General features: G+C 60.7%; 9 protein-coding genes, 1 long non-coding RNA gene and 1 pseudogene across 26 annotated transcripts; 5 read left to right on the top strand and 6 right to left on the bottom strand.

Annotated features, from left to right (window-relative positions):
* Positions 1 to 243: 243 nt before the first annotated feature.
* UBE2J2 (ubiquitin conjugating enzyme E2 J2) lies at positions 244 to 15,057 on the bottom strand. The gene is made up of 7 exons (XM_045803392.2): positions 14,873 to 15,057; positions 10,271 to 10,401; positions 7,273 to 7,313; positions 2,179 to 2,281; positions 1,961 to 2,099; positions 1,475 to 1,555; positions 244 to 897 (listed from the first exon to the last, which is right to left on the bottom strand). Exons 2-7 carry the CDS (start codon positions 10,399 to 10,401, stop codon positions 613 to 615), a joined length of 780 nt encoding a protein of 259 aa, XP_045659348.1. The 5' UTR covers positions 14,873 to 15,057; the 3' UTR covers positions 244 to 612.
* SCNN1D (sodium channel epithelial 1 subunit delta) lies at positions 14,471 to 25,766 on the top strand. The gene is made up of 13 exons (XM_087858727.1): positions 14,471 to 15,619; positions 21,646 to 22,016; positions 22,554 to 22,761; positions 22,871 to 23,061; positions 23,466 to 23,554; positions 23,630 to 23,793; positions 23,884 to 23,982; positions 24,375 to 24,492; positions 24,618 to 24,696; positions 24,782 to 24,839; positions 25,012 to 25,076; positions 25,184 to 25,259; positions 25,369 to 25,766. Exons 1-13 carry the CDS (start codon positions 14,471 to 14,473, stop codon positions 25,669 to 25,671), a joined length of 2,970 nt encoding a protein of 989 aa, XP_087714853.1. The 3' UTR covers positions 25,672 to 25,766.
* Positions 25,767 to 26,703: 937 nt separating this feature from the next.
* On the bottom strand, positions 26,704 to 42,455 carry ACAP3 (ArfGAP with coiled-coil, ankyrin repeat and PH domains 3). Of its 2 annotated transcripts, XM_045803394.2 has the most exons (23): positions 41,795 to 42,455; positions 38,127 to 38,184; positions 37,310 to 37,429; positions 37,059 to 37,112; positions 35,809 to 35,867; positions 34,585 to 34,768; positions 34,078 to 34,122; positions 33,846 to 33,941; positions 33,678 to 33,752; positions 32,407 to 32,519; positions 32,268 to 32,319; positions 31,924 to 32,024; positions 31,737 to 31,848; positions 31,257 to 31,465; positions 31,109 to 31,178; positions 30,873 to 30,967; positions 30,590 to 30,792; positions 30,287 to 30,394; positions 29,087 to 29,185; positions 28,763 to 28,986; positions 28,495 to 28,604; positions 28,279 to 28,389; positions 26,704 to 28,190 (listed from the first exon to the last, which is right to left on the bottom strand). In XM_045803394.2, exons 1-23 carry the CDS (start codon positions 41,839 to 41,841, stop codon positions 28,043 to 28,045), a joined length of 2,493 nt encoding a protein of 830 aa, XP_045659350.2. In that variant the 5' UTR covers positions 41,842 to 42,455; the 3' UTR covers positions 26,704 to 28,042. The 2 variants fall into 2 exon arrangements, with proteins under 2 accessions (XP_045659350.2, XP_087714865.1); XM_087858739.1 differs by lacking the exon at positions 37,310 to 37,429.
* A 166-nt stretch (positions 42,456 to 42,621) lies between these two features.
* On the top strand, positions 42,622 to 45,838 carry PUSL1 (pseudouridine synthase like 1). Of its 5 annotated transcripts, none has more exons than XM_045803400.2 (9): positions 42,622 to 42,816; positions 43,021 to 43,084; positions 43,221 to 43,408; positions 43,564 to 43,713; positions 43,801 to 43,971; positions 44,767 to 44,818; positions 44,902 to 45,064; positions 45,196 to 45,300; positions 45,540 to 45,678. In XM_045803400.2, exons 1-8 carry the CDS (start codon positions 42,746 to 42,748, stop codon positions 45,297 to 45,299), a joined length of 963 nt encoding a protein of 320 aa, XP_045659356.1. In that variant the 5' UTR covers positions 42,622 to 42,745; the 3' UTR covers position 45,300; positions 45,540 to 45,678. The 5 variants fall into 5 exon arrangements, with proteins under 5 accessions (XP_045659356.1, XP_045659355.1, XP_087714736.1 ...); XM_045803399.2 differs by having other exon boundaries at positions 45,193 to 45,300; XM_087858610.1 differs by lacking the exon at positions 45,196 to 45,300 and having other exon boundaries at positions 45,540 to 45,838.
* INTS11 (integrator complex subunit 11) lies at positions 45,749 to 57,483 on the bottom strand. 2 transcript variants are annotated; one of them, XM_045803398.2, is made up of 17 exons: positions 57,316 to 57,483; positions 55,082 to 55,179; positions 54,519 to 54,592; positions 53,034 to 53,262; positions 50,106 to 50,204; positions 49,989 to 50,023; positions 49,597 to 49,735; positions 49,002 to 49,066; positions 48,211 to 48,400; positions 47,784 to 47,867; positions 47,265 to 47,354; positions 47,001 to 47,163; positions 46,768 to 46,875; positions 46,622 to 46,683; positions 46,409 to 46,524; positions 46,204 to 46,333; positions 45,749 to 46,091 (listed from the first exon to the last, which is right to left on the bottom strand). In XM_045803398.2, exons 1-17 carry the CDS (start codon positions 57,341 to 57,343, stop codon positions 46,026 to 46,028), a joined length of 1,776 nt encoding a protein of 591 aa, XP_045659354.1. In that variant the 5' UTR covers positions 57,344 to 57,483; the 3' UTR covers positions 45,749 to 46,025. The 2 variants fall into 2 exon arrangements, with proteins under 2 accessions (XP_045659354.1, XP_045659353.1); XM_045803397.2 differs by having other exon boundaries at positions 46,409 to 46,551; positions 57,316 to 57,482.
* On the top strand, positions 51,816 to 52,291 carry LOC123796066 (small ribosomal subunit protein uS12 pseudogene; annotated as a pseudogene).
* Positions 57,484 to 57,603: 120 nt separating the features above from the next.
* CPTP (ceramide-1-phosphate transfer protein) lies at positions 57,604 to 61,457 on the top strand. Of its 2 annotated transcripts, none has more exons than XM_045803402.2 (3): positions 57,604 to 57,670; positions 59,492 to 59,625; positions 59,853 to 61,457. In XM_045803402.2, the coding sequence occupies exons 2-3, from the start codon at positions 59,504 to 59,506 to the stop codon at positions 60,373 to 60,375; spliced, it is 645 nt and encodes a 214-aa protein (XP_045659358.1). In that variant the 5' UTR covers positions 57,604 to 57,670; positions 59,492 to 59,503; the 3' UTR covers positions 60,376 to 61,457. The 2 variants fall into 2 exon arrangements, with proteins under 2 accessions (XP_045659358.1, XP_045659357.1); XM_045803401.2 differs by having other exon boundaries at positions 57,616 to 57,689.
* A 1,255-nt stretch (positions 61,458 to 62,712) lies between these two features.
* Positions 62,713 to 67,158, top strand: TAS1R3 (taste 1 receptor member 3). The gene is made up of 6 exons (XM_045803411.2): positions 62,713 to 63,346; positions 63,460 to 63,760; positions 63,850 to 64,632; positions 64,741 to 64,944; positions 65,104 to 65,224; positions 65,316 to 67,158. The coding sequence occupies exons 1-6, from the start codon at positions 63,162 to 63,164 to the stop codon at positions 66,272 to 66,274; spliced, it is 2,553 nt and encodes an 850-aa protein (XP_045659367.2). The 5' UTR covers positions 62,713 to 63,161; the 3' UTR covers positions 66,275 to 67,158.
* On the bottom strand, positions 67,152 to 79,524 carry DVL1 (dishevelled segment polarity protein 1). 9 transcript variants are annotated; one of them, XM_045803408.2, is made up of 17 exons: positions 79,000 to 79,523; positions 74,234 to 74,303; positions 73,981 to 74,102; positions 73,632 to 73,735; positions 73,253 to 73,391; positions 71,977 to 72,070; positions 71,827 to 71,896; positions 71,599 to 71,738; positions 71,439 to 71,515; positions 71,297 to 71,364; positions 71,003 to 71,242; positions 70,205 to 70,336; positions 69,964 to 70,131; positions 69,680 to 69,886; positions 69,358 to 69,468; positions 68,986 to 69,025; positions 68,330 to 68,467 (listed from the first exon to the last, which is right to left on the bottom strand). In XM_045803408.2, the coding sequence occupies exons 1-16, from the start codon at positions 79,167 to 79,169 to the stop codon at positions 69,015 to 69,017; spliced, it is 1,923 nt and encodes a 640-aa protein (XP_045659364.1). In that variant the 5' UTR covers positions 79,170 to 79,523; the 3' UTR covers positions 68,330 to 68,467; positions 68,986 to 69,014. The 9 variants fall into 9 exon arrangements, with proteins under 9 accessions (XP_045659359.1, XP_045659360.1, XP_045659361.1 ...); XM_045803409.2 differs by lacking the exon at positions 69,358 to 69,468 and having other exon boundaries at positions 79,000 to 79,522; XM_045803403.2 differs by lacking the exons at positions 68,986 to 69,025; positions 69,358 to 69,468 and having other exon boundaries at positions 67,152 to 68,467; positions 79,000 to 79,520.
* A 2,680-nt stretch (positions 79,525 to 82,204) lies between these two features.
* Positions 82,205 to 86,793, bottom strand: MXRA8 (matrix remodeling associated 8). The gene is made up of 10 exons (XM_045803412.2): positions 86,656 to 86,793; positions 85,263 to 85,286; positions 84,841 to 85,146; positions 84,646 to 84,747; positions 84,090 to 84,560; positions 83,770 to 83,928; positions 83,552 to 83,591; positions 83,391 to 83,467; positions 83,199 to 83,279; positions 82,205 to 83,035 (listed from the first exon to the last, which is right to left on the bottom strand). Exons 1-10 carry the CDS (start codon positions 86,702 to 86,704, stop codon positions 83,010 to 83,012), a joined length of 1,335 nt encoding a protein of 444 aa, XP_045659368.2. The 5' UTR covers positions 86,705 to 86,793; the 3' UTR covers positions 82,205 to 83,009.
* Positions 86,794 to 90,708: 3,915 nt separating this feature from the next.
* LOC148107253 (uncharacterized) lies at positions 90,709 to 99,679 on the bottom strand. 2 transcript variants are annotated; one of them, XR_015722747.1, is made up of 3 exons: positions 96,746 to 99,679; positions 94,996 to 95,113; positions 90,709 to 92,546 (listed from the first exon to the last, which is right to left on the bottom strand). It is a non-coding gene; the product is annotated as an uncharacterized LOC148107253 (long non-coding RNA). The 2 variants fall into 2 exon arrangements; XR_015722748.1 differs by lacking the exon at positions 96,746 to 99,679 and having other exon boundaries at positions 94,996 to 95,957.
* Positions 99,680 to 101,483: the final 1,804 nt, after the last annotated feature.

Genomic DNA, 101,483 nt, shown 5'->3' with positions numbered 1-101,483 from the left:
AGCAAGCGGATGCTGAATTTCAACTTCAGCAAAACAAAGAGCCCACTTTCCTAGGGGGACAGCTTCCTTCCAGGTGAACACAAGCACATTTCAAATGCTGGGGCCAAACCCCACGTCTCCTGGACCCCATCTGTGGCCGTCCTTGGCCAGGCCCCCTGCCCCTGCCAGCCGGGCGCAGCTGTGGGAACTTCTCCCACCTGGTGAGCCAGGGAGGGCTCCACTGGACCAAGAACGCACGCAAAGTATTTGATAATCGAGTTTTGTATTTTTAAGTGACCAAATCTAATAAAATGAAAAACAGGTTTACTAAAACAGGTCCAAAAGACGATACAGGAGATAAGCTATAAAACCAAAGCGTGAGGCCCCTCCTCGACACCCAAGCTCCATGGTCCCCAACCGACCCCAGCGCGAGGACGGGGAGCTGAGAACCTTGCATCGCCTCTAAATCCAAGTGACACACTTTGGTTTCTGTTTTCCTTTTCAAGGTTTTTAAAAAGCTAACCCGGAGTCAGGCAGGTGCACCCTGCGCTCGGCAGCACGTCCAGCCAGCCCACAGCAAGCTCGGGCCGTGTCCCTCGTTTGTGACCACTTCTGCCGGCCGTGGCATGTGGCTCACTCCTGCGCTATGCTTCTCAGCACGTACTTGACCGTGTAGGCAAAAGCCGCAAACCCAACTATAACAAACAAGTTCGCCAGGGCGCCGCCCAGGAGTCCGTGGTGCCGGTTGGCCTGCTGGAGCCCCGCGAGGTGCGGCCCAGCCCCTGGCGCGTGCCCATTGAGGAGCTGAAGCCCATTCTGACCATGGTGTGTTTCCCCATCTGGAACCACATCTGGTAAGGGGAGAGCCTGGGGTCGGCTACTGAGTTCGTCTTGGGCTTTCTGCTTTTGTTTAATTTCCTAAGATAAAAACAAAAAGAAACAAGGGTTGGTCTAAACAATTGAGATCCTTCAGGACTAGGGAGGGTTCTAAGACCCACCATGAAGACCTGTGGGGCCAGCAGTCGCCAGCCGCACGTATTCAATCCTGATACCCACCCTCGGAGCTGGGGGCTGTGGCTAACCCTGTTTTACAGATGGGGGGGGAGGCACTTGTCAAAACCACCCAGCCTGCACCCCTCAGGGCCTAGACCGAGCAGGTCCAAGCAATACAGATTCACCACGGCCTCGACCTTAGTGCAGCTCACCCTGCCCCTCCTGGCCAACGGCCCTCCCTGCAGCTCAGCAGCCCACCTGAGGAGCTCCATGCCCTGTCATCCAGTTCCCGTTCCCTGGCCTCCCCAGCTCCAACCACACCGCCCAAGCCCCCTGGTCCCTAGGCACCTTCAGGAGAAGGTGTGTGCGGACGGGGACCCTCCGTGCTGCGCACCTGCGGCACAGGGACCACGGCAGCACCGTCTTCTCTTTCAAAGAATCAAATCTGAAAGTGCTCCTGACAAGGGGGGAGCAAAACTGACCGCCAGCCTCTGTCCCTTACCTCCACAACTTCAGGGAATAATTCACAGAAGACTTTGTCTTTCAAATTAAATGCTAAACTTTGTGCAGCCAGTTGTCTTTTCTAGGAAGAAAGAGAAGGGAAATATCAGCCCGATTAATTTCAATTCGTTCAAATTCTAAAGACTATTTTATCCTCAAAGGCTGTTGTCTTCATGTTATTAAAGCACTCTGTGACCTCACTCTTCACAACAAGGCTTATTTAACTTTCCATTATCAATAACATTAAACTTGATTCCTACTTAAACAACAGAAAAATATAACCAGTTAACAAGAACTAGGCACCCTGCTACCCGTGGAGGGGCTGTGGTGCTGCCCACCCCACCCAAGACCTCTAGGGAGCTTGGCCTGTTCTTCCCGCTGCTGAGGAGAACAAGGAACCCCACAACAGGGAGTCTCCACATGGTGCCTGGGGAGCAAGGACATGAGTGGGAGCCCCCAACACGCGACCATGCTCTCCACCCCTTACCGTGAAGTCCGACGTCTCTATGCTGCCCAGGGTGGGGCCCTTCTCCACCATGAAGCTAAGGAGCCCCGTCAGGATGGTGGAGACGGACCAGGCCGGGTTCCACGTGTCTGGGTGGAAATCCGTGATGGAAAGACACAGCCTGCAAAACAGGGACCCGCTCAACAGAGCTCACCCCAATCCTGACCACACTCAACACTTGAGAAGCAGAAATGCCTTACCTTGTATTGCACTTAAATCTTCCATTGGGTGTTATCATATAAATACTAGGAGGTTTAAAAGGAAATTCTCTGGGAAAAACTAGTTTTCCATGATAATAGCCACCTATATCAAAACAGAGAAAGAGCCTGGTCACGGTCCACGATGCAACTCCTGCTGGGGTCGCATCCAGCCCCATTCCAGCCCTCAGGCTGGCGTCACAACCTTTGGCTTCCCACCCCATCCCACCCCACCAACTCCCCGTCATCTCTCTGCACACCAGCTGACCACACCTGGAACACAAAGGTCTTGCTGGAGGTCTCACGGGGGGGGGGGGGGGGCTCATGACCAAAAATTAGGAGCAGCCCTTGTCCCACATGACCACCACACAACCCTGCTCAGTCTTCCTGTGCCCCCTCTCTCACTCAGAGCAGAGCATCGGAAGAGAAGCTGCACTGGGCTCCTCGACGGCCCCCTCCTGCCCTCCTCCCCAGCATGCCAGCTGAGGTCACCCTTACTCAGATCCCCTCCCTCCCGCACTACTCATTTCTCCTTCCCCACCAAACTACACGCAGCAGCAGCAAAACTGCCATCATTTCTTCCACCGTAAAAACACACACAAAAGCTCTGGCTGCCACCCCCCTCCAACTCCTGCCAGTCGCTCGCTCTCTTTTCTCTAAAACCCCCCGAGAGCTACGTCTAAGTCCACCCTGACGAGGCTCCTGCCCCCACCATGGTCCCCCAAACCTGACATCGAGGTCACCAGACCTCCCCTCACACCTCACCACCACGCCTGACCCTGCGTTCTAGAGCCCACCCTGGCCTGGCTCCCCATTCCCACCCCACCTCCGAAGCACTGGCCACTGGCTCCTCCGGTGGTCTCCCTGATCACTCACGCTTCTGGGGTCTCACAGTCTCATGCGACGTGAGGGTATGATAATTCCTCTCCAACCAGCACCTCCACCTGGGCCTCTGGGCCTCCACCCCGGACTCCAGACCACGGACTGACCATCTAGGCAACACTGCCCAGATGGGTCCAAGAGAGAATTGCAGCTATCTCCCCCAAACAGCAGCTCCATCCTCTTAGCCATTCAGACTAAAATCTGGGAGGCCCCATTGCCACCCCCACCCCGTCCCCGCCGCCATTTCACGCCTATTCCATCAACAAATCCTGTTGGTCACACCTTCAAACTGACCCAGACCAACACTCTAGGTGACATGGTTAGCCCAGCATCAGGCCTAGTCTCATGGCCTTCACCCCTGCCTGCTCAGCTCCCAGTCCCACTGGCCCATGCCTACCTGAGGCCTCACACCCTCGTCTCAGGGCCTCACCTGGGAGCCTTTGGGAAATGCAGAGCCTTGAGCACACCACAGGCAGGAGGAGTGGAACGTGCAGGGACAGGATATCTGGTGATGTCTGTGTGCGTGCACATGAATGCTGGCACAGTGCGGCTTCACGAGCTGCCCTGACTTCCACCTGGGCTCCCTGCTGTCCCCGGCACCCTGGGTGTGGTCCCACCTGGAGGACTGGGGTACACTAGTCCCAAAGAGCCACACATCTCTCTGTGCTCCAATGCCACTGTTGAGTAGTGCCTCCCCACTACCTCATTTGGGCTCCCCACCAGAGCCCTGGCCACCTCACGTGAGTGCTGTCTTCTACTCCAAGCTCTGCCAGTGGTGGAGGGATGACATGGGCAAGTGCCCCTCGTAAGGCCAACCCAAGAGGCAGCCAAGTCCACCAGTGAGAAACTAACACTACAGATGACACGCAGAGCACACTCACTCAAAATCACTACGGAAAACCAAAGTGGAAAACAGGCAAGTGATACAAACAGGGGTTCTTCCTAAGAGGACACAGGAAGAGCCAATGCACGTCTGACACGGTTTGGCTCAGGGCTACACAGGAAATGGCTGCCCTGTGTAGCTTAGCGGAGGAGAGTGGGAAGACAGACACTGCCTCGCGGCAGGAGTATACACCGGCCAGGAACACGGAATTCTCAATACCCACGCTGACCCGGCAGCTATACGTCCTGTGATCTACTGGAGAAATGCTAGGTGAAAACCTTCTGCCAAGGGAAAGGCTCCGTGCAGGACCCAGGCCCAGGGAGCAAACTGGAGAAGCAAACGCAAGTTTCAAGACACACAGCAGGCAGCGCATGCGGAACCAGGGACGCTGCAATTCTCCCCGTCTCGGCGTGCACCTTACGGTGCAGACGATGAACTCTGGGAGGATCTGTACTGGAGGGGGGCCCAGGAGGGCTCATTCTGAGAGGTGAAGAGGCACAGCAGGGGACATGGGAGGACAGAGCTTCACCCAGAGGTCAAGCCCACAGGGAGTGTTAGGGAAGCAGTGCCAGGCCAGCAGCTCCCACACCCTTCATTCCAAGTGTCCACAGGGGACAGAGTGAGGAGCACAGCCTTGGCCAAGCCCTGTGGACAGAAACTACAGAGAGCACTGTGGCCCTGGAAGGAGGCCAGGGAGCGCGTGCAGCACGATGCCACACTTCAACGCTGCCCTTCCTCCACTGGACTGCTTTTACGACTAAGTGGGGAAAAAAGAAAAAAAACTCCACTGGCCAGCTGTGCCGGACCGTTCCTGGGTTCTCTACGCTGTTCGGCTGACCCGCATTTCTGCACTCCCCCCACAGCCCGCTCACTGAAGCCACCCAAGTCTTAAAATCAAGCAGACTGACTCCTCCCACTTTATTCTTGTTTTAGCTACTCTTGATCCTCGGCCCTTCCATGTATATTTTAGAATAAAAACCTCAGAATAAATTTGTGTATGCCTACAACAGATTTTTATTACGACTACAGGGCTGCGTAAAATCTACGATCAATTCTGGAAGAATCTTAAGCCACGTGTGCACTAGCAGGAGGCCACTTCTGAACTGTCAGGGCTGCCGCGCCAGGAGCAGCAGAGCCGTGGAGCCCAGAGGCCAGCCAGCGCCGAGCCAAGCAAACATGGACAGGGAGAAGAGCCATGAGAGACTGAGAAGGAAGGGTCAGGACATCCAGAAGTCAGAGGAGGAGCAAGTGAGGAGGAAGCCAGAGTCAACACCACCAAAAGTTCACGGAACCCCAGACACTGAGGCCTGAGATCTGTCCCTTGGAGACCGGCAATTCAGAGGTGTCCCTTATCGACCCAGATGAAAGCGGTCAGCGAAGGAAGGGCTGCAGGCTGCAGAGTGTAGCCCTGAGCTGAGGAGGGCATGGGCAGCAGGGGAGGGGATGGGAGTAGGTGCTGAGGTGGGCAGTGAAGGGAGAGGAGGCAGAGGAGGGGAAGGAGGAGGAAGAAAGAACGGGGAGGAAGAGCAGTAGGAAAAGCTGTCTCTGAAGGGAATCTTGCTGGCAGCCTGAGAGTCAAAACCAGCAGGTAATACACAGGGGAGTACCAGACACAAGGAAGCATTCCTGACAGGGCTGGGTCCGGAAAGAGGGTGCCTCTTTCTGCAGAGTCAGGACACCCCATGCTAGGCAAGGCCTGGGGGTATGGGGGTGTCCTGCAGTCCCAGCCTGCATGCTTTCACTCGGGGCCTGCCTTCTCCTTTCCCCACTGCCTCCACCCCTGTCCAGGCTCATTTCCAGCAGGAACAGGCCTAGATACAAAATTAATAAATGTTCACTATTTAATCAGAAAATACTAAAACTACAGGGGCGCCTGGGTGGCACAGCGGTTGAGCGTCTGCCTTCGGCTCAGGGAGTGATCCCGGCGTTCTGGGATCGAGCCCCACATCAGGCTCCTCCCCTATGAGCCTGCTTCTTCCTCTCCCACTCCCCCTGCTGTGTTCCCTCTCTCGCTGGCTGTCTCTTATCTCTGTCGAATAAATAAATAAAATCTTCAAAAAAAAAAAAAAAAAAAGAAAATACTAAAACTACAAAAAAATATGGGGGGATGGGTTAGCCCGGTGATGGGTACTAAGGAGGGCACGTACTGCATGGAGCACTGGGTGTTATAAGCAAACAATGAATCCTGGAACACTACATCAAAAACTAATGATGTACCGTATGGTGACTAACATTAAAAAAAAAAAAAAACTACAAAAAACCCCCCTTAAAAACCAGGCACAATGCCCCTTGTGAGAGAGAGAACACGCTCAGTCCTTGTGTGTTAGAAACACGTATTTAACAAGCCTTCTAACGTGATCTGTCCAGACAGCTCTGAAGCCCGTCTTTTGCTGCATTTCTAGGAAACCCACTGCAAGCCCATCAAGCCCCCACACCGCTGTTGGGCATTCAAGCAGTTCCCACCCGCCCTACAGAGAGCTTCTGCACCTGTCTCCCTAGGACACATCTTCCCATAACAGGGACTCCTGCATCAAAGGAGAGTCCTCATAAGGCGAGTGACATATGCCGAACATTCTCCTCCAGCAGCCAGACTCTTTTCTAGTGAAATCTTACACAAAAGTCCCATGTGCAGGTATACGTCACATGAAGTGAGGCCCCAGTGGCTAAAGAGTGGCAGGTACTGCCCACCTGGCCACATCTCTGCCCTGGGCTTGCCCTGCCATGGCTCATCTCTCACCCCCCCCCCAAACCCTGAAGCTGATGCCAGGCTCCCGCGGCCCCCGCGACGCACCAAATAATCCCAGGTCTACTTCGTAAATGACACCAGAGGACCCTGGTGGCATCACCGGATCAGCCTCCGCAGCAGTTAGGAGAACAGAGATGCCCAGCTGACCCAGAGCGGATCCTCCCTAAACCTCAGTGCCCCATCCACAAAGGGGCCCATCCCTTAGCTCAGAGGGCTCAGCAGAGGGAGTGCTCCATAAATACACCTTTCCTTCCTCCAACAATATCCATGCTGGTCTGAACAAACCCCAGGAGAAACTGGCCACACTGTCCTGCTCACCAGGTCTGTCTTCCGGCTCTGATCCCACTGGTATCAGAGGCTGGCTAAACCCTGCTACTTACAGATAGACCCCAAAGACTGAACACAACGGCAAAACCAAACACTTCTCGGACCTGGAGAAACACTGGGATGGACTCCAAGGAAGTCCGATCTCACTAACGCACATCCAAAATAGGGCGTGATTCACAAATGTAAAGTGTTTGACAGGTGAGGTCTATTCAGAAGGTAAAGCGGCCTCTTGTTCCTCTCACTCAGATCAAAGACTTACCTTCATAAGGGGTCATCTCTGGGCCTCGGACCACATAGTGCCTGAGGGAGAGAAGAAAATCAGCTGGCTCTGGGGATGGCAAATTCTCCAAATTCGGAGTCACTCCGAGGCTGGGGTTTGTAGGGTCCAGCCAAAACTAGATACTCACGAATATTCAATAGGTGAACTTGTGCTGTAGAGGGTTTAGTCACTTTGTAACAGAATCTTACAAACTGAATCTTGTGAGTTTTCCACTACGTATTTTTGTGTTCACAATATGCAAGAAAGGAATCCTCTCTAACCATTGTAGCCAAATGACAAAGTTTTCAATGTTCATTTCACACACATTCTTGAGGTGTACTTGGAAACTTGCATTTTTCAGTGTCAGTGTGCCCAAATATTATGAAGCAGACCAGACAGGGAACAGCTGGTGACATGAGGTGGCTCTGTGTCCCCCAGTGTTGGATGTTCTGGGAGAAGGAGACACGACCTCAGAGCAGCTGTCCTGCAGCAAGAGGAACAGGGCAAGCCCAGGTTGTACCCACAGGCCTCGGACCACAGGCAGCAGCACCCACAGACTCCACTCTCCCACACAAACAAAAAGCTTCAGCTGTACGTCCAGAGGTGTTTGGACTTAAGGATTTTCACACAAAACAGAAAAGCACAAAGGAGAAAGTAGAACCAACCAGAATTCAAGACCAGACACGACTATTAACCCCTCACAACCCTCCCTTCCCACAAACACCATCTTCACGCTGTGGACCACGTGACATCCGCTATCTGCTATCTGGTATGTTTTACTCCAAAAACGCTGTCATCCTATGTTGGCAGACCAGGAACAACCCTCAGAGCTAAGCACGTGACACACCCAGGAACACGGCCTTAATTTGTCACTGCTCCCAATTCCGGTGCCCAATGTGAGAACACTGGGTAGGGGTGGTGAGCGAGTGCGGAGAACCCAGCAGCCTGAGCGGCAGAGCAAGGGACGGGCACCACAGCACTCAGAGGACACCCACAGCCAAGCAGGAGCGCTCATCCAGCAGGCCTGACACGGCCGTCCTCAGCCAGCTCCAGGAACTGGGTTCCAGAGTGGGGAGAGGGTCTCACCACCCCAACCACGTTATTCATGCTCAAAATACGATTCATGCCGAGAGAAAGCCTGCCTTCCAGCTGGGCGTCTGGAGCACTGGGGGTGCCAGGCAGAGGTGCTCACGCGACCTGCTCCCGCTGCAAATCCCGCGCCCTGGGTCTCTAACAGGCTTCCCTGCTGGACAGGGCCTCACACGTGTCGTCACAGCAAGTCCTGTGACAGCCCAAAGGGATGGGAAGCTTGTGCCTGGTCTCCTAGGGACTCTGCCTCCAGTGCCTTCTCTGTTTGCTGATTTTGCTCTTTTTTCTCTGTAATAAACGTTAGCGGCAGATCCTCCTCATGAATGACTGAACCTGGGGACCTGAACTCACAGGCAGAGAGAGGCTCCCCACACAAAGAGGACACCCCTGCAACTGCCATGGAACCTGTCCCTCCATCTGCCAATTCTGTGGGCGGCCACACTTGGTTTTTGTTGCCTGGGGGCAAGGAGAGCTCTGCTGTAACCCTGAAGCCTCACTCACACGAGGCCCACCTCACCCTCAGAACCCTTCCCTCACCGATCAGAGCAGGCCCTTCTCTCTAAGCTGAGGAAGGTGGATCCAGAACCCTTGAACACCTGCCCAATCAGAAAAGTATTTCTTGGGGCGCCTGGGGGGCACAGCGGTGAAGCGTCTGCCTTCAGCTCAGGGCGTGATCCTGGCGTTATGGGATCGAGCCCCACGTCAGGCTCCTCTGCTATGAGCCTGCTTCTTCCTCTCCCACTCCCCCTGCTTGTGTTCCCTCTCTCGCTGGCTGTCCCTATCTGTGTTAAATAAATAAATAAAATCTTTAAAAAAAAAAAAAAAAGTATTTTTTAACTCAGTTGAATCCGTTTTCTCCGGATTTAAAAACTTAAAAAACACTTTTTTTTTAAGTAGGCTTCACACCCAGCATCGAGCCCAACGTGGAGCTTGAACTCTCGACCCTGAGATCCAGACCTGAGCTAAGATTAAGAGTCAGACACTTAACTGACTGAGCAATCCAGGTGTCCCCTGGAAAACATTTTTTAAGATCAAAACACAAAATACCTTTCAAACGGGGGTGTCTGGGTGGCTCAGTCAGTTGACCATGTGACTCTTGGTTTCAGCTCAGGTCATGATCTCGGGGTTGTGCGATCCAGTGCCGCCACTGGGCTCCACGCTCACCGCAGAGTCTGTCTGAGATTCTTCCCTCTCCCTCTCTCCCCCCTTGTGCATGCACGCTCTCTCTCAAACAAACAAATAAATAAAATCTTCTAAAAGAGAAATACCTTCCGAACAGAAAACGCTTACTATCGGAGCCCTATGCGTTACTTGCCACAAAATCAGCCATGAAGCTGGTAAGGGCAGCATCTCTGTAAAAGCATGTAGCCTTCGAAGGCCATGCTTGAACACGGCCAGAGAGTCACTACGAAACAAGCGTCCATGAGGTACAGAGCCTCTCCTCAGCCCAAGGGCTTCCCAGGCCAGTGCCAGCTGCTTACGTATCAGACCCCCGACCCTTTGTCGCAAACTCTCCAAGGCAGGACAAGCTACTTCACAGGACCAAGAAGCAAAGAGCAGAGAAGGAGAGTCTAGAAGTGCAGCTTCTCCACCAACAACTGTGAGACCTACACACCCCCCAGCCTCCCCTATGCATCCCACAAACCCAGCACCACCCCAAAGGTGCTCTACAGCACTCTTTTTCTCCAGCCTCAACATGCAGGGGTTAAGGAAGACCCCATCACGGCCCCGGCTGCCACTCATTAAGAAGACAACCAGGGCACATGTGTAGGCCTCCGTCTACTTACATCTAAAAAGGTGTAGACGCACCCTTCCCAATGCCACGATGGGAGCACAAGGCCACCCAGCCAAGCCAGCAGAGAACCCGGGGGATGGTCAGTGTGAGGTGAACGGCCATGCAGAGCCTTACCATTCAAGAATATTGGAAGGGAGGGGCTCAGCACAGATGTAAGGCACCGGGTCCTTCTTGATTCGAAGATAGTCCTGCTTCAGCCGCTGGGTTGCTGTTGTCGGAGCTCTTTTACTGCTGTTGCTGCTCATCTGTGCGGAACAAACACTTCTGCTGACAAAGGGGGAGAGGCACGCCACTGCCTTCCTCACCCAGACGCTTCCGCAGGCCCGTACCTCGCTTCCGGCTCCGCAGCGGAGCCCGCCATCGTGCAGTTAAGCCCAGCCCCCCGGAACCCAGGCCTGTGGGCTGTCCTGACTTGCCCACCCACTCAGACACCTGCAGGACTTGCAGATTCTCCTTTTCCGCCTGCCCTGCCACAACCTTCATTTATGTAATATCAGATGCAAAGATTAAGGAAAAAAACCCAAAGCCTCACTCCTGTCCTCAAAGAACCTAAATGGGAAGAAAAACATATAATTTAAAGGGTCCTAAGTAGAGGTGTGCTGAAGCCAGCCTGGACCAGCGCTCCTGAGCGACTAAGCATCTCTCTCCAACTCTGCTAATGAAATGTTTATACCATGGAAATCAGGATGCACCCCAAACCAGCCCCCACCAAAAGCCTGTTGTTAAACATTCTCCAACACATCTGTCACTGGTCAAGAGTGGGTGGAACAAGGGAGCAGAGAAAGGGCCTCTCTCTGCGACTGCAGAGACGGGGACCCTTGAAAGTCTGACACGCGTGCTGGGAAGAGGGAAAAGGGGTGCCCTCCAGACAGAAGGAGCTACAGGGACATGGGCAGCATCAGGGGTCCAGGGAAGAGTACTGGGCCACTGTGTAAGGAGCCACAGCACAGTAAATGGAGACTGACAAGGCTGGCCAGGGAGGCAAGGCCAGGAGGCCAAGCAGCACAGCAGAAAGGTTTTAGGTCCAAGCCTTAAGGGAGATCAGATTTTCTGTTAGAAAGATCACTTGGACATGGGCGGCCTGGGTGGCTCAGTCGGTTAACCTTCTGTCTTCGGTTCAGGTCATGATCCCAGGGTCCTGGAATCGAGTCCCACATCGGGCTCCCTACTCAGCGGGGAGTCAGCTTCTCCCTCCCTCTCTGCAGCCCCCCACCACCGCTTGTGTGTGTAGGCACTCTCTTCTCAAATAAATAAATAACATCTTAGAGAAAGAAAAGAAAAGAAAAAGAAAGAGAAAGAAAGAAGGAAAGATCACTTGAACAGTTCAGCAAAGGTCGAATGGGACAGATGAAATGGCATGGGAGGGACAGGACAGCACTGAAGGCTAAGGACCAGGAGCGAGGTCACAGCCATCATTCAAGAGAAGAAACATGGCCTGGCTTAGGGGGCCCTGGGACACTTCAGCTACGCTCGGAGGCAGAGGGGAGGGATGGTGAGAGAAGACACAGAGCTCCCCACCCTCACAGACATCAGAACAGCTCCAACTCGAACTGCTATATACACTGAAGTTTCCCATAAGACGGCAAGGCAAAAAAGTTCTGCTGCTAAAAATACAATGTGAAAGCTGCGGGTGTAAAATTCGATAGAGACGGAGGACACATAGGGGTACGCAGAAATGGAAATGAGAAAGGGGCTTCCAGGCGACAGCGGTGGCAAATTGGAGCCACCCCTGCCCTGCTCTCCTCCGTGCCACTATCGCCGCCACTCAGCGAGCTCAGCCCCTCCTGCCACAGCACTGGAATCAGTGGCCAGGATCACCGCCCTGACCTCTGGCCTGTATGAACCTGAAGTCACTCCCCCCCCTCCCCCCCCCGCCACGGCACCTGCCCCTCCTCATCTTCAGCTCAGGGCCTCTGTGTGCTCATTTCCCTAGCGACAGCTCCATCGGGTCCGAGGTCTGCGGACTCCTGCCCCTCTGCAGGTTGAATTCCCCTCAGACCACTAAACCCCTAGACGACAGCCAGGGCTCAGCGTGCTCACTCTACACCCCAAGGCCTGCAGAGCCGTCCTCCGCACACCACTGCCCACCGCACTTCTCTGGGGCCCCTAAACTTCAAGGTCTCTGTTCCCCTCCTCCTCCCATCCCCACTCCACTCACCCTAATACAGGGTCTCACTACTGTTCCCATTAACCACCACAACAGCCTCCAAACCGGCCTCCCAGCTTCTGGTCTCACCCCGTTTCAGTCCACCCTGGACACTTAAGTCAGATTAACTTTCTCCACCCACAGTTCTGATCACAGTGTTTCAAGATTCCCCCCAGAGCCAAGCAAATAAACTTGAACACCCCCCCCCTGCCTGCCAAGCCCTTGATAAAGAAGCCCCAGCTAGCCCTCCTAGTTTCCCACTCCCAAATCCCCTCCAGGACCTAACCAGATGGCTGTTTCTCAGCCTGGTCTCTACTGGCAGAAAACTCACCTAGGCCCTTCCCGGCCTAGCTCAAAACCAATACCCGAAAAAGCCTCCCTGATTTCCCTAGTCAAATGCCTCCGCCAGCCTCCCTTCGACCCAGCTCCAAACCACGCAGGTGCGCCTGCCAGGCCCCAGCAGTGATGCTGGTGAACCCACAGCAGGAGAAGGCTACAGAACAGCCTGGGAAGGGATGCTTTCGCGCACAGCACTGCCCTCAAGCTCCTGGCCTAGCCAAGTGGACCAGGTGGCTCACCTGGGATCAACACCTAGTAACAAACAGCAACAACCCAAAGGCAGAACCATCACACTGGACTTGTTCGGTTTCTTTTAAATGTTCACATAAAGTTAGCACTCTGCCATATATAAAACAATCCACTGGATAATTCAAATACCACTGTGTTTGCACTTAATTATGTGGCCAGGCTGGATGCTTAATGAAGGTTAATGGACAGCCACACAAAATAAATGGATCCTGCCTGATCAGTCACAAACGTCTCTCTCATTCTTGCTCCCAAAGGCATAATCTTTAAAGCCACATTTATGACTCAACTACGCAGTTCATGAAAAGGAAGGGCTCCCAACTGACCCCTCCAGTGCCAATCAGTGCTCTCATGGCCCCTCTAGTCTACAGCACCTATACACTATAAAGCATGTCTCAAGTTCCCTGCAAATTCCACAGACGGGGCACATAAAAGTGCATTATGCTGAAAAAAACAGTGTGCAGACATTTTAAAAAAATGACATGAATAAAAATTATTACATACAGAAGCTGAAGGAAAGCAGCCTGAACCAGTATCACGGGCATAAGTCCCTTCAGCCTCATATGGACACAGCTTGCCACCTGCCCAGCATCCACTCCCCCGTTCTTTTTTCCTTTTTTTTTTTTTTTTTTAAGATCTTATTTATTTATTTGACAGAGAGACAGCCAGCGAGAGAGGGAACACAAGCAGGGGGAGTGGGAGAGGAAGAAGCAGGCTCGCAGCGGGGGAGCCTGATGTGGGGCTCGATCCCGGGACTCTGGGATCACGCCCTGAGCCGAAGGAAGACGCTTAACGACGGAGCCACCCAGGTGCCCCTTCCCGTTCTTTTTTTCTCCCACATCTCTTCCACTCACTGTAAGCATAACTCAGGTGATAGTGTGGCAAGAGACCTTGGCCTGACTGACCCGCTGGGCACGTGACACACCCAAGCCCCAGACTTTCACGGAAGTTTCTCCTTTCTCCACCAGGATTGCTTCACAGGCTGGAGAGAAGCCCAGGGCTGATGGAGGCAGCCCCGTTACCACTCATTCACCTGCCTGGGCTGGGAGCTACCCCAGAGGTCAACCCTTCAAAACATTACAGATGAAGAACTGAAAGTTCTAGGCACCCAGATCCAACCATGCCTGATCGACAGACACAGCCAGTTACAATTGCACCTCTTTCTACCAAAGCTAGATTACACCAAGTTTCCCTCACCTGGAACGGACAGAGCACCCACCCTCCCACTGCTGGGGTGTGATCCTATGCACTTACTAGCGCTACTCCCACTAGGCTGCGGCCTTACCTCTCTTCAGCTGTTCCATGCCTGGGCCCGGAAAGAGGTCGGGAACTGGATTTGAATTAAACACAGACGAGCTAGGTAGGATCGACTGAAAAAGGGGCTAGAAGTCTACATCTGGCTAGACGCTGAGAGGCTGCAGGTAACTGGCAGACGTGCAAAGTGGGCAGGCACACATGAGGAACTGGCCCGGGGCCCAAGTGGAGCCACCCCACTGCGGCTTCCCACTCTTACCGCCTGAATTTTCTCTCGGTTATTACCTCAACAGGCATAACCCCAAGCGCACTCATTCCTGCTGGGATGCATGAACAGCTTGGGGTACTGTCTAGGGGTGAAGCGGCGGCAGGCTCAATGGCAGCCACCCCCAACGCCGAATCCCGGAGACATTTACAAACCAAGATCTATGCCGCTAGTCCTGGAGGTGCCCTTAAGCGCGCCACTAACAGGAGGCCTTTCCGCAGGAGCCCCAGCCGCGGGGCCAACCAAACCCCCAAGCTGGCCGGAGGAGCACCCCGGCCCGGAGCCCCGGGCGCCAGGCCGTAACCGACCTCAGGTTCCGCGCACGGAAGCTCCAGGTCGGGGTCCCTCGAGCGGCGGATCGGGCGGGGACAAGCCTTGCGACGGCCCCGTGCCCTCCGCGCGGGCCGGCTCCGGAGGGGCGGACGCGCGGCCAAAGCCCCGGCTCAAGCCCGCGCCGCGCTCTCACCTCTCCCCGTCGCCGCGTGTGGGCCGCCGCCGCGCTCAGGCTCGCCGTGGTCGAGGCCGGAGCAGGGAAGGAAGAGCGTGGCCCGCGCCGGACAGCCTCACCGCGCCGGGACCGAGGCCACCGAACCGCCGCAGCGCCGCGCCGCCTCAGCTTGCAAGATGGCCGTTCGCGGGGCGGGGGAGGCTCATCCCAGCTTCCGATTCCGGTGCGCCGCGCTCTGGGGCGGCCGCTCTAGCCGGCCGGGCGGACGTCGCCTGCGTCTCGCTGCCACCTCCCGCCCCTCACGGCCGGGAGCGTCCGCGCGTGCGCACTGAGGGGCAGCTCCGTGGGGCGGGGCCCAAGGGCGGACGGTCGGCGCGTGCGCACTGGCGGGCAGCTCCGCAGGGGGTGCGGGGCGGGGTTGGACCCCTGGTCTCGCAGGAGATCTGGTCTGGCGGCCAGGGCACAGCGAAGCGTCCTTCCGCCCTAACGCTCTCCGGCTGGCGCCGCCAGGGGTTGTCAGCAGCCGCACGGATCCCGGACCCCCTCACCCTCCACAGTTTCTCCCTCCGCAAGAACCCCGGCCGACGGGGTCGGTCTGAGAGCGGGGCGCGCCATTCTGGGGAAGACAGACAAGCCCAGGCAAAGGGTGACCCCCGAGGTGCCGGCGTGAACTCCGCTTGGAGTTCACTGGGACCCCGACTCTCCCACGGGCTACCTTCCAAAGGATGGGGCCAATCCGGCCTAGGGGGCCAGTCCTTGGGCCAGGTAACAGGAGAGCGCCCAAGGCACTAGGGACCCCGGCCCCATCAGTGACTGAACCCGCTCGGGCCCCTGAGGGTCACGTCCCGATTGGCCTTGTCTGGCCACCAGTGAGGCTCGGGGATGGGGAGCCCTGCCAGAACCTGTGCCAGGTGGGGTCTGCCGTGGGCAAGCCTGTCCAGCCCCTGCCCATGGGGAGAGCCAGCCTCATAAAAATAGTTCCACTGTTTCCCCAACTGAATTTTCCACCCAGCCCATGAATAGGGTCATTATGCAACAGTGGACACTGCACTGAGGCTTGCTTTCTGCTCCCACGGTCCCCTCCCTGCCTGGGGGAGGGGGAAGCAGAGCTGGCCACCCGTCCATGGGAGGGTGCCTGAAGCAGGCAGGTGGGGATACTGTTTCAAGGGCCAGCGTCCCTGGAAAGGACCCCGATTGCAGAGGCCTGGAGCTGGTCCTCTCCTCCTCAAGTCTGCCATGAGGGAAGTTTTGGAGGGATATGAGGCTGACACCCAGGAGGTAGGAGAGTTGGTGTCTGAATGTGGGGTGGGTGGGGCGGCTGAGCAAGCCAGGATACTGCCTACTGCCCTCCCTGGAGAGAAAATCCAGGACGCGGCCAAGTGGGGGCCTGGGGTTTCCCCTCATAGGTTGTGTCAGGGGAAACGCTGCGTATTAACTATGAGCCAGGTGGTGGTCATCAGCCCCGACAGAACTAGAGAGGCCATTGCCGTGTTGGACTGTATGGCTCTGTGGGACAGAGCTGGGGTTCCAAACCCTTCACCATGCCCCTGACTACTTCTTGACGTGGGCCACGAGTCAGTGAGATGACTGATCACACGACCATTGACAGTGGACACCAAGCACCGACAGGTCCAGCCGTGGCCACTGACAGAGGACAGGCACCATGCTTACCCTTGAGTCTGGCCCACCCAGGGCATCGCAGGCAGGACCTGAGCAGCGGCTGCAGATCTGGCCCCAGGCCCTGGGCGGAACCCAGAAGGAGTCCTCACCGTCCCTCAGTCCGCAGCCAGGCAAGTCAACCCGTGGGAATGCGGCCTCCTTCTGCCTCCTACCACATCGCCCATCCCTGGCCTTCCTTCCTTCTGGGGAAGCTGGCAGTTTCCAGAGCTCGGCCTCCTGCTCACGCACTCAGCATAGCGCCTTCCCTCCTCCGCCTCCTCCAGGGGCTCCACCATCCCCACACAGGGTAGGCCCAACTGTTTTTAGCACATGGAAAGTTATGTAAGAGAGGCCACTCCAGGGCACCTGGGGTTCAAGCACAGGTGTGTCTGGCACACACCCACACACACCTGCAGAGCACAGGCAGTGACAGTGTGGGGCTGGGGCCTCAGGCAGGTAGAGGCCCTCTCCTGCCTCAGTTTGTCCCTGTGTAAAATGGGGGTGCTGACTTAGGTGGGAGCATCTTGATGGGAAGACTCAGAACCGCTCCGCTTCAGCCCCCAACCTCTTGATCACCAAGCACCCCTGAGTCACACCTAAGGGAGAAGGTGCCCAAGACAGATGTGGCCAGCAGGTCCTGCCAAGACCTTCACCCTACCAGCCCCGCATATGCTGCCTTCCAGGTCAGCAAGGCCCAAGCTGCCCAGCCCTCTGGCCATAGAGCCGATGGCCTCAGCAGTCGAGACAGGAGTGGGCAGCGAGGCTGGCCACAAATGACAACTGAGACCTTCTCAAACCCCAAAGACACCCTTTTGGAGCAGAAGCTGGAGCTGGCCCTTTCTCCCAGACTTCCTTCCAACCCTGCCCCTTCTGCCAATGGCCAAGTTGCAGGAAGAGGATGGCTGTATTCACTCCTGAGCATCTTGGGGGAGGGGGCACGGGTCTGTGTCAGAGGAGCTGCCAGGAAACCAAGAGGGTTAGAATCAAGAAAACACCCCTCATACCAGTTGCTGCTACCCCCTACGCAGGGCAGGACTTGAAGGCTTCGATCACATCTGACCAGGATGGCCAGGGCTCGAGAGAGGGAACCAAAGAGCCAGCCCGGAGGTGACCAGGCAGGAAGCGTGCACACACCCCACTTCTTCCAGCGGGAAACACCTGGCCAGACCCTGAGCCCCACCCACCCCCAGCTGGCTGGAGTCACCTCAGGGAGCCCCCTCTGAACTCGCTGGAGCCGCTGCTTAACACTGTGGTCAGTGTTTGGAAGGTTGGGGAAGTTCCACATTTACACCAAGAAGGCCCCTCACCCTCCTGGAAGCAGCCCCCAGGCCCAGGCAGGATGACCCCTACCCGCCCACATCCACCAGGACTTTACTTCTGTCACACCAGAATCCCCTAGGACCAACTCTAAGCTGCCCCTGAGGGTGGGGACACCCACGGGTGAGTAAGCAGAGCCTGGGGGCCCCATGAAACACCAGGCACCAACAGTCTCCAGGATGGCCCCAGCCTGGAAGGGGATGCCTTGGCACCCCTAGGCCCAGCCTCAGTGAAGGCTACCGCTCAAAGTCCCGAAGGGGGTTGTACTCAGGAGGTTGGGGCCAGCCATCCTACTGTCCTTCCGGGGAGAGGGGAGAGGATGTGGGACCACCCACCTGCCCCTTCTCTGAGGCGTCCTCACATTCCCTCAATACAGCTACCGAGGAGGGACCACATGGGCCTACACTGTGCCAGGAACTGGGGTCACCCTGTCCGGCCCCAGCCTGCACTCCTGCTCCTTCTAGGGCTGGTGAGGCCTGGGGAGGAAGGAGAGGGGACACACCAGGAAGGAAGGAGGGGCTGACCTCTCTGTCCTCCTAGAGGTTCGCTCTGGGGTGACCTCCTCCCCTCCCCACTGGTCACTGACCCTTGGCCTGGGCACCTTATGCTGGCCCCTTGGCAGTTCTCAAGCTGTTTCCCCAGGAGGAGGGAAGGAAGGGTTGTGCCTTCTGCCTGGATGATCTCTGACTCGAGCCCCTCAGGCACAGTCATCATCACAGGCATGCGTCTGACCCTGGCCAGGGCTCCCTCTCCCACGGGAAGGAAGGGCTCCTGTTCCCTATAAACTGCAGTTGGCTGGCAGGGACAAGGGCCAGACCTGAGCTCCCCAAGGCCAGGATGTCCAGGCCCCTCCTTCCTGGCAGCTCCCTTCTTCAACCTCCTGAGCTCAGAGCCATGGGTCACTCCTAACTATCCGGAGCACCTGGACCCCTCCTCTGCTGCTAAGAGGCCTCCCCAGGACAGTGTGCCCCCCATTCCCTCGATAACATAGCCTATCCCACAAAGGAAAATTGCTCAGTGGCAGAGGGCCTGAGAAACCCCAGGCCTGTGCTGAGTCTGGAGGCTCTGATGTGGGGCTTGGGGAGGGGGTATCCACACCAGTGATACCAGCTGGTCCCCCTTGAGAAGGAAGAGGAAACTAAGGCCCAATGTGCACTTGAGGAAGTGGGCTCTGAGAGCTTGATTAATTTGGGCAGGGTCATACGGTATGTAACAGAGCGGTGATTCGCGTCCACACCCAGGTGAGTCCCAGGCCTGCTCTTCCCCAGGCATGACTTCCTTCTCCCAGACATGACCAGTGGCCATCCACCTCCTTCCAAAGCCACAAAGCTGATGACCTCACCCCTCCTCAGAGCCAAGGGCCCCACCGGCAGGGCCTATTGGAAGTGAGGCTCCCTCCCTCATCCCGGTCTGGGTCCTCGGCACTGATTCGGGGTGGGGTGTCCGAAACCTACAGCTTGCCCTGGGGTGGGGGGTGGGCAAACCTGGGACCAGGCTGAGGGTCTGGTTATTTGGGATGGTGAGACCTCTGGGTCCTGCTGGGGACATGCTGGATCCACACTGGGGCCAGAGGTGGTGGGTCATCCTAGGCCTGGGGGGTACTGAGTGTCCCGCCATCAGCAGACCATCCGGCCTCACACAGCCACACTGGCAGTGTGATCTGGCCCCTGAGTGTGCTGTGCTCTTAGCGTGCGGCATGTGGTCTTAGTGTGTATGTGGCCAGGACATGTGGTGTGTCGTCTCAGTATATGGTGTGGTCAGTGGTGGCCTTCGCGTCTGCTGGGAAGGGTGAACTGTGTGCCACAGGGCGCCAGGTGTCATCTCCACACCCAGGCCCTGGGTTGTGCCCACAATTCGAGCCAGGCCCAGTGGCTGGCCCTAGACACCTGGGTTCTGGGAGTGGAGGCCCCTGCCCGGCGTCCCTTGGTCACAAACACCTGTGGTCAGTGCTGGCAGCATGAGCCGGGCAGGCAAGGGAGGGCAGGCATCCCTCCTGGCCTGTCAGTGGAGAGCAGGCAGAGAGGTGAGCGGCCAGGGCACACCAGGGTCTGCTGGGAGCAGGAAGAGTGGGTGTCTGACCCAAGACAGATCTGAGCTTCGGGAGCTGGGAGAGGGGAGGGTCTGCTCAACGAGAGGCAGCTGAGCCATGCAAGGGGGTCTCAGCCAACAGGGGCCTCTCCTCTCCCTCTAGAAACCAGGAACCCCTCATCCCCAGGCCTCGCATCCAGGGCTCTGCTCAAGAAAAGCTCACCCAGGGGAAGGATCCCCATCCCTGCCCTCCTGGCTTCCCCTTCCCGGTCCAGAGTGGGTGTGTCTGCCCCTGCCAGCCAGGCCCCTCCCTGCCTCATCCCACGTCCAGCCAGCCTGTTATAAATACGAGGCTGCCTGGCCAGCCACATCCCGCCTTGTCTTGTCACCTACCAGAGCCGCCATCACTGAGGCCACCCAGCACGGGAGAACGGAGGCCCCTGCAGAAGGAGGCCCCAGCGGCAAGGTACCAGGGGCACCTGGTGTGGGCTTCCTTCCCCCAACCTGTAACACACAGCTGAGGATCCTGTCTCACCTTGAAGGCCCAGTGTGGTCCTGGGGGACACACCTGTGGGCAGAGCTCTGTGCAACGTGAGACCCAGCGTGAGCACCCCGTGCGGGCACGTGCTCCTGGCCAGGCGTGCGGGAGCCCACAGACCTGAAGCTGGGAAGGAAGGCCAAGCCGCCTCCACCTTGTGCCCATGGCCCCGCACCGCCGGCCGGCCTGCTCCCACACACGGTTCCCCAGAGCACCCCGGAGCAGCCTGCTGGGGCGCACCAGGCCGGGCACATGCTGGCTGAGACGCGGCACGTGCTTAGATGCGCCCCCCGGCTCAGCCTCCGCCCCAGGCGCCTCAGGAGGGGCCAGAGCTCAGGAGGGTCTACCCTGAGTGCAGGAAGGCCTAGTGATTCAGACCAAGAGGCGGACAGTGTGGGAAGTCCCCAGGAAGCCTGTGCGGTGACTCCACATGTGCTCGGGGCGAGCAGGCCTGGCCTAGTCTGGGTGGCATGTCTCTGTGTGCTGGAGGAACTGGGAGTCTGGGGGCCCTGGGTCTGTGGCTCTACTTCTCTAGGGCCCTCAGGTCCCCACCACTGGCTAGCCCACTGGCCCCCTGCCCACTTTTCCTGAAGCCCAAGGTCCACAAACTGGGCTTCCCTGGGGACAAGCTCAGCAGATGATGCTCAGAGGCCCATAGCACTGAGCAGTCCTCAGGCTTGACCCTTGGCGCAGACGTGGCCAGAGCAGTCTGGTTCCATCAGTCCCAACCAAACGTGGCCATGCTGGCCACTAAGGGTTGGTAGAGACCATTGAAGCCCAGAGTCTAGTCTTTGTAGAGCCCCAGGACACAATACAGTCCCCACCCCAAGCAGATCACCTGGCCTACCCCTCCCTAGAGGCCCCTGCCCCACTTGGATGGACGGTGGCAGGGACCCACCCAGCCTCAAGCCTGAGTACAAACAGTACCAGGCAGGGCTTGGACACCATATTCTCTGCTGTCCCTGTCCCCACCGGCAGACTCAGCTCTGGCTGCAGTAAGACATACCTACAGAGGCTGCCTGGGGCCCGGTTTGGTAGGGGTGGCTGCAGGGCTGGTCCCAAGCCTCTGACGGCCTCTTTTGAGCCTCATCAGGCTGGGCAGTGCCACTGGTGGCCGAGGTCACGGCTGTCCCTGAAGTTCCCAGGGACAGAGAATGGACTTCCTAGCAGCCCCAGGTGAGGAGGCCTGAGTGGGAGTCGGGCCTGGCAACAGGCTGGGGCCACACTACGGCTTGCTTCTTGGACACAGGTAGGAGCCATGGCCCACGCCACCAGTGGTTCCCCGACGTTCCACGAGGCCCAGCAGCCACTGCCACAGGTGCGCGAGGACAGGCGGAGGGAGAGGCTGGTGGAGCTGCACACCTCCTTCAGGGAGCTGTTCACCTTCTTCTGCACCCACGCCACCATCCACGGAGCCATCCGGCTGGTCTGCTCCAGCCAGAACCGCCTCAAGACGGCGTCCTGGGGGCTGCTGTTTGTGGGCGCCCTGGGGGCCCTCTACTGGCAGTTTGGGCTCCTCTTCGAGCAGTACTGGCGCTACCCTGTCATCATGACGGTGTCCGTGCACTCAGAGCAGAAGCTCTTCCCAGCTGTCACTCTGTGCGACATGAACCCACACAGGTGAGGGGTCCTGACTCCCCAGCTCCGCAGCCTGGGGCATCGCCCCGCGCGTGGTCACCGTGGAAGGCCCACTGGCTCACACAGCCCGGGTCACTGATGACCCCACCTCACTCCACCTCTGTGCCCAGTGAGGAACTCTGAGACCTCTGCTCTGGGCCCCGGCGCTGGGTGGGGGAGGTGTTCAGGGACAAGGAAGAGCCAGTTGGAGCTTGGAGTGGCCAGTGCCACCCAGACACCAGGTGCTGGAAAGCCTGGGAAGGGTGAGGGGAGGTGAGAGGGAGCTTTCTAGAGGGGCAGCCTGGAGCTAGGCTTGGGGGGGGCAGGAGCCGGGCAACATTGGTGGGGTGGCAGCAGGAGCAAAGACAGGAGGAGCTGTGGCCTGAGCCAGGAGGCTGGCGGAGCCCACGGGGTGGGGACGGGGGTGCTTCTAGGCTTGCCAGGCTGACTGTGGGGTCGGCACCGGGGGGGCAGGCACTGCTCTCCCCAGCAATACCTCGGGACTCACCTCACCCTTCCCCTCGCCCTGCCACCCCCCAGGCCACACTCAGCCCGGCACCATCTGCAAGTACTCGATGAGTTTGCCCAGGAGAACATCCGCTCTCTCTATAAATTCAACTTCAGCGAGAACAGGGATGTCCTCTCTGCCAACGACCGGGCCCCCCAGCCCGCCTTCTACCTGGACCGCGGGATCCGCCTCCAGAGGCTGGGCCGACCAGGTGGCCAGAACAGAGTGGGTTTCAGACTGGTGAGTGTCCCTCGCCCTGAAAGGTCCTGGCATGCGGTCACCCTGCAGGACTCTGAGCGGGGCGTGGGCAGACGAGGAGGCCGAGCCGAACCGAGCCCACACCCCGCAGTGTAACAGCACAGGTGGTGACTGCTTCTACCGGGCCTACTCGTCCGCTGTGACAGCCGCCCGAGAATGGTACCGCTTCCACTACGTGAACATCTTGGCCCTGATGCCCACCGCCCGCGAGGACAGCCACCAAAGCCACGGAGGCCACTTTGTCTTCTCCTGCCGATTCGACGGCCAGGACTGCCAGGCCCGGTGAGTGGGGGCAGGGCAGCTGGCTGCTCGCCTCCCCCCACCCTGCGGACATGGGTGCCAACCCTGGGGTCCAGCTGGCTTCGAACTGCTTCCCCCAGAGATAAGGCAGGCCGTAGTCCCTCAGGCCACACGCAATGGGGTCCTGGGCCACGGGCGTAGGCTGGTGCGCGTGTGGCTCCTGGTTCCAGGCTGGGGTCCTGGGCCACGCTGTGTGCTGGTGTGAGTGTGGCTCCCGGTTCCAGGCTCGGGTCCTGGGCCACGGTGTGTGCTGGTGTGAGTGTGGCTCCCGGTTCCAGGCTGGGGTCCTGGGCCACGGTGTGTGCTGGTGTGAGTGTGGCTCCCGGTTCCAGGCTGGGGTCCTGGGCCACGGTGTGTGCTGGTGTGAGTGTGGCTCCTGGTTCCAGGCACTTCCAGACGTTCCACCACCCCACCTATGGCAGCTGCTATACCTTCAATGGCGTCTCAGCAGCACAGCACCCGGGCATCTCCCATGGTGAGTGCCAGCCCCAGGCTGAGTGGGGCAGGGGGCATCCAGGCTAGCCTGGCCTCACCCCCCTTCCTGTCCCAGGGATCAGCCTGGTCCTCAGGGCTGAGCAGCAGGACCACCTCCCTCTGCTGTCCACGGAGGCTGGCATCAAGGTCATGATTCATGGGCATGACCACACGCCCTTCCTGGAGCACCAGGGGTTCAGCATCCGGCCAGGGACCGAGACCACCATCGGCATCCGAGAGGTGGGTAGGCCCCAACCCTCCCACTTCCCCCTTTCTACCCAACCCTGGGGCCTCAGGGACACTGGAACTGAAGCATGGCCCTCCCCTCAGGATGAGGTGCACCGGCTCGGGAGCCCCTATGGTCACTGCACCAAGGGTGTGGAGGGTGTGGACGTGCAGCTGCTGTACAAGGCCTCGTACACCCTGCAGGTGAGTCTGGGGCCATGGCGGGGAGAAAGGGAGCATCTTGGAAGGGGCCGGGGAAGCCAGGAGAGAGGGTGGTCAGGGGAGGGAGATCTCGAGTCTGGGGTGGGCCCTGGGAGAGGGAAGCCAGGGTAGGTTTGGGGGAGGGCCCAGGGGAGGTGGAGGCCAGCGGAGGGGGAGATGGGGAGTGGGGGGGGGCAGGAATGCAGGAGGCCAGGGGAGTGGTTTCAGAGGAGGGGCCCAGGGGAAGCGGTGGCCAAGGCGGAGGGGAGTGGGAGAGGGTACAGGGAGGACAGGTGCACTGCTGAGAGGGAGGTGAACCAGGCCCTGTTGCAGGCCCTGGGGGAGGGATGACCGCCTCCAGGACCTTCGGCTCATGTCCCCTGCTGTCTCCCCAGGCCTGCCTGGTGTCCTGCTTTCAGCAGCTGATGGTGGAGACTTGCTCCTGTGGCTACTACTTCTACCCGCTGCCGTCAGGGGCCGAGTACTGCAGCTACGCCAGGCACCCAGCCTGGGGTGAGACCCCCCCACCCCCTGCCACTGCGGGTGGAGTGCGGTCCGGCCCTGTTAACCTGCAAACCTCTCCACACCCCGGGTCGACCCTAGTGGGTTCATCTGTGAACCACCCCCCCCACACACAGGTCACTGCTTCTACCGGCTCTACAGGGACCTGGGGACCCACCGGCTTCCTTGTGCCTCCCGCTGCCCCAGGCCCTGCAGGTGAGTGGCAAGTGTGGGGGTTCAGGGTCAAGGGTTACGACCAGAGCACCCCAGCAGGAGTGTAACGGGGGTCTGTCTCTCCTAGGGAGTCTTCCTATAAGCTCTCTGCCGGGACCTCCAGGTGGCCTTCCTCCAAGTCAGCTGTGAGTGCCCTGAAGGGGTGGGTAAGGGGCGGACAAGCAGGTGGGTCTCACAGGTCCCAAAGGGCTCACCCTAGACCAGCCTGTGCCCCTGCAGTCCCCACTCTTAACACCTGCCCCACAGCGCCCTGAGGGCTGGGAGAAGCTGCAGCCCCAGCGAGCCTTGTGTGTGCAGGACTGGATCCTGGCCGTGCTGGGCAAGCGAAGCCACAGGAGCCTGAGCCAGAGCCCAAGCCTCAGGTGGGTGCACTCCCCTCCAGAGGGCACGTCCTGGGCCCTCCCTCTGCCAGCCTGGTCCTCAGTACCCCAAGGAGGGCCCAGCCCCTCACACCTCTGCCTTGCCCCAGGAGCAACGTGGCCAAGGTGAACATCTTCTACCAGGAGCTCAACTACCGTACGGTGGACGAGACACCCGTTTACTCGGTGAGCCAGCCGGGAGCCAAGAGCTGTGGTGGGGGCAGGACCAGCGGCAGGCCAGACCCCCCTGGGGCCCAGCCCTGCGCACCTGCTCACTGCCCGCTGATGCCCGCAGGTGCCCCAGCTGCTTTCAGCCATGGGCAGCCTCTGGAGCCTGTGGTTTGGTTCCTCTGTTCTGTCTGTTCTGGAACTGCTGGAGCTGCTGCTTGATGCCGTCGCCCTCACGCTGCTCCTGGGCTGCCGATGGCTCCACAGAGCTCCGGGGGCCCAGCCAGGGGCAACCACAGGGGCATCCCACGCTAAGCCAGAAGCCAACCGGTTGCCCACTGACTGCAGGGATGACACTAACCATCTGGGGGGCCCTGCTGGCCTCATCTCCCACGGCACTTCCCGGAGCTCTGGCGGGAGTCTCTGCTGAAGGGTCAGGCCACGTGAGGACCCGGCCCCCCGCACCTGAACCTGCCGGAACGTGTTCTGATCCTGAGGGATATGGAAGCAGGGGACACCTGGCTGCCCAGGGTGAGCCAGACCAGCCCCACAGAGCCACTCCCAGCCAGCCAAGCCAAACCCAGGGCCCAGGAAGCAGCACTGGGGCCTGCAGGCAGGCAGGAAGGGAGGCACCAAGGCGCCCAGCCCACTGGGCGCTCTCTCATCAGCCCAGGCACCCTGCCCAGTGGTGGCCTCACTCAGCACCCAGGGCAGGGGGGAGCAGAGTGTCCCTACCACTCTGGATTCCCACGTCTGGTCTGTGCATAGCTGTGAGTGTGTGTGCATGCAAGGGGGGGGGCCTCCACATGGGAGCATGCCCGTGTTTGGTCAGTATCATGTTAATGTATGTGCGTTTCCAAGTGTGTCAACATATCTGTCTACACCTGCGTGCAGGTGTATGCAGGCAGACCTTCTTCAGCTCAGGGCAGGTGGGAAGAAGGGTAGGGCCGGGCCAAGGCACCTGGTGACCTTGGGCTGCTTTGTAATAAAATCAGTGATTCCACCTGGTGGCTACAGTGCGTGTGCCCAGTTACCCTTCCCTACCCTTCCTGAAAACCCCAGGCTGCACTCCACACTCCTTGGAGCCGCAGACATACTGTGGGGGCCGGGGGACAGGACACCGTGCCCATGGCCAGCTTGCAGGGTCAGGACTTGCCCGAGAGACAGGACCAGCCCCAGACCACCCTCCCTGGTTAGCATCCACCCCTACTGCTCCCTCCAGGGGGCACGGTCCAGGCCCGAGAAAGGCGGAGGGGCCAGGGAAGGGGGGCTGGGGGTGTAGGGAGTCAGTTTCCATCGAAGAAGCCGCAGGGCCCCCAGCACGCCCCCGGCAGTCAGGGACTGGGTTCTGGCTCACCGCATTCTTTCGAGGCACTGGTGCTACCCCACTCAGGGCCGCCCCTCAGGGAAGGCAAAGGACCCAGAGACACCCCTCCCCAGCTGAGAGAGTGGAGTCGGCGGGTGCAAGCAGCAGTTTATTAACTGTGGTCTGGAGCAGGGGCGGGTCCTGCCAGCCCGAGGCCCTGATGCAGGCAGTGGGGTGGGAGGTGGGGGCAGAGCTCAAGCAGGAGAAAGGAGGGAGTGAATTCTGCTCTTTAGGGGTCACAGCCAACAGGCAAGGAAGTTGGGGGGCTCAGTCAGCACCCACCTTGCCGCCCATGGAGCCTCCCTGGACAGCTTTTGCATAGTGACCAGCCAACTGGCCTTGGCCAGACCAAGGACGGAAGTTGGGGAGAGGCTCAGCCACTGCCCCGGGGCTCCAGGAAAGGGGAATGCAGAATGAACGCCTTGGTGGGCCCTGGGGAGGGGGCTGAGGGACCCCTGGACCCATCCAAGGGCCCAGCTCAAGGGGTGAGGCAGGTGCGGGGCAGGGCAGAGCTGCAGGAGCCTCCCTGGCCGGCCGCAGGCAGAGCCAGGTGTGTCAAGCTGGTCCTCGAGCGTCCACAGAGAAAAGACGCAAGACAAAGTGAGAAAGAGGTCGTGTAGAAACTCTGCTCAGTCTGTGACAAAGAACGTCGGATGCAGGGGTGGAAAGTGCCAAAGTCCTTTATGCACCGGCTTGGGGCCAAGTGCCTCTGGAGGAGGCGGGGACAGGTCTCCGGCCACCCAGGCCTGGGGCCTGCGTGTGGCCAGCCACATGGCCTTGGGACGCCTGCGTCCAGCCAGGGCTGAGGCCCCAGGCCACAGCCCACCCCCAGCACCCAAGAAGCCCAGCCTGGATGCCGGTCACTAAGTGAGGTACACGGGTTGATTCCCTGGATGGGCTGCCCCTTCTGCCCTCAAAAGGCGCTGGTGGCCAGCCACCAGCCCCAGGGCCTAGCAGAGGGGCTCTGGGGGTGTGTAGGAGGGACCCAACTAGCAGGTCAGTGTTCTGCGGCAGTAAAGGTGGGGGCACGAGGAGGCACGGGCCCTGAAGGCAGAGAGGGACATTAAGTGACACAGGTCCCAGGATGGACAGAGGGGCACGAAGTGACACAGGCCCCGGGGGAGGGGCGTCTGAGGGGCACAAGGTGACACAAGGCCTTCCGAGTGGTTTGTGACAGGAGCAACCCAGGTCCCCAGGAAAGGGATCACCTGAAGACACAGGGTCCCCAGGTGTGGTGAGGGGCACCAGATAACGCAGCACCTCCCAGGGGGAAATGTGGGGCTTAAGACTCAGCGCTGGGGTCTCTGCAGCCCGAGGGGCCGGGGCAGCTCCGAGGAGGGCAGCCCAGGCACTGGGGCTCTCATGGCCACCACAGGCAGGGCGGGCAGGGGGACAGGGCGGCTCCCGCTGCTGCGGTCCCGACAGCCCGCCCGCCCTAGCTCTCCTCCAGGTGGAGGCTGATGAACTCCTGCATGCACCTGCGGTACTGGAGCTCCGTGGGGCTGCTGCCCGCCAGGGGGCCAGGTTGGCCCGGGGGCGCCTCCGCCTCTCGCATCTCCTCAGCCATGCGCGCCAGACGGAGCCTGGGGGAGGTGCGCGATGAGACGTGCCCCTTCCCCCAGCGCCTCCCGCCCCCCGAGCCCCACCCCCAGGGCCCCCGCCCGCGCTCACAGAGTGACGATGTCTGCGTTTGCCTCCTGGATCGCGATGCTCAGCGGGTCCTGCTGCTCGTGGTCCAAGGCATGCTGGTCAGCTCCCCGCTTCAAGAACAGGCAGACCTGACTGAAGGGTGGAGGGGACAAGTCGGGGCTGGCCCGGGGCGGGCCAAGGCGACCCCCGGCCCCCGACCCCGCGCCGCCGCGGGCAGGAGGGGCGCAGGAGACTCACCCCGTCCGTCCCAGGAGTGTGGCGTGATGCAGGGGCGCCCGGCCCCGGCTGTCTCTTTGGTTCACGTCCGCTCCGTTTTGCAGAAGGAATTCACAGACAATCAAGGAGCCCTGGGGAGCCAAGGACAGTTCAGACTCACCTGGAAATGGCCCCTCCTGGGTCTCCAGGAGGATCCAAGAGGTGCTCGTGTTCGTGCCATAAGAAAAGGAGCTCTGAAGAGGCACCTGTGTCCCGCGCAGCTCCCCCCGCCACCCCCGCGCCTGCTCACCCCTAGCACGGCCTGCACCAACGGCGTCTTGCCCTCGTCCTCCGCGTCGGCCCAGTTGACCTCCGCCCCGTGCGCCAGCGCCGTGGCCAGCGCAGGGAGGTCTCGGGTGCGCGCCGCCCGGTGAGCCAGGAGCCCGGGGTGCAGCTCACGCACGTCTGCCAGACCCCAGGCCTCAGCCTCTCCGTCGTCGGCCTCGCCGCTGGAGTCCTCAGACTCCGCACCCTCTACGGGGAGGGGTACGGTCAGGGGCCACGACCGGGCCTGGAGTGGGGTGGGGGAGGGCGGGGGCTGGGCTGCGGCAGAGGCAGGGAGGCGCGCACCCACCCTCCTCAGTGACGCTGTCCACCACGGAGCCTGCGCCGAAGGCCAGAACGTCCGAGCTGCCGTCAGAGCTGCCCCCTAAGCCACTGTCGCTGCTCAGACCTGCGGGGTCCGGGGACAGACAGGGGGGGCCTTAGAGTCCCTGACTCCTGCCAGAGCCCAGCGGGAAGGCTAGAACTCCCATCCATCCTCCAGGGAATGCCCAGGGACAGGATCAGCCCCCACTAGGGAAGGGGAGCCTGCTTAGGATGGGGGGAAAGGGGAGAAAACAGCTCAGAGGAGCCACAGCAGCACTGGCAAGGGCACAGCCCCGGGGAAGCCCACCCTGTGGCAGGTCGGCCCTAGCAGGATGGGTGGGCCGAAACAACCCACGTGCAGTCGGTGGGTTTGTGGCCAGTGCACGCTGCGGCTCACTACGCAGTGGCGAGGTTGTGGCCAAGGGCTGGGGACACCCCCGCCCCTCCCCCAACACTGAGCGAAATCTCATACGGCTTACCCAAGGGCAGCCCCAGACTTAGCATGGGGAAGCAGCGCCCTCTGCTGCCGGAGGCTCCCCTGGTCACCGCCCCCAGCCCCGTCAGTTCTTGGCCCGGGGCCATGCCTTCTGCCTACGCTGCCCAGAAAGGCTCTCTACAGGTGCCTCAGACCACTGGTGCCCACAAATCATTAACAGGAAGCCCCTGGTGGGAAACCCTGCTTGGAGCATTTGGCCCCTAACTCCAAGAGGAGCTGGGAGAGATGCACAGCTGTCTGTCGCGGGCTGGGTTCGGCACACGGCCCTCAGCGCGCACGAGGACGTGCACACACACCTACATGTACACCTGTATGCATTCAGCCACATACCTGTCCACGCCCACGTGCACGCACATACACATACTTCCCCCAGCGTGCATACCACACACGCAATTCGCACACACTGTTCTGAGGGTCATGGCCTCAGCCTCCAGCTCCGTGGCCAAGTAACCCCAGACCCTCCAGATGCTATCCCAGCCTTAGCCCTGTTTGACCCCCAAATTCTCCCCAGCCCCCACCCACCCCTTCCTGCAAGGAACACCTGTCCCTCCAGTCTCCAAGCAAGTGGCTGTGGCTGTCCACACTCACCCATCTTAATCTTCAGGTGAGCCATGCCTGGCCCCTGCTCTGCTGTCCTGACTCAGCCAAGGGGAGTGGGCAGCAGGGGACTAGGGCCCTCCGAGCACTTACTACGTGGACCGGCTGCAGCAGCTCCTGCATCGAAGTAGGAGAAGAGGGAGTCCAGCTCATCCGGGCAGAAGAGAGAGTCCCTCCGGAACTTGCGCTCCACAGCACCTGCTGCAGGGAGATGGGGGAAACTAAGGCCCAAAGCCAAGCAGGGGCCCAATTCCTGCGGGGAGTCCCTGCCTCCCGCCTGCCCTGCCCCCACCCTGATCTTCCTGGGGCCTGAGGTCTGGTGGCTCAGCCCCCCTGCTGGAGGCTGCTTCCCACCCCTGCGCACATATGCGAGCCGAGGGTACAGCCTGCTGGTACCTGAGGACAGAGCGGCCACAGAGGGCAGGACAGGCTCCAGCCGGACCTTGCGGCGGGCAGTGGGGGCTCGGGGGGAGCTGTGGTGGCGCTGGCACTTCTGCGCCCGCCAGTGCCGAGGGGCCTCTCGGGCTGGTGCTGAGGGCGGCTTCCGCAGGAATTTCCTTTCCACATACTTGTCCTTGATCCAGGCCTCCTTGTCCTGCCTGGACCAGGGGTGGACATGAGGCCGCACTCATGCACGGGGGCTCCGCTGGCCCTGTCTAGACTGCCCCCCCAGCCTCACCTGGGGCTGCTGCCTGTGGGCTTCCTGCTACCTGGCCCCTCGCACTGAGCCTCGTAGATCTGGTTCACGGTGCTGTTTCCGAGCTCACACATCAGCTAGCAGGAGACAGTATGTGCAGGCATCAGCCCCAGCTCACAGGCCAGCACCCCCCCAACAAGCTTGCAAACCTGGCTCCTGCCACGGCCACCATCCTCTGCTGGTGGCTGGCGGCCTGTGACGGCCTCATACATACACACCTTCAGCAGCTCCGGCTCCCAGGAGTCCAGAGTCAGGGACCGCACCTTGGAGCAGTGGACACCCAGGCTCCTGGACGGTGAGGAGGCAGGGGTGAGTCAGGGCGTGGCTCTACCCCAGCACCTCCACCGCCCCACCCGGTGGGCCCACCTGTGGATTCCTGAGCACTCGATGCAGAGCAGCACGCCCAGGTTGATGCTGGCCCAGCGGGGGTCCGGCTGGCCACAGTCGCCACACTGGCTGTTGCCGGCCACATTCTGCACACGCTGCAGCACGCTCTCGCCCTTGACACTGCGCTCCCGAGAGTCCGTAGCAGAGTCGATGCTGCTCGTGGATGGAGATGCCGTGCGGTCCAGCCTCTGGGGATGGTGTGAGGGGCCGCTCAGCCCTCAGGAGCCCCGGCCTCCATCGCCCCATGGGCCCCTCCCCCACCCCGGTCCGAGGTGCCGGCACAGGCGGGGACAGCTGGAGCATTGCTTGTGTGCCTGAGTGCGCGTGCATATGCCCGCGGGACACAAACACATGCTCACATTGCACAGGTAAGCTTGCGTGCGAGCAGCCTGCAGGGGCTGCCTCCCTGCCGCACTCAGCCACGCGCTCACACCCGTGGGGGTGCTGAGAGGGCCACACCTCACTATAGCAGCTGTCCGGGCTCTCCCGGTAGGCGGAGGCGATGCTGGCTTGCACAGCTTGAACCCAGGCTTGCCGCAGCTTCTCTGAGTCGGCCTGCAGCATGCAGCTCCTGGAGGGAGGGGACCGTCAGGCCAGGCTGGCAGGGGCTCCCTCCCCCACCCTGCCCCGGGGTGGGCCTCCTCACTTGGTGGGCGACACCACCTCAAAGCAGAACCGCCGTTCGATATCCTCACATGGCTTCACAGAGCACAGACGGAGGTCCTCCACCACCACGGTCAGCACATCCTGCAGGGGGCACCGCCGTGGCCCTGGTGCCTAGCACCTAACCCTGGCCCTGCACTGACCACCCATTTACTGCTCCACTTTACAGACACAGGCTGAGACCCAGGTGGTCTCTGTCCCCTGACCATCGAGGCGCAGTGTCCTCAGCCCTGTCTGCCCCCCCCCCCACTGACCAGCCCACCCCAGTGTCCAGGTGGGGAGGGGCCCCGCTGTCACTGACCCAGCCCCAGCAGCCCTGAAGCGCACCTTGAGCTTCTTCTGGTAGACCAGTTGGCTGTTCTGGATGGAGAACCAGCGCCTGGGTGGGCGGATGGGCCAGGAGGGGGTCAGGTGGGGCCAACCCCATGTCTGCCCCACAGACCCCCTGAGAAGGCCCCTCCCTCACCGGTTCCATGTCTTGAAGGCATTACTGGCCCTCTTGAAGAGGTAGCCCTCCATCACCACACCGCTGGGCGCGTCCACATCAAACTCCACTTTGGGCTCATCATAGGAGAAGTCCTGGGGGTGGTTGGAGCCCAGTCTCCGGTGAGTGTCCACCCCTGGTTGTGAGGGCACTGCCGCCCTGCCAGGCTCCCCCAGAGCCAACGCTGAGGTGGGGCACTGCTCTCCACAGCCTCTTCCTGACCCCAGCAGACACCATTGCCCTGAAACCCCACTGGGGGCAGACACCTCACATTACAGCTGAGGGCCCCAAGAGCTCCATCCCCCACCCCACACCCCCAGCCTTGTAGGGACAGCAGGCTCTGGGATCAGGAAGGAAGCTGCCTCCCCCCGTCCTTAGTCCCCCATTCACGTTGCCAGCTGGGCCTGCTCCAGCCAGCCTGACAGAGCTCCATTCACAGGGACTGAGGAGACACTGAGTGTTGTCCTGTGTGTCCAGCGGTAGGAGAGGAGGCCCAGCCACCTGCTCCCCTGGCTGAGCGGGGGCAGAAAGGGACAGCTGCTGCCGTTCCCGATCCCGCGGGGGATGCAGTCCAGCTCAGCCCAAGTCCTGCTGGTGCCAGCCACGGCTTACAGCAAAGAGCTCACAGGTGCGGGGACACTGAGGCTGGGAGGTGTCCTTGGTGCTGAAGCTCTGCGGGGTGGGGGAGGGCAGAGGCCCCACCCTGCCTAGTCAACTTCTTCCCTCACTCCCTCCCCCAGGGTACACGCCCACTCACCTGCAGCAGTGTCTGGGAGGGCCAGGAGCAGGAGGGGGTGTGAGGAGGGAGAGAGAGCCAGTGAGTGACTGCCCACCCCCCACCTCGCCACCAGGCTCCCAGTGCTCTGGACAGAGCCACTCCCACCTGCAGCCCACCTCTACCCGGGGGCTGTCTGGGTAGGAGCCAGCAGTGGAGCCCTCAGAGACCACTACCAGTCTCGAAGGAAGGAAATCCCAGGTCCCAGCTCTAGCCCCAGCCCCAGCATCTGTGAGCTGAGGAGGCTGGGCCCTCTGCCCAGCCAGGGCTGACCTCTAAGTGACCGTCACAGGGCTGTCCCTCCCGCTCTGCCATGCTGAGGCTCCTAAAGATGGAGACCTCTCCCTCTGAGTGCACATTTCAAAGAGAAGCAGTGTCAGCCCCTGCAGAGTGGGCAGGCCTAGAGAGGGAATAAGCGGGTTGTGGTCTCTTGGGGTCCCCCGTCCATGCAGGGAGGTCAGGGGCTGCAGGGCCTCACCCGCTGCTGGATGGCCGCGTGCTTTCGCTCCATGTCCCGCTTCTCCACCGCCGAGTCGATCACCAGCTGGTCTAGCTGTGGGGGAGGGGCATCGGGGTGGGAGGTGAACACGCTTCCCCAGCAAGACCGGTCTGGGCCCCCCACCCCCCCGCTGCCGCCCGCGCTCACCTCGGCTGCCAGCTTCTTCATGTAGGGGTCCAGCTGGTGCAGCAAGCTGTACCCTTGCTGGAAGAAGCTGTACTGGGCATGCATGAAGGACAGCATCTGCAGGCGCGGCACAGGGGAGGCCAGGCCCTCAGGACAGAGACCCGAGGACCCAACAGGTGTACTCACATCCCGCACACCGCACAAGCCTGTCCTCAAGGCGATGCCCCACCCCACCCCTTCACCAATCACTCACAGAATCCAAGATTTCAAACTTCTTCTTGGCCTGGAGGACATTGATCTGCCAGGGGAGGGGTGAACAGGTGGAGGGTGTTGGGGCTGAGGTAGCCCATGGCCTGTCCCTTACCACAGAGTCATCTCGGGCTGCTTGTGGTTCCCTGAGACCCCAGCTCATCTTCAGCTCCCTGCACTTGTGCCAGCCTCACCCTCCCATGATCACGGAGTCCTTCCCCACGTCAGGACTTGGGCTCCTCCCACGAGCAAAGACAAATTCTCACACCTGCTCCTAGGCCCCCCAACCCCCCTCAGCAAGATCTTCAAGGCCTTCGCCCACCCCCTGTGGCCTGTACCCCCACTGCTGTGTCTTTGCCTGGGCACCCCCCCCCCCGTTCCTTCCCAAGATCTAGCATCTGAGATTTTCTGGAGCCAGAGGGGCCCCTCTGGACGCCAGCTCTGTCTGTAGGAACACAGGAGCAGCTTCCCATCCCCTCCAGGCCTGACCACTCCTTGCCCAGTGGCTGACCTGCAGCACATAATCCAGTGCCAGGTGACGGAAGCACTTTCGGGTGAGGGTCAAGGCACCTGTGGCCTCCTCCACCTCATGGGGACGGTGCCGTGGGGCCTGGGCATTCCTCACGAGGGACAGCTCCATGTCCTCTCGAACTTTGTCAAACTGCTTCTTGGTCTCCTTGAACTTCCGCACGTCCCTGGGGGCCAGCAGGTGTCAGGTCGGGGTCTTGGGAGGGGCTGTGTCGGGTCTCCACCTTCATGAATTGCCCTCCCTTCCCTACCTCCCTGTCCCAGCACCCCCAACCCCCTAGCCTCAGCTCTCCTCCTTCTCCTCTTCTCTCATGCCCCTCCTCCTCTCCGTTTCTGGCTCCCCTCTTCCTCTCCCTCATTCCCCTCCTCCCTATTCCTCTTCCTCCTCTTCCCTCTTCCCTTCCCCTCCTCCCCTTCCTCATTCCCCCTTCCCTATCCCTCTTCTTCCTCCTCCCTCTTCTTCTTCTTTGTCCTCCCCCTTTTCCTTCTCCTTCCCTCTTCCACCTCTTTCTCTTTCCCCGCCTCTTCCTCCCTCTTCCTTCTTCTGCTCACCTCCTTTTCTTCCTCCTCCATTTCCTCCTTCTCCCCCTCCTTTTCCCCTCCCCCTCCTCCTCTCCCTCTTTCTCCTTCTCCCCCCTTGTCCTCCTTCCCTGTTACTCCTCCCCCCTTCTCCTCCCACCTCCTCTTCTACCAGTCCCCTTTCCCCCTACCCTTCACCACCTCACTCCCAGGATCTGTCCAGCCTACGGAGACCCCCTGCCTCACCCTGGACCCCAGATTCATATTCAGACCCAACTCAACATCACTCAGGAGTGCCACAAACACCCCAACTGCACAGGAGCTCACACTTCCACCCAGCCCCCACCCCTCCCACTGCCATCCTAATTCCTTCTACAGCCCACCCCAACCCTCACCCTTTGCCTGAGGCCTTCCTGGCTACCCCGAGTGCTCCCTGACCCCTCACCCTGCCCTCCAGGCACTGTTTCCTTGACCCCTGCCTTGTCCCACCTCCAAGCCTTTGTTTCTGCTAAGTCCTCCACCCATAGTCTTGAGGCCTTGGGCAAGGCCTCTCCCATACAGGCCCCGGGACCCCCCCACAAATCAAGCATAGCTGTGTCTGCTCCCCACTCCTTCACGTGTGTCACCACCAACCCCTTCCAGGGCCCGAAGAGGCCAGGCCTCCCCCGGGGGTCTCAGAGCAACTCACTCTTTGACAAAATTGTGGAGCTGTTGCCGCACAGACCTCTGAGCCTGGTCGAACAGGATCTGGGGGCCAAGGGAGGGAGGTGGTGTTAGGGTCTATTCCTCCACCACTCCAGGGGCCAAGCCCCTGTCCCTCCTAGTGAGGACCAGGGAAAGCCCCGCCCAGCCCTGCCTGGGCCCCAGCTGGTTGCCCCCACGGAGCCAGCCTCACAGGGTCCAGGGGAGTGGGTGTGGCCCCAGGCCTGGGTTGGTGCCCAGAGGCCACAGCTGTGACCACCTGCCCATCTTCCCTACCTGGCTCTCAGCCAGACTAGAGACCAAAGCTCTCCCAGACGGATCCCCCTCCTACGGCACCACCCCATGCCGACTCAGACAGGGCAGGCACACACAGGCTACTGGGTGACACCCACCGCCTCCCGGCCCTGGAGGCCACCTCAAGCATGGCCAGGCCTACAGTAGAAAGGATCGGGTCAGAGCCCAGAGCTCCCAAGGGACTTGACCTGGGGAACAGGGGAGGCTGGTTTTCAGGAGCTGGAAGGGCCTCCCTACAGCACTCACTGGGCCCAGAATCAGATGCCCCCATCATGGAAGGAGGGCTGGACCCTAACTAGGAACAGACAGACAGACAGAAGGGGCAGAATGAGCTATCCTGAGCTGGTTTATTTCTAAACTTCCCCTGCGGGGGTGGGGCTCCTTGTTTAGTCTGGGGCTCTGGTTCCCAAGCCAGGGTCTGACCACCCACATGCACCTCAGGCCCTATTCTGTGTGTCCATGCTAGGGGCCCTGAGGGGCTCAAGGTCACCCAGACCCAGCCTGGGTAGCAGTGAGGTTGGCAGTCATCCAGGGGCCGTGGGGTCAGCCTGGGAGGTACTTCTACTGCCTGGCCAGATATCCCTGCTCAACTGGGGGACCCTGGATGAGCCTCTGAGGTATCCCCCACCCTGAGACCCCTCTGCCCTCAGACGTGGGCTATGTTGCTGCCTCCTCCCACCCCCAGAACCCAAGTCCCTCCCCACTGTCTGGCCCTCACCTGGGACACAGCAGAGCACCTCAGTGACATCCCCCCACCCCCACAGACGAAGGAGTAAGAACGTGGCTTCCCAGCAGTCGCCAGCTCAGCTCCCTCTGAGCCAGCTGAGAGCAGCTCCAGGCTGGGCGGGGCCTGAGGGGAGCCCGTGGCGGGGGCTGCCTGCGATGGGAAGCCAGAGGGATGTGCCCTTGGACAGGCCCCCACACATCTGCGGGCAGGCTTACCATGTGGTAGTTGACCATCTCCTGCAGACTGTCTCCAAACCTCTGCAGACATTCCTGGGGGAGGCAGGCAGGGAAGACCCCTTGCTCAGATGGCACGGCTGTGCTCCCAGGGTGGCGGGCACCCCCTCCCCCACGGGTCTCAGAGCCAGCCGCCCCTGCAGCCCAGCACAGATGCCCACCGGCTCCCAGGCAAGAGGCTGCCTGCCTGTACCCACCCCTGTCTAGAGGGCCGAGCCCAGCTGTCCCCTCACCGAGATGACAGTGTCGCCCTGGCACTGCTGGGACAGGTCTCGAACACCACTCACGAAGAGTCTGTTGGTGGTGACGTAGGCCTTGCCAGCCTCTATCACGCCACTGCACAGCTTGACCAGCTACGGGTGACGGAACGAGCCACATTCGTGCTGCCTCTGAGTAGCAGCCCTTACCCCCTCCAAGAGACCAGGCCACAGAGGTGGGAACTGCCCAGGGGCAGCCAGAATTCAGCTCAGGGCCCGTCCGTGCCCAGGACACAGCTGTCCCTGAGGAGCCAGCTGGAGCTGGGAGGACAGCGAGGTGTCGCAAGGGGCTTGCCTCCAGGGCAGAAGGCTGGAGCAGGACAGGGAAGCCCAGAGCAGGGGAACCCAGGGTGGGAGTGGGCATGTGCTCTTGCCTGAGGACTGGAAGGACTGGCCAGTGAAGGCACGCAGGATGCTGTCTCTCCTTTCTCCCTCTTCTCCTCCCGTGTCCCTTCCCTTGGGCCCCCAACCCAGTCCCTGGGATGCACCCTCCACACCCCCTCGCCCCACAGATGGTGGGAGGGGATTCACCAAGGCTTACCCCCACTTCATGGGAGACTCACATGTGCAAGCAGCATGTGCACCCTGGGACAGGGATGGTAGGCCACAGCAGGGAGAACGAGGGACAGCCCCAGGTCCTGGGCACTGCACACAGAGGTGGCACACACACACACACCCCACGCACACACACACACTCGCACCCACACATGCCTGTGCGTGAACCGAGTCAAGGCCAGGCATGGGGCGGAGAGGCAGCCCTGGACCCTCCGTGCACCCAGGGCCCTGCCTTCACCTTGTCTAGTTTGGCCTCGATCTCGACCACGTCAGTCTCCACCTCCTCGATGGTAGCCCTGTAACAGCAACGAAGCTGGCTGCAGACCGGCCGACCGTGAGCCTGGGGCTCCAACAGCCCACCGTGAGCCACAGGGCCCGAGGCTCGGGTCGGCCTGGGGCTCCAGCAGCACACCTAGAGCCGCAGGGCCCGAGGGTCACCGCCCTATGAGGATGTGCAGTAGGAAGGGACCACTTTGATTCCAGCTACCTGCTCCTATCAGCCCACCTGCCGTCCCTTGCTCCTCAGACAGGGAGGAAATGGAAGCTGGGAAAGGCAGATGCCCCACTGGGCAGAGGGTGAGGGACTGGACCCAGATCCGGCTGACCACAGCCACTCAGCACCCGCCACCGCCCCAGGAAGGAAGAGGCCCAGTCAGCTGTGATGTCCCCACCTGGGGTCTGGCTGCTATGGCTCCAGGGAGAGGAGGTCAGACAAGCCCCCGAGGATAGAGGGAGGGGCTGCAACTTGCTGGCCACTCTCCTGGCCCGGCCACTGTACTTCTCCGGGGCTGAGTTGACCCCAGCCCCACCTCAGGCCTGTGGACCCTGGGGCAGACCAGTCTCAGGGCCCATAAGCATGGCCCAGCTGCTTTCTCTGGTCCTGGCAGCAGCATGAGACCCCAGACTAACTGTGGAGGGGTGTCCCCTGGCTCCTCCAACCTCAGAATACCAAACAGCACAGTTTGCCCAAAGGGAGTGGTGGGACAAGCTTCAGAGGGGCCCACTCCCACCAGAACAGCCTGACAATGGGGCTGCCTCAGGGAGGTAAGAGTTAATGAATGACATCACCAGAGAAGCCACAGACGGGAGAATCCCCGGAAGGCGAGGCAGATGGATCGGGCACGTGACCCCCCTCCCCTGTTCTGGGAACAGGAAATAGGGAAAGAGGGCCAGGATCCCAGCGCCACCCACCCCACCCCCCAAACCGCTCAGCTGGTGAACTGGGCCCATCTGGCCTCCTGGGGATGAACAGGGCATGAGGGCCAGGGGTGACAACGGGGCCCAGGAGTAAGAGGCAGGCCTCCAGGGACAGGTCTTAGGTGGGGGTCGGGCAGAGGCAAGGGCATCCAGGTCTAGAGGCCCCTCGCTGCCCCCATGTCCCGCAGGGGGGCGCTGTGTTCCAGGGTTTCCCAGGCCTGCAGGCAGGAACCTGGTCCCTCACATGGGATGTATAGTTCTGCGTGCCCACAACTTGGAGCTGTTGGGGGGGGGGGGGCACAAGGCCGCCCCAGCCAGGGACTTTGGAAGTGCCCACCACCTCCCTGACAGGACATGGGCTCCTCTCTGAGCAGCGCCCATCCCTTCCAGCGGGGCTAAGGGAACTCTGAGTTCCGGAGAAGGGACAGACCACCCACCCAGGAGCAGATGCTGCAGGAGCCCTGGCCACCCCAACTGTCCTGAGAGCTGCTGCGCTTGGGCGAGGAGGGGGTCCCCCCCGCAAGGGTGGGGCCGCACCGGATGCAGATGAATGTGCTCATGGGGGCAAGTGGGTGGGTGCTCTGCAGAGAGCAAAGAACCAGCACCCTGTCCTGGGAGCCCCAGCCCCCGAGGACCTAAGGCCTCCACTCCTGCCCTCCCTCCAGGATTTCCTCAGCAGCTTGGATGACAAGGAGGAGGGTGACGCAGGCTTCCCCACCAAAGCCATGACTCAGCGTCTGAAGCCCCACCCAGGGGAGGGGGCACCAAGAACAAGGGGGCAGCACCTCCAGGCCTGTCTGGAAGAATCTGGACTCTCCCACATGCATCCCAAGGCTGTGGGGCTCTCCCCAGGCCAAGAGCATGGGGGCATGGTCCCTCTTCCCAGGGCTGGGGCCACCTGGCCCCACATCACCGATTACAGCCTCCCACCCAGCCCCACTCTGGCTCACCCCAGGCCTGCCACCAGGAAGTCCCAGGTTACATTTCAGCAGCAGGGTGAGGGTGAGGAGACAGCAGGGCCCCAGAAGAACCTCAAACCCCTATTATATCTTAGCCCAACCCCGAAACCCACACAGTGTGGCTTCTGTGGCCCAAGGTTCAGATGAATCTCCTCAGCCCCCATCCCAGGCCCAGACGGGCACTTTCCTGGGGTAGCCCCTCCCTGCCAGGGGAAGCATGGTAAAACCCGGGCAGCCACTGCACCCCTGTGGGCCACAGACAGACCAGGCTGGTATAGGAGGGAAGGCCTGGACGTGAATGCAGTGCCCATGCCCTCAGTCCAACCAGGCAAGGTGGGCCTGGACCCCTCCACTCAGGGGAAGAAGGACCATCGGGCTTCTGAGCAAGGGGTCAGGGTGAGACTATGGTGCCTCAGTCAGGACCAAGGCCCCAGCTGAGGCCCCAGCTACATCTTCCCCCACAGCCTGGGTCCTGGAGGACAGTGGGCAGAGGTGGGGGGCCCAGGATTGTGGGCGCCTGAGTTGTTCACACGCCCTCCCTCAATCAGTCAGCAACAGCAGATGGGAGAATGCAGAGAATCATCCCCAAACCCTCTGCCCTGGGGCCCCACCCTGGGCCAAGCCCTGACCCCTCATCCCTAGCCTCCCCAACCCTTTGCTGCTGACACCCCCGTGTGATGGTCATGCAAGGGGCCCAGGGGTAAGGGCACCAATGCTGAGGCTCACCAGTGCATCCACACTCAGGTCCTCTTGATGGCACATCCAAGACTCAGCAGGCACACACACACATGACCAAACACACATGTGCTCACGTGCAAGCAAATGGACCCGCATGCAGTGACACAGTGAGCACACAGACATGCGTGCTCACGGAGAGGACACACACAGGCACACAAGTACGTATGCTAGTGCCAGAATACACGTGAACAAGCTGACGTGTGTTTTGTGCCGAAGCTCATATGTGCATGATAAACACATAGTACAAGCATGTAACCCAAGACGGAGTAGGAAATGACACGCACACATGCACACTCCAAGCGCGCCAGCCCAGGGGTGCAGCCCCCCCCCCACCCGGGGTCTGTGGAGCACCTGCTACACGGAAGGTGCTTGTGCTGCACGGGGATGAGCTTGCCTGCACAACCGGGAGCGACTGAAGCGTCCAACCCAGGCTGGGCACAGTGCAGATCCCCTACCCGAAACTCCCACCCAGCCCTGCTCGGCCTAGCCCCCACCCCTCCAGGCCCCTAGGTCACCCTTGCCAAGCAGCCCATCCCAGGCTGAAAACGTGGCTCCAGTTACCCGACCCCCAGGCAGTGCTCTGGTCACACGGACTAAGATGTATCCCTGGGACAGACACCTCTCGCACCCAGACAGCCCTGGCCAGAGCTGGACTGCAGGGCCAGGAGGGTCTCAGACCCGTGCAGGTGGCCAGCACGAAGGTGCAGACACAAAGCGGGGGTGGACACTCCCACGGAGAGGTGTCTATATCGGCAGCCACCCCACCCCCACAGACACGACCTCCGCGCGAGGTGACCAGCACAAGGGGCATCTTTTGTTCAAGGCCTTTGGGCCCCGGGCTGCGGGCTTTGTCCGAGGCGGGGTCCTCCAGCTCCCATCACCGGCTCCCGGGCCCGGCACAAAGGCGGCAACGACACCCCCCCCCCGCGCCCACCCACGGCGGCCCCGGGTGCCCCGAGGGGGCGGCGACCCCCGCCGACCACAAAGGGCCGCGCCGCCTCCAGGGGCGCACCTGAAGCGCGGCGAGTCCTTGATGCACTCCTCGAACTCCACCGTCATGGCTGCGGCGGCGCGCGGCGCTCACTGGCACGAGGACCGCGGCGCTCGGAGCGGCATCCCCGGCCGGCCCGCTCGTCCGTCAGCCGGCCCGCCCGCGCCGCGCTCGGCGCCCGCCCGCCCCGGATTGAGGCCGCCGCGCCGCCGCCCCGCCCCGCCTGTCACCGCCGGGGAATGTCGCCAAAGTCCGCCGCCCGCGCGCGCCGCCGGCTGTCACGGCCGGGGAGCGTCGCCAATGTTCGCCGCCCGCGCGCGCCTCCCGCTGTCACGGCCGGGGAGCGTCGCCAAACGCCTCCCTGCGGCTCGGCCACGCCTGGCTCGGGCCCGGACGCCCCGTCGTCCCGCCCTCTAGTTCCCCGGCCACCGCGGGCTGGGAAGGGAGTCGGACCCAGCAACAGTCGGCCTGTCCGCGGGGCGCGGGGAGGGCGCGAGACTGCTGGCTCCAGCGATGCAGCCGTTGCGCAACGCGGGGCATTGGCAAAAACCGCTCGCGCGGGAAGTGGGGACGGACCCGCTCCAGGACAGTGGGGCGTGGGTGAGCGGGTGAGAGGGTGGACGAACGAGTGCAGGCCCGCGGGAGCCCCTCCTGGGCGCCGCTGTCGGAATCCGGCCCACGCGCTCCTCTGCGGCGGAGAAGTTTGCACCCTCTCCCTTAGTTCGGCCCCGCCCCCGCTCCCGCCCTAAGCGGCCATAGGGCGCCCTTAGCGGCCCTTCGTTCGGCCCCGCCCCCACTCCCGCCCTTAGCGGCCTAAGGCGCAGGCGCGAGCGCGGGCGCAGCCGGGGGCGTGGCCACATTGCTCCCCCGCGCGCGCTCACTCGCGCGCGCGTTGCGTTCACGTGCAGCTCTGCTGAGACCGAGCCCGAGCCCGACCCCGCCGAGTGTGGCCGCGCTTCGCCGACTCCGGCCATGGGCCCTGCAGCAGGCTCGGTGACGGCGCGCTACCTCGTGTACTTCCAGTACTTGGGCACGGACTTTAAGTACGTCTTCCAGACCTCCCATCCGTGCCCGCGGCCCCCACTTTGTCCCGGCGCCCGACGTGGGAGCGGGGGGAGCTAAATTTAGGACGCGCACCTCTGGTCGCCAGGCTGGACGCCCGGGGAGGGAACGGACCTTGGAGGGCCGCAGAGGGAGGGGAAGGGCCCGAACCCCGTCTGCTAACCTGAGCCCGCCTCCGCCCGCAGCGGGGTCGCGGCCGTCAGGGGCTCCCAGCGCGCCGTCGCCGTCGGGGTCCAGAACTACCTGGAGGTGAGCTCTGGCGGCCAGCCGCCCGGAATGGAAAGAGGGAGACCCGAGGGCGGCGCAGATGGGAGCCCCCGCGCTTCTGCGGCCCGGTCTTCGCCCTGCGCTGCCCACCCCGCCCCAGGCGGCTCTGTCCCCTCAGGAAGCTGCAAAGCGGCTGAATTCGGTGGTGCCAGTCAAGTTCACCATCTCCAGCCGCACGGATGCTGGGGTCCATGCCCTATGCAACGCGGCTCACCTGGACGTCCAGCGCCGCTCAGGCCAGCCCCCCTTCTCCCCAGAGGTCCTGGCAGAGGCTCTCAACGCCCACCTGAGGCACCCGGCCATCCGGTGAGCACCCATCTGCTGTCTCCAGACTGGTCCACCATGCGTGGAGGCCATAAGTCAGGAAGGACTTGGTGTCTGGACAGAACCCTGGGAGTGAGATACCAAGGTGTCGCTTGGGTGGGTGGAGGGATCTGGAGTGCCTGATCTTGCTCCCACAGGATACTGCAGGCATTCCGAGTACCCAGTGACTTCCATGCCCGCCATGCAGCCACATCCAGGACCTACCTGTACCGCCTGGTCACTGGCTGCCACCGGCCTGACCAGCTGTCAGTGTTTGAACGGAACCGATGCTGGCCCCTGCGGGCAGGGTGAATGTGGGTGTGAGCGAGTGGGAGGGGTTGTTAGACCCAGCTGGCTGGCTACTCCCTCCTGACCACTCACCTGGCTCCCTGCAGCTGCTTGGATGTGGGTGCCATGCAGGAAGCTGCCCAGCACCTGCTAGGGACGCATGACTTCAGTGCCTTCCAGTCAGCTGGCAGCCCGGCCACTAGCTCGGTGCGCACACTGCGCCGAGCCTCAGTGTCCCCTGACCCAGGCAGCCCCTTTGTCCTCCCCCAGGAGAACAGGTAAGGAAGGGCACCCTGCACACTAGCCAGAGGCTGGGGAAGCTGGATTTAACTTCCCTGGCAGGGGTGGTGCAGACGCAGCACACAGCTGGGGCTGGGGACCCCCCTGGGCATCCATCATTCCTCACAGGGGGATACTAGTCAGCTGAGTGGCATGGCCCCAACAACCAAGAACCTACAGCTGTGCCCTCCCCCCAGGGTGGGTTCCTGCCCTGCCCTACCCTGCCCAGCTCAGCATTCATTGCCTAGTACATGGATCTTGGCAGCTGCTGAAAAGCCTTTGCTGAAAGAGAAGCACCAGGCCAGTGGTTCCGGCCGTACCTGCCAGGGGGTTGGCTCCGCTGCCCCTGGCACTGTCCCTGGGGCCTCTGGCCAGATGTCAGCTGTTGACTTCCAAAACCTTCCCCGTTGGAGCCAGCATGGAGGAGGAACTTCTGCATGGTCAGCTGAAGAGCCCCTGGCCTGGGGCTTGGGTCCCTGGTAGATGAGCTGGCCGCGCTCAGCTCCCTCAGCTGCCGCAGAGCCTGCACCGGGACCTCCACCTCAGCGGCACCTCCATCGGAGGGCCTGTTCCCATTGCCAAGGCCCCCAGAAGGCTCTGCTGCCCCTCCCACTCACAGTGTCCCTCCCACCAGCTTCACTTGAGGGTAGGATGGTCAGTGGAAGCCCTGGGGTGGAAGAGAGTGGGAACCAGTATCCCCCAGACCCCTTCCCCTGCCCGCCTCCTTGTCCGGGGCCACAGTGTGGACTCGGGGGCTGCCCTGGGCCAGACATCGCAAGTGCCAGTATTTCTAGGTTGCGGTTCTGGAACCTGGAGTTTGAGAGCCAGTCCTTCCTGTACAGACAGGTGGGCTCTGCGCTGGGCCTCCCGGGGGTGGGGGTGGCCCTGAGGGGCTGGGCCCCTATGGCAGTCTTGGCTTTGGGTTGCAGGTGCGGAGAATGACAGCTGTGCTGGTGGCTGTGGGGCTGGGGGCTTTGATGCCTGCTCAGGTGAAGGTGATCCTGGAAAGCCGGGACCCCCTGGGCAGGCACCAGGCACGTGTGGCCCCAGCCCATGGCTTATTCCTCAAGTCAGTGCTATACGGGAGACTCGGTAAGAGTACGCTGCCCTGAAAGGTGCCTGCGTGCATCCCACTGATTGACCCCATCCTAAGGCTGGGTGCTTGATGGGGGAGGGGCTCTTGGTGACAGCACAGCTGCAGCCCTCACCTGTCCTGCTAGCAGGTGGCAATCCAGCCTCTGTTCAGCGGGAAGGCAAGGAAGCCCCAGGTTGGCCAAAAAATCTCCAGCTGGAGAACAGCAGCCCAAAAGTAGGAGGCCTGGAGTAAGGTACCTGGACCCCTAGACCCAAGGGCCTTGGACCCCTAGGTACCCGGATCCCAAGATCTACGCCCTGGACCCCTCCTGACCTGGGCCCTAGGATCGAGTTCCCAGTAGAGGAGGGAGACTGCGGGGGTTCCCCTCAGGGAGTAGGGAGGGGCCTGAGAGGCAGGGGCTCTGCAGCCCAGATGAAGCTGTTGACCTATGGCCAGGCCCAGACTCTGTAGAAACCCTCCTGTGCCCTGCAGGGTTTACCACACGGAAGGCACAGATCACCCCCAGATGCCCAGCTGACGTCAGGGCACCATGACACACAGAGCCCTGCTGCCATGCAGGCCTCCTGCCTCCCGCTGGCCTGTACCTGCCTCAAGTCCCCAGCTTCCTGGGCACCCAGGTCTGCCACAGGTGAACTGCAGGAAAAAGGCCTGAGTATCAAGAAGGGAACATCCACGCAGCCTTTGGTTCAGTTTTTACTGGAAATTAATACCGCAGGAGCATCCACCTATCTCCTGGGGCCTCACGAATAGAAATAAAGGGTGACCAAGTCCTTAAGCCTCTTTCTTTCCTTAGCCAAAAGTGGCCAGTTGGGCAGACACATGACACTGTGGTCTTGTCCTCACAGACAAGGGCTGTGAGCAGCCGTGGGCTCCACATCCAAGGACACAGAGGGAAGAGCTAAGGCACAGACACGGCCCTGGAATGAAAGCCTAGGTCCCTCTGGTGACCAGCTGACCTCAGCTGGGGGCCTGGGGGAGGCCCTTCTTGAGCAGTGACGTGAGGTAACTTCCCAGCTCCTCATCCTAGAGCCAGATACAAGAGGGGACAGTTATCGCATCCTCCCCAACCACCACACCTGGGCAGCCCCCGCCTCTCCCGACCTCCCGGGAATGGGGGCTCCCCGGCCCAACTCACCTGGTAGGTCCAGGAGACCAGCAGCACCTTCGTGCCCGGGTCCTCTGAGTGGGCAGCGGCCTGGATGAGGATGGACTCCACGGTCACGGACCCATCGGGAAGGTGCTGCACGCAGTGATCCTTGAGCATGCTGCGGGGAGGCACAGTGAGACCCCACCTTGGGTCCCGCTTACCACCCCCAGAGCCAGGAGTGGGGTACACCCACCTCTTCAGGTGGCTGTAGACCCGCATGGCCGTCTCCTGCTCCTTGCGAGGGTCATGGAGATGCACGCGGCAGGTGAAGCGCAGCTGGTGCTCCACCAGGCCCAGCTCCTTGAGGGCCTGCTCTGAGGACACGAGCCGGAAGTTCTGTGGGGCAGGGGAAGGTCAGGGGGCAAGGGAGCACCCCTCACCCCCACCCAAGCACAGGCACACTCACACTGTCCTTCATGATCAGAGTGCCATGCAGGAGCCGGGGCTTTTTGGCGTCAGGAAGCAACCCTGCAGAGAAAGGGGCAGTGATGGGAGCTGTCCACCAGCTGCGCCGCTGCCCTGCCCCTGCCCAGTGTGCCCGGCCCTGCGTACCCTGTGCCATCTCCCGCTTCAGCAGCCCCAGCGAGATGCCCACGGGGATGCTGGGGCTCGTGGGCAGTGTCACCGTCTCACCGTTGGCTGGCATGTAGCAGTTGACCCCTGGGCAAGAGTGGGAGGAGCAGAGAGCCTCAGTCTAGACCATCTGGCCCTGCCCATGCTGACCCATGGGTAGACCCCACATTCCCTGTATCGGCCCAAGCCCACCCCATGCCTGGGCTGCCTACGGAATTCCTGCTCAATCTTCTGCTTCAGGAACTCCATCTTCTTGGCTTCCCCATGTACGAGCAGCACACTCTCGGGCTCTGCCTGGCCCACCAGCTGCATGATGCCCTTGGCGTCAGCATGGGCGCTGAAGGACATGTACTCCACCTGCATCTTGACCTCCAACTGCAGCATCACAGTGCACATGGGCCGTTACCACAAGCAGCAGGCTCCAAGGGCTCCCTACCAACCCAAAAGGGGGAGCTGCCGGGGAAGCGGGTACTCACCACCTGCCGCCCCTCCATCTCCAGCTTGCGCTGCCCACTGAGGATCTTATGGCCCACAGTGCCCTGCACGCAGTAGCCAGGCATGATGACCTGTGGGGGAGGGAGGGATGGAGCCGGCAGCCACCCTGTAACACAGTCCCCACCCCAAAGGCCGCCTCAGGGGGCTTCCTCCCTGTCTCTTCACCCTGCCCTTCCTACCTGTCAGAACCTATACCCTTAATGGCCCCTTTCCTTTGCCAGCGGCTCCCTATCCCAGGCCCCACTGCAGACCCGGGCAGGCTCAGGAGTCTCAGCACAAGCCCACCTGGCCTGAGTATCACATCAGCTCAGGAGGCCAGAAGACGTTACTGCCTGATGCAACAGGCTGACACAGCAAGAGTCTGAGCTGCCTGTGTGAGACACGGGCCCAGGATGCCAAGCCCTGTCCTGACAAACAGCAGTGTCCCCAAGCCAAGCAGAGCCCCTGTTCCCCCACCTCTGCCCAACCTCACAGGCCCTTCTAGCACCTAGACCTCTTACCATGTTCTTCTCATTCCCTGCCCACTTCCGGAAGATCTGCAGGGACTGGCCAGCATGCAGCATGCCTGGTGTGGCAAACACAACCTGCGGGGGTGGGTGGGGATGGGGACAGTCAGCGCAGCAGCGCCCGCCTGTCAAAGAACCAGTGTTGGCCACAAGTCTAGCCCTTCCTCTGCCCTCAGAGCCTTTTGACTCTGCACCTGCCACAGGCCCTACCTTCTGACCCCACCCCGTCTCTCCCCCAGCACGGCACCCCACTCCCTGAGGGAGACCTGCAGGCAAGGCCCCTGGCATGTCCCGGACACGGAGGAGGTGCACATGCGTGGACAGTCAGCATTGGCCCCAGGTGCCCCACCCTGGGGCAGGCATGACTTGGCTACAACAGGCACAGGACAGCCATCCCCAGCCCCTCCTGGTCAGGCCTCACCATTGGGCCCGGGTTGTCAGCAAACGCTCGATCGAAGGCTTTGATGTGCTTGAACTCAAACATGTTCCTCTGGACAAAGGTCTTACGGATCTTCTGGTTGGTCCAGGTTATGAAGAGCTTGTAGTAGTGGTTGGCCTTCTCTGTCAGGCCCGTGGAGAAGTAAATGGGGGCCTTTAGGTTCATGCGCTCCCTGTGGACAGTGCAGGACCACAGTGAGGAGGCTGCCAGGAAAGGGCTGGCCCATGTCACCCCTCACACCCTCAGCCTGGGTTGTGTCCGGTGGAAGGAACAACTCCCTGATGTCCCCCACCTCAGTCCACTTCCTTCTATAAAATGTTCTTTTTTTTTTTTTTTAAAGATTTTACTTATTTATTCGACACAGATAGAGACAGCCAGCGAGAGAGGGAACACAAGCAGGGGGAGTGGGAGAGGAAGAAGCAGGCTCCCAGCGGAGGAGCCTGATGTGGGACTCGATCCCAGAACGCCGGGATCACGCCCTGAGCCGAAGGCAGACGCTTAACCGCTGTGCCACCCAGGCGCCCCTAAAATGTTGGTTCTGAAGAAGGAAACAGAGCACATGCGGGTGGAGGGAGGACAACATGACACAGGCCTCCTGGCTTGGGCGGGCACCCCCACAGATACCAGGCACCCTGACTACATCTGATAGGGGCCAGTGCTACAGGCTATGCTCTACCTGGAGCTGAACTGAGGACCTTCCCGGGCTGGACACAGGCATCCCGCTAATGCCCACTCAGGCCAGGGGTCCCAGAAACCAATCTGACTGCACCTACCAGAAGGTCTCCAGCAGGATGCAGAGCTCCTGAGCGCGGCCCAGGGCAAACACAGGGATCAGCACCTGCAGGGGGAAGGCAAGGGTGCCTGAGGCAGGAGTCCCTGGCTGTGCTGCCCACCCAAGTTAAGCCCACATCTGATCCTAGAGGACAGGCAGCTGTACCCTGTGGCTGCCTTCTCAGGGAGCAGCTGCTATAAAGACTGGCCCTGCTGGTAGCTCTGATGGTCAGAGGCTGCATCCACTGAGAGGTCATAGCCAGGCATCCTGAGAGCCAGACGCCCTTTGCAAGCCACAGGTAAAGCCCCTACACTCTCCCCACAAGTCCTGGTCCCAGCCACAATCTATCCAAAAACGACCACAGTGGATACTCTGGCCAGCCCTGGTCTGGGATCTGAAGTGAGAGATGAATACACACCCCACTAGTCTTTGGAGAAGTCTTTCTTCCTAATGCTGAGCAAATCTTCCTCCTTGCATGCCCAGAACACAAAACACCCATCTCCTGACATGCCAGAAGTGGCCAAAGGACTGTGTAGCATGGTCAGGGTGGGCACGTGGCCCAGAGCCCTGCTTGGCACTCCGCCTGCACCAGCTACCTTCCCTCCACGTTCCACGGCCTCGTGGACCTTCTTCAGAAAGTCTCGCTCCCGGCAGCGTTTGGAGTCCCGGATGGTCGTGGCGTAGGTAGATTCTGTGATGAGCAGGTTGGGGCGGCATTTGTCAATCCACGCAGCTCTGTAACAGAGGTGGGCTTGGCCGGAGGTGGACAATCCACATGGCTGTAAGGCCAGGAGCAACAAAACAGACCCCAGCCACAGGTTCCCTGGACCCTCTGGCAAGCAGCACACTAGGGGAGACCGGAGGAAGAGACTCTGCCATGCACAGAGGACACGTGGCAGAAACCAATGCATGGACTGCCCAGGCACCCAGCATAGCCACAAGCATCACTGCTCCCCACAGGATGAAAGAAACACATCAGCCTACTCACCCCAAATGTCGGTCCGGGGTCATATTATAATCACCCTGGCAAAGAATGTCACAGTAAAACAGGTGCCTCCTCTCCCTGGCTAAGCAGTACCCCTGTGCCCCAAGTGCTTCCACTGACCGTGTAGACCACAGATTCTGAGCCCACTTTAATCTGGAACATGGCTGCCCCCAGCACGTGGCCTGCATAGTAGGCCTTGATTTCAAGTTCATCGTCCACCTACAGAGGAGAGGGCTCGAGTGAGGTCTTCAGGCTATGCTAGGTAGGTGGTCAGTTGAAGAGTATGGCAGAGGGACCAGGGAGGTGGACACTGGGGAGGCAGAGGGCAGAAGAGGAGAACATGGTTCCAAGCCTTTCATCATTTCCTGTTTCTCACAATGTCCAGTTCTCAACCAAAAGCAAGCAGACACAAGAGATGAGACACCAGCATGGAAAACAAGAGAAACAACAGTGTAGAGAAGCAGACTCAGGGCTCCTAGAGTTTTCAGACACAGAGTTTAAGAGGGCTGTGACTAATATATTCAGAGAAATAAAAGAAGTTTAAGAATGTTGACCACAAAACTAGAAATTATCTTAAAAAGTAGAAATGCTAAAGCCAAAAGCTATAATCACCCAAATAAAAAAATGAATGGATGAATTTAACAGCATGCTATATATAATCGAAGAGTAGTAAGGCAGTAAAACACACAGAAAGGACTGTCTAGCACAAAGCACAGAAAGACAAATGCACGAGGGAAGGTCTGGAGTAAGAAGGCCTCACATTCTGCCATCTGGGGCCCTGGGTTGGAGGAGGACAACGGGCAGGAGCAACACTGGAAGAACCAGATGAAAGACATCGGGCCACAAATCCACGAGGCTTCACACCCGGACAGGTTCAATGAGAACAACATGCAGGTCCATCACAGCATACCCACCAAAATCCAAAGAAAAGGGTATAATCCTACAACCAGCCTCACACTAAAGATTCTCTTTCAAACAGTGAATAGAAAGAAACATTCAAAGTACTGAGAAGAAGTAATTGCCAAACTAGGATTCCACATGTCACGAAAAAGTCCCTCAGGAATGAGGGTGAAGCAGAGCCATCTGCAGACAATTAAAAGCAAATTCACTGCCAACAGATCCATACGGGTGTCCTTCGGGAAGAAGGTAAGTCATCGCAAAGACAAGTGAAGAACACAGGAAGTAGAGAGGGTAAATACAGAGATGACGCCTAGCAAAGCTGACCTCATCAGTATCAGTAATGATGTCCCCCTAGGTTTCATATATACTGAGCAAACTAAAACAAGGGCACATAATAAAATGTTCTAAGACCTTTGCATTATCGAGAGGCAAAACCTCCAAATACCTTAGATTTTTGTTGTCACGGATGCATTTTGTAAACTCTATCACTATGAGAATTACAAGAATATAAAATAACTAACCAAATAAAAGGAGAAACAGAAGGGCGCCTGAGTGGCTCAGTAGGTTAAATGTCTGCCTTCGGCTCAGGTCACAGTCCCAAGGTCCTGAGATGGAGCCCCGTGTCGGGCTCCCTGCTCAGAAGGGAGTCTGCTTCTGCTTCTCCCTCTCCTTCTGCCCCTCCCCCCGTTAGTATTCTATCTCTCTCTCTCACTCACTTGCTCTCTCTCTCAAATAAACAAATAAAATCTTAAAAAAAAATAAATTTAAAAAATCAATCCAAAGAAAGCAGTAAGAGAAAAAAAAAACAGAACAGGCAACACAAATAGGAAGCAAATAGTAAGAGAGTGGAGCTAAACTCAAAGTTTTCTTATTAAATGTGGAGTCCAAATGCTCCGCCTGGACAAGTTATCAGGACAGATTAACAGCAACAACAACAAAACCCTCTCTTGCTCTGGCCCGTGGCGCCGGCAGGATGGGCACGACTTGCAGTCCGCGTACCGCCAGGAAGCCCCACAGCCACCGATGAGCTCAGAAGTGACATTATGAACAGTGTGAGAAAACACACGTGGGCACAGCCCTGAAGGCCAACGCTTTTGGAGGCGCTCCCATGCAAAGGGAATTGTGCTGGGAGACGTAGGAGTTGAAGCCAAATAGCCAAATTCTACCATCAGAAAGTGTGTCAGGGTCCAGCTGATCAAGAATGGCAAAAAAAACCCGCAGCCTTTGTGCCCAATGACGGTTGTCTGACGTTTACTGAGGAAAATGATGAAGCTGTAGTTCCTAGATTTGGTCACAAAGGTCATGCTGTCACAGACATTCCTAGAATTTGCTTTAAGACCGTCAAAATAGCCAACGTCTCTCTTTTGGCCTTTTACAAAGGCAAGAAGGGAAAACCCAGATCCTAAGTTTGATGGTGAAAACATAATAGTAATAAATTTTCATATGCCAAAAACCCACAAAAAACAAGCAAACAATAAACCAAATTACATGCCACTTAAAAGAGCTACATTTAAAACATGACGCAGTAAAGTTCAAAGTAAAACGATGGAAAAGACACACTATGCAAACAACCAAAGGTGGGGGTGGTGGGGATGGTGTGGCGTTAGCCGAAACACAGACTTTCAGGGGAAAAGTCTTATTAAAGATAAACGCACATACTTCGTGTTGACAAGAAGTTCAACCAGAAATAACTGGAAACACATAGGTAACCAGTAACAAGCAAACTCCGCTGACTCTACGGAGAAACAGACAAATCTCTAATCTTCGTGATAAAGTTTACCCAATTTGATGGCATTTGCCTGCTTAGAACCCCTCACTTCCTTGCTGACCCACACAAAACAGTCAGAGTCAAAACCCAAACTCCACAGCCCAGTACTGGCTGCCCTTCGGGGCTTGCCAACCTCACGGTCCAGTCTCTGCCCCTACCACCCCGGCCGGCACACCCTCTCAGACGCACTCAGGCGCACAGCTGGGTGAGCAGCAGAGGTCCCACATGCTTGATGGGTGCTGGGCACGCTGCCCTGTGTGCACCTGAATCTGGGCTGGGACCCTGATTCTCGACTGACCCCATGTGCCTGCCCAAGGCTGCCTCCCGGTAGCCCCACAGTACCCGACAGAGAGTGAGATGGGGTGTGCTGGGGCCCTGACCTGGACCGTCTGGTGCAGGTGGACAGCTACCACCTTCTTCATACAGTCTTTGATCATCTGGGAGGTGAAGAAGTTGGCCTCACCCTTCTTGTCCACAGCAATCTTGCGGTAGTCCTCCAGCAGGATGGGGCAGATGGCCTGGGTGGGGTGGGTCATGTAGATGGGCCCATCATAGCCCACCATCTCGCTGAAGTAGGGGAGTGCCCCACAGTGGTCCAGGTGGAAGTGGCTGGGGGTGCAACACAGGTCAGCCCAGGGCCACTGCTCCCCAACCAAGCCTGCCCCCCACAGCCCCTCCACACCAGCAGAGGCTCATGGTCATTCCACCCATTCGTTCTTTTGTGCACTGATTGCCTACTGTGTATGAGATGCCATCCTCAGTACCAGAGTGAGGAGTGAGCAAAAGAGGTAAAATCTACTACCTTCCTGGAACTCCGAATCTAAATGTCCGATAACGCAGTGAGCATGAAAGAGGTAATGCTGTGTCACGTGGGCACACGTTCTATAGAGTAATGGAAAGTAGCTAAGAAGGGGACAGGGCACCAGGACAGTGACCATCTCTGGTGGATGGACAGGAAGACCCCACGGCATGTGAACCACAGCAGGAAGGCACCGGAGCAAAGGGAACAGAGTGCTGTGTGTCCATGAGTAGAGCAGACCCACTGTGTGAAGCCCATGTCCAAGAAGGAACTGAGACCACAGGAGCCTCAGAGCAGCTGAGGATGGGGTCGGCAGATCCTCTGGCTTGCAGGATGCGGGGGGAAGACCAGCAGGAGGCTGCTGTAGTCATTTGGCCACAGGGCAAAGGTCAGGGTCAGGAAAAGGACTGGATCCCGAAAACTGTGGACTATCTGGGTGGAGTGTGAGGAACTGGAGGAAAGCAGAAGCCCCATTCAGCCAGGTTGGGGAGGTCGACTGCCACCAGGGGGGCCAGACCATGAGTCTGGACGTCAGGGCAGGGTGGATGGGAATGTACAGCAAGATCAGTGAGCATCGAGGACCAGCAAGGAGGGTGTAGTCACTGCTGCCAAATGCTGCTGAGAGGCCGAGCGAGGAGGCCTGACAAGTAGCCCAGGGGCTCACATGGGAAATGTTCCATCTTTGCATTGTTGGGGGAGTAGGCTCCCTGCCATGGGCCTGCTGCCCTAACACAGCCTCGTCTTCCTGGGGTAGCTGGGGCAGAGCCAATAGGCACGCGCCACACAGTGTGCCCCCTGGCTCCACGGCGCTGACCAAAGCCCACCAAGGAGCAACCGTGAATACTGTAACCTCATGCGAGTGCACGGCCTCCAGGACCACTGTCCAGAGGCAAGGGGGGCAGCCCAGAGGGGGCGCCACACCAGCAACCTAGAACAAAACGGGGGTCTGCAACGCCCCACAGCCTGCAGCCTCCCTGGGCCCTGAGTGGCTCTCCTGGGCCCTGAGGGTCCTCGGGGTGGGGCCAGCTGTGAGCCCACACAACACTAACAGCTGACAGGTGCCTACCTGATAATCACACAGTCCAGGAAGTCGGTCAGCCGGCCGTTGCGGGTGATGTAGGAGAAGTCAGGGAAGCGCCTCTGACAAGCCAAGAAAAAGGGTCAGAACACGGTTGCCCTGGGTCTGCCAGCACTCCAGAGAGTGGCAGCCAGGAGTGGGGAACGAGGGCACAGGCTGAGCCTGGCCAGCCACACCAGGACCATTAACTGCTCACAGCCTCAGGGCACACAGGGAGGGGTCAAAGTGCTGGGCACCAGTCACCAAGCCAGAAGCCCTGCCTGGGGAGCACTGAGCTGCCCCATATGACTCTACAGGAGCCCAAGAGCCCCTGCTCTGGTACAGACCAAGCCTTCCACACAGGGCATCCCATCTGTCAACTGGTGATGGTGGGGACACTGCCAGGGAATGCAGTGACCCCAGGCCCACCTGCCTCCTACCACTGCCCACTTGCCCAAACTCCCTACTCCGTGGGTCAGAGTCTGAGGCTCTGATGCCTGGATCCCGCTGAGAATAGCAACGAGGAGCAGGCTGAATGAGGTCCCTCCAGGCTACCTTCCCTCAGGACTCACGTCATCATTGAACCCCATGTGCATTCCGCAGTCCAGCATGACATTCTTGCCAGCGATGGAGACCAGGATGCAGCTTCGGCCCACATCCTGGCCAGCCCCTGAAAAGGAAGAGGGATGAGGTGCCGCCACCCCCATGTTCCTCTCCCTGCTGCTGCAAGCCGTGGCCCCAGCCCCAAGACCAAGGCTCAGCCACCTGCCTCATACCTCCACTGGGAACTCTGGGTCCCTGCCCCACAGAACCCTCGGTGGGCTGGGAAAACTAGACCCCCACGGCTGCTGTGCAGATGAAGTGTGACACAGAAGCACCACCACCACCCCCTCTACACACAGGTCAGGGAAATGTGCAGGGAAGGGGCAAAGTGCCAAGGCTGCCGAGCGACTTCTAGACCACATGCCCTCCCCCACTACACCTCCAGCCTCAGGCCCTGCCACCACCACCTACGTCAGATGGAAAAAGACCCTCACCTCTCGAGGGAGCAGCCCACCTGCTGCGGCTGACTGGCACCTTCAAAGGCCAGGGGCTGTGTAACAGGTGCTGGACTGTGGTCCTGGCACTTAATAGGGGTAAGCCGGCACTCCACAGGGCATCACCACCCCTCCTGAAAACTCAACTGCCTGAAAACTCATCTGGGCTATGGGGCCCTCTCCCCCAGGACCTATGCGCAGAAGGCATCAAGCACGTCCAGGTGGTGTCACTGCAGAGGGACACCTGTGCAGCTTCAGCCGGCCATGGGGAGACATGGCCCCAGCTGTCCAACAATGACCAACTACAGTGGCCAGAGTGCAGATGGCCCACCACCACACCCCCTCAGGGCACCCACAGCCCAGAACTTAAGCTGAGTCCTATCCATGTTCCTAACTTCAAGCCCTACCCATCTCCTCCAGCCCCAGCAGGGCACATCCCACCCACCTCCGCTGGGGTCTGGAGGCCCAAGAAGAAAGGGACACAGCCTTGCAGGGCCTGATGACAGCAAATGAGCTGCTTTCCATCTTGATCCTACAAGCCTCCCTCTGCTAGCCACCTGAACCTTCTGTTAGCACCACACACATCAAGGTGGCCCAGAGCAGAACCCAAGCTGGTCCTTCAGAAGCTTCAGTCACCCATGACTACAGTGGGTCATCCCAGCCAAGAGCTTCGTCTATGTGCTTCAAGCAGCCCAGCCATAGGCAGTGGCCTGGAGGTCTCTCATAAGCCTGCTTCTGCCCCACCAGGACGATGGCAGGGTCTCAGCCGTCCGCTCCCTGCTGAACCTGTAGCCCTAAAACTGTGCCCAGCACAGAGGCCCTCCAGACATTTGCGTGGGGGAAGGGGAGGGCTGCCCCTCTTTACAGAGGACATGAAGGCACAGAAGTCATGGGATCAGCCCATGGACACATGGCTCCTACGCATGGGGCCAGGAATGGTTTTCTGGACTCCACAGCTCAGCTCTTAGACACTGGCCCCTGCTCCCAACAGGACTCACGACCATCCCATGGGGCCTATGTGACGAAGAGCTCACACCACGAGAAAGGATATGGAGCTGTGTGGGAGATCTGTACAGGAAAATGCTCCCCACACACGGCCCAGTGGAGGAGGCAGGTTCTGGGACAGCACAGAGCACCAGCGCAGGAAGAATGCCCAGAGAGCTCTAGAGGGCTGGCCACCAAAATGCAAAATGATAACCCCAGCTGTTTCCGGTACCCTGGATTCTCAGTGACCTCTCCTCCTTCACGGTGTTCTGCGCTCTTTGGGCTTTCAAAAGGGTGCGTTTATATCTTTCACAAAATGCAAAGCTTCTTTAAAAAACAACAACAACATTGCAGATATGCAGTAAGGCTGAACTGTGAGAGCGGATGGCTGCACTAGGTAAACGGGAAGCTGCGGGTAACGGGGGCGAGACAGATGCACAAGGGGGAAGAAAGCCGAGGCGGGGAGCGAAGGCCACGTAAGGCACCAGTCCATGTGGACAGAGGCCGGCGCAGCGAGAACGGAGACCCCGTGGCTCTCGGGGACCGCGTCCGGAGGGCGGACCCCAGGAGAAGCTGCCCGCGTCCGGACCCACCCTCTTTGCACGGTGAGGAGAGCTGCGGACGCAGCAGCACAGCAGCGGGCCGACCCCCGAGCCGTCCCGAGGCCTCCGCTGCCGAGAGCCGGGGGCTCCGCGAACCTGGCCGGCCCTCTGCGCGCCCGCGGCTCGTCCCCAGACCACCGCCCGGCCCCGCGCCCGCGAGGCCGCCGAGCGCGCCTCACTCACCCAAGGGAGTGACCCTGATCTCGGGCATGCTGCCGGGCGCGCTCCCAGGACCCGTAGCCTCTGCCCTCACCGAGCCGGCAGAACCACTGCAGCCGGGCCACAACCACAGACCCGGTACCCCCGCCGCGCCGGATCCGGATCGCTGCGTCGTACCGCGCAGGCGCAGCCCCAATGGGGTCAGCTTCCGGTGCGCCCGCCGGAAACGCCGGCCCACGCGTCGATCCTCCGGATTGGGTAGCTGGCAGCCAATCCCCGGATTGGGTAGCTGGCAGCCAATCCCCGGCGTCAGGGAGGTGGCCGGGGCGGGGCAGCGGGTCCCGCGGCGGCGGCTGCGGCAGCGGCGGCGGCGGCTCAGGTGAGCGGCGGCGGCCCAGGTATGCGGGAGGGTGCCAGGCTCCGGCCCGTGGCGGGGGAGCAGAGCCCAACCGAACTGGGCAGGTGGGCCTGGGCATCGCCAAGGGGCCAGGAGCAGGAGGGGGCGGCCGCCCCGGACGCCGGGCCCCTGCTTAATCCCTGGGCCTCAGCTGGAGTGGGACCCGCCTAGGACTGGGGCCCCGCTGTACCCGAGCCCGGGGACCGACCCGGCGCCACCTGGAGCTCCCTTCCCGAGCAAGACTTGTAGGGCTTCCTGGACAGGGCCTCACTCCAACCCGCTGGGCTTGGGGTGCCAGGGTGGGTGCCCTCTTCTCCTGGGGGCCTTCAGCCTGCCGTCAGCCAGAGAGCTGCGGGCACTCAGGCAGCCCTCCTGCCGAGACTTGACCTTGGGGCTGTGGGCTGACCGGGGAGCCTTGGTGCCCTGCATCACCTCCCCAGAGCTGGCAGGCTGCCTGCCCCGGGCTGCACAGCCAGTGTCCTTCCTGTTGTTTGCAAGTTCTGAAAAGCTCCCAGCAGCTCCTCTGCGTTGCTGGCTCAGGTTCTAGACAGGAAGGCCAGGCCCACAGGATGTCTGGTGTCCAGGAAGGTAGCCCTGAAGACCTCAGAGACCATCTGCTCAGTGGATGGAAGGTAGGCCCTGAGAGAGGGGAGGGGCGTGCCGGAAGTCTCTGGAGCACCGTCTTCCTGAGGCCAGGCGCAACTGTCCCCACACCTGAAGACAGGGTGAGCTCACCTCTGGGAGCTCTGCCAATGCCAGGGGCCTCCAGGGCCTCAGCAGCCACGAGGCGCCATCAGATGCTCCTGGCATCCTGGGTGGTAAGATGCAGCTGAGTCCCCAGGGACCGTCAGAGCGCAACCCCAGTGCTGGCCCTGGGCTCCCAGGAGGGCAGAGGCTGAGTTGCCCAGGGGCACCCATTCAGTGTGTGGGCACTTGAATGTTTATGGAGTGACTGTATGAATGTGAGCAGAATCCAGGGCAGGACTCGCCTAGGGCGCTTCCAGGAGGTTCCTTGGGACTGGGGGAGGGCCTTATGGCTGTCTTCAGATGTAGAAGGGCTTTGGCTCAGCTGCCCTTCTGTGTGGCACCCGTACAGCCCCAGTAGGGGTGAAAAGATCCGTGTCTGTCAGGCAGTGCTGACCTTGCAGCCTCTGTTCTGGCCCCAGATGTAGCAGTAAAAGCAAAGAAGGGCCCAACCCACCTGGCCACCCTTCCTGGCCCTCCACTCGCTCTACTGTCTCTTTTGTCATGGTACTTATCTTTTTTTACCTACCATGTTGGACTTTTCTGGCTTTCTCCAGGAATATCGCCCTAATAGGCAGGGCTGTTTGTCTCATGGGGCATCCACCTTGGAAGGGTACTTGGCTCTGGGCAGAGACTCAGCAGATGTTTCTCCAGCTGGTAAAACGAGACACAGTCTGGTGAGAGAGACAATAAATAAGCCAGGAAGCATGAGTAGAGATGTGTGCCGTAGATAGGACATAGCAGAGTGCTCTGACGAGCCTGAGTGACAAGGAGGGGCATGCTAAGATCTGGGGGCAGGTGTTCCAGGCCCAGGGCACAGCAGCATCTGTGACACAGGTCACTGTGTCAGAGCATGTGGCCCAGGCAGAGGGAAGTAAGCTCCTGGGGAGAAGGGGGCTGACCCAGGGATGGGGCCCACTGTGGGCTCTCAGTGGGGTCGGCCGGATCCCAGCCATTGCTTTCTGACTGCTCTTGCCCCCCCACTCTGAAATAGTGACCCAGGGAGTGAGCTGATTCACAGGGAGACAGCCCACCAGCCTAACCACCTGTGTGTTTCAGTGCGCTTGAGATATGGATGGCTTGGAGTCGGACTTCAACCTGAAAGTCGTCTTAGTCAGCTTCAAGCAGTGTCTCAATGAGAAGGAGGAGGTGCTGCTGGACCACTACCTCGCCGGCTGGAGGGGGCTAGTCAGGTACATTTGGGGGGCACTGCCTTGCGGGGCCCCACGCTTCCCATGTGCTGCGGGGACACCGTGCGCACCCAGCTCCCGCCCGCTTGGGGCTGGTCAGCCCTTCTCACTCACCACGTGGCCGGCGGCACCGAGCCTTCCTACCCCTGTCTACAGGGGGACATGTGCCCCGGGAAGTGGGGCGCGGCCTCCCCTGCACCCAGGCTCAGTTCCTGCTTCCCCTCGAGCAGGTTCCTGAACAGCCTGGGCGCCATCTTCTCCTTCGTCTCTAAGGACGTCACCGCGAAGCTGCAGGTCATGGAGCGTCTGCGCAGTGGCCCACAGCGGGAGCAGTACAGCAGCCTGCAGTCCATGGTGGCCTACGAGGTGGGCAACCAGCTGGTGGACCTGGAGCGGCGCTCCCGCCACCCTGACTCGGGCTGCCGGACAGTGCTTCGGCTGCACCGTGCCCTGCGCTGGCTACAGCTCTTCCTGGAAGGCCTGCGCACCAGCCCCGAGGACGCCCGCACAGCTGTGCTCTGCACCGATTCCTACAACGCCTCTCTGGCTGCCTACCACCCCTGGATTATCCGCCGGGCCGTCACCGTGGCCTTCTGTACGTTGCCCACACGCAAGGTCTTCCTGGAGGCCATGAACGTGGGGTCCCCAGAGCAGGCTGTGGAGATGCTGGGCGAAGCCCTGCCCTTTATTGAGCGTGTCTACAATGTCTCCCAGAAACTCTACGCTGAGCATTCTCTGCTGGACCTGCCCTAAGGGCCAGCGGGCCACGTGGGGCAGGTTTCCCCGCTCCAGAGCTGGGCTGGGGCAGCCAGCTCCTATCAGTCCCACTGTGGAGCTCTGTGGGTGCGCCAGGAATGGGAAGAACACTGTCCCGTGTTAGCCCAGCTTGATCAGAGCCACGGGCCCAGCGAGGCCCACTCGGGCTGTGCTTCTAGCCTGCGGCACGAGGGCTGTGCCAGAGAAAGCGGGCCCTGGCCTCTGCTCCTCCCTTTTCACTTTGCTCTGCCCAAGGCGTCTTTGCTTTACCCTCAGCTGAGTTACACATGTGTCCCAGCAGGCCTCACCTAGACGGTGAGGTGCAGAAGGCAGGGCAGGTAAGGGGCAGGATCAGCATTCACGGGACACCCGGAGAAGCTGCCCCCTGCCTGCGAGCCAAGTCGTGCAGTGGGACAAAGTCACAGGTGGCACAGAGACTTCCTCCTGCTGCCAGCAAACATATTTGCAGGTGCTTGTCCACCCCTGGTCCACCTCGGTGTCTGTACCCCCCTGGTCCACCTCGGTGTCTGTACCCAGGTACCCCCAGGCTCCTCCACACGGGGCTGGCCGTCCCCAGGACAGGGATAGAACCCCTGGGCAGCAGCCGGGAGCTGAAGCCCTGAGCGAAGGCCAGCCCTGCCTCTCTCTCTGCACTCTCATCAGCTGCCCCTGCAGCCACCCCGTCAGCCGGGTGCCCCCCCAGCAGCTGCCTGTGAGTCTGCACAGCACAGCCCAGAGCTCTGCGGAGTCCACAGCTCTGCCGGTCCAGGGCTAGCCTCTCACTCCCCGTCGTCCAGCAAGACTGTGTTCCCTCCTCCCTGCCCCTTGCTGCCCCACAGAGACTCATGAGATGGCACATGGAGAGAGCCTGGACCACGTGCCCAGCTGACAGGCCAGCCGTCACCCAGCGCTCGGGGGCCTGGCTTCTACTGGCGCTTCCCTGGGAGCCGGGGCCCCTCGATGCCAAGGGGGCCGTATCCACCGTGCCGCAGCTGCGCCTACGCGTCGGCTTGCAGAGACCCTGGAAAGTGTCATCGGGTGATGGTCTGTTCCGACATCAATAAACGCCACTCAGAGCAGGCAGTGCCCTCCAGGGCAGAGGTGTTTGGTGTGTCAGGCGGCTGCTTACTGAAGGGAGGAGGGGCGTGACCTCACGGGGCTGAGGCCCTACTGCTAGGCTCACGGGGCAGTGTCCAGCACAGGGACGTGAGGCGTAGCCCGGCCAGCATGGGGCAGCGGGATGCGGCCTGTCTGTGTTGTGTAGCCTTTAGCTTGGCCCCCCGAGCCGCCACCAAGGTCCATGTCGTCATCCCCACTTTACGGGCGAGAAAACAGAATGACCCGAGGTGCTGGGTTGAGGGCAACTGCACAGCTTGTAGGGAGGAGAAGACCTGTGCGTGGGAGCCGCCCTGTGGTGCAGCAGTGGTGGGACGGAAGAAGGACTCCTGTCAGGCAGCATGCTCTCCAGCACCCCAATGTCAGGCCCAAAGAGCGGTGTCTAATGCCAGGTGCCCTGCGCCTGCAGCTTCGCCCTGTCCCACGGGGGCCACAGCGCCGTGAGGTGCCAGCAAAGGCAGGTGACCGTGAGGGTGGCACACGTGTGCCCACGTGCACACAGATTACAGGGGCCGTGCACAGCACACGCGTCACACGCATGCTGTGTGTGCAGGTACAGTGCGCCGAGTGTGTGCTCGCACGTACATGCGTGCCCCAGGCGTGCCATGCAGGCTGCTCCCTCCCCACAGGCAGCGAGGATCGGATCCTAGACCATCCACTAGAAACGTCTGCCAGGCCCCAGCCAGGGTTGAGACCACCCGGAGCTCCTCCACTCCAGGGGTATCAGTAGCCTCCCCCGGTTCCTCTGAGTGCCTCATGGGCACCCCGACACCTGAGCCTCGTGTCAGGTGCCCGGGGCACCCAGAGGCTAAGGAGAAACTGCTGGCACGTCCATCGGGGCTGACCTGCACATACCCAGTGTTGACCCAGCCTCAGAGGCCCATTTGGTTACAGCCTTTCCTGCCTCGTTTGCATACACTGTCCCGCAGGCCCAGCTGTGCCCTCTGTCCCCGGAGGGAGGCACCTGCTGTGTCAAGAGCCCAGGCAGGGTGTGGGCAGAACCAGGCTCAGGGTCCCTGAAGTTTCCAGGCCTCAGACACCCAGCAGAGCAACAGCCCAGACCTTTAAGTTGCACTGTTCTCAGACAAGCTGAGCGGCCACAGCCCTACCCTGGAGCCCTCCCCACCCCAGCCACAGGATGGAGAGCAGGCTGGCTGGCTGCCCCTGAACCTGCAGGTGGAGCCACCCCTGCAGCCCACCCCCTGCCCCCAACCCCCGACTCCTAACAGTCCTCCCCAGGGCTGGGAGAGGTGTTTCTGTACCCACTCCTCGGGGCACTGGTACCTCCCACAGGCAGCTGGAGACCCCAGGACCCTCTGGCAGGGAAGTCCTGAGTGTCGCTCCTCCTGTCCAGGAACGGGGTGGTTGCAGAGGGACGTGGACACAGGCAGGTAACAAGGTCATGGTCAGTGGTTGCTCAGCCTACCTGCCCACGTCACTGTCAGCCAGAGAGCCTGGTGGGTGGCATCAGGATAAGAGTCCAAGGAACACAGACCTATGGGGCCTAGGGAAACGAGGGTGTCCCCAGGGGCCCCTGGGCTTGGCAGGTGAGGACAAGTGAGGATTTTGCTAGGCAAATCCTTGGCCCTCCCCTGCCCCAAGTCATCATATCAGGGCCCCCACCTGGTTCTCTCATTTGCCATCCCTGCTGGAAGCTGCCACCTGCCATGCGAGGCCTGACTCTCCTGGGCCTCATGGCTCTCGTGGGCCTCGGAGCAGGCGCCCCATTGTGCTTATCCCGGCAGCTCAGGATGCAAGGGGACTACGTGCTGGGTGGGCTCTTCCCCCTGGGCTTGGCCGAGGATGCGGGTCTCGGCGACAGGACACAGCCCAATGCCACCGTGTGCACCAGGTAGGAGTGCGGGGGTAGGGAGCAAGGGGTGACGAGGGTGGGGGTGGCTCAGGTCTGGGGTGCTCCTGAGTGGGGACGAGGCATCGGCCACCCTCAGCCCTGTGTGGCACCAGGTTCTCAGCCCTTGGCCTGCTCTGGGCGCTGGCCATGAAGATGGCTGTGGAGGAGATCAACAATGGGTCTGCCCTGCTGCCGGGGCTGCACCTGGGCTACGACCTCTTTGACACGTGTTCAGAGCCCGTGGTGGCCATGAAGCCCAGCCTCATGTTCATGGCCAAAGCGGGCAGCTGCGACATTGCCGCCTACTGCAATTACACGCAGTACCAGCCCCGCGTGCTGGCTGTCATCGGACCCCACTCGTCCGAGCTCGCCCTCATCACGGGCAAGTTCTTCAGCTTCTTCCTCATGCCTCAGGTGCGCCCCCCACCCCACCGGGTCACCCGCCCCCACCGGCCCTGCCCGCAGGAGCCCCCACGTGAGGAGCTGCCTCCCGGTCGCTGCAGGTCAGCTATGGTGCCAGCACCGACCGGCTGAGCAACCGGGAGATCTTCCCGTCCTTCTTCCGCACGGTGCCCAGCGACCGCGTGCAGGCCATGGCGATGGTGGAGCTGCTGCAGGAGCTCGGCTGGAACTGGGTGGCCGCGGTGGGCAGCGACGACGAGTACGGCCGGCAGGGCCTGAGCCTCTTCTCCAGCCTGGCCAACACGAGGGGCATCTGCATCGCGCACGAGGGCCTGGTGCCGCTGCCGCGCGCGGGCAGCCTGCGGCTGGGCACCGTCCAGGGCCTGCTGCACCAGGTGAACCAGAGCAGCGTGCAGGTGGTGGTGCTGTTCGCCTCCGCCCGCGCTGCCCGCACCCTCTTCAGCTACAGCATCCACTGCAGGCTCTCGCCCAAGGTGTGGGTGGCCAGTGAGGCCTGGCTGACCTCGGACCTGGTCATGACGCTGCCCGGCATGGCCGAGGTGGGCACTGTGCTCGGCTTCCTGCAGCAGGGCGCCCTGATGCCCGAGTTCTCGTCCTACGTGCGGACCTGCCTGGCCCTGGCTGCCGACCCCGCCTTCTGTGCCTCGCTGGATGCTGAACAGCCAGGCCTGGAGGAGCACGTGGTGGGCCCACGCTGCCCCCAGTGCGACCACATCACGCTAGAGAACGTATCTGCGGGGCTGCTGCACCACCGGACCTTTGCTGCCTACGCGGCCGTGTATGGCGTGGCCCAGGCCCTCCACAACACGCTGCTCTGCAATGCGTCAGGCTGCCCCTCGCGGGAGCCTGTGCTGCCCTGGCAGGTGAGGGTGGGGAGCCCCCGGCACTCCTGAGAAGGAATTTCAGCGGGGGTTCGGGGCTAGAGGCGGCTACTTGCCCAGCCCCCCCACTGGCTCCGACCCGTCCCCCAGCTCCTGGAGAACATGTACAACACAAGTTTCCGCGCCCGCGGCCGGCTGCTGCGGTTCGATGCCAGTGGGAACGTGCACATGGATTATGACCTGAAGCTGTGGGTGTGGCAGGACCCGACGCCCGAGTTGCGCACCGTAGGAGCCTTCGATGGCCGCCTGAAGCTCTGGCACTCCCAGCTGTCCTGGCACACGCCAGGGAACCAGGTGAGAGCCCCAGGCCGCACGGCCCCAGAGGCGCAGCAGCATTCGGCCAGGAACGAGCTTGGCTCTGCCTGGGGCGGGGGGAGGGAGTGGGGGACCACCCCCAGGTCTGGGCGGGTGCATCCAGCCGAGCACGGCCTGAGCCCCAAGGCCCCGTGCCAGCCGCCCGTGTCCCAGTGCTCCCGGCAGTGCAGGGAGGGCCAGGTACGCCGAGTGAAGGGCTTCCACTCCTGCTGTTATGACTGCGTGGACTGCAAGGCCGGCAGCTATCAGCGCAGCCCAGGTGAGCACCTCTCCGAGGCCTATACAGGGTGGGAGTGAGGCCGAGGAGCCTGCACCCCCCCACCCATGCCCCCTCTTTCCTCCTACCACAGATGACCTCCTCTGCACCCAGTGTGACCAGAACCAGTGGTCCCCGGACCGGAGCACACGCTGCTTTCCCCGCAGGCCCACATTCCTGGCATGGCAGGAGCCAGCCGTGCTGGTACTGCTTATACTTCTGGGTCTGGCGCTGGGCCTGGTGCTGGCGGCCCTGGGGCTCTTCATCCGGCACTGGGACAGCCCACTGGTGCGGGCCTCAGGTGGGCCACGGGCCTGCTTTGGCCTGGCCTGCCTGGGCCTTGTCTGCCTCAGCGTCCTCCTGTTCCCTGGCCAGCCGGGCCCGGCCAGCTGCCTGGCCCAGCAGCCACTGCTCCACCTTCCACTCACTGGCTGCCTGAGCACGCTTTTCCTGCAAGCAGCCCAGATATTCGTGGGTTCAGAGCTGCCACCAAGCTGGGCAGAGCAACTGCGTGGCTGCCTGCAGGGGCCCTGGGCCTGGCTGGTGGTGCTGCTTGCTCTGCTGGCGGAAGCAGCATTATGTGCCTGGTACCTGGTGGTCTTCCCACCAGAGGTGGTGACGGACTGGTGGGTGCTGCCCACAGAGGCGCTGGTGCACTGCCGCGTGCGCTCCTGGATCAGCTTCGGCCTGGTGCATGCCACCAATGCCGTGCTGGCCTTCCTCTGCTTCCTGGGCACTTTCTTGGTGCAGAGCTGGCCAGGCCACTACAATGGCGCCCGTGGCCTCACTTTTGCCATGCTAGCCTACTTCATCACCTGGATCTCCTTCGTGCCCCTCTTTGCCAATGTGCATGTGGTCTACCAGCCCACGGTGCAGATGGGCGCCACCCTCCTCTGTGCCCTGGGCATCCTGGCCACCTTCCACCTGCCCAAGTGCTACCTGCTGCTGTGGCGGCCGGAGCTCAACACCCCTGAGTTCTTCCTGGGAGATGATGCCAGAGGACAGGGCAGCAGTGGTACTGGGGGGAAGGAGACTCAGGGCAAAAGCAAGTGACCCCTGACCCAGTGACCTCACCCCAGTGAACCCAGACTTAGTTGAGAGTTCCTATGAAGCAACCCCAGACTGTACCCCAGCTGCTGAGCCCGCCCCCAGCTCTAGATCCTGACTGCAGGCTGACTGCTGACCTTAACGCCACAGCGATCCTTGGGCCTGCAGCATTCACGGAGGGCCTCAGCACCCACCTGGGCCCCAGAGAAGCTCTGTATCTGTCCTAGCCAAGCCCTGGCCAGGGCCTACCCAGGTGATCCAGCCCCACTATTCCAGAAAGAGGCCCATTAAAAGGTTCCTCGGGGCTCATGTAGTTCACACCAAGAGCTCAGGAAAGCCCCCAGCCAGATCACTTGAACTCCAAGCTGAGCATTACTTGCCTGGCCAGGCCCAGCCTGGAGCCTCCAGCCAGCACTCCGTCCAAGCATCACGGGGATGGGAGGTTGGTGGGTGGGCTGGAGCTGTTCTGACCCTTCTGCAGGGGCATGTGACTGACCATGGGCCCCAGAGTGGGACAGGAATGGTGAGCAGGGCAGGGGCGCACACCCAACCTCCCCCTCTCTCCATGGCCCGGCCCGAGTGGGTAAAATAGGGTCAGGTGGCCACCAGCACCGTGGACAGAGCCCGGGGGTCAGCACCAAGGCCAGCACCATAGCCAAGACCCCTGGATCCAGGAGCTAGCACCACGGACAGAAGACCAGCCGCCAGGACCCTGCTGGCAGCCAGCACCGGGGACAGAGACCTGGCGCTGACCAGGGACTCAGAAGACAGCACCTGGCCAGTCCTCGGTCAGCTCTCAGCCAGGCCCTGGGGAGGCTGGACAAGCCCCCACACCTCAGCCTTCTAAGGTGCCCCAGCAGAAGAGACACAGGCCACACGTCAGTCCCATAAAATTAAATGCTTTTTAGTCTTTAAAATAGCATTTACACAGAAGCAGCTCTATTAACTATCTGGACGGATACTCCGACTTGATACGGTATCTACAGCGCAGACGTGTGCAGGCCAGAAACGCCAGGAAGGAAGCGGCGTGAGTGGGTGGGCAGTCACCCGAGGACAGCACGGAGTAGGCTGGCTACCCCCTCTTCCCCACACCCTGCCCCTGCAGCAGCTGTGTGCATCCGGCCCCTTGCCCCTCAGAGTCACATCCCACCACCACCAGCTAAAACACATTCCCCCTCCCATCTCCCCCTCACCAACCCTCCCACTTTCAGACAGGACCTGTGTCCCTGCATTCAGTCTGAAGCCCGGTGGGGGGGGGGCAGCAGACGTGGCCACCACTTTCCCCAGAGCACACAGGCCAGGCAATAAATAAATAAATTAGATCCCTACCCCGGGCATCCACAGAGGGACCTGGGGGCTCTGATTCCACCTTCAAGAAGGGCCAACCCAGCCCATGCAAGAGTGGTGGGGCCTGTGACTTGGGCCAGAGGGGGCCCAGGCCCAGCAGCCACATCTCAGCTTAGTCTGGGGCCCTGGGCACAGCTCTGTAGGCAAGTGGGGGTCCCTGAGGCACACCCCAAGGGCACAGGGTCTGCATGGACACAAGCTACTCCAAATAGGAATGGACGGACTGCCAGATTCAGATCATGGAGGTCTGGGCTGCCTTCAGTCCCTCGCCCAGCCTGCTCCCACTCTCCGTCCAGGCCCAGGCCCCCTGACCTGGCCCCTTGTGTGCATGGAAGCCCAGGCTGGCTTGACCCGGGACAGCCACCAATAAGGCAAGCCCACACAAGCTCCAGAGGCAGTTCCCTCCTGCAGGACCACCAGCTCCCCCACCGTGGGGCCGAGCTTGAAGGCACTCTCTCCTCAGTCACATGATGTCAACGAAAAATTCACAGGGGTTTCCCATGGCCTTCTGGAAGGACTGGCGGCTTCCCGTCAGCTCTGGGGGAACAGCAGCCAGCTCCCGGACGGGCGGCCCCCCAGGCGGCCCCCCCACCACCGAGTACGCCTTTGTTAAGGGATACAATGGGGGAAGCCCCGGGGCAGCAGCCGAGGCCTGGCTGTGTGGGCTGCTGCCCCGGCTGAGCTGACTAGCCGGGCGCTCCCGCCAGCCGCTGCCACCGACCCCACTCGGTGCTGTGTGGTCCGACTCGCTGCCACTGCCCCCGGCTCCAGCCGCCCGGCGCTCCTTCTCACGGCCCAGTGCCCGCCGGCTGCTCCCGCCGGCGCTCCGGGTGGACCCACTGCTTTTGCTTCCTGGAGTCAAGGACAGGGGAGAGGAATGAGATGGTCAGTGTTGGGCCATGTCACTTCCAGGACGACTAGCCATTGCCAGGGCAACCAGGGGCAGAACCTGGTGGTCTCAAGCAGGGTGGGTGTGGGAGGGGGGCAGCCATGCAGACAGGAGAGCAGGGCTGGCGCCACTCAGAGGAGCAAGAGCAGCTGCAGCAGGCCGGGGGGCAGAGGGGAGGCAGGGTGAGCAGTGGCAGGCAGGCAGGGACACTCTGGGGCCAGCTCAGTGCCCCCCATCTCACCCCAATGCCTGATCTTGCAGCTGAGAGCCTGAGGCACGAGTGAGGCCCTGTGTGCCCGGTGCTCCCGTCGGCCATCCTGGGCCCCCCCGCCCCCAAGACCCACCTTCCGTCCAGCCCCAAGGCCCTGGCCAGCTACTCAGCTCAGCCCCCGTCCTGGGCTCCCAGGAAGAGCGGGGAGCCTGAGGAGGCCAGCTGGCTGGGAGCATGCCGAGAGGGACGCCGGGCAGGACCCTGGCTTACCGGCCCGGAGGGTCCACTCCGCTAGTCCTTCAGTCTAAGGCTTGCTCAGCACAAAGCAAGGGATAGCATGAGTTACACAGCAGGCCCGGCCTGGACACCCGTTCCCGCCTACGGGGCATGCCGCCACCAGCTGGGCCTGTCCAGGGTCCACAGGCACCCAGCAACAGCTTTCCCTGGGGCACCACTACCCTCTGACCTGCTCTCCTCTCTCTCCCATCCCTGTCTGGGTCTACTGGGCTGGCTGCCTGACCTCTGTCCCCTGGCCTCAGGCCACTCCTCCAGCAAGTCCCCTCCTCAGGGACACCCCTCGATCTTCCTGCTCAGCTCTCCACACATCCCAGGGTGGGTCCACAGTTCTGTGCAACCATCCACCTGCGGCTCCCGGCCAGGCTGCAGGTGCTGGGGCAGGTGTCTCCACTGTGTCCCGGGACCTCTCTGCTGTCCTTCCCCATGCCATCTCCTGGCCTTTCACTTCTGCTGCACCTGGAACACGAGCACCCCCAACACACACACGCGCACACCCCAGTCTGCAGGGTTCTCCCCACCCCCCTGACCCACTCACCCCTTCCAGAAGGAGCTCACCCAGGGCCTCGACACAGAGCAGGGAGGAGCGCACAGGGCGGAGGGGGCGGGCACATAGGGCAGAGCCAGGCGGCGGGGACAGCGGGGAGCTGGGAGCCCAGCAGGTTCTCACCTTCACTCTGCTGACTCCCAGCACTGCCGCTGCCGTAGCTGAAGCCAGGGTCCTGGTATGCGGGTGGGAAGCAGGGCGGGGGGCCCGGGTACTGGTAGGGGTAGCCCTGACCCAAGGGCCAGGGGGCGGCCGGATGGGGCAGTGGGGCCAGTGTGTCCTGATCCGAGGCCCCACTGGAGCCACTGTTGAGGTTCAGGGCTGCGAGAGCTGGCGGGAGGGGAGGGTGGGTGAGGGCAGTGTGGGCGGGCCCTCCGGGGACCCCCGCCCCGCAGCCCCCCACTCACCGCTGCACAGGTCCCCAAAGACGTAGTAGCACTGCTCCGAGAAGGTGATCTTGTTGACCGTGTGCCGGAGGAAGCCGCGCTTCAGCATGCTGCTGGCGTACTTGCGAGCCTCGCGCCTCTCCTTGAAGCCCTCCACGTGCGCGTACAGCCAGTCCACCACGTCGGCGCCTGGCCCGAGGCACGCGTCAGGGCACAGAGCCCGGGGCGACCCCGCCCCCCGCAGCCGCCGGCGGCCGCTCACCGATGACGGCGTTGGCGATGGTGATCTTGAGCCACATGCGGTCACGGATCTCCAGGCCCGAGTCCGGCAGCTGCATGACGCGCACCACAGCGCCCATGTCACTCTTCACCGTCAGGGGAGCCTCCTCCAGCTCTGCAAGGCACGGCCCCCCTCAGCCCTGAGCCGCCGAGGGCAGCGACAGGGCTCGGCTGGGCCGCGGGCCCCGCGGTGGCAGCCCGTCTCAGAGACCAGGCCCTGCGCCGGCTCCGTGGTCACGGAGCCCAGACTGTGAGGCTATCCGGTGACTGTGGGGTCCGCTCCCTCCACAGGATGGACCCTCGGAGGAGCAGGCAGCAGGGGTGGGTCGGGGGGTTGAACTTTTGCTCCCTACCCCTGCAGATGCTTCATCAGGATCTTGGGCCCAAAGCCAGGTGAGGCCAACCCCACCCTGCAGACCAGAGCCCCACGGGGAGAGGCCTCTTCCCTGCCCCCTCCGCGAGCTCAGGGCTGTTAGTCGTGTTAGCTGCAGGAAAGCCGGGTGGGGGTCACATGCGTGCGCTGCCTCTCCTCTCCAGGAGAGAGGGACCCCAGGGCTGGCCTGGCCCCTCCGGGCATCTTTCAATCCCACCACACAGCCAGCCAGCTGGAAGGAGGGCGTGCGTGAGGGCAGACACCTGTGTCGGTGCTGGGTCAGACACACACGTGTCAGCCGTGTCCGTCCACGTGTGCGCCCTGTGGCGCGGCAGGACTGGGTGGGCACTTCGGCCAGGTCCCTCGCCCTGGTGCCTCAGTTCCCTGCTCTCCTGAGCTGCCACTTACGTGGAGCGCCGGGCACAGAGCTGGTTAGTGAGGAGGAGCTGGTGCGCGTGACGGCGCTGGAGCAGGGGCTCGTACCGTAGCGGGGCAGGGCTCCAGTCAGTGCGGCCGTGTGGGACAGCCAGGCGGCGGGGTCGATGGGCCGCACCGGGTCAGCTGCGTGGCCGCCGCGTGGTAATGGATGAAGGGACAGACGGATGGATGGCAGTGCACGATGGAGCACGGGGGCACAGAGGAAAGGACCTTCAGGCTGGGTGAGTGCCCTCCCCCCCCCCAGCAGCCCTGGGGGTCACTCACCCCTCGGGATGGTGAAGTAGCTCCGGGGGGTCGGGTCCCAGCACTTGGCCACCGTGAGGCTGATGGGCCTGTGGGGTACAGCAGGTCACACAGGCGAGGCCCCACGTGGGCCCCCACATGCCGCCCACCCGCCCTGCCTCACCCCGTCTGGGACACGATCTCCCGCAGCACCCGCACGGCGTCATCATTGCTCATGTTCTCGAAGTTGATGTCATTCACCTGGGGGCGAGGGGTTCAGCGCGGTGGGGCGGGGGCGCCGGCCTCCGGCCCCCCCCCCCCGGCATCTCCCCGCAGCCCTGCACCTGCAGCAGCATGTCGCCCGGCTCGATGCGCCCGTCAGCCGCCACAGCCCCGCCCTTCATGATGGAGCCGATGTAGATGCCGCCGTCCCCCCGCTCGTTGCTCTGCCCCACGATGCTGATGCCCAGGAAGTGGTGCCTCTCTGCAGGGGTGAGGTGAGCGGTGCCTGCTAAGGGGCTGTGCCTCACCCAGGGGCCCACGCCCTGTGGGGGACCCCAGTGAGGCCTCACCCATGTTGAGAGTGACGGTGATAATGTTCAGGGACATGGTGGAGTCCGTGATGCTGCTGAAGGAAGAGGCCTGTGGAGGGACGCGAGTGAGGGGACGCAGGCAGGGGCTGCAGAAGGGCAGACCCCACCCAGCGCCGGGCTGCCACCTACACGGTCCGCCTGCCGCATGCGCTGCTTCCGCCGCCGGCGCTTGTGCTTCCGGATGAGCCGGGAGGAAGTGCTCTGCTCCGTGGAGCTGCTCAGTCTGGGGGGGCATGAAGGTCAGGGCCAGGCCAGGGCTGCACGGCCGACACACACACAAGACAGGGAGTGCACGTGACGGGTGTCGGGGCCCGCGCCGCCCAGCCAGGTGCGTTGTGGGAAAGAGAGCGGGGTCAAGTTTGCTCAGGAGGCTCAGCTCCGGGCTGTACACAGCCCTACGCACGACACATGCAAACCCCACAGCTACATCTAGCACGACTCCGGCAAAACGGAGACGCGGACACTGAGTAAGCCAGCACATGCGTGCACACACCCCCACGCATGTACACACATACCTGTTACACACTCACACGAGCGTGCTTGTGCACACCTGTTACACACTCACACACATCTGGATGCATGCATCCATGCACACCTGCAACACCTGTGCACGCACACCCTCACGCACACCCCTCCAACACCGGTGCACGCACATCCACGCACACCCCTGCAACACCTGTGCGTGCACACCCGCACGCACACCCCTGCAACACCTGTATGCGCACATCCGCACGCACACCCCTGCAACACCTGTACGCGCACATCCGCACGCACACCTACAACACCTGTGCGCGCACACCCGCACGCACACCCCTGCAACACTGGTGCACGTACATCCGCACGCACACCCCTGCAACACCTGTGCATGCACACCCGCACGCACACCCCTGCAACACTGGTGCATGTACATCCGCACGCACACCCCTGCAACACCTGTACACGCACACCCGCACGCACACCCCTGCAACACCTGTACGCGCACACCCGCACGCACACCTGCAACACCTGTGCACGCACACCCGCACGCACACCCCTGCAACACCGGTGCACGTACATCTGCACGCACACCCCTGCAACACCGGTGCACGCACACCCGCACGCACACCCCTGCAACACCTGTATGCGCACACCCGCACGCACACCTGCAACACCTGTGCACGCACACCCTCACGCACACCCCTGCAACACCGGTGCACGCACATCCGCACGCACACCTGCAACACCTGTGCACGCACACCCGCACGCACACCCCTGCAACACCTGTGTGCGCACACCCGCACGCACACCCCTGCAACACCTGTGCACGCACACCCTCACGCACACCCCTGCAACACCGGTGCACGTACACCCGCACGCACACCCCTGCAACACCTGTGCACGCACACCCGCACACACACCCACGCACCGGCTTGTGTTGTCATCCTCATCCGAATCGATGAAGCTACTGGACTCTAGTTCGCTGCTCAGCACAGTGGAGGCACTGTCGGGGGGCAGCCCCAGGTCTCGCCGCCGGTCCCCCCTTGGGTGCCCGTTGGTCCGGGCAGCTGTGGGGACAGCAAGAGGGGAGCTGGCCGTGGGGTCCCCTGTGTGGCCTCAAGCACCAACTGACCTGGGAGCCGGCCAGGTGACTTTGGGGCTGATGGCGGGCCCCTGGGATCCTGGGCAGACAGGCCTAGGACCTCTACTCTGGGACCAACATTGGTTGGGAGGCAGTAACTGGGAGTAGGCAGGGTCATGGGGTGCACCATGGGGGCCCAGGCACGTCTAAGGTGCGACCTCATTACCCTCTTCGCGGTTCCGGCGTCGGGCTCGCTCCCGCCGATGGCTGATCAGAGACTCCGTGCCAGTCTCATTGTCCATTCCGTCACGGCTGCTGGCTACATTGGGGCTGTGCCCACAAGAGGGGGTGGGCTGGGGCAGGCTGGGCCACCCACACTTCGACAGCCTCCCGGCTCCTTGCCTCCTCTCCCACCCACTCATCTGCCCAGACCCGGCCTCTCTGCCCACCCCTCCTCCACTGACCAATTTCTACTGACCATGGGTCCCTGGTTGGTTGCCCCTTCCCCCGACAGGCCTGGTAGGCAGCAGGCCCCTCAGGACCACCAGGCTTAGCCCCCCACCCACAGTCCTTACTGGAAAGAGGGAGGCCGGGAGTCCCCAATGCCGCCCGTTCTCTCAAGAGGTGGAGGCAACTCTGTGTGACCATCAGTGCTCTGAGATCCTGCATCTGAGTGTGCGCCCTCGGCCAGGACCAGCTGCAGAGGACAGCCATGGCTCAGGGACACCCGCCAACCTGCAGGCCCACCCCCCACCCACCCACATGGGTTCAGCCCAGCCCAGCCCCCACCCTAGCCAAGCACCCTCTGCCAACATCGCACGGACTCACCCAGGAGACCACACGGCCATTGAAGCAGGGCAGCCTGGCGTTATCGTCGGAGATCTCCTCCTTCACCACCCTGTGGGGAGACAGTGCCACGAGACCACCCGCATGAGGGCCGGCTCCCACCAGTGGGCTCTGGAGGGAACACCTCCCCATATTCTTGTCCAGGGTGCATGCCAGCCCAGGGTGTCCAGGCACATGCCCAGATGTCGTCAGTCTGTGTGGATGCCGCTGCCTGGTGCAATCCCTTCCGGGGGACCCTTGTCATCCTCCTGCAGACCCTCCCAGGGCCCAGGTCAGATGGAGGTCCAAACTCCCGGCTCTCGAGCAGCAGAGGGTCACCTCCTATAACACCCTATAATGCAAGTATCTACGTTGCTCCGTGTCTGTGCATCCCACAGAGTGGGGACCCATGACAGCAGGGCTCTATCTGGCTTCTTCCCTCCACCCCCCCACGCCCCAAACCTGGCCCCAACCCAGAACAGGGCCTGGTTCACAGCAGGCCTCAATACAGACGTGAGGACACTCAGACCACATGAACACAGACAGGTTAAGATGGGTTGGCATGCAGACCCATAAAAGCACACCGAGGGCAGACCACTGCCCTCCCAGCCAGTCCACCTGGCCAAGGACACAGAAGCAGACCCCACTCTCTGCAACAGCCCAACTCAAGGCCTGAAAGGACAGCCAGGTACAGGGCTGCTGGGCCCACTGAGAAGTCCCAGCTCCAGAGGCCAGCAAGCCCCAGCAGCCATACTGCCCAGCAACCAGCCCCTGGCCTATGTCTTGATGCTGCCCCTAGTCGGGTGGGCATGGGGGTGGGGAAGGTACCCAGGCAGGACACAGAGAGCCAAGGCGACGCTGACTGGGAGAGAAGCTGATGATGCTGTGGTCAGACACAGGTGGGGGATGGGGTCAGCTGTCAGATTCAAGGGCTGAGGAGAGCAGCAGCCAGTACGGTTCCCAGGGGCAGCTGGGGAGGGGCCATGGGGCAGGGCAGGCAGTGGCTATGGCCCAGACGCACCCCACACTGTGGCCTCCTTGAGGCCCAGGGATCAGGGCAGGCAGGGCCAGGCCTGCAGCAGGAGGCTCCACGACGCCCTACCCGGCTGGAGCCCAGCCCTGCCCAACACAGCGGGATTTCCACACCCGGGACTTGGGCCCAGTAGAAAAACAGGAGCCAGGACAACAGGCAGGAAGCAGCCTTGTGACCTGTTGAGCCCGGACGCCTTGACTCTGCCAGTCCTGGGCAGCAACAGGTGGCAGGAGGCCTCCACAGGGCAAGTACCCCACACACCCCCAGGGGAGCGAGGCCCAGGTCCACCACCCACCATCCAGGCCTCAGAAGAGAGAAGAGACGGCCAGGGCAGGAGGGGGCACCCTGCCAGGACCCCACAGCAGCCCCTCAGACACATGCCAGCCACACAGGTAGCAGTGAGGTGGACACCCAACAGGAAGAGAAGACCCCATGTCTACTGCCCCAACTTATGCAGGCGCCACAGCCCTACAGAACTGAGCTTCCCAGGCAGGCTAGGACCCAGCCCAGGACTCAGCTGAAGTCACGCAAGAGGGGGCCACCACAGGAAGACCTGAAGTGGCCTAGCACCACCGGGGGCTCTGCCAGCCACAGCCGACAGACACCCGTGCAGCAAGTCCTCCTGGGGGCCCGGCAGGCTGAGAGCACGGTCTGTGAGTGACAGCAGCAACCAAGGCTGAGCAGGCACCTGGTTCCTGTTTCACAGCCCAGGTGGCCCAGCCTTCCCTGCCATTCCCAAGCCCCCGCCCTTTCTGACTCACCCCCAGGCAGGCAGATGAGCTCCCCAGCCCTCACACCACAGGGCCTGCCTGGTTTCCCCAGGGGCGGACTGTCCACTGGCCAGGGCCTCCAGATGACCAATCACCCAGGGCTGCCCGAGCCTCTGCGCCCCCTACCCCTGCACAAATGAGCCCCCAGGGCCCAGAGTCCCTGCTCCCTTCCCCAACCCCCCACCCCAGCCTGAGGAGCCCAAGTCCCCCAACCCAGCACAACAGGACATCCTGCCTTCCACCTCAGGCCTGGAGCAATGGGGGGGGCACCACAGGCCCCCGCCCAGCTAGGTCAAGACAGCCGGGAGGTGGGAGTGGGGGTGTCAGAGCCTCTAGGACAAGGGTGCAGGTGCTTTCCTCGGGATGCACGATGCCGCCCACCTCTGGCCAGCCTCCCAAACTCCGGGAGCTCCAGGCAGAGACAGGGCAGGGGAGGCCTCAGTGGAGCCAGGGGAAATGCCTCCAAACAGTTCTGGGGCTCCCTGCTGGGCCAGGCCTCACCGGGTAGAAGAGCGACCTCCCAGGCAGTCTCCACCGACCCTTAGGGGTGGACATCCAGGGGCACCCCCACTGGCATCGTGCCCCCAACCTCAGAATTCCTGGCGAGATCCCGGTTAACCTCAAACTTGTGGCTGTCCGGCCCCGCCCGCCCGCCGCCCCCGGAGACTCGCCCTGGCAAGGAATCTGCTCGGAGCAGGGCCCTTGGAACCAAGCACAGCCAGAGGGGGAGCCACAGGGGGATCCCCAGGGCTCCCAGAGGCCACAGCATGCCACAGGCCAACCCTTGCCAGTGGGTCCCCAGAGGCACAGGGTCCCCCCGCTAGACCTCCCCACCACAGAGCAGGAAGGTGGCAGAACAAGCTCATACATGGCAGGGGAGATCTCAAAGAGACCCCCCCCAACCCCGGGGCCTCCACAAGTGAGGAATCCTCAGCTCCCACCATTCCTACAGCTGCCCCTCCCCCCCACCCCCGCCTCATGACCCTAGAGCTCCCCCAGGCTGAAGCTCTGCAGGCTCCAGGGCAAGGGGTTCCCAGTCCCTTACACCCTGCCATAAACTCCGAAGGCACCTGTCTGGACTCTCCCGACACCACTGGGTGCACTGACCCCAGATGGACCGGCTGCAGAGGGCAGAGTGGGCACTTACCCAGACAGGCTAGGTCAGGCCCAGCCCCCACCCCCTGCCCTGCAGCCCTCACACGGCCCACAGGCAGGTGGCTTCCGAGACCGGAGCTCCTGGCCCAGAGATGGAGGGACCAGGGCCACCGGCAGGCAGATGACCTAAGTGCCAAGTCTAGCCAGGCCTGGATCAGCAAGGCAGCCCTGGTAGCAAGGGACTCCAACCTCTGCCTCAGTCTAAAAGCTGGGCCCAGACTCCTCCCTGCACCACCACTCACCAAGCCAGGGCTTGATGCCTCTGGGCCAGCCTGCCACAGGCCCAGGGACCTTCCCTAGAACTTTGCTGTGACCTGCATGGGAAAAGTGGGAGGTAGTCACAGGAACCCCCCCACCTATTTGGCCAAAGATTGGAGTGGGACCCAGCCCAGGGCAGGTGGCCGTGGCCACAGCCCAGACTCCCCTTGCCCTTACTAGGTGGCCAGCTATGGCCAGGAACAGAGGCTCGGGGAGTCAAGGCCTGGCCCACAGTGGGATGGCAGGTTGGGGCAGGAGGCCCAGGCTCACCAGGGTAGTCTTCACAGTCCCTGATCTGAGGCTACCCTCTCATGCCCAGCCCACCCAGGGTTTCCGAGAACACACGCTCCCTCTCTGCCTCTCCCTAGTGGTGGTGGAGAACAAGAAAGTCTAATTGTCCAAACTTCCCTCAGGCCCCCCAGAGAACTGCTGAATGGCCCCAGCTTGACCTGACCTGGGGCTGCCCAGGGTCCATGCAAGCCAGAGAATCCAGGAAATGGCCTCAATGTCAAAGTCCTAAGACACAGTCACACACAAGGACACAGGCTGCCTGAGGGCGGCCAGGCACACCTGCTCAGCCCACGAGGCCTCTGAGTACTCCACCCCCCCCCCCAGCACTGCTGAGCTGGGGACTCAAGTTACCCATGGCTGTGCTGGGTCAGGCCTCGGACAGAGCTTCAAGCGAACAGCCAGCCTCCGGCTCACTGTCCCAGAGGCCCTGCCCAGTGCAAACGGGAAGTCCCCTCAGCCAAGACAGCCACCACTAAGGCTGGACATGGGGACACTGACCCAGAGGCTGCCGGAGTGAGCAGACGGCCCAGGCTGCTCCCAGGAACCCAAGTACTATGTGGCCCAACAAAAACAGAGGCCCAACAGACAACAACCCTCAGGCAGGGGCGGGTGCAGGGACGACCCGTGGTCCCCGGTGATCCCTGATCTCTGCCCTATCCCCAGGACCCTGGAGGAGGGATCCAGAGAGAGGCTGTCTTGAGCCTCTGGAAACTTCTGCAGACTCCAACAGACAAATCTGTGCCCATTGCGGATCACCTCATTTCCTTCACGCTAACTACAATGGACCCACTGGGCAGCAAGGACCCTGCCCTCATCCCTTCCCTTCCCCCGGACACTCCTCTGACCCCAGCCCCCATGAATCACAAGCCCTCCAGGTCAAGCCCTATAAGCACCTGCCTGTCCGCCACAGAGGAGGGGCAGTGGGATCCTGAATCTGACAAGTGCCAAGGCGGGACTTCAGCTCACCCCGGGCCACGGACCTTGACCACCCGCCAGTCAGACAGACTCAGCCACACAGGCCCAGAGTGGGTGCAGAAATGAGAGCCCTCGCCTCCCCCACCGTCCAGCGCTCTCAGACTCCTGAGCAGGCAGCCAGGGCCTCATGCGTCCCCAGCTCAGGGCACAGCCAGGTTGGACGCGCAGCACCCCCGGGGAGCAGAGGCACTGTCCGGGTCACAGTCCCAAGATTCCCCAAGGCCCTGGCCGGGCGCGGACAGGTGCAGACACCCGTCCTCGCGCACAGGCCCCCACGGCCCACTGACCCGAAGTCCTGGTCCATGGACTTGAAGAAGAATTTGTAAGCGTGCACGGGCCGGTTGCTGAGCACATTCTTGAAGTCGGCCAGCGTGACGCGCTCGGGCGCCACGGGCAGCTTGACCAGGTACGGCGTCTCCTCTTCATCCATGTGATAGATGATCTTGGTCTCCGCCATGGCGCGGCGGTGGCGCGGGGCCCGAGCGGCGCTCCCGGCCCGGCCCGGGGCTCGGACTCCCGCGCCTCTCCGCTGTCTGCCCGCGCCCCGCCCGGCCGCCCGCCCGCCGCTCCCGGCCCGGCCGCTACCAGGCCCCCGGCGCCCCGCCCGGCCGCCCCGGCCCCACCCGCCCCGCCGGCCCCCGCTCCGCTCGCGCCCCGGCTGCTGCCCCGCGGCCGGCGGCCGCCCATCCGCCACGGCCCGGGGACGCAGGCAGGGAGGGCGTGCGAGGCCCAGCCGCGTCCGTGCGCCCCGCCGCCGCCGCCGCCCCCTCGGGCCGCGCAGTTAAAGGGACCGCCGGCCCCGGGCTGAGCGCGCCCGCCGGGGGGCGCCCGAGAGCGGGCGGGGCCTGACGTCACCGGGCCGCTCGCGGCGCGGCGCGGGGCGGGGCTGCGCACGCGCGGAAGGGCTGGAGGGCGGGGTGCGCGCGTGGGCGGCGGGGCTGAGGTGTCGGTCCCCGCGCGGAGCTCCCACAGCTCTCCCGGGCCTCGCCCCCGACCATCCTCTCGGGCCCCGGGTCCCCGGCCCGGCACGCGGGGACGCCCACAATGTGCTCGGGCCGCAACCCCTGCTGGGCCGAGGGCTCCGGAAGCAACCCTGCTGTCAGAAGGGAGACCCCGCCCCAGGCAACGCCAGGTCCCCAGCCGGGGCCCCCAGGGGTCGACTGCAGAACCCAGAAGTATGGCTGGACCGGGGTTCCGGTTCTCCGCCCCTTCGCGAGGGCTCCGGGGTCCGTGGGTGCTCAAAGTCGGGGGGCGCCCTGGTCTGATAGGCGGGCAGCAAGGGGGCAGCAGGGGAAGCTGAGGATACTTCTGTCCCGGCCGGGAGCCAAAGACAACTCGGTCTCTGCGCCCCGGCGCCCACTGCGTGCTCGCGCGCCCTCTGCCGGGCCCCACGGAGGCTCCGAGAGACACGGGCCAAGTGCATGCGGGTGCTCGCGTGGAGGCGGGAGTGCGAGTGTGAACATGTCTATGTGCGGCTGAAGGCAGCAGCGGAGGTCGGCCTCGGCAACGGTGCGCACGCATGTGTGCACAGAAGTGCCTGGGCAAGGTGAAGATTACCCCCCACCCACCCACCCCCGCCACCGCCTCTGTCGATCCAAGGGAGACCCAGAGCAGCAGCCCTCGGGCTGTGGAGGCTCCAGCCGCACTCTGCTCCCACCGGAGGTAGAGGGTCTCCCCCATCCCAGGAGGAAGACTTGAGGCCAGTAGAGGGAATCCCACATTGGTGAGAGCGAAGAACAGGAGAGACCCTAGGATAGGACCCAAGAGTGATGATGTTGGGGTGTAGATGATGCCCCTTGCAGCCTGTCCCCAGCACTCCCTTTGAAGCTGGCTGGAGCCTGGAGCTGTCCCAACTGCCTAGTCATGACCATCCTTGGGCAGTGGCTCAGCACAGGAAAAAGCCCATCAGTCCGCCACTGACTGGAGGAGCAAGACTTTGATGGAAAGCCCCTGAGCCCAGGCTAGGGACCATCCCCAGGTCAGCCTAGGCCAAGGGTGCTGACCTCCATCCCCCTAGGCTCTGGTGGGGAGAGTGGGCAGGGCTCTGGTAATCTGAGGAAGCCAGGTAGTATGGCCTTGGAGGAAGGATTGCCATGGCTCTGTGCTGGGTGTCTACGGGAGGGACACGGTCCCCACCCTGAGAGCTCCCATGTCCAGCATCCCCCAGACCAGACATGAATGACTGCTGATCTCACAGATGCAGGGTCTGATGCCCCATCTGCGCTTCCCCCCCCCCCCGCCCCCGCCCCCTCAAGCCTCTCTTTCTTACCTGGCTGCCCAAGTCATATGAGAGAACCTGGTAGCCAGAGGCTAGAGACCAGTACCAGAGCTGACTCTGATGTGGTCAGACTGGTACACTGCAAGGAGGAGTGAGTTTGTGGTCAGAGCAGGGCAGCTACTGCGGGGCGAGGGGTCACTAAGCTGGAAGGGAGGCACATTTTCAAGCAAGCCACAGCTCCCCGGCCCAGCCTCCCTCCCTGCCTTTGCCACTGTGCGATCCTTGCAGGTGTGTGGTGAGAAGACAGCCACTCTGAGGTGCTGTCTGAGTATTTTACAGCTGACAAGCCTGCTCATGTCCAGAGTCCGGACATTCAGATACGAGCCTGAGCCTAGGATGCCCACCACAACGTCCTGCCTTGTGTCTCCTGTGCTATCTTTTAAGATGACCACTCAGAATTGAGCCTACAAAAAATTAGTGACCACCACCCCAACCACCGTATAAGTAATAGGTGTATGCTACCCTGCTGTCTGTCTCCTGATCTGGAATGGAGGACCGCCCTTCCGAAGCCTTGCTCACCGCCCCTGTTCTGGGATCTATAAGTAACGAATCTGACTTTACATCCCCCGTGTGAGGTCACTGACACTGCCTTCCTCACAGCGCCCTGGGGTTTTCACTTCCCCAGGGTGGGAGTTCAGACGCCAGGTTACCCGCTGACCCTCTGTGGATGGCTTGTGCCCCTAATTCAGCCAGACATAATCTGCATATTCTCAACACACCACCTCAGGGTTTCCAGCATGGGGTGACAGACAGCCTTTCCCCCCCTCCTGCTGCCCTGGGAGTTTTGTTGGATGGGGTCAGGGCTGGGGAAACACAACGGCTCCTTCCTCCTGTACCTCCCTCCCATCCCCCTCACAAGTGTCCTGCCTTTGGTACCTACTCCTGCTTCCCCCCTCTTTATCTTCACACATCTAATCCCATTTTGGCATCTGCTGCTCAGAGGGCTGTCCTCTGAGCATGTCCAGGCTCCCCTCCTCCATGTCCAAATAAGCCCTCAGAAGAGAATCCCGAACTCCTTTACAACCAGGAATAGTGCCATAGGATTGGACCTGACGTCGCTCTTCCCAGGATACCTGGACTCAGACCTTCCACGCAAAGAAATGGGTGGCGACAGCAGGGCTTCAGATGAAGGAAAGCATTGAGGTTCCCAAGGCCCAGACTCCGCCCCCCGGGACATGAAGTAGGAGCCACAGAGGCATACCTGGGGCCAAGTCTAAAAATCATGTGGTCTTTATTGTGATGGTGGCAGTTTCCCGGGAGGAGCAAATGTGGGGTGTTGGGGGTGGCAGCACAAGCCACTCAAGAACCATCTTTACCCCTCCCCTGTCCTCAGCCAAAACAGAAGCCAAATGAGGTCCCAGCCCCAGACTCCAGCCCAAGGAAGGGCTGAGGGAGGGGGGTCAGAGTCATAAGTCACCTAGAGCCCAGTGACTGTCAAGGCACTTGCTGGAAACAAAGCTGGAATAGGGTGGAAGGCAGAGAAGCCCCAGGGCAGCCCCAGGTAGCCCAACACAGAGCAGAGGGGAATTAGCCTGGGGCCTGGAACATACAATCCTCAGGTCCCAGCCGTAGAAGGGGGTGAAGAAGGGGCCAGGGTGCTAGCCCTGAGGCTGACCCAAGCTCCAAGACCCCCCACTGAGCCCCAGCCCACAGTGACAGGGGCCAGGAGAGTCTGAAGGGTTGACTGGTGAACATCAGCGGGGTCTGGGCTGTGCCTGCGTTGGGGGGGGGCAGGACCACCAGTGAGTGTGGGAGCCAGCAGGCACCTGCTGAGGGCTGGTGAAGGGGCATCTGCAGAATCCCAAAGAGCCCGCTGTGCTTGTGAGGATGAGGATGACTCTGGGGAGAGGGGTCTGGAGGCAGCCTTGCTCGGTGCCAGTCCAGGCCAAGTTCCAGGACAGCGGGACCAGCCGCTGGAAGGGGGTCAGGTGAGCCACATGAGGGTCAGGAGGTCATCCTCCAAGACGGACAGACAGGAGATGGCAGGGCTGCTGGCCCAGCCAGGAGCCCAGGATCACCTTATTTGCAGTACTCCTTTCTGAACTCTGGAAGCCAAGGGAACAGGTGGGTGTCTGCCCTCTGCCCCTCTGTCACAGGGGTAAACACAAGGCAGACATCTAGCAAGACTGCCCCGGGACTCCTGCCCCTGGGGCTGGCTGGTGAGTGTGGATGGGGTGAGGTACAGGCCCAGCCTTCCTAGTCACTCACCTCTGTCCAAGTCAATGTTCTTGACGGGCAGTGGGCTGTGGCCCAGCTCAGCCCTCTCCTTCAGGATGTTATTTTTGTAATCTGGTGCAAGGAAAGAGCAGGGTGAGGCTTCCCCCACCCCCAGAGATGTGCCTCCCCTAGGTCAGGCCTGGGAGCCACAGTCTGGACCTTGGTTCTGGGGCCCTCCCTCACCTAGCTGAATGTCCTCACTCCTGTAAAGCGCCTGGTCTCCTGTGGCCACAGCAAACTCTGCCATGTTCACATCCTTCCTGGAGGCGGGAGGGTGGTGGGCAGTTAGAGCAGAGCGGGGTGGGGAGGTCTGGTCCCCAGGAGAGCCTGGAGGGGGCACTCACCCCTTTGACTTCCCCGACTTCTTGTCCGAGTATTCGTAGCCTGGGGAGGAAGACTCATGTTGGGGGCAGTCTCACCCGCTCCCCAGCCCCCTCAGCCCTAAGGAACCCTCCCGTCCCTGCTTACCCTCTGCTCAGGCCACTGCCCCCCACACCCGCCTCTGGTCAGGGGAGGCTTCCTAGCTCTGGCCTCGGCCCTGCGGGATGGAGCCCCAGCTCACCTCCGCGGCGGCGCTGACGGGTGGCCAGGACGACGGTGATGAGCAGCAGGATGAAGAGCAGCAGAGTGGCCAGCACGTAGCCCAGCTGCTGGAAGAAGTGGGCCCGGCCCTCGGGGACTATGACGTTGATGACGCTGCGGCCGCGCGCCAGGGTGGGATCTGCACGGGCCGTGCAGGGGCGGCGTCAGGGAGCGCGCCCCCGATTCAGACCGCCCCTGCTCCGCGGGGCTCGGGAAGGGATGGACCGCCGTGGCCCGAGGGGGCCTCCCCCCCGCCAACACCCAGGTCCCTGTGGGGGGCAGGGAGGGGCCACGCGGCACCTGGGCCAGGGGCGCCGCTGTGGCTGGAACCGTTGCCCGGCGAGTCCCGCGGGGGCGGCTCAGCGACGGGCTCGGTGACTCTCAGGTGGAAGATGCGGCGCTCGTGGAGGCCGCAGTAGTGATGGTGCAGGTGGCAGGAGTACGTGCCCTCGTCGGCTGGCTCCAGCGGGTCGATGCGCAGTGAGAAGTCGCCGCGCGCAAAGGCGTCCGCCCCCACCGCCACGCGGTCGCGCAGGAAGGGCGGCCCGTAGGCTCGGCGCTCCCCCGACGCGTACAGGTCCAGCAGGCGGTCAGCGCGGTCGTGCGGCACCCCAGGCGGCTGTCGGTCCCAGTGCACTACCTGCTGCGCCTCCTCCAGGTGCCGGTCGGTCCACACGTGCGCCCGGTTCACGCAGGTGAGCAGCGCGGGCGTGCCGCGCTCCACCACCAGCACCTCCTTCTCGCCGTCCCAGTGCGCGCCGGCCTCGCGGGCTGGGGGTGCAGGTGGGTCAGCGCCGGGGGGCGGGGAGGGAGCCCGCAGGGACACGTCCCGGGGGCGGCGGGGGGGCACACTCACGGTTGTCCGTGACTTCGAGGCGGACGGCCAGGGTCTCGTACAGGTGGCAGTAATGGTGGTGCAGGTTACAGGTGTACAGCCCCGCGTCGGCCTCCTCCACCGCTACGACCCGGCAGAAAGCCCAGCGGTGAAGTGCGCAGCCGGCCCGCGCGCCACACGGCCCCCGCATCCCCGCCGCGGTGCCCAGGCCCTTACCGCGGATGAGCAGCGAGAAGTTGCCGTCGTGGAAGGCGGAGAGGGGCAGCAGGAGGCGGCCGCGGTCGCGCGGCTCGTACACGCGTTGCTCGCCCGCCGAGTACATGTCTACGAGTCTGCGGGTCGGGCCGCCGCCTGGGCGGCCGCTGAGGTCCCAGTGGACCACGCGTTGGCGGTCGTGCAGCCGGTCCTGGGTCCACACCATTCTCGGGCTCTGGCAGCGCAGCACGGCCAGGGCGCCCGCCGCCCAGCTCACGGTGGACTCGGACACCACGGAGCTGGCAGCAGGCACGGGCCCTGAGGGCACTGGGGGGAAGGGGGAGTCACTGGGAGAGGGATGGGACCCGAGGGGAAGGTGCAGGGTGGGTCTGGCAAGACGGGAGGGGGACTGTTGTGGTTTCCCAAGGAGGCTGGTCACTAACCTGAGGACAGAAGGACAGCAGAGCCTAGAAGAAGGAGAGAGTCGGGCTGGAGAGGGGATGACCTGAGCCTTGGCATCCAGGTCACCCACCCAGCCCCGGGCCCCCCACTTGGCTGCCTGGGTCCCATTATAGTCCTTGCTGAGGTGGGTGTTAATGACACCCTCTTATTTATATAGATATAGGTTTTATTTATTTATTTACTTATTTGAGAGAGAGAGAGAGAGAGCATGTGTGCGAGCGCAAAGGAGGGGGGCAGCAGGCAGAGGGAGAAGCAGGCTCCCCCCTGAGCAGGGAGCCCCAGGCAAGGGCTCGATCCTGGGACCCTGAGATTGTGACCTGAGCCAAAGGCAGATGCTTACCTGAGCCACCCAGGCGCCCCACTAGTGACACCCTCTTAAAAGGTGGGGATAAAGTCAAGCCAGGCTGACAAGATGGGGGAGGGCGCTCCTTTAGCCCCACATGGCCCAGGCAGGTCTCCCATGGCGCCCACCTAATCCTCACTGCCACCGGCCTAGACTGCGGGACAGCTCTTCCCCTTTTGGGGGTGAATGGTGGAGCCAGCTCTGGAATGTGTACTTGTCACCAAGGGCCACCCTCAGGAATGGTGCCCACTGTCACCATCACTGCAGCAAGGCCACCAGGGTGCCAAAGCGTGATGCTCAGAGCTGGTTTGGGGGCTCCTGCACATTCATGTCCAACGAGGTACGTGCACCTGCCAAGGGCCATGCCACAGCCACGCTCAAGAGTCCTCGCACAGCTGGGAGTCCCGCCCCACACCCGGTTCTCAGGGCTGGAGCCCCCCGGGGCTTCCTGAAGGGCAGAGGTCTGAAGCACTAGCAGGCTGGACCGTCTGCACCCACAGGCAAGTTCCTGCTCCAGAGATGGGCTGAGCGCCCGGGACCAGGAGGAATGTGCCGGGTCAGCAGGCCAGCCCGGGAGGCGGGCTCAGGGGGCCAGGGAGCCAGGGGGGGGACTGGAACAGACCCTGTTAGCCCCACTGTTCCCAGGCCCCTTGTATCCTCCAACCTACTCGTCTTCTGACCACTGGAAGAAGTGCAGACCTGAGGGGCTTCCTGGAAGAGTGGAGTGGGGGAGGGACCCCAGTGAGAGGCACCCGCCACCTCAGCCTCCCTGCCCTTCTTGGCCCTCTGGCTCCCAAATCCATGTGAGAGGAAGTTCTGGTGGAGATCTAACATAAAACCTCACACCCTCCTGGGTCCTGGGGGCCCCTTATCCTGGTGAGCTGCCACCTTGAGGCACCCCCCCCCCCAGACCCAGCCCCTTCCCGGCAGCGGGAGCGTCCCACTCCTCCGCACTCAAGCTCAGACAGGCAGCTTTGCCCAGAAGACCCGCTTGTGCTCCCACTCCGGACCCCCACCCACCCCGCACTCACTCTGAAGAAGTACAAGTTCCCAGACCATAACTTGGGACCGCAGCTCCATGGCGCCCGCCTGGCCCGCCCGCCCCGCTTTGTCTCACTTCTGCTCCAACTCTTCAGAAAAACAGCCCAGCCCCCTCCCCCTCCTTAGCACCCACCATGACATCACGGAGCCCTGGGCGGGGTCGACGGTCTGCAGACCGCCCCCTCTGGCTCCTGCTGGCCCCTAGTCCTCCCCGAATCCTTGGCTGGCCTGGTGGGGAGGGGTAGGAACACAGGCACCGTGTCCGAGGACGTGAGGGGAAATCAGAGCAGAGACCCTGCCGGTCCTCTGGCCCAGGTCCTGGAGCAGGGAAGGGGGCCGTAGCCCAGCCCTTGAAGGGGCAGGAGGGCTTAGGGCATGGTCCCGGATGCTGTGGGGGCGGCTGGGACACATGAGGCCCTTTGGGGCTGCTGCAGGGCTGGGGCTCCGGGGTGCACATCACCTCGCGTCTACCTGTCGGGGGAACCTGGCCCGGGCGTCCCCCATGTGGACAGCGTGGGCAGGGTCCTCCCTCCTGTGCTTGCTGTGGAGCTGAGGCAACCCCCCCTAGCAAAAAGACCCCCAAGGAGCCCAGGGTGCCGGACCTACCCCTCTTCCCCTCAGCCTCCTCTGGGGGCTGCATGTCTTCATTTGTGAAAGGAAAATAGTCACCCCAGTTCTGGGGGAGTGGGCAAGGGGTTCCCTGATGGGCCCAGCTGTCCACCAGTCATTTTCACCACCCAGAGGGGCCTGCCAGGGCATGAGGGTGGGGACCCCAGCACGGAGGGGCAGCATTTGACCAGCCCCTCCCCTCTGGCCTGGACCTGCATCTGCCCACCATCAAGGGCAGAGCCTGGTGTCCCTGAAACCAAACCCTGGCTAAGATGCTCCCCGCCCAGAGTAGAGGGGGGAAGGCGGGTATGGGAGCTTCCCCCGTGGAAAGCACAAATTTGAAGCTCTGGGAAAACTTACAAAGTCACATAAATAAATGCAAAATAACAGATCACACACTGTGTACCAAACCCACTCTTTCTAGTTAAACAAACCTCAAAAAGAAAAAAGAAGAAAAAATGCAAACCACCACCAAAACCCAAGTGCATGTTTTAGACTACCCATTTGAATAGAATTATGGTCACAGGCCCCAGTCCCTGGTGGGCAGGGATCTCACCCCAGAACCCTGTCCTGGTCCCAAGTTCCTCAGATAAGCAAGGACCCCAGTTCAGCTGGACTCTCCAGCTTCAGGCAAGGTGGGGAGACTGTCAGGGCTGCAGCAGAGGGAATGAGGACCGGCCATGAGGATGTGGGGAACCCCCCCCCCAATGGACCCATTTCCTCAGCAAGACTCAGGCCCCCCCGGGCATTGGAGCCCCTTTTCCAAACTGGAATCAGAGCTTGTCCCGGTCCCAGCCCCTCCCTGGGCCTTTCATTCTGGAAAAACAAGCCCCGCCTGGCTGGCCTTGAGGCCTGGCCTCTCCTCCTGTTTTTTTAACTGGTTTATATTAGCTAGTGACCTCCCTTCTCTGCGCCCCGCCCATGTCTCTCCATCTCTATCCTCAGTGCCCGCCTCTGTCTGCTGGGCTGTCTTTCCCCCATGGAGGGAAGATGTCCAGGCAATGCTGGACGGAGGCAGAAATGGCCCAGCGCCGGCCCCTCTGTCTGGAAGGGGACCAGGGTCAGCTCCCAGCCCTGAGCCAGGAGCCTGTGGGCGCCCTCCCTGTCCCAGCAGGTTCCCTGGCCTCGAGCCCTGTGGGGCCTTCTCCGTGGAAACTCAGCCCTCAGCTTGGCCCAAACGCGTTAAGTCTGAGGGGGCCGCTACTGGGGGGAAGCTGACCCCCATGCGCCACTGGGCACGAATGGACAGAGGCGGTGGGGGGCTACAACCCCCTCTTCCCTCCCCCTCTCTGCCTGAGGCCAGCAGAACCAAACTCAGCAGCAAAGGGCTGCTGCCCCACCCCCACTCGTGGCAGTTAATAGCCACAGATGAGAATGCAGGTCCAGCAGGCCACCTGCCCCTCCCCTGGCCAAGGCCTGAGACCTTCTGCTCCTTCCAAGTGCCTGTGGGTTGCTCACTTCCGAGTCTCGCCTCCATTCCTCGGGAAGAGAACACACCAGGACAAAGCCACTGACGTCACCATGGTCCCACCCTGAGCTCTGGCCAACGCCCCCCAGCCAGACCAGAGCCCTCTACCTACCTCCCCTCTTCTAGGAGGCGTGGCTGCACAAGGCAGGGGTCAGCCAACCAGCCCCACTAAGAATCAGGTTCTGGCTCCTACTCCTGGGGACTCGGACATTCCAGGCAGCCAGGCTCACTGGGAGGAGAAACCACAGGCGCTCAGAGACGCCACCAGACACAATCAGACACAGAGACACGTGCTCACGCCCACTGTTCTGTCACTCAACAAATATTTGCTGAGCACCTACTGTGTGCCAGGGACCTGGAAGCTGACAGAGGGAGGCGGACGGCAGGCCAGCTTACGGACAGATAAGATTGTTTTAATCTCTGGGAGAAATGTTGTCAAGAGACGAAAACAGGGCAGGGTCTCCCTCCACAGGACTGATAGGAATGGCCTCCGAGGGAATGACAGCCACAGGTAAATGTCCAGGCTGGTGCCTGGGGAAGCTGCCTCCCAGATGAGGGAGCAGAGGTGGGTGCATAGGGAGGTCCGTGGGGGCCGCAGTCTGGCTCTCATGCTGAGTGAGCAAGATAGGGGCTTGGAGGGTGTGGGCTGGGGTTGCAGGAATGGAAGGTGGCTTAGAGCGGTAGGGTTTATATGAACACACAAGGAAAACAGCCCTCCAGGGCCCAGTGGCGTACAGAGCTGTCTGGGCACCCTGTGTCCTCCCCTTTGGTGTGGGCAGGAGCTGAAACAATGCCAGAAGAGTCTTCCGCACCCACAGGACAAAGTCCTGGGATGTCACTGTGACAGTCTCCATTGTGCTGCCTGCCGTCAATGTCTCCAGCCGGCCACCCTGAGAAAGGGCCCTTGGAGGGGGCCATGGGGCGGCCCCCAGCCAACAGCCAAGCAGAAAATGGACCTCAGTCCTACAACAAGGAACTGGATCCCGCCCACCCTCCAGAGAGGGCCCGTGCCTCAGGTCCGGAGCAGCCCTGGCAGACACCGACTTCACCTGGGAGGCCCTGAGCAGAGGGCCCAGAAAACTCAGATCCGCGTGTCTGACCCAGGGAAGCCGTGCAATAGTGAATGTCTTGCATTGAGCTGCTCAATTTGTGGCAGTTGGTGGTACAGCAAAAGAAGACGAACATAACTGTCTCCAGAACAGAGCCGGGCCAGGGCTTACACCAGCTGAAGGCACACATTTCACAAGGAGAAGGGACCGGTGCTGTGGGGTGGGCTACGAGGGACTTCACGAATTGCATTGATCTGTCAGCAACCGAGGCTGAGGCCACGTGGAGGGCTGCATCACAGACCACGAGCTCCCCAACTTCACCGACAGAGTTTCTGCCTGTCGTGACCAGTTCTGGAAGGGGCCAGCTGCATAGGCAGGGGCCCTTCTGGAGCCCCGATGGCTTGCCACACGGTGGCCTCTCATGCCACGAGGCAGGAACTCTGCACCTCCCGGGTCTGAAGAGCTGAGTGCGTCCCTCAAGAGAGCCCTTGACTGTGAGGGCTCTGGCCGCCTTCTGGGGAGGACCACAGGTCGATGACCTGTCAGGACGGGCTGAGAGATCGTCGAGGTGTCGAGACACTGTGATGCGAGAAGACAGAGAGGACAGGCGACCAGCTGGCTTGGTTGACGGAGTGAGTGGTTCTCCATCTCGGGGGTGTGAGTTTGAGCCTCGAGCTGGGTGTCGAGAGGACCTAAAATAGGGCACCTGGGTGGCTCAGTCGGTTAAGGCAGCCAGCTCTTGATTTCGGCTCAGATCGTGATCTCAGGGTAGAGGGCTCTGCGCTCACTGGGGAGTCTGCTTGAGATTCTCTCTCCCTCCGCTCCCCCCAACTCGTGCCCTCGCTCTCTCTCAAACACAAAACAAAACAGACACGAATATGGAAATATAGAGACATTGTGTCATGGACAAGCCAACCTTTCCTTTTTTTTTTTTTTTTTAAAGATTTTGTTTATTTATTTGAGAGAGTGAGTGAGCAAGCAGGAGTACGAGCAGCGGGAGGGGTAGAGGGAGAAGCAGACTCCCCGCTGAGCAGGGAGCCCGACACAGGGCTCCATCCCAAGACCTTGGGGTCATGACCTGAGCCGAAGGCAGACGCTTCACCGACTGAGCCCCCCAGGCGCCCCGTGCACATGATTCCTTTGTGCATCTCTGCTTCACAGTGAGCGTGGGGTTGAGCTCTCCCAGCAGGAATGCTGCAGGAGGAAGGGGTTCTCCTGTGTGTCAGCCTGGGCTGGATGGGTCGGTAGTGTCATGCCCACGACACACTGTCCCTCGGCCATCTCAAAACCTTGACCTGGCCACAGTAATCTTCCTGCAGTGCTCTCAACAGGGAAGCCAGCACCCCGCCCCCTCTGCAGTGCACCTCGGGCCCGTGCAGCCTGGAGGGTTCCCTCCACTTCTCATGCCCAGCACCCCCACTGTACCCTCACTTACTCTGCCTCATCATGGGGCTCTTGGGCTAGGCTCAATGTGTTCCCAGGCCACCTGCTCGAGCCGTGGTGGGGATCAGCCCGACACCCACAGGGAGGCCCCAACGAGGCCGGGTCCACATGAGAGAGATGCCCTTCCTGATCCAAAGGAAGCAACGGGTGCGAAAGGGCCCCAGAGCTCTGACGTGGTCCCTGGAGACAGTGTGGCAGGTGTCCAGGTGTGGTCACATGGCAGCTTGTCCAAGGACGCTGTTTCCCACAGTATTGACAGTCAAGAGTCCCTGAAAGAGCCTCTCATATACAGACCCTTTTGCTCTTTCTTCCAGAACGGTTCATTTCTGATTTGCAGTTTGTAGCAGGTAAGCATGAGGAAAGCATGAACCAGCACCGGCTGGACAAGCTGGACAGAACACGCAAAGGTCAGAGGGCAGCATCTCTCCTGAGGTGCACCACGCTTTCCAAGGATTTGGTCAACAGTGACTCTGAGCGTTACTACATGTAACGAGCTGGGAGGACACTAAAAACTGCCAGGCACTTTCGGTCGGCCTCGTGGTGTCCTGACTGCCTGGCAAGAGCACGGAAACAGGCACGAAGCTGGTCTGTGGACAGTTACTGCGCCAGTCCCACGCGGCAACAGAGACGGGCAAAGCCGCCCAAATACAGCAGCAACAATAGCATGACTGTTGTCTATCGGCAGCCCAGGGAGGCTGAACGCTTTTTACTCGACTTTCCCATCATACGGGCTTCAGACTGTGTGACGACGTGAGTGAAATATGCTAACAAATCATTTACTTATTTATACAATTCCTCCTTTTGTCCAAGAGAGTTGGCCCTTGTGTTGCCCAGAGGCACGTAAGCTTGTCGACATGCTGTCAGCTTTTCAATTTCTGACATGAGGCCTAAATTTTGGGAAGGCAACACCGGAGTTACGAGAGGGGCCTGGCAGAGCGTGGTCGTTCCGGCTGGAGGTTTGATCAGGGTGAGGATATTTAAAAGGAGCACAGAGTTTGAAACGATCACCGGGAGCCTCTGCCCCCACGATACGAAGACCATTTGGTAACAGATTTGAGCCGTGGTGGGGATCAGCCCGACAGCCACAGGGAGGCCCCAAGGAGGCCGAGTCTAGACGAGAGAGATGCCCTTCCTGATCCAAACAGGAAGCGACTGTTTCCTTCTGTTTATCATTCTAGATACACCTGCTCAGTCGAGCGCCATCTGTCTGCCGCTCTGCGGCTGTCTCCACGCCGTAAGTGATGAGCCTTCGCTGTCCACTCCCGCTCATTTATATCCAACTTTATACGACACAACATGTATGTCCCAGGAACTTTACCATCCAAACCACGCACAATTTGAAAAAAACAAAACAAAAACAGATGTTTTTATATAGTGATCACTATTTCTGTAGTCCCTGTCTCTGGGAATTTCCGTATCTTTAAAAATTATCTGGCTATAACTGGAGCCTTTGATGCAGACCAAACCACCTTGAAAGTAACGAGCTTACAGCTACAAACCGGGTGGGGGGTGAGCGGGGTAGCTGTTCTGTAAGGTACAGTCACGGTGGGTAAGTGGCACCGTGTGACTATTGAGATCCAAGGGATAGCACAGCTCCACTGGAGCCTCCACGGAAGCGAATTCTTAAAAGCTATTTTAGGAAGCTGGGAGCATCAGAATGTGGCAAAAGCAAGCAAAGTACATTTCAAATGAAATGACCTCAGTGAAGGCGGGGGAGTGCCGACCCCAGTCACTGTGGCGATGAGAAGAGTCTGCAGGACTAGAGGCCAAGGAAGTGTGCACAGCCCTGCTCGCCGTTCCCCACGGGTTAGGGTTTATCGATTCTGATGTACATACCAGAATCCATTCAGCAAGTGGGTGGCAGACGGTGGCAGCCAGGTTTCTCACTACCTGGGGCTGAGCAAGAAGAGGCGGCTAGAATGACCTGTGTGGTCATGGGTTACAGCTAGAGACACCAGCATCAGCATGGGTCAGTGTGGTGTGGACACCAGTGCCCACGAGCAGAAGCACAGACATGCTGGACACATGGGACAGTACGTGCACACAGGTCAGTACGCGCACGAGCGGAAGCACAGCCCGTTCACGCGCACACAGGACCGTACGTGCACGAGCGGAAGCACAGATGTGCATGCGCACACGAGACAGTACATGCACAGAGGTCAGTATGCGCATGAGCGGAAGCACAGCCCGTTCACGCGCACACAGGACCGTACGTGCACGAGCGGAAGCACAGATGTGCATGCGCACACGAGACAGTACGTGCACAGAGGTCGGTATGCGCACGAGCGGAAGCACAGCCCGTTCACGCGCACACAGGACCGTACGTGCACGAGCGGAAGCACAGATGTGCATGCGCACACGAGACAGTACGTGCACACAGGTCAGTATGCGCACGAGCGGAAGCACAGCCCGTTCACGCGCACACAGGACCGTACGTGCACGAGCGGAAGCACAGATGTGCATGCGCACACGAGACAGTACGTGCACACAGGTCAGTATGCGCACGAGCGGAAGCACAGCCCGTTCACGCGCACACAGGTCAGTATGCGCACGAGCGGAAGCACAGATGTGCATGCGCACACGAGACAGTACGTGCACACAGGTCAGTATGCGCACGAGCGGAAGCACAGACGTGCTGGGCATACGGGACAGTACCCGCACGTGCATTTTCTAGCTCTGTAGTCCGGGATGCATCGAGCTTACCAGCACCCAGATCCCAGTTTCTGAGACCGTTTTCCAACAAAAGGAACCAAGGGCTCCTTGGAGAAATGGCTAATTTTATGACGGGGGGGAAGAAACATACAAGATAAGCCAGGAGAATCTGTGGTGCCCAAAAGTAAGGAAGTGCTAAAAAAATAAACAAATCAAAGGAGAATTATGGGATGTGCCAAAGAGCACAGGGGCCAACTGACGGCCCCCAGGGACAGAGACCCAGTACAGGGGCTTTGGCTCATAATCCAAGTATAAAGTAAACATCCACGAGTCCATACTCATTAAATGAAGGCAGGAGAATCCCAGGTAATTTACGCAGATAGAGCTGAGCGGTGGCTGCAGCGTCCCAACCCTCACCACACAGCACAGCGCAGTCCCTGATCTACGGCTCATGATTCTGTGGGTCAGGAATTCTGGCAGGACAGCTCGTCTGTGTCCTACGTGGTGCTGGACTGGATGGCTCAGCTGGGGCTGGAGGATCCAGCCAGCTTCCCTCCAGCACCTGGGGCCTCAGAGTGGCCATCAGGTGGGTCCTCTCTCCCCGGGGCCCTCTCTGTCTGTCCACATGCCCCCCCCCCATCCACATGGCCCTTTCTTTCTCCACTGGCCCCCTCTCTGAGCACAGAACCCACTCCCTCTGTCCATGGGCCCTTCTCTTCACACAACCTCAGTACTCACTAGTCCAGCCCAGGCTTCCTTCCACTGATGGAAGCTGCCAGGCCCCTAACACCTAGGCTTGGCAGCACTCCGCCACACTCAGTGGCAGGACCCAGCCCATCAGGGGAGAGGAGACAGACCCCAGCTTTCAATAGGAGGAGCAGCAAAATCACATGGCCAAGAAGTGCGTGTACAGCGAAGGGGAAATAATTATGACATCTTCAGAGATAACATACCACAGGACAGGAGGTAAGTGGCAAAATGAAATGCAAATTCAGAGCACTGAGGTTTACAAGAAGGCATCTTTCATGACAGAGAACACTTATTTTAATATAAACATATATGTGTGCATTTACATGACCTTAAATAATTTTTTTGGAAAAATAACTTACCTGGGGCACATGGTGGTTCAGTCGGTTAAGCGTTTGACTCTTGATTTCAGCTCAGGTCATGATCTCAGGGTCGTGAGTTCAAGCCCCATGTCAGGCTCCATGCTGGGTGTGGAGGCTACTTAAAAAGAGAGGGAGAGAGTGTTCAAGAAAAAACACTTACCTGGGGCGCCTGGGTGGCACAGCGGTTAAGCGTCTGCCTTCGGCTCAGGGCGTGATCCCGGCGTTATGGGATCAAGCCCCACGTCAGGCTCCTCCGCTATGAGCCTGCTTCTTCCTCTCCCACTCCCCCTGCTTGTGTTCCCTCTCTCGCTGGCTGTCTCTATCTCTGTCAAATAAATAAATAAAATCTTAAAAAAAAAAGAAAGAAAAGAAAAAACACTTACCTGACCCATAAAAACAGACGAGGAAATTTAGTAAAGTTTAAGTGAGCTTTGCATCATCAGTAAATAACCTAATTTTTCCCAAAGCTATAACTTCCTATTATCTTATACCCACGTAGTTGTTTTAAATCAAAATTATAAAACTAGTCTAATTTGTCCAAGGATTCACCTTGCTTAAAAATATGACCCGAGGGACACCTGGGTGGCTCAGTCAGTTAAGCACCTGCCTTTGGCTCAGGTCATGATCGCAGGGTCCTGGGATCAAGTCCCGCATTGGGCTCCCTGTTCATCGGGAAACTTGCTTCTCCCTCTAACTGCCACTCTCCCTGCTTGTGCTCTCTCTCTCTGACAAATAAATAAAATCTTAAATAAATAAATAAATAAATAAATAAATAAATATGACCTGAACTTTTTTTTTCTTTCTTTCTTAAAGATTTTATTTCTTTATTTGACAGAGAGAGAGGCAGCGAGAGAGGGAACACAAGCAGGGGGAGTGGGAGAGGAAGAAGCAGGCTTCCTGCTGAGCAGGGAGCCCGACGAGGGGCTCGATCCCAGGACCCTGGGATCAGGACCTGAGCCAAAGGCAGACGCTTAAGGACTGAGCCACCCAGGCGCCCCTGACCCTAACTTTTTCTAATAGAAATTGTTAAACTGCACATTTTTCAGCCTGACATTTAAACAACATTGAATTAATACTTGCATGAAGTAAAGGCTCCTTGGCATTATTTGTTCCCTGTAAGAATTTACATCTCTTTGCTTCTTACCCAACAATCAACCATTATCCCGTTTTTTTGGGGGGTGGGTGGGGGTGGGTTTTTTTTTTCAGCTGTGGATTCTGAAAGAAAATGACCCTTCTTAAAGGGTAAACATTCCTGAGGCATTAGCAGCTCGGTTTCCTTTCCCTTTGGAACTGCACATTCTCTATTTTAAATCTATGCAAGCATGTGTTAGTCTACTTAACCATCAAACTTCAGAGACTTTATAATCTCACCCATTCTGTTTGGTTTCCAGTAAGATAGAAAGTTATACTAATATGCTCATAAAATGTTCCCAGTCATACAATCAAAGAATCTAATCAGTGTCAGGAGGGCTAGATGCCTCGGGACCCTCCATCAGTCTTCCAAAGCCGTCGATGGATCTCGAAATGCGTTGTGCTCCCACCCAGTGTGGTTAATATTCTCTCTAATGCTCCTATCTCACTCAGCCAGTGAAAGCCTTCCACGCTGGCTCCTGAGCCCTCTGACACAGCCACAGCAGCTTCGACGGCTCTCCTGCCATCTGGTACGAAAAGATACCCTGGCTCCGTATGCTTCCTGCCACAGACCTGGCCTTAGGGCTGCCAGATTAAATACCACTCAGGACATACTTACAATGAAAATTACTTGTTGCTTATCCGAAATTCCAGTTGAACAAGAGGGCCTGTATTTTTATTCCTCAAGCTGGCAGCGGTGCCTGGAACCAGCCATGTCTCCAAAGCGTCCTGGCTCCCACTACAAGTGGAATGGTTGCTTCGGGACCATTTCTGGGTGTCTTGGACCTTTCCTGCTCTGCTTTGTAAACCACACTCAAATATAAGTAGACAACCAAGTTCTACCAAAGGAAACCCACTAACATGGAAAACAGAGACCAAAGCCAACAAACAGAAGAAATCAACTCGGAAGCAGAAACCAGACCGGGGTGACAGGGGCAGTGGGCTCGAGAAAATATGCGTCATTAATACCCTCACAGAAGAGATGACATCACGCCTGTGAAACATAAACAGGGTGAGTGCTACTAAAAATACCCAAAAAACAAAAAGTCTCTTAGAAATTAAAAATGACGTAACAGATATTTTTAAAAATTCGTTACACGGGTTAGAAGAAAACGAAGATGTGGGAAGCAGGAGAGCCTCAGAAGGACAGGAGAGAGCGAGGGCGGGCGGCTGAGAGCAGAGCAGCTCAGGAGGGCTTCCCAGAACTGAAGGGCAGGACTTTCTGGATGGCGTCGGGCTCCTCCAGGGTGCAAACACAGCCACACTGAGCTACGTCACTCTGAACATCTGCAGCAACGAAGAAAAAGAGAAGCTTCTAGAGACAAAGTTGGTGGCTTACAAAGGCTCTGACTCAAAATGGGTCTGATTTCCTCAGCAGCAACCCTGGGAGCCAGAGACACGGGAGAAATGTTTGCAGAGTTTTGTCGGAAAGAATTTTCAGGCTAGAATTCTAGAACCAGCCAAGCCATCGTCCAAGTCACAGGACACAATACAGATGTCTGCTGATACGCCAGGGTTCACACTCTCTCTGTGCAGCTTCCTGGGCTGACGGCCTGGTGTCAGAGCTGCGACGGGGCACAGACAGTGCCCGTCCCCACTCGGCGTCACCGAGCTGGAGTAGAAAGCCCATGGACGACACCCAAAGGGAAAGCAAAGTGCAGCAGCATGGGTGGTCCGTTCAGCCCCGTGCTTCTCAGACCGCAGTCCGTTGTGGGCTGTGCGGAGAGTAACAGAACAATGTGTCCGAGCGCTCTCAGGAGGCCAGGTGTTGCTTCCAGAATGTTTCAGTTGTGTGTGTGTGTGTGTGCGCACATACCAGGTCCTGATAGCAAATGTATTTCTTGTTTTGAGTTTTTGTCAAAAAAAAAATCTGGGGCGCCTGGGTGGCACAGCGGTTAAGCGTCTGCCTTCGGCTCAGGGCGTGATCCCGGCGTTCTGGGATCGAGCCCCACATCAGGCTCCTCCGCTATGAGCCTGCTTCTTCCTCTCCCACTCCCCCTGCTTGTGTTCCCTCTCTCGCTGGCTGTCTCTATCTCTGTCAAATAATAAATAAAATCTTTAAAAAAAAAAATCTAAAAGCCACCAATTTAAAGATATGACAATAAATACGAAAAGAATCCTCTAAGAGGGCTAAAGCTGCCTCCGGGGGAAGTGGTGTGGTTATTTTTCATAAGCACTACTGACCTAGTAAGACATACACAGGCATAACTTCTCTATTAAAATAACTTTTTTTTTAAATTAAGTTTTAGAGCCAGACAGACTTGTACTGAATCATGAATGGCAGGCAAGGTCACCTCTGAAGGGTGATCGTAGATTTGCTGGGAAATCAAGTCGCTCCTGTGAAGAACCCAGCACACCTGTGGTGCAGGAACCCACTCACACACGTCAGTCCTTCTTCCACCCTCCAGCTCTCGTGCGCCTCTTCTCAGAAAAGCATATCGCATGAGGGGCGCCTCGTGGCTCAGTCGGTTCAGTGCCTGACTGTTGGTTTCAGCTCAGGTCATGATCTCAGGGTCGTGGGGTCGAGGCTCTGCACTCAGTGGGGAGTTTGCTTGAGATTCTTTCCCTCTGTCCCTCCACCCCCTCACTGTCTAATAAATCAATCTTAAAAAAAGAAAGAAAAGAAAAATGTACTCCATGAAAAGAGCAAGAGGAGAACGTAGTGACCCAGAAACAGGACCCAGTGGATGGGGCCCAGGACAGCCCAGACAGGGGGCACCAGGAGAATCATCTGAGAAATTGGACCAAACCGTGACTTTTTAAATTCTGTCAGCAAATCTGGGGCTGAATTTTGATAAATAAAAAAACATGCAGAAACAAAACAGGAAAATGAACAGTTGTACGAGAAAGCAAGGGCGATCTTGCAGAGTCCAGAGGCCATGCGAGCCGCACCGAAGGCACAGGAATCTTGAGGGAGCTGCGGTCGGCACCTCTGTGACGGACTCCGGAGCTGCAGCAGAAGCTGCTCTTTTGTTATGAGCTTTGCAGAACTTCACGTGAAGCTACAATCTTACTTGGCTGGAAAGTTTAAAAATAAAAACTTAACTGTAAATACAAAATAGTGAAACCAACAGGACCAATCAAAGTGAATGGGCTCCTCTTGGAGGAGGGGAGGGGCCCAGAGTGCGTCCCACCCAGGCCCCCCCCGTCTAGGTGCAGAGGGAAGGCCCGTGTCTGAGCCCTGGGGACCCTGTGTTTACCTGACCCACCTCAGCTGGGACAGACGGGCGGGGTGGGGGAGGCAGGAGACCCCTGTGCCTGAGAGGGTCTTGGTGGCCTCAGGGGCCCCCTCCACCCACAGCAGATCCTAGAGGTCGGCCAGCTCTGCTCGGCAGGACTCTGGGCTGGATCAGTCTCCTCCCGGACAGCAGATCGTCCACACCAGGGCAGACAAGGATGTGGGGCATGCGGTGCCAGGTCACAGGGCACTCACCCCATGTCCAGTTGTGGCTGAACCGTGTTCCCAAATTTACTGGGACAAGTACACTCTACAATTTACGCTCTACAACATGCACGCACTATTTTTTTTTTAAAGATTTTATTTATTTATTTGACAGAGACAGAGACAGCCAGCAAGAGAGGGAACACAAGCAGGGGGAGTGGGAGAGGAAGAAGCAGGCTCCTAGCGGAGGAGCCTGATGTGGGGCTCGAACCCAGAACGCTGGGATCACGCCCTGAGCTGAAGGCAGACGCTTAACCGCTGTGCCACCCAGGCGCCCCAACATGCATGCACTATTAATGCCACCTGGTGACCCCGCTCTTGGGTCTTGGCCACATTTAAGAGGTTCTCTAGGAGCTGGCACAAGCTTGTGCCCGGCCTGAGGCCTGCCTGCACCTTGACCTCAGGGAGCCCTGACAGCCCCACCGTTGCCCTCCACACTCCCAGAGCCATTCCCCTGCCCCATGGGTCATCTGGGAGCTTTCAGTGCTTCCCTCCCCTCTGCATCCAGAAGTGGTCCTCAACATACACACAGACACACACAGGCCATCCCACATCCTACAGAGAACCCCAAGCCTCCAGACGCTGTTCAGAAACCTCCCAACCCCCTGGAGGTGTCCAAGTCTCTGCCTGGACTCTAGTCCCAGCACTCGGCTGTTGTGTGACACAATGCCCTGGTTCCCTCACCCAAATGGCCCAGTGAGGCTGAGGTCAGCAGTGGACAGAATATGATGGGTGTATGGGCTGGCCTCTGGGTGCCCAGCCAGGTGGCAGGGTTGTCACCCACTGGCCCCTGCCCTGAGGCTAACTCCAGACCCAGCTTTGGAGTCCTCAGCCCCATCCCAGGGGCCATAGCTCAAGAGCCCTTCAAGGGCTTTTCCCAAAACTCAGCCCTAGAGAGGAAGGTTCCCTCCCACCCCCGCCCACCCAGGTTCCAGCAACCTTTCTCCCTGAGCTCAGCTGGCCATGGCCAGGCCCAGGGAGCAGGCTTCTTTCTCCAGCCTCTGCTCCACTTTGAGGCTCTGTCACCCTCCCCATCCTGCATACTCCTTAGACAGCAGCTAGTGCAGCCATTCACAGCTCAGGGCCCCTGTACAGACACATGCTGTGTCCTGCGTGTCTGCCGTAGGCAGGCCACAACCAGCCCCTCCCAGGACCCAGCATCCAGACTCAGCACCCTCCTCTGCCTGGCTCCTTCCTTGGCCCCCTGTGTGGCCGGGAACACCCAAGCCAGAAGACACTGGCTGGCACGGAGCAACAGAGTGGCAAAGCATGGGGGCTGAACTCAGAGATGCCTCCACATTGGGCCCAAGAGGCAAGGCTCCCAGCAAGTGCCCAAGAACCGAAACCTACACATTGCCAGGAGGGGCACTCTGCCACACCCCTTCTGCTTCTGCCCTTTCACTGTGGGGGGTGCCCGGGGCCAGCAGGGAGAAGGGGCTGTGCATCCCACAGGCTGGGGGCAGGGTGGAGGCCCCATATGGAAGAAGGAAAGGCAGTTTCTTATAGCCTGGGAGGAACTGCAGAGATAAAAATAAAAGCACCAAAATTGCCTCCTGAAGTCGCGGTTGGGGCCCGAATACATCCAAGCCACAGGCAGGATGAGCTCTGCACAAAAGCAGCCCATGCAGCAGCAGGGAGAGAAGGGAGTGGGGGTTGGGCTGGCTCAGGACCTAACCCCACAGGATCAGTGACATCCGGAGCACAGGTCTCAACCGTAGTACCACTGATGTTGGGGGCCACTTATTTTCAGGTGTCGGCTGCCCTGTGCATTATAGGGCATTTAAAGCCGCATTCCCGGCCTCCGCCCACTGGTGTCAGTGGGGCCCCCACTGAGACAACCAAAAATGTCTCCACATGTGGCCAGGTGCCCTATCTCCAGGGGACCCCCTCCCCCCAGCTGGCACCCACCCCAGGT

The sequence above is a fragment of the Ursus americanus genome, chromosome 33 (genome assembly GCF_024610735.1).
Source record: "Ursus americanus isolate L20-20 chromosome 33, mUrsAme1.1.p, whole genome shotgun sequence".
In the NCBI taxonomy this organism is placed as follows: Eukaryota; Metazoa; Chordata; class Mammalia; order Carnivora; family Ursidae; genus Ursus; species Ursus americanus.
Note: the sequence above shows the minus strand (reverse complement) of the source record. Positions and strands in the feature narration are given on the sequence as shown.

Bases quoted from the DNA above. Each gene is read 5' to 3' on its own strand.
- UBE2J2 (XM_045803392.2), bottom strand. From the start codon at position 10,401: ATGAGCAGCAACAGCAGTAAAAGAGCTCCGACAACAGCAACCCAGCGG. The intron at 1,556-1,960 runs GTAAGGGGTGGA...CTTTCTTCCTAG, and splicing joins TAGAGACGTCGGACTTCACG to AAAAGACAACTGGCTGCACA. The intron at 898-1,474 runs GTAAGGGACAGA...TTTTTATCTTAG, and splicing joins TATTCCCTGAAGTTGTGGAG to GAAATTAAACAAAAGCAGAA.
- CPTP (XM_045803402.2), top strand. From the start codon at position 59,504: ATGGATGGCTTGGAGTCGGACTTCAACCTGAAAGTCGTCTTAGTCAGC. The intron at 59,626-59,852 runs GTACATTTGGGG...CCCCTCGAGCAG, and splicing joins GGCTGGAGGGGGCTAGTCAG to GTTCCTGAACAGCCTGGGCG.
- INTS11 (XM_045803397.2), bottom strand. From the start codon at position 57,343: ATGCCCGAGATCAGGGTCACTCCCTTGG. The intron at 55,180-57,315 runs GTGAGTGAGGCG...CTTCCTTTTCAG, and splicing joins GATCAGGGTCACTCCCTTGG to GGGCTGGCCAGGATGTGGGC. The intron at 47,355-47,783 runs GTAAGAGGTCTA...CCTCCCCCACAG, and splicing joins CAGGGAATGAGAAGAACATG to GTCATCATGCCTGGCTACTG.
- SCNN1D (XM_087858727.1), top strand. From the start codon at position 14,471: ATGAACAGCTTGGGGTACTGTCTAGGGGTGAAGCGGCGGCAGGCTCAA. The intron at 23,555-23,629 runs GTGAGTGCCAGC...TTCCTGTCCCAG, and splicing joins GCACCCGGGCATCTCCCATG to GGATCAGCCTGGTCCTCAGG. The intron at 24,840-25,011 runs GTGAGTGCCCTG...TTGTGTGTGCAG, and splicing joins GGCCTTCCTCCAAGTCAGCT to GACTGGATCCTGGCCGTGCT.
- DVL1 (XM_045803403.2), bottom strand. From the start codon at position 79,169: ATGGCGGAGACCAAGATCATCTATCACATGGATGAAGAGGAGACGCCG. The intron at 73,736-73,980 runs GTAAGGACTGTG...TTGTGGGCACAG, and splicing joins TCCCGGCCTCCCTCTTTCCA to CCCCAATGTAGCCAGCAGCC. The intron at 73,392-73,631 runs GTAATGAGGTCG...CTGTCCCCACAG, and splicing joins ACGCCGGAACCGCGAAGAGG to CTGCCCGGACCAACGGGCAC.
- TAS1R3 (XM_045803411.2), top strand. From the start codon at position 63,162: ATGCGAGGCCTGACTCTCCTGGGCCTCATGGCTCTCGTGGGCCTCGGA. The intron at 64,945-65,103 runs GTGAGAGCCCCA...GCCCCGTGCCAG, and splicing joins GGCACACGCCAGGGAACCAG to CCGCCCGTGTCCCAGTGCTC. The intron at 65,225-65,315 runs GTGAGCACCTCT...CTCCTACCACAG, and splicing joins CAGCTATCAGCGCAGCCCAG to ATGACCTCCTCTGCACCCAG.
- MXRA8 (XM_045803412.2), bottom strand. From the start codon at position 86,704: ATGGAGCTGCGGTCCCAAGTTATGGTCTGGGAACTTGTACTTCTTCAG. The intron at 85,147-85,262 runs GTTAGTGACCAG...CCTTCCCCCCAG, and splicing joins TGCTGTCCTTCTGTCCTCAG to TGCCCTCAGGGCCCGTGCCT. The intron at 84,561-84,645 runs GTGAGTGTGCCC...CTGCACCCCCAG, and splicing joins CCTCGAAGTCACGGACAACC to CCCGCGAGGCCGGCGCGCAC.
- ACAP3 (XM_045803394.2), bottom strand. From the start codon at position 41,841: ATGACGGTGGAGTTCGAGGAGTGCATCAAGGACTCGCCGCGCTTCAG. The intron at 31,466-31,736 runs GTGTGGCCCTCT...CACCATCCCCAG, and splicing joins CGGACAGCTGCTATAGTGAG to AGGCTGGACCGCACGGCATC. The intron at 28,191-28,278 runs GTGAGCGCGGGC...CACCTCCCCCAG, and splicing joins AACGCAGACATCGTCACTCT to GCTCCGTCTGGCGCGCATGG.
- PUSL1 (XM_087858609.1), top strand. From the start codon at position 42,746: ATGGGCCCTGCAGCAGGCTCGGTGACGGCGCGCTACCTCGTGTACTTC. The intron at 42,817-43,020 runs GTACGTCTTCCA...CTCCGCCCGCAG, and splicing joins TACTTGGGCACGGACTTTAA to CGGGGTCGCGGCCGTCAGGG. The intron at 43,085-43,220 runs GTGAGCTCTGGC...CTGTCCCCTCAG, and splicing joins GGGTCCAGAACTACCTGGAG to GAAGCTGCAAAGCGGCTGAA.